The 144,179-nt window shown below is 40.9% G+C and overlaps 1 protein-coding gene, 2 long non-coding RNA genes and 9 pseudogenes across 4 annotated transcripts; 3 read left to right on the top strand and 9 right to left on the bottom strand.

Annotated features, from left to right (window-relative positions):
- The first annotated feature begins 33,894 nt into the window (after window positions 1-33,894).
- LOC117195571 (uncharacterized) lies at window positions 33,895-45,996 on the top strand. The gene is made up of 7 exons (XR_007471018.1): window positions 33,895-34,062; window positions 35,472-35,547; window positions 36,530-36,660; window positions 39,995-40,119; window positions 42,927-42,973; window positions 43,660-43,733; window positions 45,075-45,996. It is a non-coding gene; the product is annotated as an uncharacterized LOC117195571 (long non-coding RNA).
- A 1,791-nt stretch (window positions 45,997-47,787) lies between these two features.
- Window positions 47,788-76,112, bottom strand: LOC101285020 (uncharacterized protein C2orf78-like; annotated as a pseudogene).
- Window positions 76,113-83,324: 7,212 nt separating this feature from the next.
- LOC117199212 (uncharacterized) lies at window positions 83,325-96,553 on the top strand. Of its 2 annotated transcripts, none has more exons than XR_007471017.1 (7): window positions 83,325-83,669; window positions 85,073-85,148; window positions 86,135-86,265; window positions 89,559-89,683; window positions 93,146-93,192; window positions 93,872-93,945; window positions 95,295-96,553. It is a non-coding gene; the product is annotated as an uncharacterized LOC117199212 (long non-coding RNA). The 2 variants fall into 2 exon arrangements; XR_007471016.1 differs by having other exon boundaries at window positions 83,328-83,669; window positions 95,286-96,553.
- A 910-nt stretch (window positions 96,554-97,463) lies between these two features.
- On the bottom strand, window positions 97,464-102,274 carry LOC125960293 (uncharacterized protein C2orf78-like; annotated as a pseudogene).
- A 167-nt stretch (window positions 102,275-102,441) lies between these two features.
- On the bottom strand, window positions 102,442-106,469 carry LOC125960882 (uncharacterized protein C2orf78-like; annotated as a pseudogene).
- Window positions 106,470-106,636: 167 nt separating this feature from the next.
- On the bottom strand, window positions 106,637-110,665 carry LOC125960881 (uncharacterized protein C2orf78-like; annotated as a pseudogene).
- A 167-nt stretch (window positions 110,666-110,832) lies between these two features.
- LOC125960880 (uncharacterized protein C2orf78-like) lies at window positions 110,833-114,857 on the bottom strand (annotated as a pseudogene).
- Window positions 114,858-115,024: 167 nt separating this feature from the next.
- Window positions 115,025-119,054, bottom strand: LOC125960879 (uncharacterized protein C2orf78-like; annotated as a pseudogene).
- Window positions 119,055-119,221: 167 nt separating this feature from the next.
- Window positions 119,222-123,251, bottom strand: LOC125960878 (uncharacterized protein C2orf78-like; annotated as a pseudogene).
- A 167-nt stretch (window positions 123,252-123,418) lies between these two features.
- LOC101283899 (uncharacterized protein C2orf78-like) lies at window positions 123,419-127,448 on the bottom strand (annotated as a pseudogene).
- A 167-nt stretch (window positions 127,449-127,615) lies between these two features.
- LOC125960877 (uncharacterized protein C2orf78-like) lies at window positions 127,616-129,139 on the bottom strand (annotated as a pseudogene).
- Window positions 129,140-129,719: 580 nt separating this feature from the next.
- On the top strand, window positions 129,720-133,006 carry LOC117197913 (signal transducer CD24-like). Its single transcript, XM_049696242.1, has 2 exons — window positions 129,720-129,747; window positions 131,005-133,006. Exons 1-2 carry the CDS (start codon window positions 129,720-129,722, stop codon window positions 131,265-131,267), a joined length of 291 nt encoding a protein of 96 aa, XP_049552199.1. The 3' UTR covers window positions 131,268-133,006.
- The last annotated feature ends 11,173 nt before the right edge of the window (window positions 133,007-144,179 follow it).

Below are 144,179 nucleotides of genomic sequence, written 5' to 3'. Positions count from 1 at the left end.
GGTGAACTGCAAGTCTGAAATTGATTCATGCCTTATGTTAAGGTGATAATTTGTATTAACTAAAATCATAGTAGGCCTAATATGCAAATGACTTGCAATAAATTTCTTATGTTTTAAATACAAATGGTGTATAAAATTTTTATTAGTGGTAAATTTATCTCATCTTCATTTTTAAAAATTGAATAAATATCTGCATGTAAGAAGTTCTTTGGTATGCTTCCTCAAAGTTTAATTGGTCGTGGTTTCACATGATTACTCAGACACTCATGCCTGTTCATTACCAAGCACTGAAAATGGTGAGCCAGTGAAGACTAGAACGTGGTGATAAAATGACACTGTAAGATAGTTACGATGGACTGGAAATGCTAAAGAACAATTGAAACTGGGAAGAATCACCAAATGTGGTGAGCTGATTCCAATGAGAACCAGATATAAGTAGTTAACTGGCTGTAATCAACAAGAAGAGCCAACAGAAAAGTGCTGGAAGAACAAAAACTGAGGTGAACTTGGAGAATGTTTTCCTATCACATGAACACATCAAAATATGATACAAAAATGTTTGCTTTATTCAAAAGAACATCTTATCTGCTTAGCTTTTTCAATGATCATCAAGTCACAAAGGTAGACTTTTGAAGGAATTTGCTGAAACCTATAATTAGCTCTCTACTCTGTGGGGTTTTCAAGAGCTGTCATTGGCTTTCTTGGGAGTTGTAACTGAGAAAAGAAAGGAGGTTGAGTGTACAGTGAAATTGTATATATAAACTTAAGCGTAATTTGTTGATATGTTATCAAGAGCTATGAAGTTTAGCCAGAATGGATTATGTTACATCAGGGTGAGCTAAAGCAGACACATTCATTTGAAGGTGTGCCAAATTATTAGCTCACCTCAGGGACTCCATGAATTTTCTCACTGTGGTCTGGAGTTTCCTCTCAACTCTTCATTCCTTTTATTCATCTCCTTCCATCCCAGTTCTACTGTCTACTGGGTTCCAAAAGCTTAGACCCCATTCTCTGTGTGCCTTCTCACTTCTGTGTCAGGGTTTTGCCTGAGTTCCTCGCATCTCTAGCAAACACTTAAATACCCACTAACCTAATAGCCTACTTCCTGCTTCCTGAAGCATATTCTGTTGCAGGTGGATAGGAGGGAGGAGCAAGAGGAGAAAGAAAGAGCCTTGAACCCAAATCTCTTTTATGTCTCTGAGGAGCTCTAGGATTCAAGAGATTTGGGTCCTTGTGAGATTAGGATTTTAGGTGTTTTTTACTGATTTCTTATTTAAACTGATGTTTTCCTTATTTAATTAAGCTCTTTTTTTTCTTACTAACTTGTGTTAGTTACCTGCAAGGATAGAATGGGAATGAAAAATATATATCAGAAAGTTTTATCAGAGATAGCTTCCCATGTCTCTGTATTTAAGCAGGAGTTAAGTACAAACCCTGCAAATGATAGGGCCCCCATGTATCCCTGACCAAAGGTCACAGATATTTTGTCTGTCATCTGCAGTGAAGAAAGCCAGAAGCCTCTTAGATAAAGGTACTTCATGCTTACCTACAGCACTAGAGTATGCCAAATGTAACTTGTCCACTAGCAGATAGAGACATCAGGTCAACACAGAACTGTTGGACATAAAAAGAAATCCTTTAAACAATAGCAATCCTTTAGAAATTAAGGTATTTAATTGTTATAATGCTTTAACTCATAGCTGTCTCATGATTTTTTGTTATACAGCAAGCATGTTTCTAAGCATCTTTTGAATATCTGAGACCCAGTTTTAAAAAAATAAAACTAAAGGCTGGTCCTTTATATAGACTTCTTTGTTTATTATGATTACTCTTTCATATAGAAAACAACATTCAAAATGAAACTTTTCTTTCATTTTCCTGTAACTTCTAGATGCTTGGTATTTATGTTATTTTCTATGCAAGTTTGCAACATTTTCAGTAGACTAAGCTAATTTTTCAACCTTAACTAGAGCCATTAATAGTAATAAAACTCTATACTTAACTAGATTTTTAAAAACATCTTTATTGGAGTATAATTGCTTTACAATGGTGTGTTGGTTTCTGCTTTATAAAAAAGTGAATCAGTTATACATAAACATATATCCCCATATCTCTTCCCTCTTGCATCTCCCTCCCTCCCACCCTCCCTATCGAACCCCTCTAGGTGGACACAAAACACCGAGCTGATCTCCCTGTGCTATGCGGCTGCTTCCCACTAGCTATCTATTTTACATTTGGTAGTGTATATATGTCCATGCCACTCTCTCACTTTGTCCCAGCTTATCCTTCAGGAATTGGAAAATGGATTCTAAACTTGTGCTTTGGTTCTTTGCTCTTGGTTGTATAGATGGAACCAATTATTCCCTCTAGCCATGGGGAGGATCAAATTTGTCTTTACTCCTCAAACACTTCTCATTCAAGTTAGGTTTTAAATTGCAGATTCTACTGGCTGCTGTAACTTACAGGTCACTTTTCCATGGGGAAATAAAAGGAATAGGAATAATACAAAAAGCAACCTACCTCCATGTGTCCATTTATCAGGCTTGTATTTTAGGTCTTGCCCAATTGCTGTGTTTTACTCTCATCTCTTTCTTAGAAACTAACTACTAGGTTATATTCTTATGCTACTTCTTTGTGCTGAGGATCCTGCCCAGACCTGCTTCCTCAACAAGATCTCCCATGTGTCAAGCCTAGTTCCCCTTCCGCCGTTGGGAATATTCCAAAAAGGAAGTCTCTGATAAAGTGTTTATTTATAAGGTGTTGATGTCTGAAGTCTCCCAAACAAGATTTCAATTTTAATAAAGATATCCCTACTCCAAAGGAATTTAAGGCCTGTTGAGGAAATATTCTTTTCAGGGAGGCAGAGAGACCCGTTATGATATCATCATTGAAAGTGTATTCCACCTACATTAATACTTTAGTCAGTGCCCTTTCACCTAGAGTGGATACAAAGACTCCCTTGTGCATCCCTATGCACTTTTGCGGACTTCCTTCTCTGACCCTCTCTACCAATAGCCATTGGTACCATTCCTCCAATACAGAGGTGGTCCTATTCCATGTTCATTAACTCACACACTCAGTCCCATTTTCTTTTTTTTTTTTTTTTTGGCAGTACGTGGGCCTCTCACTCTTGTGGCCAGAGCACAGGCTCCGGACGCGCAGGCTCAGCTGCCATGGCTCACGGGCCCAGCCGCTCCACGGCATGTGGGATCTTCCCTGACTGGGGCACGAACCTGTGTCCCCTGAATCAACAGGCAGACTCTCAACCACTGGGCCACCAGGGAAGCCCCTCAGTCCCATTTTCTGAGCACACACTTCATGTCAGGACCGCGTAAGACACTAAGAAATGGAATATGAATAAAAATAGTTCGTTCTAAAGGAACTGTGAATAAAACAAGAGTGCAAACAAATAATCATGGCAATGTAATAAGCATCATAATAAGGCTTGGACAAAGGTTTGACTGAGGCTGGAGAGGTCAGAGAATTCTTCCCTGAGGAGCTTTCATTGCCTGCTTCACCATTATTGATTTTGCTTTTGACAGTGTTTCTTTCCAAGTAGATTATGAGGAGTTGTTTTGTCCCTCATAGTTCCTGGCACAACACTTCACGTGTGCTAAGCACTCAATAAATGTTGGTCAACTTATTGAATAACCATAACTACACGTATCTTTCCCCAGCTGTTTATTAACCACCTCATGAGAATCAAAGTGCAGCAATGAAGTGCATAGCCCAAAGGGGCAGACTCTAATTAAAACTTCCAACCCAGACTTTGCTTGTTTAGTGCTTCAGTTTGACAACTCCCTAAGCTGTGCCACATTGCTCCCACACTGTCCACCACACACAACCACAGACGATGCACCTATATTTTTCTGACATGTTTGGAATGTTGAAAAACCTGAAAATGAGAAATTGCATCTCAAATAAAACAATCTCTCATCAGCTCATCTTTCCCCCCTGCAATTCCCCCAGGAGGTGGCTCTCTAGCATTTGTCATAAACAGAATGGAGATCATTAAAGCCGGGAAAAACCTAAAAACATATCTAATTATAGATTTGAAATTGCAGAACCAAGCAGTGATGACTGGGCATGCTGTGTTTAGTTCTTCTCAACATGCTTTATTGCTTTGCTTTGCGATTCCCCATAAAAAGAAGTGATTTGTTGCATTGTCTCCAAAGGGGCAGTAAGTAGGATAATATCGTGAGGCAGAAACAGTTTTTAAAGTTTTCTAAGTAGACTCTTTAACATAGCTGAATGGAAAGTGCAAACTTTATCAAATGAAGCAGGCAAAACGAAGCTTAAGGACATATGGAAAGAGTGACAATTTACATTTATCTCATAACTCTGTCCCCTTCTTCAAGGTCTTACAAGCCTTGAGAGAGTTGCCAATATTTCTTTAAATTTCTGGATGAAACTGAGTACTTTGGTCAGAGAGAAAAAAAAAAGAATAAAATCATGGTTATGGTTTCTGTCTGTACTTTGATTCTTGAAAAAAATTATGTAAACATATATGTAAAAATATATGTTTTATTCTAAGCCTTTCAAAGTATTCAGAACATGAAAATCTTATAACAATGCCTATGTTGCTGTTATCAAATATAAGATGTGAAAAATGTAAAGGTCTTTAAAAAATTAATAAAACAATAACATGTTGCTTAAATCAATTATACTGATATAAATATAAAAATGTAAAATTTGCTATTGGATTAAATGACCTTTCCTATAGTGTATATAGATTACTGGTAGATTAAAAAATTTTTTAATCCATAAAAATAATTCTTTTTAAAAGAATTATTGTTTTATAAGACAAATCATTTTACTAGTTTTCTTTTCAAAATGTTACTAGACACTCTTGCCCTTTTTTTCCCTTCAGAAATATCTAAGTATGTACATTAAATTTCTAAAATCTCCCTTTAGAATTTCAACTGAAAAATATGGGTATAAATAAATTTGGGGGAAAATGTTAACTTTACAAAACTAAATCTTTTTGCTGTATTTTTAATTCCAAGTCTTCTTTTCTATTTTTATTTTATTTATATTCTTCCAGTTTTACTGAGATACAAATGACTTAAAGCACTGTATAAGTTTAAGATGTATCACATAATAATTTTACTTACATGCATCATGAAATGATTACCATGATAAGTTTAGTGAACTATCATCTATGTAAGCACAAAATAAAAGAAAAATAAAAAAATATATTGTTTCCATGTGATAAGAACACTTATAATTTACTTTCTTAACTTTCATATATAACATACAACTGTGTTAATTATATTAATCTTGTTGTATATTACATCCCTACTACTTATTAACCTTCTAACTGGAAGCTTATACCTTTTGACCACCTTCATCCAGTTCTCCTTCCCCCACACCACACCTCTGGTCTGATCTCCATTTCTATGAGTTTGTTTGTTTGTTTGCTGAAGTATAATTGACCTATAACATTATGTAAGTTCCTGGTACACAACATAGTGATTCAATATTCCTATATGTTAATAAATGATCACCAGGTTAAGTCTATGTCACCATACAAAAATACTATATTATTACTAACTATATTCCAAATGCTGTGCATTTCATCTCCATGACTCATTTGTGTTGTAACTGGAAGTTTGTACCTCTTAATCTAGCTCACCTAACTCATTCATCCCTCTAACCCTTCTCTCTAACAATACCTGTTTTTTCTCTGTATCTTAGACTCTGTTTCTGTTTCTGTTTTTTATGTTTGTTCATTTGACTTATTTTCTATATTCCACATCTAAGTGAAATCATATGGTATTTGTCTTTCTCTGTCTGACTTATTACATGTAGCATAATACCCTCTAGGTCCATCCATGTTGTTCCAAATGACAAGATTTCATTCTTTTTTATGGATGAGTAGTATTCTTGTTTATATCTATGTATCTATGTATATCTCACATATTCTTTTATTGCTTGTCTTCCCAATGCAGGACGCATAGGACGGGGAGCCTGATGTGGGGCTTGGATCACTCACTCCTTGGTGAGATCATCTGTTATTATGATTATCCTTCCCCTTTTGGTTTGCCTACCAAGGGGTTGTGGTTCTTGACCGTACTGTGTCTCCACCCCTTCTACCCATCTCATTGTGGACCTTTCTTTATGTCTTTAGTTGAGGAAAATCTGTTCTGCTGGTCTTCATGTCATTCTCATTGATAGATGGAAAACATTTTCTGTTAGTCTTCAGGTTGTACTGATTGGTAGGCGCTCTGTAAGGGGTTGTAATTTTTGTGTACCAATGGGAGGAGGTGAGCTCAGTGTCTTCCTACTTTGCCATCTTGGTCACATCCCCTCTAATTCCAAATCTTTTTGTGTTTTTTTCTTTAGCCTTATTCATATAAGTTTTAACTATGTTTATTTCTAAGTATTATGATTTTTCATATTTGAATTATTTTTTAACTTAATAACTCAATAATCAGTCTACTAGTATTATACTGCCAGCATTGCATAGGAGAAACACTAATCATGGTTTATAAATTATTGTTGATCTTCACTTGGGACCACACCATAGATGACCATGTGAGAAGCAGTTTGACCAAAAATTAAGGTTTGCAGTTTGGAAAGTTTCTGATTTGAAATACTTATTGGAAACCAGAGTTTGACTTTTTTACCTGTGAGTGTTGGGGGTGGCCTATTATTCTCTATCCCTAGTATCCATTTTTTCCTACCTTGGCATTCATATGTGTCTTCCAAACCTTCGTTTTGTCTTTTGTTATACTAGTGCTCATCTCTTTGAGATGCTTCTTGGGATACCCAAACAAATGTTTATGGCCTGCAGCCTCTTTAAAATCAGACAACCCAAACATGGTCTCTTAATTAGTGGAAATCCAGCCATCCATTTTCATTAGATATAATCATAAACACATTATACTCATACCATTTATTTAAGATATAACCATATGTGTGTTTTTTTGTGATTTTCTTTTTTGCCACTTATATAAATATTCTTAGATAAAACCTGCTCTTTATATAGACTGCATACATTGCTGTCATTTTCTGAACACTGAAACAATTCCTGTAGTGTGGCTGATACTAAACGCTTGGAAGTTTGAAATTACACTTATTAGAAGTTGCCTAAATCTGTATTTTGACACATATTTCAAATCTTTTCTGCTTATTCATTCAATTTGTTGAGTGTCTGCTCTCTGCCAGAAGCCATACTTGGTATATTTGGTTTTCTCTGATTTTTTATTCAATTTGGAGTAATTATCTTGTCCTGGAGCTTCATCAATTTCATCGAGCTATTGAGATATAGATATTTAGCAATGGAATAAATCTAACCTAAATTTCATTTTTCAAAATTCTATCCTCTTACATTGATTTATCTTGTCTAATTGTGTAATATGTTAGTGAGGGTTAAGGACATGCTACCCCAAAATATGGCATTTTGGCATATTGAATATTTTAAGCTGAAGGAGTTTGAGAAAACAACAGAAGCAGGAAGATTACTCTGACCTTCCCTACACACACATCCCTAAAGTAGGTCATAAAACTATCATGTGAGAGGTGTCCTCCCTATACTGGGAAGAAAGGAGCATCCTTATCTCTAAAGACATCTGAAAAAATAGACACTGCTAAGTTTTTTTTAGTTTACTACACTTACTTATACTTTGACCTATCATAGACTGTTCACTCCTCACCAAACCTGGTATTAATATTCAGGTTTAACTGTTTCTTCAGGTCTTCATTTCCTTATGAAGCTTCCTGTGTCATGTAAAACTTATATTAAATCAAATTGTATTCTTTTTTTTTTCTGTTACTTTGTCTCTGACAGTTTAATTTTCAGACCCAGCCAGGGGCCCTAAGAGGGCTGAGAAAAATGTTTTCTTCCCCAATACTATGAAAGCAAAAAATTAAGCTTTATTTATCGTTTTTATTCTCCAAGACTTGCATAGTTACAGGCACATAAGTTTACATAAAAGTTTAATTAAACACAAAAAAACAACCAATAGACAAGTCAACTTCAGAAACCTGTGTAACCTTTGGAAAACTTTTTCTCTAGTAGTTGCTGTTACAAGTAATCAAAACTCAAATTAGTTTGAGAAAATAGAATGAGGTTATGGGTAGGGTCTGCGGGTTGAACAGGTCATCTGCAACCATGCCAGGATCACAAAAAAAATGCTATCAGGATCCTTTCATTTTCATTCCATCTTTTAAGTCTTCTTTCTTGTGCATTGGCTTTGTTCTTCTTAAGGATCTCTCCCCATGCTGGGAAATACAGCTATGGCAGCTATAATCATAGGTGACGTACCAGACAGCAATCCCAGTAAATTAAGGCTTATCTCTCCAAGTAAAGCCACCAGAAGGGCTCAAATCAACCCATTTGTGACTCAGTTCCTGAGGATGGGAAGATGAGATGTTCTGAGATTCCACTCCAAAGGTGTGTTCACACCCCATTAACGAGGTGAATATGGAGCAGCTGCCTTTCACCATCACCAAGGTTTATGCTCAACAGGTTGTAGAGTCTGTCTTAGAAGAAAAGGGAATAAATATTGGGTCAGGCAAAAGGTAAGATAGATTTGCTAAATCTTTTCTTTTATAGTTTGAATGTTCTATAATTTGTTGTGACATGGTTGCCTGATGTTAGTCCACAGCTCTGAGCTCCCTGGACAGCTCTTTACTCTTTAGCCAAACTTCAGCTCAAGTCCTATAGCTTCTCAGAATGGGGCAGGAGGGGGATACATTCCGCTCCAGACAGTTTAGGGAAAATTAGAAGCTAAAGACAGATCTGAAATGCTGTCTGACAGTCTATTTTTAATAGAGGAGAGCAATTTTCCCCTCTCAGAGGATGGCTCTTCACATGAAGAGCCAAAAAAAAAAAATACCAGAGGATGGTATTTATTTTTGAGGTGATTGCTGATTAATTACTCACATTTACATAAAATTGATTTCTTTTCTAACAATTTAGCCAGCTTCCAGCTGTTTCCGTTCTCCCTCCCCAACAGTCTGGCACAACACTCTTTATCTAAAAATGAACAGAACTACTTTACTAATGCATGGATTCTGAAAATATTTACTTAAACAAAACAAAATCAAGGTCTTATGCAAATCTATAAATCATTATTTTTTGTGATAATTTTATAATTGAGAAGTTCAAGACCAAAAATCAAATGAAACTATAAATGTGACCAATAGTTGACAAAACAACCCAAAACCCCAGAACAACGAAACACTTCTGTAACCATTACAAATGGTTAAATGAGCTCCCATACCCATTCAACTGCTCATGCAGTCTATAAAAAGAGCCCCAGTGTACCACAGTGTGTACTGAGTTTCCAGACTGCATAAGAAAATAAGTTGTTATACTTGGAATTAATTTAACCTAAATTAATGTATGAGTTAGAAAAACTTGAAATACATAATTGACCATAATTTTGTTTTGCTTCTTAGAATTTAAAAGGGCAACTTGTGTATGATTTGATGGCATAGGTCTCTTAAGAAAGCCTTCTAGTTAACTTGGATTGATACTGCCTTTGTCTTTTGTTCAGGAGTGGAATTGCTGGATTGTATGGGACTTCTATTTTTAATTTTTTGAGGAAGATCCATACTATTTTATATAGTGACTGTACCAACTTAAAGCCCCACCAATGGTGCATGAGGGTTCCGTTTTCTCCACACCCTCACCAACACTCATGATTTCTTGCCTTTTTGATAATAGCCATTCTAACAGGTGTGAGGTGATAGCTCCTTGTGTTTCTGGTTTGGATTTCCCTGATGACTAGTGATGTCAAGCATCTTATCATGTGCCTGTTGGTCATCAACATGTCTTCTTTGGAAAAATGCCTATCCAAGTCCTCTGCCCATTTTTAATCCATTAGTTTGTTCTTTTGATATTGAGTTGTAGGAGTTTGTTATATATTTTGGATATTAACCTCTGATTGAGCATATTGTTTGCACATATCTTCAACTACTCAGTAGGTTGCCTTTTCATTCTGTTGATGGTCTCCTACTCTTTGCAAAAGCTTTTAGGTTTGATTAAGTGCCAGTTGTATATTTTTGCATTTGCTTCCATTGCTTGAAGAGACAGATACAAAAAATTTTGCCTAGACCAGTGTCAAAGAGCATATGCAAATGCTTTCTTCTAGAAGTTTTATGGTTTCAGGTCTTAATTTAGGTTCTTAATTCATTTTGAGTTTATTTTTTGTATACAGTATGGGAAAATGTTCTAGTTTTATTCTTTTACATGTAGCTGTTCAGTTTTCCCAACACTATTTACTTTAGAGACTCTCTTTTTTGCATTATGTATTCTGGCCTCCTTTATTGTAAATTAATAGACCATATATGCATGTGTTTATTTCTGGCCTCTCTATTCTATTCCATTGATCTATGTGTCTGCCTTTGTGCCATTACTGTACTGTTTTGATTACTGTAGATTTGTGGTATAATTTGAAATCAGATAATGTGGCTACAGCTTAGTTCTCTTTTGTAAAGATTGCTGTGGCTTTTCAGTGTCTTTTTTGGTTCCATACACATTTTAAGATTATTTCTAGTTCTGTGAAAAATGTTATAGTTATTTTGATAGAGATTGCACTGAATCTGTAAATGCTTTGGGTAGTGTGGATATTTAAACAATATTAATTTTCCAATCCATGAACATGGATTATCTTCAGTTTCCTTCATCAATGTCTTACAATTTTCTTATAATTTTCACCTAGTTGCTTAAATTAACTCCTAGGTATTTTATTCTTTTTTATTTGATTATAAATTGGATTAGGGGTTCTCTTTATGGTACTTTGTTCTTAGTGTATAGAAATACAACAGGTTTCTGTATATTAATCTTGTATCCTGCAACTTTACTAAATTCATTTATTAGTTCAAATAGTACTTTTTAAAAAACATCTTTATTGGAGTATAATTGCTTTACAATGGTGTGATAGTTTCTACTTTATAACAAAGTGAATCAGCTATACATATACACCCATATCTTCAAATAGTACTTTGGTTGACTCTTTAGGACTTTCTATATACAGTATCATGTCATCTGCAAACAATAACAATTTTACTTCTTACCTTCAAATTTGGATGCCTTTTATTTCTCATTCTTGTCTGATTGCTGTGGATAGGACTTCCAATACTATGTTAAATAGAAAAGAAGTGGTAAGAGTGGGCATTTTTATCTTACATCTGATCTTAGAGGAAAAGCTTTCAGCTTTTCACCATTGAGTATGATGTTCACTATGGGCTTTTCATAAGGGCTTTATTATGTTAAGGTATATTCCCCCATACAAACCCTGTTGAGAGTTTTTATCATGAATGAATGTTGAATTTTGTCAAATTCTTTCCCAGCATTTATTGAGATGATCATGTTTTTTTCATCCTTCTTTTTGTTAACATGATGTATCACATTAATTTTTGTGTGGCAATTGAACCATCCTTGCATCCCTGGAATAAATCCCATTTGATCATGATGTATGATACTTTTTGTACTGTTGAATTTTGCTTGATAATATTTTGTTGAGGATTTTTGCATCTATATTTATGAGAGATTTCTGGTGTGTAGTTTTCTTTTTTTATAGTGTTCTTGTCTGGTTTTAGTATCATGGTAATGCTGGCCTCATAGAATGAGTTTGGAAGTGATCCCTTCTCTTCAATATTTTTTGGAATAGTTGGAGAACAATAGATGTTAACTCCTCTTTAAATGTTTAGTAACATTCTTCTGTGAATCCTCCTCATCATGTACTTTTGTTTGTTGAGAGATTTTAAATTACTGATTCAATTTCAATACTAGTAATTAGTCTGTTCAGATATTCTATTTCTTCCTGATTCAGTCTTGGTATATTGTATGTTTCTTGGAATTTATGCATTTCCCCTAGTATGTCCAATTTGTTGGCATGTAACCATCTGTAGTATTCTCTTATGATAATTTGTATTTCTGGAATATTGGTTGTAACCTTCTCTTTCCTTTTTTTTTTTTTTTGTGATACACGGGCCTCTCACTGTTGTGGCCTCTCCCATTGCGGAGCACAGGCTCTGGACGCGCAGGCTCAGTGGCCATGGCTCACGGGCCTAGCCGCTCCGTGGCATGTGGGATCTTCCCAGACCGGGGCACGAACCCGTGTCCCCTGCATCGGCAGGTGGACTCTCAACCACTGCGTCACCAGGGAAGCCCCTTCTCTTTCCTTTTGGATTTTGTTTATTTGAGTCCTCTCTCTTTTTTGCTTAGTGAGCCTGCCTAAATATTTATCAATTTTGCTTATCGTTTTATAAAACCAGCTCTTTGTTTCATTGATCTTTTTTCCTTTGGTCTCTATTCTGTTGCTAGCACTGGGGAGGGGCTTCAAATAAAGATTATCATTAGCAGAGAGGTTTGACTGCACAGAGACCATAATAAATCAATTGATTGCAGACTCATATCAAAACCGTTTCAGTGAGTGGCAAGTGACAATTAAGCTGCATCTAGTGAAAGGCTTTAAGTCAGAATTCAACTTATTTTAGTCCATGTGTGGCCTTCCCATTATTTTATTTACCACTTCCGTCTGTGCCTCTTTCCCACACTGTGCACTTGTTTTGGTAAGTCAGAGTTTTGGTAAGCCCACAAGCTAACCCTAGCCAAAATGAGTAAAATACAAACATAGCTGGAGAGCTTCTTTGAAACGGGGGAAAGACCCAATAATGAGACAGCAGAAGACTCTAAGACTGCCAGCAAAAAGAAAGCTGCATTTAAAAGAAAATACCAAGAGTCCTACTTCAATTACGGGTTCATTGCAACAGGTGATCCACATCTCCAAGCCTGCTTTGTATAATATGTGGCAACTGGCTATCCAACGAAGCCATGAAAACTTCAAAACTGCTCCACCACATGGAGACCAAGCACCCTGCATTAAAAGAAGCCTTTGGAGTTTTTCAAAAGAAAAATAATGTGAACACGAAGTATAGAAGCAATTATTGAAGACCACCACTTCATCAAATGTGTCACCGAAGAGCATCATTCTTAGTGGCTAACTGCATTGCTAAAGCTAAGAAGCGCTTTACTATTGGTGAGAGTTGATCCTGCCTTCTGCTAAGGATATTTGTCATGAACTTTTAGGAGACGCTGCAGTTCAAATGGTGGCACGTTCTTCTTTCGGCTTAGCACCATAACTCGACGAATTGATAAAATAGCAGAGGACATTGAGGCACAATTTTTAGAAATGATTTATGAATCACCATGGTACGCAGTACAGGTTGACGAGTCTATTGATGTTGACATCAAGGCAACAATGCTTGTTTTTATGTGATATATTTTTCAGGAGGATGTGCATGAGGATATGTTATGTGAACTTTTTTTGTCAACCAACACCACAGCTGCGGAACTATTCAAGTTTTTGAATGATTACATATCAGGAAAACTGAACTAGTCATTTTATGTCAGTATATGCATGGACAGAGCAGCTGCCATGACTGACGGCTTTCTGGTTTCACTACACAGGTCAAAGAGGTCATTTCTGAATGTGAGTCTATGCAGTGTTTCATCGATAGAAAAATGCTGGCTAGCCAAAAAATGTCACCTGAATTTAACAACGTTTTGTAGGATGTGATTAAAATGATCACATTAAAGTACATGCCCTTAACTCATGTCTGTTCACTCAGCTCTTTGAGGAGATGGACACAGAGCACACATGTCTTCTCTTATACACAGAAGTGAGATGGCTTTCTAAAGGTAGATCACTGACCTGAGTTTCTGAGTTATGAGAGCTGCTCCAGAGATTTCTTTTCAAAAAACAGTAACCACTGGCAGCACATTTCAGTGAAACAGAATGGATCTCAAAACTTGCTTACTTGTGTGACATATTCAACCTGCTCAATGAGCTCAATCTGTCACTTCAGGGGAGAATGATAACTGTGTTCAAGTCAGCAGATAAAGTGGCTGCATTCAAAGCCAAACTGGAATTATGGGGGCAACAAGTGAACATTGGGATTTTTGACATATTTCAAACATTAGCAAGAGATTTTGAAAGAGACTGAGCCAAGGCCTTCTTTTTCCCAGCTGGTGCATGATCACCTATCTCAGCTTTCAAAAGAGCTTGAGCATTACTTCCCAACTACAAAAGACCTCCAAACTGGGAAGGCATGGATCCACGACCCATTTGTGAATAAGCCAGCTGAATCAACTTTGTCTGTGCTAAAGAGGATCAACTGCTTGAGATTGCAAATAATGGTAGCCTTAAAAGTATGTTTGAGACAACTTCAAATCTCCATGTCTGGATTAAAGTCAAGGCAGAATACCCTGAGATTGCATTGCACAAAAGCACTGAAAAACCTGCTTTCATTTTGAACATCCTATCTTTGTGAAGCAGGGTTTTCTGCAGTGACAGCAACCAAAATGAGATTATGGAGTAGACTGGACATAAGCAACATGCTTTGGGTGTCACTGTCTCCCATCACCCCCTGATAGGATCATCTAGTTGCAGGAAAACAAGCTCAGGGCTCCCATTGATTCTGCATTATGGTGAGCTGTACAATTATTTCATTATATATTACAATGTAATAATAATAGAAATAAAGTGCACAATAAATGTAATGCACTTCAGTCATCCCCAAACCATATCCCCCCCACCCCACCCCCGGTCCATGGAAAAATTGTCTTCCACGAAACTGGTCCCTGGTGCCAAAAAGCTTGGGAACAACTGATTTAAGGTCACTGTTTCCTCATTGATTTTCTGTCTGAATGATCTATCCATTGATGTACATAAGGTAATAAAGTCCCCTTCTATAATTCTACTACTGTCAACTTCTCCATTTTGTCTATTAATATTTGCTTTATATATTTATGTGCTCCTAAATTAGGTGCATACATGTTTATGAATGTTATATCATCTTCTTGGATTGACTCCTTTATCATTAATATAATGCTCTTCATTATCTTTTATTATAGACTTTATTTTACAGTCAATTTTGTCTGATATGAGTATTGTTATCCCCGCTTTCTTTTATTTATCTTTGCATGAAAGATATCTTTATCTTTTTTTCCATCACTTCACTTTCATTCTGTGAGTGTCTTTAGCTCTGAAGTGAGTCTCTTGCAGGCAGCATGTAGATGAGTCTTTTTCATTATTCAATCAGCCACCCTGTGTGTCTAAAATAAAAATTGGAGCAGTTAGTCCATTTACATTTTCTTTTAATTAAAGAATGCTTGATTTACAACATTGTGTCAGTTTCAGGTAAATAACAAAATGATTCAGTTATACATATATTACATATATACATGTATATATTCTTTTACAGATTCTTTTCCATTATAGGTTATGACAAGATATTGACTATAGTTCCCTATGTTATACAGCAATTCCTTGTTGTTTAATTATATTATATATAGTAGTGTGTATCTGTTATTCCCCAAATTCTAATTTATTCCCTCCCTTCACCTTTAGTACCATAACATTGTTTCTATGCCTGTAAGTCTCCTTCTTTTCTGTAAGTAATTTCATTTGAATCCTTTTAAAGATTCCACAGATAAGTGATATGATATTTGTCTTCTCTGTCTGTCTGACTTACTTTACTTTGTATGATAATCTCTAGGTCCATCCATGTTGCTTCAAATAGCATTATTTCATTCTCTTTTATGGCTGAGTAATATTCCATTGTATATAAATACCAAATCTTTATGCATTCATAATTTGATAGACATTTAGGTTTTTTCCATGTCTTGGCTGTTGTAGATACTGCTGCTATGAACATTGGAGTGCATGTACCTTTTTGAATTAGAGATTTTGTGTAATGTCTCCAGCATTTATTATTTGCAGACATTTTGATGATGGCAATTCTGACACGTGTGAGGTGATACCTTGCTGTAGTTTTGATTTGCATTTCTCCAATATTTAGTGATGTGGAGCATCTTTTTGTGTGCCTGTTGGCCATCTGTATGTTTTCTTTGGAGAAATGTCTATTTAGGTATTCTGCCCATTTATTGATTGGGTTGTTTGTTTTTTTATCTTTAGTTGTATGAGTTGTTTGCATATTTTGGAAATTAAGCCCTTTTCAGCCTCGTCATTTGCAAATATTTTCTCCCAGTCTGTAAGTTATCTCTTCATTTTGTTTATGGTTTCATTTGCTGTGCAAAAGCTTATAAGTTTGATCAGGTCCCATTTGTTTATTTTTGCTTTAATTTATTTTGCCTTGAGAAACTGAACTATCACTATGATTTATAGCAGAAGATGTTTTGTCTATGCCTTTTGCCTATGTTTTGCCTTCTAGGAGTTTTATGGTGTCTTGTCATATTTAGGTCTTTAAGCCATTTTAAGTTTATTTTTGTGCATGGTGTGAGGGAGTGCTATAACTTCATTGATTTACATGCAGCTGTCCAGATTCATCAGCACCATTTGGTGAAGAGACTGCTTTTCTCTGCTATATATTCTTGACTCCTGTGTCATGGATGAATAGACCATAGGTGTGTGGTTTATTTCTTGGCTCTCTATTCTGTTCCATTGATCCATATGCCTATTTTTGTGCCAATACCACACTGTTTTAATTACTGTAGCTTTGTAGTATTGTCTGAAGTCTGGAGAGCTGTGCCTTCAGTTTTGTTCTTTTTCATCAGGATTGCTGGGCAATTCTGGGCCTTTTGGGGTTCCATATAAATTTTAGGATTATTTCTCTAGTTCAGTGAAAATTGTCATTGGTAATTGGATAGTGATTGCATTAAATCTGTAGATTGCTTTGGGGAGTATGGCCATTTTTAAGTCTCCCAATCCAAGAGTATGGAATATCTTTCCATTTTTTGAATCATCTCAAAATACCTTTATCAATGCTTTATAGTTTGCAGCAAATAAGTAATTCACCTCCTTGGTCAGATTTATTTCTAGGTTATTTTATTTTTGATTCAATTTTAAATGGGATTGTTTTCTTATTTTCTCTTTCTGATATTTCATTGTTAGTTAATGAAATACAAGAGATTTCCCTATGTTAATCTTGTATCCTTCTACCTTGCTGAATTTTCCTCAGTTCTAATAGTTTTTGTGTGGTGTCTTTAGTGTTTTCTATATAAAGTATCATTTCATTTGCATTTAATGACAATTTTACCTCTTCCCTTCCAAATTGGATATATTTTATTTCGTTTTCTTGTCTGATTGCTGTGGTTAGGACTTCCAGCACTAAGTTAAATAAAAGTGGAGAGAGTGGGCATCCTTGTCTTATTCCAGAGTTTAGTAGGAAAGCTTTCAGCTTTTCACTGTTGAGTATTATTTTGTCTGAAGCTTTGTCATAGATGGCTTTTATTATGTGGAGATATGATCTCTCTATACCCTCTTTAGTGAGAGTTTTTATCATGAATCAATGTTGAATTTTATCAAATGTTTTTTCTGCTTCTATTGAGATGATCATGCAGTTTTTGTGTTTTCATTTGTTGATGTGGTGTATCACACTGATTCAACATTTGCGTATGTTGAACCATCCTTGTGCCATGGCATGAATCCAACCTGATCATGGTGTGATCCTTTTTATGTGTTGTTGGATTTTGTGCATTAGTATTTTGCTGAAGATTTTTTCATCTAAATTCATCATAGTTATTGATTTGTAATTTTCTGTTTTCGTAGTGTCTTTGGTTTTGGTAACAGGGTGATGGTTGCTTCCTAGGATGCCTTTGGGGGTATTCCAAAGACTTTAATTTTTGGAAGTGTTTGAGAAGAGTCAGTAAAGGTTCTTCTTTGTATGTTTGGTAAAATTTCTCAGTGAAGCTATCCAATTGTGGATTTTCGTTTGCAGGGAGTGTTTTTCTTTTCTTTTTAAAATATCTTTATTGGAGTATAATTGCGTGGTTGTTAGTTTCTGCTTTATAACAAAGTGAATCAGCTATACATATACATATATCCTCATATTGCCTCCCTCTTGCATCTCCCTCTCACCATCCCTATCCCACCATTCTAGGTGGTCACAAAGCACCGAGCTGATCTCCCTGTGCTATGCGGCTGCTTCCCACTAGCTATTTTTTTTACATTTGGTAGTATATATAACTCCAAGTCACTCTCTCACTTCGTCCCAGCTTACCCTTTCCCCTCCCTGTGTCCTCAAGTCCATTCTCTACATCTGCATCTTTATTCCTGTCCTGCCCCTACATTCTTCAGAACAACTTCCTTTTTTTTTTAGATTCCATATATGCCTGTTAGAATACAATATTAGTTTTTGCTCTTTCTGACGTACTTCACTCTGTATGACAGACTCTAGGTCCATCCAACTCACTACAGATGACTCCATTTTGTTTCTTTTTATGGCTGAGTAATATGACATTTTATATATGTGCCACATCTTCTTTATCCATTCATCTGTCGATGGACACTTAGGTTGCTTTCATATCCTGGCTATTGTAAATAGAGCTGCAATGAACATTGTGGTATATGACTCTTTTTGAAATATGGTTTTCTCAGAGTATATGCCCAGTAGTGGGATTGCTGGGTTGTATGGTAGTTCTATTTTCAGAGACTTAAGGAACCTCCATACTGTTCTCCATAGTGGCTGTATCAATTTACATTCCCACCAAGAGTGCAAGAGAGTTCCCTTTTCTCCACACCCTCAACAGGATTTATTGTTTGTAGGTTTTTGATGATGACCATTCTGACTGCTGTGAGGTGATACCTCATTGTAGTTTTGATTTGCATTTCTCTAATGATATCTGATGTTGAGCATTCTTTCATGTGTTGGTTGGCAACCTGTATATATTCTTTGGAGAAATGTCTATATAGATCTGCCCATTTTGGATTGGGTTGTTTGTGTTTTTGATATTGAGATGCATGAGCTGCGTGTATATTTTGGAGATTATTCCTTTGTCAGTTGCTTCATTTGAAAATATTTTCTCCCATTCTGAGGGCTGTTTTTCATCTTGTTTACTGTTTCCTTTGCTGTGCCAAAGATTTTAAGTTTCATTAGGTCCCATTTTTAAATTTTTGTTTGAATTTCCATTTCTCTAGCAGGTGGGTCAAAAAGGATATCACTATGATTTATGTCATAAAGGGTTCTGCCTATGTTTTACTTTAAGAGTTTTATAGTGTCTGGCCTTACATTTAGGTCTTTAATCCATTTTTGGTTTATTTTTGTGTATGGTGTTAGGGAGTGTTGTAGCTTCATTCTTTCACATGTAGCTTCCAGTTTTCCCAGCACCACTTACTGAAGAGGCTGTCTTTCCTCCATTGTATATTATTGACTCCTTTACCAAAAATAAGGTGACCATATTTGCGTGGGTTTATCTCTGGTCTTTCTATCCTGTTCCATTGATCTATATTTCTGTATTTGTGCCAGTACCATACTGTCTTCATTACTGTAGATTTGTAGTATAGTCTGAAGACAGGAAGCCTGATTCCTCCAGCTCCATTTCTCTTTCTCAATATTGCTTTAGCTATTCAGGATCTTTTGTGTTTCCATATAAATTTTGAAATTTTTTGTTCTATTTCTGTGAAAAATTCCATTGATAGTTTGATAGGGATTGCATTGAATCTGTAAATTGCTTTGGGTAGTAGAGTCATTTTCACAATGTTGATTCTTCCAATCCAAGAACATGGTATATCTCTCCATCTGTTTTTATCATCTTTAATTTTTTTAATCAATGTCTTATAGTTTTCTGCATACAGGTGTTTTGTCTCCTTAGGTAGGTTTATTACTAGGTATTTTACTCTTTTTGTTGCAATGGTAAATGGAAGTATTTCCTTAATTTCACTTTCAGATTTTTCATCATTAGTGTAAAGGAATGTAAGAAGTTTCTATGCATTAAATTTGTATCCTGCTACTTTACCAAATTCGTTGATTAGTTCTAGTATTATCTTGTAGCATCTTAGGATTCTATATGTATAGTATCATGTCATCTGCACCTTTGTCAGGCTGCTTCGAAAGATATTTGGGATGCAGTGTTCTTCCATGGGAGGTGCGGAGGAGGCAGGAGTGCAGGAGTCCTGAAAAGCTCACTAACGTGAAGGCAGTACATGGACTCCGTTTTCATGGCAAATGCTGTGCGCCTAATATTGTGGATGCAATACATAGACCTTAGTATGAGCCTGGCTGGCAGTGTCGTTTTCCCTTTAGGTATTGGAGCCTTTGTGAGGCCTCATACAAGGAAGTGGAAGCACCTTATTGTTCTCAGGTAAATGGGCTTTTCCTAGGAGGAGAATTCCAGCACGTACGACTGGCAGTAGCACTATATTTCTGGCAGCTTTGAGGCTGCACCGGTCCTTGTTATAGCTGGGAAGTGCTACCATGCACATACATTGCCAATCCAAAAGTTCCAAACTGCCCAAGTACGTTTAGTTTCCAGCGAGTGAAAAGAGACAGAAGGAGCACTCTGGCCACTTCCTGGATTATTTTTGAACCAGGGAGTTGTGCAATGTGTGAATGGTCTATGGGACTTAAGGCTTTAGGTAGGTTACGACGTGTCCTTGCACCTTCTCTAAGCGTAGTAGTGTTCAGGGGAATCTATACATTTTCAAGACTGCATGGAATGTCTGGTGTCAGCGTGGCATAGAGAGAGGTCAGGTAAGTAAGTGCACACAGAACAGACACTAAGAAAAAAGTGTTTTCGTTGCAGCTCATGCTCTGCACTGAGAGCCACTGACATTACACCTAAGACTAGTTAGAGCTGTGTTCCGGGGGTCTGTTGAATGTTTTGACCATCTAGATATCTGGAGAAGAAAGCAGAGGGTTGCCTTTCACTCTGCTTTCAAAGAGGTGATCCGGAGGCCTTAGGTAGCGTAGTGCTGCACAGTCAGCCAAGAAGAGTGATCCTGTACACAGTGTTGTTCCCTGGGACATAGTGAGGATGCAGGTGCCATAGGAAAAGCATACTAGAGATCCAGCACTACTTCTCCAAAACTCAATGGAAAACCTCTGAACGCCTCAATTCGTGAATGGAACATCTGAGCGATACTTTGAACCTTGTGGAGAGGTCTCGCTTTCCCTTTGGCAATGAGGGTTCTTGGATGCCTCCTGGAAGGACAGGACACACTCTGTTTTTCCAGGAACTCTCTCTTTTCTCCACAAAGGCATTCTAGCTGTGAAGGGAAGACAGGCAACAACACTGTTTGTCAGTAAACTTTGACGCCGCAAGTATCTTGCTCTCCAGTGGGGAAAATAGTGCTTTTCTCACTAGGTTACCAATATCAAAGTTGCATACTGCATATTATGTGCAGTTATTGATAAAGGCAAAGAGTCTCAAGCAGCACCCTGTCCTTCCCTGTTCAAATTTCATCCCAAGGCAGTTCTGCTTGGGGCGAGTGGCATGACGTACTTACTGCCTTGGGTTAGGCCTCAACATCCGTACACCTTATAAAAGGCTAGTTGGTGTTTCAGGGGAAAACTGTGCCTTTGTCAGGCTGCTTCGAAAGTCAACTGTCTGCTTGGCATAGGGAGACGGAAAGTAAGTGTTCCCAATGTAAAGCGTAAAGAGAGTGTTTCTACATTGCAGCCCTGGTTCAGTGCTGGGAGCCACTGGCCGTACACCTAAAAGACCTGCTGGACCTGTGTTCGGGTGGACTTTAGAAAGCTGGGACATCGAGCTATTCAACGAAGAAAGCAGTGTGTCACCTTTCACGCCGCATTTCAAGAGATGATTCGGAGGCCCCAGAGCCCTGAAGGTTGTGAAGTCTCCCAGAAAGAGATTTTCGGGACGCAGTGTCCTTCCAAGGGAGGTGCAGAGGACGCAGGAGTCCAGGAGTCCTGAAAAGCTCAATAACATGAAGGCACTACATGGACTACGTTTTCATGGCAAATGCTGTGCGCCTAATATTGTGGATGCAATACATGGACCTTAGTATGAGCCTGGCTGGCAGTGTCTTTTTCCCTTTAGGTATTGGCGTCTATGGGATGCCTCAAGCAAGGAACTGGAAGCACCCTATTGCTCTCAAGTAAACACCCTTTTCCTAAGAGGAGCATTCCAGCACGTAAGACTGGCAGCAGCACTATATTTCAGGCAGCTTTGGGGCGTAAGCAGTCCTTCTTTATAGCTGGGAAGTGCTACCATGCGCATACATTCCCAATCCGAAAGTTCAAAACTGCACAAGTATGTTTAGTTTCCAGCGACTGAAAAGAGACAAAAGGAGCACTGTGGCAACTTCCCGGATTATTTTTGAACCAGGGAGTTGTGCAACGAGTGAATGATCTACGGGACTTAAGGCTTTAGGTAAGTTACGACGTGTCCTCACTACTTCTCTAAGCGCAGTAGAGAAAATGTAGGGGAGTCTATACATTTTCAAGACGGCATGGAATGTCCAGTTTCTGCCTGGCATAGAGAGGGGTCAGGTAAGTAAGTGTACCAACAACGGACACTAAGAAAAGAATGTTTTCATTGCGGCTCATGCTCTGCACTGAGAGCCAGTGACATTACACCTAAGACTAACTAGATCTGTGTTCAGGGGGTCTGTTGAAGATTTTGGCCATCTAGATATCTGGAGAATAAAGCAGAGGGTTGCCTTTCATTCTGCTTTCAAAGAGGTGATCCGGTGGCATTAGGTAGCGTGTTAGTAATCTTCACAACCATTTCAGCTGGGTAAACTGAGTCAGGAAGATCAAAATAATTGAATGAATGAGTAAAAAGATCACTATCTTTAACATATCTGGGACAGTCATAGTGTAACCAAGTTTCAATCCACAATCATTTATTTACAATTCTGAAAACTTCCACAGAATTACAAATGGGACAATAGTAGTAAATTACTATTTAGATAAAGAAAAAATACAAGTTAGCACAACCTAGTTTACAAACTTACAATTAGGCACATTCAATTTGGTGCTAAGTCATAAAATATTCTTTTGCAATTTATGAAAAATATCCAATAGGCATGTAATGGCCAAAAAGTACTAATGATACAAATATCTATAGACATGACAGTGTACAAATTGTGACATAAATCTATCAGAAACTAGAAAATCTATGTTGGTCCTATAGTTCCAGCTTGCTAAAAGATACAGGCTTTGGGTGGGAACACAAAAAAATCCAGACCTGGCCATAACAGGGTTGGCAGAAAGTATGAGAACTAGCAAAGAGTAGGCCTCTGGATGGGAGTGGGTCCAACATGAGATAAAACAATGCCTTAATGGGTATGTAGTATGCTGAGATGGAAAATAAAGGAGAAAGGGATATTTGGAGAATCAGACAGCTAAGTATTTGACACTAACAAAATCTACCAGTATCCCATAGGGCCTCAGGTAACATGCAAGCGTTTGAAGGATTCCAGTGTTTAATTAAATCACAATGTGACAATGGGAAGAATTAAGGACAGCCTCAGGGGTAGATGAACTGGGGATGTTACACCAAGACATGTCTCAGTTAACCTGATGGGTTCAAAATGCAGGAAGTGGGTATACGGGACAAGAAAATACCCTAACTATAAGAAAAACGTTTAGGTCAGGGTAGGGCCTGATGTTGCTAAGTGTTGAAATAGAGCTCTTTAGTTTCTTCCTCCTCCATGTACGATTCTTTTAGAGGTTAAGATGATGCTGAGCCTGCAAGCTGAAGTTAAATGGCTGGAACTAGAGAGAGAAAATAAGTTACATAGGCTCGGAACCAGGAAAAGCCTAACTAAGGAATTATAAAGGGCATACTGTTGCTTCCTAACCGGTGTCATTTGAGAGATCTACCTCTGTACATTCAAATGATTTATTTTGAGACTTTGCTTATATGTGCAGTAAATGCTTTAATACCCTAAGATCTTCCTTTCCTTCATCTCATACCCCATTAAGCCCGCTTCAGTTTATCTCCTGAATTTCTTCTGAATCTGTCAACTCTTCCTCAACATCCTAATACTGAACTTGCCTGACTGTTGAAATTAGGTCCTAATTAGTGTCCATATTTCTTGTTTCCTTCCAATCCATTTTTCACACAAGAAACCTAAAAAGCAAGTTGGAACATTGCTCATAAACATCGCTCAAAAACATTGTTTTGAGAAGAGAAAACAAACCGTTGGCCTTTAAGACTCTGCGTGGTCTAGAATCCTCTCTGCTTCTCTGGCCCCATCTTGTGCCACTTTTGCCCTCACTTTCTATGCTTCAGATACACTGAATTAACCTTAGTTCTAACTCATCTTACAGAAGTCAGTTCAGATATTATTTTTCACTGTGATTCCTAGCATTAAGGAATTTTATTATCAGGTTTTGTATGAGGAATAAAACTAAACTGTGAAGGGGAAGAATTGAGTTTAAACTATTTCAGTCAACACGCATGTATTAATGATACCTTAGTAGTCAACAGCGGGCTAGGTTTTATCAGGGATACAGAAGTTCTGGCCAGCTCTCGTTTTAGATATCCCTTATTTGTTGAGACCTTTACATTGTTTTGTTGCCTTTTATCTGTTTTCAAGATGGGACAACAGGAACAAGGGAAGTATAGGTTATTACTAGGTGGGGTTGAATAAGTGGAGCAGCAAAATGCAAAGCAGAAAGAAGAGGGACCTACCCTAGAGGGATATGATTTCCATTTTCAAGGTGCTTTCATCCTATGCAGGGAGACAGCCTAACATAAAATTTGCCTAACAAAAAATATATTAACAGGTGGGAAGACTATCTCCCAGTTGAACAGCGGATGCCTGGGACTCGTTTCATTGCTTTCAAAGTTCCTTTAAAAAAGGTAAGCAAAAGTTAATACCGTATTCTTCCAGAAATCTGAATTCACCATATACAGCCCTGGCTTTCAACTCCATCATACTCCATTATCCCTTTTTATAACAAATACTTTTCAATACTTCCTTTACTATCCAGAAATGGAATTCATAGATGAATACAACCTACTTTTTTACTTAATTATAAAACAACAACAACAATGTACTGCCCTAACTATAAATAAAGAGTAAAGTAATTTATAAGAAAGTAATATGTATCTCAGTATGTAAATGTTTGGGGATGACCATACTAGAAATAAGAAATAGTCAGTTACTTGTACCATGAATGCAATAAACTATGGACTTTGAATGATAATGATGTGTCAGCGTTGGTTCATGAATTCTAACAAATGAAGCACACTGGTATGGACTGTTGATAATGGGGAAGGCTGTGAGGGATGTAGGAGAGAGGGTATAAGCGGGAACTCAGTACATTTTGCTCACTTTTGCTGTGAATCTCAAACTGCTCTAAAACTAGTCTACTAATTTAAAAAACAGTGTGTGTTGCTGACACTTGAATAACCAAACAGATCAACGGAACAGAGTACATAAATAAGCCAAATACTTAAAAGAATATTTATCAGTGAAAGCCATCCTTTATATATGTAGATATTCAAGAAGTATTTATTTTTGTGTCTCTTTTCAGGCACTCTGCTTGGAGCTGGCAATACAGTGGTAGGCAAAATTGATGTGGTCCCTGCCTTCTGGGAGTCTACAGTCTGGTTAGGAGACCAAAATGAAATAAAGAAATTTCGAAATAAGTATATAGAAGTGAACTTATTTTCTTCCATCTAATCTCTCTGGAAGAAAGGATTGTAATATCGCTTGTAAATTCCAGCAGAGGAAGCTTTACTTTGAATCTCATATGTTAGCATCACAGGGTTTGAATAAATGGATAAGATAAAAAAGGATTTTAAACACATGTGCTTTCTTATTTTATTCTTTCTGACACAGTTTTGAAAAGAATCTTGCTCCAAAGAATGTTTTGCCCCCTTGGATCTTTTTTAACAAACTCCAAGAACACAATGAAGAACTTGGGCTGATTATTGACTTAACATATACTCACCGCTATTATAAGCCAGAGGTAAATGGAACCCGTAATTGAAAATGACCTTCTTTCTGATACTGTAATAATTGAGAGTAATTCAGTAGTTATCATCTTATGCTAAGGTGAATCCTGGCCTTCTTTCATGCGTTCAAAAAGGGAAGCTAGTGGTTTCCTTAAATACACATTTCTAATTGCTGTTTCAAAATGAGATTAAAGATATGAATTGAACTATATATTTGGCAGTAGGCTCTAGATATGCTGAAGAAATTCTATAAGCTTCATGTTTTATATTTTGAAAATTAAGTAAACTTTCAGTAGGAATAGTAGTAGCCTAAAAGGAAAGAAAACTATGTCCATTATGTCTTTAGCACTTATTTTAAGCAGTTGCCTGAGCATGTTTAAGCATCAGGGTAAAAGACACTTGTTCTCTAAGTTTTATGCTTTCTTTTCCTAATATCTTCTGATATAATACAGAAACACATGTATTCTCTTGGCCCGTGTAGGACATACCAGTGCAAAAGAATTATCCTTCTTCTGAACTGTTCCATGGCCTTGGGAGACAGTAACACCTAATATTTGTTAAGATTTGTATAGCAGTTTGCCATTTAGAAAGTTCTTTCATATCCATTGACTTAGTTAATCTTCACAACAATCCTTTGCTGTTGAAGTGGAAGTGCTACTGATACCTCCTACTGAGTGCTTACTCTGCACTAAGCTCAGAGGATAGACAACTACAATTACTAATTTTACAGACGATGAAACTGACTGTCAGAAAAGGAAGAATTGAAATTTCAACTCAGTTATTCCTCTTTTTTTTATTGTGGTAAAATATACATAAATCATATTTATTTTAACCATTTATAAATATGCAGTTCAGAGGCATTAAATAGAGTCACAGTGTTGTGTAACCATCACCACTGTCAATAACAAAACTTTTTCATCCTCCTCAACAAAAACTCTGTAACCATCAAACAGTAACAACCCCATTATCCCTCCCACCAGCTCTTAGTAACTTCTATTCTACTTTCTGTCTCTATGAATTGGCCTATTCTAGGTACCTCGTGTAAGTGGAATCTGCAGTATTTGTCCTTCTGTGTCTGGCTTATTGCACTAAACATCATGTTTTCAAGGTTTATCCATGTTATAGCACCTAACGAAATGCTGTTTCTTTTTTGGCTTAATAAATCCCACTGTGTGTATATAGACCATAGTTTGTTATTCAACGGTTGATTGACACTTGGTTGTTTTCCACCTTGTAGGTATTGTGAATCATGCTGCTATGATCATTGGTGTACAGATATTTGTTCAAATCCCTGCTTTCAGTTCTGTTAGATGTGCAGTGTAGGTAGTAGCAGAGTTGTTGGATCATATGGTAGCTCTACGCTTAACCTTTGAGAAAGTGCCAAACTGTTTTCTACAGTGTCGTCTTGTTTTTAAGCAATTATCACAAATTTTAAGCATATAGAAAAGCATAAAAATACTGTGAGTGTTCCTTGTATACCCATGAACTCATCCAGCTTTCTTATTTACCAACTGATGGCTGTCATGTTTTATCTATACCCCCACCTGTTTCACCCCATTCCATATTATCTTGAAGCAGCTCCGAGACAACATGTAATTACACCTGTACGTTTTTTTAAATTAATTAATTTATTTATTATTATTTTTTTTGGCTGTGCTGGATCTTCATTTCTGTGAGAGGGCTTTCACTAGTTGCGGCAAGCAGGGGCCACTCTTCATCGCGGTGCGTGGGCCTCTCACTATCGTGGACTCTCTATTGTGGAGCACAGGCTCCGGACGTGCAGGCTCAGTAGTTGTGGCTCATGGGCCTAGTTGCTCCGCGGCATATGGGATCTTCCAATACCAGGGCTCGAACCCGTGTCCCCTGCATTGGCAGGCAGATTCTTAACCACTGTGCCACCAGGGAAGCCCCACCCATACATTTTTGGTATATATATTTAAAATATTGGACTTTTTTTCCTTAATATCATTTTTCAATATTAAATACCCAGAGAGTGCTCAAATTTGCAGTTGTCTCCTAAATGTCATAAAAAATTGTTTTTAAGAATTTTGAATTAGATGCAAATAAAGTCCACACTTTGCCGTGGATTGTTAGGTCTCCGAAGCCTTATTTAATCAATAGGTTCTCCCTCCATGTCTCTCTCACTTTTTCTTTCCTCCTTGAATTTTGTTTTTAAAGAAAGCAGGTAATTTGTCCCATCTAGATATTGATGATTACAGTCCATGTGTTGTTAACATATTTTTCAATCCTTTTATTTCCTGTAAATTGGTAGTTGATCAGAATGAATTTTGCATGTTTTGTTTTGGCAAGACAGTTTCATAGGTGATGATGTGTTCTTCCATGTAGACATATAATTGTCTCCTTCTGTGATGTTAGCAGTCACTGATGATTCATACCTACGTCCATTAATTCAGTTGAGGTTTCAAAAAATGGTGAATTCTGTTGTTCTTTTTTTCACTTAATAGCTGGGTATATTTCTATCAGAAGTTTCCCCTCATCAACTATTTGGTTGCCCAGTTGTACAGGCATGATTCTCTTCTTTTATTTAAGAGTTTTCAAAATAATAAGTTGATTCACAAATATCCTTCAGTGGTGACCAATTTTGTAAAATTTATTTATTCATATCACTGTGGACTCTGTTGCAGTTATTATTCTAACTGAGGCCCTATCTTTGGCCAGTTGCAGCTTTTCAGTGACTCCTGAGTCCTTTGACATGACATCAGTTGTTTCTAGACTTTTTCAGTGGTCAGAGTTAGGAAATATTTGTTTGTTTTTAATATTTTAAAAATATGTCATAGGTTCATACTGTTACTTTCCATTTAAATTCAGAACTAGAGAATTTTCACTTATCCTTTTCTGTCTTCCATTGATAGTCTACTTTCTCCCACCCCAAGAATACCAGTTCTCAACAATGCCTGAAATTTGCTCTATTTCCTAATTCAAATCCAAGTTCTTCCGACTCTATTCTACTACTCTTCTTAAATCACAGCCGCTTTATGGCCCTTGAAATGTAAGATAGAACATAAATGTAGATAGAACTGTTTATATCATTTTGAGTTACATGTGCATTCATTCACAAAGATTTGCTTTTCATTTTGCATGTCTGGTAACTGTCCGTTCTGCAGTTTTAATGAAAATCAAGTGATACTTACTGGTTAAAGCAGCTTTGGAAAAAATGGCTCTTATCAGAATGACTGACATACAAAGTTTAATGTACTCTCCTGGTTTATATTCTGCCTTCTCTAATTAATTTTTTATTCTTTCCCTACAAAGAAATAATACATATTGTCATGGTTTTGCCTTATAGGACTTACCAGAAACTATTCCTTATTTAAAAATTTGTACAATTGGGCATCAGATACCAGACGATGACACTATTTTTAAATTCCAATGTGCTGTTAATGGGTTTCTGAAAGAAAATAAAGATAATGGTGAGTTGTTTTTTTTTTTTTTCCCTTTACCTGAACTTTGGTATGCATTGTGAGTGGGGTTGGGGATTTTTAACATTTTTAATAGTTCTGACATTAATGTCAAGTTGTGTTTTGTAACATTAAGGTGGAAATGTCAGATGGTGCTAATAGAGTACGGTGTTTTTCCTGTTTATGGTCACAAACAATTTAGTTTAGTTTGGAAAGTGATTTTTGTGAGAAATATGAACTGAACTAGCTTACTTATCTCTTTTCTAAAAATTTGAATGGAAAATACATAAAAAAAATTAAAATGTTCTTTTGTCCTATTTATTTGTTGAGAGGTGGAAGAAAAGGTTAAGACTCTCAGGGTCTTAGCGTATATAAAAGAGAAAACAAAAAGCAAAGGTTCGGAGTGAGACAGATCCCTAGAAGCAAAACAGAACAGAGTGGACCACAAGAGTGGCTTCCTCATCATATGTGTTTAAGATATTTTTGCTGCTTCTACACTTTGGGTGCAGGTGAGGAAGAACACTCCCACCTCTTATTCTTATCTTCAGACAGGAAGAACTTAAAAGGCTGGAGTTTTCTTGTTTCCACTTTAAGATCTACTCTGTTGATAGTAGGTTTTAATAGCGTGTGAATTTTAAGGATCCACTTGCCTTTTTCTAGCATCTAACTATCAGAAGGAACATGGTGTTTGCCATGTTTTAAGACTGAGGAATCTTTTGTCTTTGGAACGCCACTGACCCCCATGAGAAAGTATTCATTTTGTCCTCTTTCTAAATTTAGCCTGAGGAGTGTGCACTTTATTAAATAAATCTAACAGACAGTAAATATTCCGTGTATATATAAAATGATGCACATATATACATAAAACAGGGAGTAGGGGAGAAGGAATAGAGATGGAGGTGGGAAGATAGGGGATAGGAGGTGAGAGAGAGAGGGAGAGACTGGAATTTCAAGACGACTTTTCATTCTATAACCTGGTTGCTTAATGCAGGTACTAGCTCTTAAATATCTGCAGCCCTATTCACAAATCTTCCCTGTACTTTAGGTTTAAAACTTGAGAGGCTTGGCCTTGCCTGTGATAACCAGGGTGTCTAGAAAGGAGGCAAATGATCTGATTTGTGTAAACTGTAGTCACAGAAATGTTACCTGTGCTGGCCTACTCACTTCCTCCAGGCTCCTTTGTGTGTGTTCTGTCTGTTCCGCGTGGGCTAGAAGATCCTTACTAGTGCATGAGAACACGTTTGTAAACCTTGATTGTTCACATGTTATACCAAGTGTAGTCCAGTGCATATGCTGACTCCTCTGTGGGTCTTCTGCATGCAGTGGGCTAACTTCACCATGCTCTCTGCCATTGCAGTCTCAGGACCTTAGTTATGATCCATTGGTGACTTCCTCTGCTATAAGCCCCTCCCACAGATGCCAGGCTCACTGATAATGAGAGGAGACTATACTGTCCACTCCCTAGAATTGGTAGAGACTCAGAAAATAAATTGTTTCAGTAAACACCGAGAGGTTTATAGGTTTGTTGTTAGGGCACGGGGATACAGTGGTGAGTAGAAGTCTTTGTTCAGTAGCAACTTACAGTTATCTAGGAAGAGAAACATGTAGTGACTATAAATGGGTTAATTATAATAAAAGAATCAAGTGCAGCCAGAATATAGAGGAGAAATTGAGGAAGGCCTGACTGAGGAGACAGCGTTTGAGCTGGGCTTGGGGAAAGAGTATTTTGCCGGAATGAGGAAAGGACAGCCCAGGTATTGGGGACAGGTACAGAAGGCACAGGGCGTGAACTTGTGCTCTGGAGGGGCAGCCTCTGGTGTGACTAGAGGGTAGTGTGAAAGGGCAGAGAATTCATACATTCATTTTCAGCAAATATTTGTATAACAACTTCTAAGTTGAAGGCACTGTTCTAGGAAGTAGGAAGAGAACAAAATTCTTGCCCTTACCTGCTTTACATTCTAGTGGCGGGGAGAGATAAATAAATAAATAAATATATGAAGTGTCAAGTGGTGGTAAATGCTTTGGAGAATAACAAAACAAGATGAAGAGGTGAGGGAATGTGGTAGGTGATCAGGGAAGTCCCCTCTATTAAGATGTCGATTGAGCAGAGCCTTGAAGTGAGAAACAAGCCATTGGCTATCTGGGAGAGTGGAGATGGGGTGGGAGGGTGTGTTCTGGGAGAGTGGAGATGGGGTGGGAGGGTGTGTTCTGGGAGAGTGGAGATGGAGTGGGAGGGTGTGTTCTGGGAGAATGGAGATGGGGTGGGAGGGTGTGTTCTGAAGCAGAAAGAATAGTAGGTGCAAAGTCCCCGAGGCACGACTGTGCTTGGCATGTTTGAGGAAAGGTAAGCAAGCCAGTGTGGCTGGACAGGGGAATGTGAGTGATGGCAGGGCAGTAGAGAATGACATCAGGGAGGCTGGCAGGGGAAAGGAGGGAGGTGGATGATGTAGGTCCTTGTAAGTCATAGTTTGAACCTATAATTCAGTTGGAGAGACAGACTGATATTTGTTTATAAAGAGTTCTCAATGCTATGCTAAAAACTTGGGTTTTTTCTGTGATAAGTGAAGATCTTTAAACAACAGAGCAATCCATCCAAGTTTATATTTCAGAAAGATAACATCTTCCAAGTGGAGGATCATTTGAAATAGAAGAGATTGTTAGAATTGTAGGGCAGTAGTAATCCAGGCAGGAGATGTCACATGCCAGACACCACCTAGTCACAGACATAACTTTTGCAGAGATCAGCTACATGTTTTTGTTTTTTATTTACTTTCTCATATAATTTTTTTTTAAGTGCTGGACCACGAAACACTGTGGCATAGTTGGACAAATCTGAGACTTGATTCTAGTCTTTTTTTCTGTTTGCCTGCTGTGCAGCTTGGACTTACATCTCAAGCCTTACTTTTTCATTGTGAAATAAGAACAGTGCTAGTTAACCCGAGAACTCAACAAGCACATAGACCCGTGGCCTGTGAGGAGCAGTGAATGAGAGAAGGAATGGAGGTGTTTGGGACCCCAAGAGCCCTTCAGAAAACGTTTGTTCTTTTTAATATTGAGCATTAAAAGTGAAGGCATTCCATTTGTTTCACTCAAAAACAAATTCTATTCTTCTGTTAGCCTGTTTTTTTTTTTTTTTTTGTGCTCCCTTTTTCTATAGTCAGATCAGTTCCTGATGGGCATTCTCCAGTCCACACTATTGCATCTGATTGCAGGCTATGCAAAATTTCCCAGAGACAATGAATTTTGACTTTATAGTAGTTAATTCTTCATAGTACGTTCCTGCAAAATACTCTTTTCTTCAGAGTTTTTCCTTTTCAGGATAGTGGTCGTGTTTTGGTAACTAATAAACGCTACTCTTCAGAAAATTGTATAAATTGTGTTTAGTGTATCTACTTCGCTTACTTAATTCCATATTCCCTGTTTTATAGACAGACTTATTGGTGTCCAAAGTACCCATGGTTGAAATAGGACTGCCTACCTCATCTGCAGGTGAGTTGCCAACCCCAAGAGGCAGACCATGTTTAAATTGTTTTGTTTACAACAGTAACGTAAGCTAATGTAAGCTGAATGCAAAAAATGCAGTCAGAGAAATGTATGAAGTGGAAGGCAATTTTGCCCCCTACTCAGAGGTTACCACCAGTAATAATTTAGCACATATTTTTTCAGACGTAAAAAATGCAGATATAAGCATATACAATGGTCCCTTGGTATCTGCAGGGGATTGGTTTTAGGACTCCCCATGGATACCAAAATCCTCGGATGCTCAAGTCCCATATGTAAAATGGTGTAGTATATTCGGCCTTCCATATCTGCAGGATATGGAACCGTTGGATATGCAGAACTGACTGTACATGTGATTTAATGGTATAGTATTTAGACATTCTGGTTTATAATTTAATATATGGTGGACATCTTCCTATGAAAATATTTGGAGACCTCATTCTTATTTATTTATTAATATGTTTTCCCTCAAATTTGCTTTATGTAGTTGGATATAAATTAATGAACAAAAACTTAAGCAAGATACATTTAACAATTTACTAGAACCTGATACTCGAATTCTTTCAGTTTTTCTCAAACTCACCATGGGACTCGTAAGAAAAGTCCCTGAGGCACGACTATGCTTGGCATGTTTGAGGAATAGTAAGGAGGCCAGTGTGGCTGGACAGGGGAAATTCAGTGAGGGCAGGGCAGTAGAGAATGGAATCAGGGAGGCTGGCAGGGGAAAGGAGGGAGGTGGATGATGTAGGTCCTTGTAAGTCATAGTTTGAACTTATAATTCAGTTGGAGAGACAGACTGATATTTGTTTATAAAGAGTTCTCAATGCTATGCTAACAACCTGGGCTGTATTCTGTGCTAAGTGAAGATGTTCAAGCAACAGAGCAATCCAGCCAAGTTTATATTTTAGAAAGATAACAGCGTCACTATCCAAGACACATTGTAGACTATGTATATAGTATGTGTATAGTGTGCTGCTCTTCTATAAACTACAGGATACCTGTTACGTACAAATACTTACATACAAGATACAAGTGTGAATGTAAGCACTTGGGAAATATCTGAAAGAACCACACAAGAAACTGGGAGAGTGGGACAACTTTCCATGTCCCGTATGATTGGAATTCTGAAGGGTACACACACGAGCTAATGGACCTCTGCTACCAGCCTCCTGCTAAGGAGGGAAATTGCAGGCATCAAATCCTCTTTACTAATGAAGCGTCTCAGTAGGCCGACGTGATGACGTCATCTCGACGGGCGGTGGCGCATGCGCAGTAGTAGGAGGTCCGCGACCTGCGTGGGGTAACGCCTAGCCGCCTGTGGTTCATGGGCTTGTGCTGGCACCGGGGTCGCCGGGTTGGCGACTTTGGCACTCTTGGCGTTGGGTGGGCGGTATCTTGGGGGGGTCACGTGAGACAGTGGCATCATGCCCGAGGGCGCTGGAGTCAGCGTCGCGGCTTTTCCGGACGTTCGTCGGCCAGGAGGAAGGGCAGAAAGCACATCTCGGAAAGGTAATACGCCTTGGCCCCTGGGCGTTGCCGTTGGAGCTCAGAGCCCCTGGGCCTGGGCTTCGTCTCTTGTGCTGTTTCCTGTGACTGTTGCCCCCACGCGCTGCCCCGTCCGCACTGTGCTAGGGGGTATTGGTCGCCTCGCGGCTCAGTTCACAGTAGCTGAAAGGGGCAGTGTGTGGTGTTCTGATTTCCCCCCATCGTTTTAAATGGGAGGCTCTGGCCATTGCTCCTCGGGTAAAATGCAGAGGGACTGTTTTTTAAGATGGGACTGTCTGTCAGTGTTGGGGACACTCCTTAATTACCAAAATGGAATCCCCTTCAGTTCCTCAAGCTGTGTTGTTTTGGCACAGAAAATGTGAGTAAGAGGAACTGGAACTAAGTTTGAGTGAAAAAAACGCACGGGTACTGTCGAATATTCCACTGAAATAGTTGATTTGTGTTGCCCCTCGGAATTATAAAGGGCGTACTGTTGCTTCCTAACCGGTGTCATTTGAGAGATCTACCTCTGTACGTTCAAATGATTAATTTTGAGACTTTGCTCATGTGTGCGGTAAATGCTTTAATTCCCTAAGACCTTCCTTTCCTCCATCTCATACCTCATTAAGCCCGCTTCAGTTTATCTGAATTTCTTCTGAATCTGTCAACTCTTCCTCAACATCCTAATACTGAACTTGCCTGTCTGTTGCAATTAGGTCCTAAGTAGTGTCCATATATCTTGTTTCCTTCCAATCCATTCTTCACACAAGAAACCGTAAAAGCAAGTTGGAACATTGCTCATAAACATCGCTCAGAAACATTGTTTTGAGAAGAGAAAACAAACCGTTGGCCTTTAAGACTGTGCGTGGTCAAGAATCCTCTCTGCTTCTATGGCCCCACCTTGTGCCACTTTTGCCCTCACTTTTTATGCTTCAGATTCACTGAATTAACCTTAGTTCTAACTCATCTTACAGAAGTCAGTTCAGATATTATTTTTCACTGTGATTCCTAGCATTAAGGAATTTTATTATCAGGTTTTGTATGAGGACTGAAAATAAACTGTGAAGTGGAAGAATTGAGTTTAAACTATTACAGTCAACACGCATGTATTAATGATACCTTAGTAGTCAGCACCGGGCTAGGTTTTATCAGGGATGCAGAAGTTCTGGTCATCTCTGGTTTTAGATATCCCTTATTTGTTGAGACCTTTGCATTGTTTTGTTGCCTTTTATCTGCTTTCAAGATGGGACAACAGGAACAAGGGAAGTATAAGTTATTACTAGGTGGGGTTGAATAAGTGGAGCAGCAAAATGCAAAGCAGAAAGAAGAGGGACCTACCCTACAGGGATATGATTTCCATTTTCAAGGCACATCCATCCTATGCAGGGAGACAGCCTAACATAAAATTTGCCTAACAAAAAATATATTAACAGGTGGAAGGACTATCTCCCAGTTGAACAGCGGATGCCTGGGACTCGTTTCCTTGCTTTCAAAGTTCCTTTAAAAAAGGTAAGCAAAAGTTAATACCGTATTCTTCCAGAAATCTGAATTCATGATATAGACCTGGCTCTCAACCCTGTCATACTCCATTTTCCCTTTTTGTAGCAAATACTTTTTAATACCTCCTTTACTATCCAGAAATGGAATTCATAGATGAATACAACCTACTTTTGATCTTAATTAAAAAAAAAGAAACCAATGGAATGCCCTAATTATAAATAAAGAATAAAGTAATTTATAAGAAAGTAATATGTATCTCAGTATGTAGATGTTTGGGGATGACCATACTAGAAATAAGAAATAGTCAGTTACTTGTACCATGAATGCAATAAACTATGGACTTTGAATGATAATGATGTGTCAGCGTTGGTTCATGAATTCTCACAAATGAAGCACACTGGTATGGCATGTAGATAACAGGGAAGGCTGTGTGGGATGAAGGAGAGCAGGTATAAGTGGGAACTGTGTACTCTTTGCTCAGTTTTGCTGTGAAGTTCAAACTGCTCTAAAACTAGTCTACTAATTTAACAAACACTGTGTGTTGCTGACACTTGAATAACCAAAGAGATCAATGGAACAGGGTACATGTATAAGCCAAATACTTAAAAGAATATTTATCAGTGAAAGCCATCCTTTATATATGTAGATATTCAAGAAGTATTTATTTTTGTGTCTCTTTTCAGGCACTCTGCTTGGAGCTGGCAATACAGTGGTAGGCAAAATTGATGTGGTCCCTGCCTTCTGGAGGTTTACAGTCTGGTTAGGAGACCAAAATGAAATAAACAAACCTAGAAATAAATGTATAGAAGTGAACTTATTTTCTTCCGTCTAATCTCTCTGGAAGAAAGGATCATAATATCGCTTGTAAACTCCAGAGGAGGAAACTTTACTTTGAATCTCATATGTTAGCATCACAGGGTTTGAATAAATGGATAAGATAATAAAGGATTTTAAACACATGTGCTTTCTTATTTTATTCTTTCTGACACAGTTTTGAAAAGAATCTTGCTCCAGAAGAATGATTTTCCCCCTTGGATCGTTCTTAACAAACTCCAGGAACAAAATGAAGAACTTGGGCTGATTATTGACTTAACATATACTCGCGGCTATTATAAGCCAGAGGTAAATGGAACCCGTAATTGAAAATGACCTTCTTTCTGATACTGTAATAATTGAGAGTAATTCAGTAGTTATCATCTTATGCTAAGGTGAATCCTGGCCTTCTCTCGTGGGTTCAAAAAGGGAAGCTAGTGGTTTCCATAAATACACATTTGTAATTGCTGTTTCAAAATGAGATTAAAGATATGAATTGAACTATAGTATTTGGCAGTAGGCTCTAGATATGCTTAAGAAATTCTATAAGCTTCCATGTTCTATATTTTGAAATTGAAATAAACTTTTAGGTAGAATAGTAGTAGCCTAAAAGGAAAGAAAGGTATGTCCATTATGTCTTTAGCACTTATTTTAAGCAGTTGCCTGAGCATGTTTAAGCATCAGGGTAAAAGACACTTGTTCTCTAAGTTTTATGCTTTCTTTTCCTAATATCTTCTGATATAATACAGAAACACATGCATTCTCTTGGCCCGTGTAGGACATACCAGTGCAAAATAATTATCCTTCTTCTGACCTGTTCCATGGCCTTGAGAGACAGTAACACCTAATGTTTGTTAAGATTTGTATAGCAGTTTGCCATTTAGAAAGTTCTTTCATATCCATTGACTTTGTTAATCTTCACAACAATCCTTTGCTGTTGAAGTGGAAGTACTACTGATACCTCCTACTGAGTGCTTACTCTGCACTAAGCTCAGAGGATAGACAACTACAATTACTAATTTTATGGACGATGAAACTGACTCTCGGACAAGGAAGAATTGAAATTTCAACTCAGTTATTCCTGTTTTTTTACTGTGGTAAAATATAGATAAATCATATTTATTTTCACCATTTATAAATATGCAGTTCAGTGACATTAAGTACAGTCACAGTGTTGTGTAACCATCACCGCTGTCTATAACCAAAACTTTTTCATCATCCTCAACAAAAACTCTGTAAGCATCAAACAGTAACAACCCCATTATCCCTCCCACCGGCCCTTAGACACCTCTATTCTATTTTCTGTCTCTATGAATTTGCCTATTCTAGGTACCTCGTGTAAGTGGAATCTACAATATTTATCCTTCTATGTCTGGCTTATTTCACTAAACCTAGTGTTTTCAAGGTTCATCCATGTTATAGCATGTAACAAAATGCCATTCCTTTTTTGGCTTAATAAATCCCATTGTGTGTATATAGACCATAGTTTGTTATTCAACGGTTGATTGACACTTGGTTGTTTTCCACCTTGTAGGTATTGTGAATTATGCTGCTATGATCATTGGTGTACAGATATTTGTTCAAATCCCTGCTTTCAGTTCTGTTAGATGTGCAGCGTAGGTAGTAGCAGAGTTGTTGGATCATACAGTAGCTCTACGCTTAACCTTTGAGAAAGTGCCAAACTGTTTTCTACAGTGTCGTCTTGTTTATAAACAATTATCACAATCTTCAGCATATACAAAAGTATACAAAATACTGTGAGTGTTCCTTGTATACCCACGAACTCATCCAGCTTTAATATTTACCAACTGATGGCTGTCATGTTTTATCTATACCCCCACCTGTTTCACCCCATTCCATATTATATTGAAGCAGCTCCGAGACAACATGTAATTACACCTATACATTTTTTAAAATTAATTAATTAATTACTTTTCTTTTGGCTGTGTTGTGTCTTCGTTTCTGTGCGAGGGCTTTCTCTACTGGCGGCAAGCGGGGGACGCTCTTCATCTCAGTGCATGGGCCTCTCACTATCGCGGCCTTTCGTGTTGTGGAGCACAGGCTCTAGAGTGCAGGCTCAGTAGTTGTGGCTCACGGCCCTAGTTGCTCCGCGGCATGTGGGATCTTCCCAGACCAGGGCTCGAACCTGTGTTCCCTGCATTGGCAGGCAGATTCTCAACCACTGTGCCACCAGGGAAGCCCCAGGTATACATTTTTGGTATGTATATTTAAAATATAGGACTTTTATTCCTTAATATCATTTTTTAATAGTAAACACCCAGTGAGTGCTCAAATTTGCAGTTGTCTCCTAAATGTCATAAAAAATTGTTTTTAAGAATTTTGAATTAGATGCAAATAAGGTCCACACTTTGCCGTGGATTGTTAGGTCTCTGAAGTCTTATTTAATCTCTAGGTTCTCCCTCCATGTCTCTCTAACTTTTTTTTTCCTCCTTGAATTTTTTTTTTAAAGAAAACAGGTAATTTGTTCCATCTAGATTTTGATGATTACAGTCCATGTGTTGTTAACATATTCTTCAGTCCTTTTATTTCCTGTAAATTGGTAGTTGATCAGAATGAAGCTTGCATGTTTTGTTTTGGCAAGACAGTTTCATAGGTGATGATGTGTTCTTCCATGGAGACATATATAATTGTGTCTTTCTGTGGTATTAGCAGTCATTGATGATTCATACCTTCATCCATTAATTCAGTTGAGGCTTCAAAGAATGGTGAATTCTGTTGTTCTTTTTTTCACTTATTAGCTGGGTATATTTGTATGAGGAGAAGATTCCCCTCATCAACTATTTGGTTGCCCAGTTATAGAGGCATGATTCTCTTCTTTTATTTAAGAGTTTTCAAACTAATGAGTTGATTCACAAATATCCTTCAGTGGTGACCAATTTCGTAAAATTTATTTATTCATATCACCGTGGACTGCGTTACAGTTATTATTCTAACTGAAGCCCTATCTTTGGCCAGTTGGAGCTTCTCAGTGACTCCTGAGTACTTTTTTTTTTTTTTTTTTTTTTTTTTTTTCCCTGAGTACTTTTAACATGACATCAGTTGTTTCTAGACTTTTTCAGTGGTCAGAGCTAGGAAATATTTATGTTTTTTTTTAATATTTTAAAAATATGTCATAGGTTCATACTGTTACTTTCCATTTAAATTCAGAACTAGAGAATTTTCACTTATCCTTTTCTGTCTTCTATTGATAGTCTACTTTCTCCCACCCCAAGAATACCAGTTCTCAACAATGCCTGAAATTTGCTCTATTTCCTAATTCGAATCCAAGTTCTTCTGACTCTATTCTACTACTCTCCTTAAATCACAGCCTCTTTATGGCCCTTGAAATGTAAGATAGAACATAAATGTAGGTAGAACTGTTTATATCATTTTGAGTTACATGTCCATTCGTTCACATAGATTTGCTTTTCCTTTTGCATGCCTAGTAACTGTCCATTCTGCAGTTTTAATGAAAATCAAGTGATAATTACTGGTTAAAGCAGCTTTGGAAAAAATGGCTCTTATCAGAATGACTGACATACTAAGTATAATGTACTCTCTTTGTTTGTATTCTGCCTTCTCTAATTTTTTAGTCTTTCCCTACAAAGGAAATAATACATATTTTCATGGTTTTGCCTTATAGGACTTACCAGAAACTATTCCTTATTTAAAAATTTGTACAATTGGGCATCAGGTGCCAGATGACGACACTAGTGTTAAATTCCAGTGGGAATTTAAATGGGTTTCTGAAAGAAAATAAAGATAATGGTGAGTTGTTTTTGGTTTTTTTCCTTTACCTGAACTTTGGTATGCATTGTGAGTGGGGTTGGGGATTTTGAACATTTTTAATAGTTCTGACATTAGGCCTGTTGTGTTTGGTAACATTAAGGTGGAAATGTCAGATGGTGCTAATAGAGTACGGTGCTTTTCCTATTTATCGTCACTAACAATTTAGTTTAGTTTGGAAAGTGATTTTTGTGAGAAATATGAACTGCACTAGCTTATCTCTTTTCTAAAAATTTGAAGATAGGGGATAGGAGGTGAGAGAGAGAGGGAGAGACTGGAATTTCAAGATGACTTTTCATTCTATAACCTGGTTGCTTAATGCAGGTACTAGCTCTTAAATATCTGCAGCCCTATTCACAAATCTTCCCTGTACTTTAGGTTTAAAACTTGAGAGGCTTGGCCTTGCCTGTGATAACCAGGGTGTCTAGAAAGGAGGCAAATGATCTGATTTGTGTAAACTGTAGTCACAGAAATGTTACCTGTGCTGGCCTACTCACTTCCTCCAGGCTCCTTTGTGTGTGTTCTGTCTGTTCCGTGTGGGCTAGAAGATCCTTACTAGTGCATGAGAACACGTTTGTAAACCTTGATTGTTCACATGTTATACCAAGTGTAGTCCAGTGCATATGCTGACTCCTCTGTGGGTCTTCTGCATGTAGTGGACTAACTTCACCATGCTCTCTACCATTGCAGTCTCAGGACCTTAGTTATGATCCATTGGTGACTTCCTCTGCTATAAGCCCCTCCCACAGATGTCAGGCTCACTGATAATGAGGAGGAGACTATACTATCCACTCCCTAGAATTGGTAGAGACTCAGAAAATAAATTGTTTCAGTAAACACCGAGAGCCTTATAGGTTTGTTGTTAGGGCACGGGGATACAGAGGTGAGTAGAAGTCTTTGTTCAGCAGCAACTTACAGTTATCTAGGAAGATAAACATGTAGTGACTATAAGTGGGTTAATTATGGTAAAAGAATCAAGTGCAGCAGGATGTTGAGTGATGATTAGTGATGTTGAGCAGCTTTTCATGTGCCTCTTGGCCATCTTATGTGTTCTTTGGAGAAATGTCTGTTTAGGTCTTCTGCCCATTTTTTGATTGGGTTGTTTGTTTTTTTAGTAATGAGCTGCATGACCTATTTATATATTTTGGAGATTAATCCATTGTCTGTTGATTTGTTTGCAAATATTTTCTCCCATCCTGAGGGTTGTCTTTTTGTCCTGTTTATACTTTCCTTTGCTGTGCAAAAGCTTTTAAGTTTCATTAGGTCCCATTTGTTTATTTTTTTTAAGGCTGCATTGTTCCTTTGCTCACTGATGAACATATAAAAGTCCGAAGTTTTTAATACTATAAAATGTCGAAGTAATGAACATTGCTGTGTGAACACCTTTGAATATATATGCTTTGTCTCAGTTAACTTCACTCAGAATGGGACTTCTGCATCAAAGAGTTGGTGCCCTTATGCTTTCTGTGGTTGTTGCTACACTGTACCAATTTATGGTTGTTCATGCAGGAAATATTTATTGAGCATGTGTTATGTTTAAGCACTGTGCTGGGGGCTAACAAAAAGACTTGTGAAATTTTGTGAGTGAAAAGACTTGACCTGCCCTTTGTGAATTCTAACAGTCCAGAGAGGGAATAGATATTCAAGAATCATACACTGCATGTAGAATTACATCTCTGACAAGTGCCAAGGAGAGGAACATGGTACCATGAGAGCATATTTTAGGGAGGATTTGATCTCATCATGGAGACTAGAGAAGGTTTATTTAGGGATGTTTCAGCTGATATCTGAAGGATGAGTAGGTATTAAGCAGATAGGGACACTGTAGAGAGATTTCTGAGCATAAGGAATATCAAAAGACCCTATAAGAGGAAAGCATATGGTGTGTTGGAGGAACTGGCCAGGAAGGTGGGGCTGTTGGGGGAGCATGTGATTATAATGGAGCTACAAGTATGGGTAGGAGCTCGATCGTGCAGGCTTATGTTTAAGGTTTCAGACTTTAATAGAAAACCATTGAACTTTGTTGTTGAAGGTGAGTGCATGGATATTACCCAATTGCATTTTCAACCTATCATTTTGCTACCAAGTGGAGAATAGACTGCAGGGAGAAAGAGTGGAAGCGAGGAAACAAGTTAGGAGACTTTTGTAGAAATTGGACATAATGATGGCTTGGACCAGGGTATGGTGGTCATTTTGGTGGAAAGATGTGGACAGATTCTAGAGGTATGTAGGCAGTATCATTGTTAGCACTGGTGGTGGGCTGAGGATGAGGGTGAGGGAGAAATAGCTGTCAGTGATGGTGATTCCTAAGTCTCTGGCTCCTATGGTTGGTTAGATAGGGTTTTTTAGATATGATGATAATATTTGTTCTGATTTGTCTTTAGTTATTTGTTGGTTCTTGATGAATACTCTGTCATATTAAGTCTCCTGTTTTTAGCGTACAGAGCATTTTCACCCAAACTGACTGTTGCACGTTATCAGATAACTTTTTAACATCTGCCAGTTTGGTCCTGTATTTTATTCTCTTTCATTTATTAATTAAGTTGTTGTATCAATGTAAATAATTATATTAATAAATTTTCTAAAGTTGCGTTATCCTTGCATCCTTGGAATAACGCCTTTTTGTGGTCCTGGTGTATATCATTCTTTAATAATTATTGATTAGATGTGCTGATATTTTCTTAGGATTTTTATATCTATATTTGTAAAGGGAAATTGGACCTTTTTTGCGAAACCTTGATTTTCTTTTCTTTTTATTTACAAATGACTCGAATTTTGTTGTTTTGTAGATATTTGATTGATGTAGAAGGCATGTGGCCAGATGATGCAATTGGATGTAAGTAGAAGGGTTGTCACTACTTTTCCCTTTTTATAAAATTTGAAGGTAGAAATGTAGGGGAATTTCTCAAATTTTGGACAAAGAGAAAAGTTTGTAATTCATTTGTTCTGACATAAGATAACGTTTTACCAAAAGTTTTGAAAGGGATGTATCTGGAAATAGCGAGATATAACAGCCTGAATAATTAGTCAGTGGATTTCAGCATTTTTTTTCTTTTTTAAAGTTATTTAATTAATTACTTTATTTTTGATATTATATCTACTGCACCACCAAGGAAGTCCCTTTTTCTTCCTTCCTTCCTTCCTTTCTTTAAAGCTCCAAGTCATTTAAAATATATGACTTCTTACTAAAAATCTCCGGTTCATATAGCCAAGGGGTTTATAACTTCTCCTCTAAAAGTTATATTCCTGGGACTTCCCTCGTGGTCCAGTGGTTAAGACTCTGCGCTTCCAGTGCAGCAGGTGTGGGTTCAATCCCTAGTTGGGGAGCTAAGATCCCACATGCTGCGCAGCCAAAGAAAAATGTTTTAAAAGTTATATTCCTGTATTATTGAATTTAGTGGTTTAGATTTTTTTTAATGTTTAGAAGATTTCAATTTATTTACCAGGAACAAACAAAACATAATGTAAAAATAGTTTTCCGGAAACTATTTCCATCATTCTCTTCTTCCCTTTCTCCTGCAGACTGGTGTTTTATCCTTGCAAGTTCTCCGTCATTCCATAAGAGAGCTGCTCTTCTTCTGGTTTCATAAGAGATGGTGAACAGTGTTAAAATATCCAGTATACCTAAATTTCTAGAGTACACTTCAGGGAGTGAATGATGGGGTGGGATGTTGGGGCAGAGTGAGAGATACAGATTCTGGCGAGACTGAGAGTCATTCACAAAAATTACTGGGCTGTGGTGAAGGGAGAACAAAAATAAATCAGGTTCCTGCTGGTGAACAGGAAGCCAAAATGAAGAAGAATGGTGCGTAGCCGGGCAATGTAATTAGAATCATAAGTGCTGTGTCTTCTGATAGTAATTATGAACAGAAACCAACTAATAATTACGAATAACATGTAGGTGACCAATCCTTGAGAGCTGAGGCAGAGAGAAGGAAAGATGGCATTATACCTTGTCTCTGGTTCATTGAGTTTCCCAGGCTGGTTGTGACCAATCTTGGGTGAAATCATAACTAAATCATTTTTGCTAAGGTGATCAGCTTTCGTGGGGTCCTTTCTCTGCACTCTGTCCAATGATAAAGCCCACTGGTTGATGCCTCCTGGAAAAGAGTTATTTCAAAACAGTATAAATGAAGCATTGATGAAACAGCCATGAGGAACACGTTTCCACATGGCCTCGCACCTCCTTTTCAAAGTGCTTTAAAACTTTTTTCATCCAAAAATCAATAAAAGAAAAGGATTGGGATCATATCCCATACAGAGGTAGTGTAAGAAAAAAGAGAATAAGGAGCAGAATAGCATCTCTTCAGACAATAAAATCAAGTTGGAAAAGACAGGTCCACAAAACAGATCAAAACTGTAACCTATTATTTCAAAGTGGGCTAAAAGATGCTAGGAAAAACAGTGGAAAAGATGAAAGAACATGGATCAAGGAGGGAATGGGAAGTTATTGTTTAATGGCTCTAGAGTCTCTGTTTGGGATGGTGAAAAAGTTCTGGAAAAGGTAAATGCTGATAAATGCCACCTATGGGTGTTTGGTTTTAGTTGATCTTCTTCCATGAAAGGGTTTGGAGAGATTCAGAAACTATGCTGCTGCCTCCATCTTTCTGAGGTCCTGCTCAATCTTTAGACATAATTATTTTGAATTTGAATAGTGGTGATGGTCGCACAGCATTGTGAGTGTATTTAATGTCACTTAATTGTATACTTGAAAATGGTTGAAGTACTAAATTTTGTTTTATGTATATTTTACCATAATTAAAAAAAAAAAGGTGAACGAACAGCATAAACCAGAATATTAGGTAAGATGATAGAACTCAGGACAGAATTCAAAATAAAAGGAAAAAAAATTCAGAAATGAGGACTAAATTTAAAATAATACAAGAGTGGGGACTTCCTTGGTTGTCCAGTGGTTAAGAATCTGCCTTCCAATGCAGGGGATGCAGGTTCGATCCCTGGCTGAGGAACTGAGATCCCCCATGCCGCAGGCCAACTAAGCCCGCACGCCGCAACTACTGAGCCCACGTGCTGTGGAGCCCACGCGCCACAACTAGAGAGCCCACGAGCCGCGAGGAAGAGCCCCAGCGCTGCAACGAAGAGCCCACGTGCTGCAACTAATACCCGATACCACCAAAAGTAAATCATTTAAATAAAATCATATGAGTGAATGAACATAATGCCTTAAGAGAAACAAACAGGAAAAGGAAAAATTTTTTTGAAGATAAAAAGGATTTTAGAGAAATGGAAAACATAAAAGATAGGCAAAAACGAGCCAGGACAGCTCTGAGAAAAGTAATATAAATATGTATAAGAATCTATTATACCATAAAAGTGACATTTCAAATCATTGGGACAGATTAGTCAATAAATTGTGATACATACATGTTGAGGTATAAATAGTTCTCTGGAAGGATCTACAGCATGGCAAAAGCAGATGTCTCTGAGGAGGGAAATGTGTGGCTGGGGCACGTGGGGAAAAGGGTGACTTTTCGTTGAATGCCCTTGTGGACCTTTTCTAATGTTCTGTCATGTGAATTTATTACCTCTGAAGTTCGCCTGAGTTCAAACCCCAGTTCCCCCAGTTGCTAGCTCTTAATCTTGGGCAAACTCTTCACACTCTCCAAGCCTCTTTATCTGTGAAATAAGATCAGTAACTTAGCCTGGTGCTGCCTGGCACAGAATAAACTGTCAATAAATGGAGATTATTAGTGTAAAAAACCCAAATGCCCATGAATGGATGAATGGATTTTTAAAATGTGGTGTATTTGTGAATTATTATACAGTCATAAAAAGGAATGAAGTACTGACACATGTTACGACATGGACGAACTTGAAAACATTACGCTAAGTGAAAGAAGCCACACACAGTGGTCCCATTTGTATTATGTCATGAAATGTCCAGAAAAGGCAAAACCATAGCGACAGAAAGGAAATTAATGGTTGCAGGGACTGGAGGAGGAGGGGATGAAGAGGGCCTGCTGATGGTTATGGGGGCTTCTTTGTGGGGTGATGAAAACGTGATGGGTTAGATGACGGTGATGGTTGCATAGGCTTGTGAATGTACGAAATGACGCTGAATTTGCAGTTTCAGACGGTGAGTGTTATGGCATGTGAATGACATCTCAAAAAATTAATGTTGAAAATGAACATTGCCAGTTTTCCCATGGTCACTATCCACTATCCACTGTCTCCATCTCTCCCTTCTCCCCACTGCATTCCTTTTGACGCCCACCCCTGCCGCTCTCTCCCATCCTCACTCCCTCGTCCTGCCCCACGAGGCCTCCCAGGGAGCCCGTGAACCACTGGGCGCCTGGGTCCTGCGGCTGTTGGAGTGGCTGCCCAGTGTGTGTGCCCCCACCGCTCTCACCCGTGAGAGTGGACGCTTCCGTCGGATTTTTCTCGTGCGTTTCAGTTGATGGTGATGTTTACAGAAGGTGGCATGCACCCTGGTCAATGGAGGAAGCCCCTCAAGATAATATTTAGGCCTGTCCAGAAGTTTGATCTCATCCACCAGTAACCTCAGGATGCTGTGCTCTGAAAGCCAGGTTGGCCGCCTGCGGGCACTTGCAGATACTGAGGACTTTGGAGGCATTTGGGCCTGCAATTGAGGCCTTGTACCTCCACATGCGACGTGACCTCAGCCCTTTGCTGCACCTCTCTAAGTGAAGTGGCACAGGAATACTGGCCTTGCCTGTCATTGCCAGGATTAACTGAGTAGTGCATTAGCTGCCCTGGTGCTTAGGTGTGGAGTACATGGTGATTTACATACCAGGCCCTGCTCGTGGGCCTCCTGATGCAGCAGTTCCTTGGCTGTGCCCCTGTCGTCAGCTGCCCCTAGGATAACTGAGCCCTAGCCACCTCTCTGGTAGATTTCCCTATCCCCCACTATAATCACACCTGGATAAGGCAACTGAAACCTTTCAGAGATGTGTCCTGAACCTCCTGTTTTCTTAAATACCTATCTGGTGATTGTGAGACTTAAGGCCAACCTCCCCAAGAGACTTTTTCTGTTTCTCCTAGTAAACCTAGATTCACCTTCTGTCATCTTCAATTCTACTCAAATTTTGTTTTTTCACCCCTGACCACTCACCATGCTTTTTACTTCTGCCATTTCATCCCCACTCCTGCTTCCTTTCATAAATCCATAAATGTCTTTTGGCCTTCCTAGCCCTGGGCCAAGTTCCTTTCTCTTTCCTCTGTTTTTATCCCTTTCCTTCATTCTCCCATCCAACTTTCAGTCCTTCCTTTCTCATGCAGACTTTGATTCCAACCCCATCAAAAAACAAAAACAAAAAACACACCACAGTTAGCAGCATCTCAAAATTCAAAAGTTTTATTACTCACCTATGAATTCTATTACATTTATTTATTCAGTTTTATTGTTTTAAAATATATCAAAATAAATAGAGAAATTTATACCTGTCTTATCTGTATATGGAAGAGCAGCTGGTCCCCAAGGTGGCACCAACACTCCTAGCAGCTCTGACTTTACATATCTGTAATAGTCAGCAATTTCCATTTCTTTTTCCCTCTCAATGAAAAATTGCACTTTCCCCAAAGAGGTGTATTTGGCAGCAATACGTTCTTGTTGAGCCCATCTCTTCATGGCCTCCCGCTCTGGCCTCTGCTCGTGTTCGGTGGGCTTTGACATTACTGGCTCAGGAACATTGGGTTCCCTCCGTGGAACTGGCTGCTCGCTGAAGTCTTGGAGTAGAAAGGGGTTTGGAGCTTGGGTGGGGACTGGCGCTTATTCACAGCAGGGGGAATAGGCTCCCGCTGGAGAGAAGTGCAAGATGAAGTTCCGTAAGGTGCAGGCCTAGGAGCAGCAGACTGAGGGACACTAGGCTGCATATGGTCGGCCCAACCCGGTTGGGTTGGTTAGTCATAGTTGGCTGAGATGGTTTGGCAGGACCTGGCAAAGAGGCAGGAGCTGGGTGGGATGAACTCACTGCAGGAGGTTGAGCTGAGTTAGTAGAAACAGGACGAGCACACTCAGCCAGAGCAGGCCGATGTGAGGCCAGAGACTGTGGCCTCCGAGTAGCAGGTCGAGATTGAGGCTTGTCCAGGCAGAAAACGGCAGAGGTATCAACTTGACCTTCCCAGGAGGCGGCAGCTCCTACTGGGATGGAGATGGACACTCTTTCTCAGCTCTGCTGTCTGGTTTCTGGGCTTTGACTTGAGTTTTCTCAGGACTCTTACCCTCAGGTGGGGTATGCCTCCATGGCTGGATAGCTGGGGGTGTTTAGGGTTGCTTGAATTTCCCAAGACCCGACAGGAAGAGAGCCCAGTTTTCTTATCATTCTTCTCCCCCAGTGCATGAAAAACCTTCACAGACTCCAGCCTGCACATGCCTAGGGAGGTTCGAGGCTTTTTAAAGCTCTCTTGGATAAGCTCAGTTTGCTGCTTCCTTCGCTTCGTCTGGGGAATTGTTGGCTTCTCTTCTGCCTTGACTTTGTTCCCTGACTGCTTTTTCTCATCAGCCGTCTTCCTTCGTCTGGTCCTTGAGGTCCTTTCCTGCCCGTGGCTCTTCGTTTTGCTGATCTTTCTGGATGCAGCTTTCTGAGGTTTGCCTTTGGAATGCTTGGCCGTGGTCACAGGAGCGCTGTCCCTGACTGCAGCATGGCATAGAAGCACTTCTCCCCCTAACAGGCACTCTGGATTCTTTGGCTGGATTTTGGCCTTGGGAGCACCATGATAGGCTCAGAGGCTTTATGTTTGTTCTTCCTGGGTTGAGCAGAGGGAACCTTTATGACACTTGACTTTTCATGCACCTGATTCACCTTAATGGCTCTGGTGTCTTTGGCTTTGGTCACGTTGGGACCTTTGGATTGATCAAGATCTTTCAAAGAATTAAAGAGCTGGGGAAGGTGAATATCCTCCGCCAGTGTAGTAACGTCTGCAAAACCACTGCTAGATTCCATCCCATTTTCAGGTGTCCCTAGGTGTCCCTTTCCCTTCAGCCTGCACTAGTATGGACTTCTATGCTGTTTCGTAGACTGGGAGCATTTTAGAACTAGGAGGTCTTAGAGAACCTCTGTTTTCACAATCTCATTTCATGAGGAAGGCAATTGAGGCGCAGAGAGGTCGGGTTGACTTGTTCAAGTTCTCTCATTATGTTAGTATCCTTACCAGGTTTCAGAACCTAAGTATCCTGACTTGCTCTCCAGGACACTACTCTGAGCATGATGCCGCCAGAAAGCGAGAGAAATAGAACTTATAAAACAGGCATTTTTTTCGTCCGTTAGAAAACAGTACGGCTATTACCATTGTATTCTTCAGTGTCTCACTTTGCTTTTGCAGTTCCCACGCTATTACCTAGAGTTCACATATAGCTCAGTCCAACTGGTAAATTTAAAGAGTCATTTTTACCCTCCTCAAACCTGGTTTCTTATCCCACCTCAAAATGATTACCTGAAAGTGAATTTCTTAAGTGCTTTTGGAAAGAAAAAAGTTATCTGATTACTTCAGATTACTCATCTGTAAAGTGCTTATAACACCACCACCAATAATAATAGCAGTAATAATTAATACATGAATAAACTGATATATTGCATATGATTTATATGGAGGAAGATACAATAAGTTCTAGAAAGACAAAGAAATATCATGAAAAACATATTACATAATGTAAAATACATAGTTATGAAAACTGGGGTATGTGGCAAGTGTCAAAGCATAATGAGTTTACTAACAAATGACATTCTGTACCATACATGCAATAATATGAAAGTGAATTTTGCCCACTGTATTTTAGTGAATACTATTAACCAAAAAACACGATAGAAGGTGATTTTGAATGAATTCCAAGCCAATACATACAGACAGAGAAGATATATCAGTAAAAATGCATAACAAGCAACAAAATTCAATCAATGTAAATGTATAGGGGGCCACAATATATGCAGACAAGTATTTCAATGAAAACTGGTACAAAGCAGACAGCAAAATAATAAGTGTAAAAGAATTTCATTGTGCTCATTCATATTTTTACCCAGCAATAACAGGTATTAAGCCTGGTAGAAATATATATTTCAAAGAATAGAAACATACAATAAGCAGAAAGGAAGCTTAAAAAGTATCAAGAAGGTTTTTGTATTTATCCTAGAACTTAGATTATCTTATTATTATCTTCAACATCCACGAAGATGACATCCCAAAACCTAAAAAAACCATCATCACTAGAATCCAATTAAAAAAGATTTTCAAATGTAAGAACATCAAAAGGACTCCACAATATTGTTCTAGATAAATGTGGATTTTTTTTTTGTTTTTTTTTTTTGCCGTGCCACGTGGCCCTGGCAGTGAAAGCACCGAGTCCTAACCACTGGACTGCCAGCGAATTCCCTCAATTTGGAATTAGAGATGTGGGGCTTGAATTTTTCTTTTTCTTCTTAGGTAGCTAAGATCTAAAAACGAACGATGGCTGTTGATCAATGTGCTCTCTGTGTTAGGAAGGAAAGAACTGTAAAGATGAAAAGCAACCTTGCCTTAGAAGCTACATATCACACAAAGGAAATAGTCCTTCTGATTCAATTTCGAAGATATCATTTAAAAATTTTAATTGGTAAAACGTCTACATAGTTGAAAAATTAGAAAGAATCAAACATTGAAAAGCAGAACCCTAGATAACCACTTTGGTTTCTTGTATATAGGAAGCATCATTTCTGGGACGTATTTCTAAAATGTTTATATTCAAAACTGTCAAGTGCCAACTGTATTCAGAGAGGCAATAAAAGAAAAAAAACTGAGTATGACTTTTCTGGTAAGCTGCCTTTCCTGGTGATACCCTGTTCTGTCCTTACTTTCCTCTTAGTCTGTTAAAATAAGGATTTGCTACAATCAACTTTGTTTTGCCCTGCTCTGAGCAGAATTCACTCTATGCTGTTTCTGCTTTAATTTAAAATCTTTTTTTCCCATCAACATTCCATTGCAAACTACATTTTTCTTGAGAGCTCCTCTATGCTTTCCCTCTTCATTCTTATATTTTTATCCTATCTCTTGGTTCCTCTTGGCCTGTGCTGATGAAAACTATCCTAAACTTCCTTACGTTTGACTCTGTGCCTCCCTATAGCCCAGTACTCTCCATCCTCTCTCCCTATTTTCTCTTTTCAACTAGTCGACATATTAGTGGAGGGAGACCTTTAGAGATGAAACATCTTGCTGTATATTGCTAGTTTTCTATGTCACCTGGTTTTTCTGTGTTTCTGTTGAAACACTCTTGAGAAGTCTCTGATTTCATTTTCTACATGGGTACCCTTTAAGGCTCAATATTAGAAAAGAAAGGGATCAGAGTGATCAACCAATGTAGTATCCTAACGTAACAGATAAGGAAAATATCAGGCTTTGTGAGACAGTCAATGATTTGTCCAAAGTGACACAGATAGTAAATGCCAAAGTCAAAACTGAAATTAGGTCTCCAGACTTCTAGTTCAGTACTTTCCCTCATTATTCCATGCTATTGTGAATCTATTAGTAAATTTAGGGGCAAAATAAACCTAACGAAAAACTTTAAAAAGTTTCTTTTCTTACCTGACGTGGTCAGAGAAGAAGAGAAAACATCAACTGCAGATACAAGGGATGAGGAGGCAACACCAGAGGATGTCTGAGTGGCTGCAGCTGAACGGCGCATGTGTGCAGTACAAAGGTCACAGGTTACTGCTCACTGGTCACTTGTGATGATGTAGGAGAATGATGTCACGAGGCAGGCAGTTTCAAGGTATGAGATAGCCAATAGGGAGGTCCGATCCCCAACAGGAAGGCGGGGTTGGGTGGAGAGAGTGTAGGAGAGCTAAAACAACACCTAAATTTCTGAGCTCTGGGGAGGAAATCCTAGAAGACAGATTTACCTCCCCCAGGCTCTTACATGAGGGAAATCATTGCAACATTTCTTACAGACGTTCATTAATATAATTTACTAACAGTTACCTATATCCTGGAGAGTATTATATTTCATGTATCATATACTTAGAGCTATATATATATATATCTTATTTAATTAATATCCTTAGGAAGGCAAGAGCCATCTAGTTTGAACTATTACAGTTGTTCTGAAATCATACCTGTCTAATTAGTGAACTTATAGCAGCTTTTAAGGAGCAAAAGTAGGGATTAAGAAGCTCTTTTTGTAACTTGGTTGAAGCGTAGGGTGAACTTTGTTGAGTGTACCTTGTGGAGAGTGTTGTGGTCCAAGGCTCTTCTCTTTCAGTTTCGTCTCCTTGACTCCTACCTTCCTTGGGCTGGGCCAGGCTGGGCCAGGTTGGACTTGCGACTTACATTTCTCTTCTGCTTTCCTTTTTTTTTTTTTTTTTTTTCCATTATGGGCATTGTTTCTAGGACAAGCCTTGATCTTGCATTCTCACCCTCATGGATGTTACTTCCTGTCAACTTCCTGCAGCAGGAATCGTCTTTTCAGTGCTTGATGCTTCACAAAATAGACTCTGCTCGTTGGACGCAAATACCAGAGAGCTAGGAGACAGAGCTGGTTGCAAACCTTTCCTCTTCCAGCCTTTGATTGCAATTTTTTCCCCATAATTTGCTAACTAGAAGTTCCTTGGGCCACACAGGTATCCTGCCATCCAGCTCCTTTATATGTGAGAGACATTCTGAATACTGTCCCTTTTTCTTTGCACAGAAGTATATACAGTGTGGCAGTTACTGTAATCTCCTCCCCCTTGCAAACAGCCACTCTAGAATCTTGGACCTCTAGGATTCTCTGTCTTGCATGCTTGGGTGCAAGGCCAAGCAAAATGAAGAGGAGAATAATTAGAGAAGGAAGAGGACATTTCATGGAGAACTGGGAGCAGATAAGGTGAAAGGGCACAGGAGAAAAGAGATTGATGTAGACTTTTTGGTTTCTGTGGGAAACAAGTTGACACACTTTGGCCTCATTTTGTATTACCAGAACAGACAGTCATAGATGTAAGTAGCTCGATAGTGCAGCAACTGCCATGAATTCTGTACACCAAAGGGAACAGTCTTACATATATTTCTCATTTTGTTTTCTCTCATAGTACCTTATTAATAGCATTCAGTGGTACGTTTGTAGAATACAGATTTTTTTAAATGCTCTGGTTTTGTCTGCATGGTTATTTCCTTGTCATATTTTTAAGGACTCCAACATTGTAAGACATACTGCATGTTTTTCTCTTGACGATCGTTTATCTTGAAGCATCATGAACGAACTTGACCTGCTGGATTTTGTGGAGAAACTTTAAAAAGGGTCTGTGAAAAAGGCATTGCGGTGAGTCGCGTTATGCACCCAAGCGTAAGGAGCAGACATCTGCCATCAGCCCAGCTTGGCCTGGGTTGCCTCTGTTTTAGTTCCCGTGGTTGGTGCTTTGCTCCCTAACCACTCTTGTGACTGTGGTGATGTGAGTAAGGGCTGAGTTGCTAATGATCTATATGTGAGGTAGGCTGGTTTGAGGGAGGAAATCTATGGATCTAGTCATTTTCCTTGGTGGTAAGCTTTCAGGGAGGGGTGAAAAGATTGATCTTTCTGGGGACTTTTCTAGTACCAGGAAGATATCCCATAGATGGGACCTCCAAAGACACACATTTAATTTTTAGGCCTGTTTTTCCTATTATGAGATATTAGTTTTTTCACTGATGGGGATGATGCTTATCTGAGAAGAAATTGTGAAAGGTGTTGTAGTATAGAGATGTGGCTTAAGCTTTTAAGTGTTTTTCAAGGTTTTTCCCCTAAGCTTCCTACTTCAGATGGCCTACTCACATGATGCTAGTATGTGATGTGAGGCTAACAACTACTGAATACCTGCAAGCCAGATCAGTGTCTCTTTTCTCTGTATTTCCATGGAAATCAAGGGACCCATAGCTACTGCAGGTTAGGATGGGTGGTGTGAGATTGGGGGAAGTGTGGTAAGACACATTTTGGTATCAGTAAAATGTTTACATATTAAAATATTCAGTTCCAACATTCTATTCTATTTAGTTAGGCAAACCCTTAGTTAGGCTTTTCCTGGTTCCGAGCCTATGTAACTTATTTTCTCTCTCTAGTTCCAGCCATTTAACTTTAGCTTTCAGGCTCAGCATCATCTTAACCTGTAAAAGAATCGTACATGGAGGAGGAAGAAACTAAAGAGCTCTATTTCAACACTTAGCAACATCAGGCCCTACCCTGACCTAAACCTTTATTCTTACAGTTAGGATATTGTCTTGTCCCATATACCCACTTCCTGCATTTTGAACCCATCAGGTTAACTGAGACATGTCTTGGTGTAACATCCCCAGTTCATCTACCCCTGAGGCTGTCCTTAATTCTTCCCATTGTCACATTTTGGTTTAATTAAATACTGGAATCCCTCAAACCCTTGCATGGTACCTGAGGCCCTATGGGATACTGGTAGATTTTGTTAGTGTCAAATACTTAGCTGTCTGATTCTCCAAATATCCCTTGCTCCTATATTTTCCATCCCAGCCTACTACATACCCATTAATGCATTGTTTTATCTCATGTTGGACCCACTCCCATCCAGAGGCCTACTCTTTGCTAGTTCTCATACTTTCTGCCAACCCTGTTATGGCCAGGTCTGGATTTTTTTGTGTTCCCACCCAAAGCCTGTATCTTTTAACAAGCTGGAACTATAGGACCAACATAGATTTTCTAGTTTCTGATAGATTTATGTCACAATTTGTACATTTTCATGTCTATAGATGTTTGTATCATTAGTACTTTTTGGCCATTACATGCCTATTGGATATTTTTCATAAATTGCAAAAGAATATTTTATGACTTAGCACCAAATTGAATGTGCCTAATTGTAAGTTTGTAAACTAGGTTGTGCTAACTTGTATCTTTTCTTTATCCAAATAGTAATTTACTACTCTTGTCCCATTTGTAATTCTGTGGAAGTTTTCAGAATTGTAAATAAATGCTTGTGGATTGAAACTTGGTTAGACTATGACTGTCCCAGGTATGTTAAAGCTAGTGATGTTTTACTCATTCACTCATTCATTCATTCAATAATTCTGACCTTCCTGACTCAGTTAACCCAGCTCAAATGGTTGTGAAGATTACTCACAGTGTATGTAAGATATTTTCAGAAATTAGAAACTGAAAAGTAAAACTAACAAAAAACATTTGTTATTATAAATAACAATGGAATTTAGTATGCTATTATACCTTCAGACCTACTATAGGACATGCTGTTCTTTGCTGTTCCACTTGTGGCAGGATTCACAGTTTTTCTAACAGGTGCAGATCCCTATGCCTGATACTGTGAGGAAATGTTATACTTAAGCTCCACTCTTATCTCTCTCAGGCATTTTTTGGTGTTGTCTAAAATGTAAATACATACTGTCAACCTCCAGCTTGATACCAGGCTCATAATAGAAACCCAATAAATGTTTCACTGTGAGTGGAGTATAAGTTGATAGAATATTTTTGGAGGTTGATCAGGCAGATTAGATTGTTTGAAAAGCTTTCAATATTTTAAGTTTGCATCTCTTTCATTCCAGAAATTCTATGTCTAGAAATTTATATATAGCTATACACATGTATAAAGAGGTTCACATTGCAGCCTATCTGTAACAGAGGATACAAACAAAAACAAACAAAATGCCCCCAAACTGAAAACAACCAAAAGTCCATCAATATTGGACTGGCCATGTAAATTATGTAATGTGACGCAGCTATTAAAGAGAATGGAATGGATGTACGCAAAAATTGACTGGGAGAATCACTATCCAAGACAGATGGTAGACTATGTATAGTACGCTGCTCTTGTATAAAATACAGGATCTCCATTAGGTAGAAATACTTACGTACAAGATACAACAAGTGTGAATGTAAGCACTTGGGAAATATCTGAAAGAACCACACAAGATACTGGGAGAGTGGGACAACTTTCCATGTCCCATATGACTGGAATTCTGAAGGGTACACACACGAACTAATGGACCTCTGCTACCATCTTCTGGCTAAGGAGGGAATTGCAGGCGTCAGACTCCTCTACCAATGAAGCGTCTCAGTCGGCCGGTGTGAGGACGTCATCTGGACTGGCGGTGGCGCATGCGCAGTAGAAGAAGGTCAGCGAGCTGCGTGGGCTAGTGCCAAGGCGCTTGTGTTTCGGGGCCTTGTGCTGGCACCGGGGGCGCCAGGTTGGCGACTTTGGCACTCCTGGCGTTGGGTGGGCGGCATCTTGGGGGTCACATGAGCCAGTGGCATCGTGCCCGTGGGCGCTGGGGTCAGCGTCGCGGCTTTTCCGGACGTTCGTCGGCCAGGAGGAAGGGCAGAAAGCACATCTCGGAAAGGTAATACGCCTTGGCCCCTGGGCGTTGCCGTTGGAGCTCAGAGCCCCTGGGTCTGGCCTTCGTCTCCTGTGCTGTCTCCTGTGACTGTTGCTCCCGCGCGCTGCCCCGTCCGCGCTGTGCTAGGGGGTACTGGTCGTCTCGCGGATCAGTTCCCAGTAGGTGAAAGGGACAATGTGTGATGTTCTGATTTCCCCCCATCGTTTTAAATGGGAGGCTCTGGCCATTGCTCCTCGGGTAAAATGCAGAGGGACTGTTTTTTAAGATGGGACTTTCAGTGTTGGGGACCCTCCTTAGTTACCAGGATGGAATCCCCTTCAACTCCTCAAGCTGTGTTGTTTTGGCACAGAAAATGTGAGTAAGAGGAACTGGAACTAAGTTTGAGTGAAAAAAATGCACCGGTACCGCCGAATTTTCCATCGAACAGTTGATTTGTGTGCCCCTCGGAATTATAAAGGGCGTACTGTTGCTTCCTAACCGGTGTCATTTGAGAGATCTACCTCTGTACGTTCAAATGATTAATTTTGAGACTTTGCTCATGTGTGCGGTAAATGCTTTAATTTCCTCAGATCTTCCTTTCCTCCATCTCATACCCCATTAAGCCCGCTTCAGTTTATCTCCTGAATTTCTTCTGAATCTGTCAACTCTTCCTCAACATCCTAATACTGAACTTGCCTGCCTGTTGCAATTAGGTCCTAAGTAGTGTCCATATATCTTGTTTCCTTCCAATCCATTCTTCACAAAAGAAACCGTAAAAGCAAGTTGGAACATTGCTCATAAACATCGCTCAAAAACATTGTTTTGAGAATAGAAAACAAACCGTTGGCCTTTAAGACTGTGCGTGGTCAAGAATCCTCTCTGCTTCTATGGCCCCACCTTGTGCCACTTTTGCCCTCATTTTTTATGCTTCAGATTCACTGAATTAACCTTAGTTTAACTCATCTTACAGAAGTCAGTTCAGATATTATTTTTCACTGTGATTCCTAGCATTAAGGAATTTTATTATCAGGTTTTGTATGAGGACTGAAAATAAACTGTGAAGTGGAAGAATTGAGTTTAAACTATTTCAGTCAACACGCAGGTATTAATGATACCTTAGTAGTCAGCACCGGGCTAGGTTTTATCAGAGATACAGAAGTTCTGGCCAGCTCTGGTTTTAGATATCCCTTATTTGTTGAGACCTTTGCATTGTTTTGTTGCCTTTTATCTGCTTTCAAGATGGGACAACAGGAACAAGGGAAGTATAGGTTATTACTAGGTGGGGTTGAATAAGTGGAGCAGCAAAATGCAAAGCAGAAAGAAGAGGGACCTACCCTACAGGGGTATGATTTCCATTTTCAAGGCGCATCCATCCTATGCAGGGAGACAGCCTAACATAAAATTTTCCTAACAAAAAATATATTAACAGGTGGAAGGACTATCTCCCAGTTGAACAGCCGATGCCTGGGACTCGTTTCCTTGCTTTCAAAGTTCCTTTAAAAAAGGTGAGCAAAAGTTAATACCGTATGCTTCCAGAAATCTGAATTCGCCATATAGAGCCCTGGCTGTCAACCCCGTCGTACTCCATTTTCCCTTTTGTAGCAAATACTTTTTAATACCTCCTTTACTATCCAGAAATGGAATTCATAGATGAATACAACCTACTTTTGTACTTAATTAAAAAACAACAACAACAATGTACTGCCCTAACTATAAATAAAGAATAAAGTAATTTATAAGAAAGTAATATGTATCTCAGTAAGTAAATGTTTGGCGATGACCATACTAGAAATATAGAAATAGTCAGTTACTTGTACCATGAATGCAATAAACTATGGACTTTGAATGATAATGATGTGTCAGTGTTGGTTCATGAATTCTAACAAATGAAGCACACTGGTATGGCATGTTGATCATGGGGAAGGCTGTGAGGGATGAAGGAGAGAGGGTATATGTGGGAACTGTGAACTTTTTGCTCACTTTTGCTGTGAATCTCAAACTGCTCTAAAACTAGTCTACTAATTTAAAAAAAAGTGTGTGTTGCTGACACTTGAATAACCAAACAGATCAATGGAACAGAGTACATAAATAAGCCAAATACATAAAAGAGTATTTAGCAGTGAAAACCATCCTTCCTATATGTAGATATTCAAGACGTATTTATTTTTGTGTCTATTTACAGGCACTCTGCTTGGAGCTGGCAGTACAGTGGTAGGCAAAATTGATGTGGTCCCTGCCTTCTGGGAGTTTACAGTGTGGTTAGGAGACCAACATGAAATAAACAAACATAGAAATAAATATATAGAAGTGAGCTAATTTTCTTCCTTCTAATCTCTCTTGAAGAAAGGATTGTAATATCGCTTGTAAATTCCAGAGGAGGAAACTTTACTTTGAATCTCATATGTTAGCATCACAGGGTTTGTATAAATGGATAATACAATAAAGGATTTTAAACACATGTGCTTTCTTATTTTATTCTTTCTGACACAGTTTTGAAAAGAATCTTGCTCCAGAAGAATGATTTTCCCTCTTGGACCTTTTTTAACAAACTCCAAGAACAGAATGAAGAACTTGGGCTGATTATTGACTTAACATATACTCGCCGCTATTATAAGCCAGAGGTAAATGGAACCCGTAATTGAAAATGACCTTCTTTCTGATACTGTAATAATTGATAGTAATTCAGTAGTTATCATCTTATGCTAAGGTGAATCCTGGCCTTCTTTCATGGGTTCAAAAAGGGAAGCTAGTGGTTTCCATAAATACACATTTCTAATTGCTGTTTCAAAATGAGATTAAAGATATGAATTGAACTATAGTATTTGGCAGTAGGCTCTAGATATGCTTAAGAAATTCTATAAGCTTCCATGTTCTATATTTTGAAATTGAAGTAAACTTTTAGTAAGAATAGTAGTAGCCTAAAAGGAAAGAAAGGTATGTCCATTATCTCTTTTTTTTTTTTTTTTTAAACATCTTTATTGGAGCATAATTGCTTTACAATGGTATGTTAGTTTCAGCTTCACAACAGAATGAATCAGTTATATATATACATATGTTCCCATATCTCTTCCTGCTTGCGTCACCCTCCCTCCCACCCTCCCTATCCCACCCCTCCAGGCGGTCACAAAGCACCGAGCTGATCTCCCTGTGCTATGCGGCTGCTTCCCACTAGCTATCTACCTTACGTTTGGTAGTGTATACATGTCCATGCCTCTTTATTGTTTTGTCACCGTTTACCCTTCCCCCTCCCCATAGCCTCAAGTCCATTCTCTAGTAAGTCTGTGTCTTTATTCCTGTTTCACCCCTAGGTTTTTCATGACATTTTTTTTTTCTTAAATTCCATATATATGTGTTAGCATACGGTATTTGTCTCTCTCTTTCTGACTTACTTCACTCTGTATGACAGACTCTAGGTCTATCCACCTCATTACAAATAGCTCAATTTCGTCTCTTTTTATGGCTGAGTAATATTCCATTGTATATATGTGCCACATCTTCTTTATCCATTCATCCGATGATGGACACTTAGGTTGTTTCCATCTCTGGGCTATTGTAAATAGAGCTGCAATGAACATTTTGGTACATGACTCTTTTTGAATTATGGTTTTCTCAGGGTATATGCCCAGTAGTGGGATTGCTGGGTCATATGGTAGTTCTATTTGTAGCTTTTTAAGGAACCTCCATACTGTTCTCCACAGTGGCTGTATCAATTTACATTCCCACCAACAGTGTAAGAGGGTTCCCTTTTCTCCACACCCTCTCCAGCATTTATTGTTTCTAGATTTTTTGATGATGGCCATTCTGACTGGTGTGAGATGATATCTCATTGTAGTTTTGATTTGCATTTCTCTAATGATTAGTGATGTTGAGCATTCTTTCATGTGTTTGTTGGCACTCTGTATATCTTCTTTGGAGAAATGTCTATTTAGGTCTTCTGCCCATTTTTGGATTGGGTTGTTTGTCTTTAGCACTTATTTTAAGCAGTTGCCTGAGCATGTTTAAGCATCAGAGTAAAAGACACTTGTTCTCTAAGTTTTATGCTTTCTTTTCCTAATACCTTCTGATATAGTACAGGAACCCATATATTCTCTTGGCCCATGTAGGACATACCAGTGCAAAAGAATTATCCTTCTTCTGACCTGTTCCATGGCCTTGGGAGACAGTAACACCTAATGTTTGTTAAGATTTGTATAGCAGTTTGCCATTTAGAAAGTTCTTTCATATCCATTGACTTTGTTAATCTTCACAACAATCCTTTGCTGTTGAAGTGGAAGTAGTACTGATACCTCCTACTGAGGGCTTACTCTGCACTAAGCTCAGAGGATAGACAACTACAATTACTAATTTTACAGACGATGAAACTGACTCTCGGACAAGGAAGAATTGAAATTTCAACTCAGTTATTCCCATTTTTTTTATTGTGGTAAAATATAGATAAATCATATTTATTTTCACCATTTATAAATATGCAGTTCAGTGACATTAAGTACAGTCACAGTGTTGTGTAACCATCACCGCTGTCTATAACCAAAACTTTTTCATCATCCTCAACAAAAACTCTGTAAGCATCAAACAGTAACAACCCCATTATCCCTCCCACCGGCCCTTAGACACCTCTATTCTATTTTCTGTCTCTATGAATTTGCCTATTCTAGGTACCTCGTGTAAGTGGAATCTACAACATTTGTCCTTCTATGTCTGGCTTATTTCACTAAACCTAGTGTTTTCAAGGTTCATCCATGTTATAGCATGTAACAAAATGCCATTCCTTTTTTGGCTTAATAAATCCCACTGTGTGTATATAGACCATAGTTTGTTATTCAACGGTTGATTGACACTTGGTTGTTTTCCACCTTGTAGGTATTGTGAATTATGCTGCTATGGTCATTGGTGTACAGATATTTGTTCAAATCCCTGCTTTCAGTTCTGTTAGATGTGCAGCGTAGGTAGTAGCAGAGTTGTTGGATCATACGGTAGCTCTACGCTTAACCTTTGAGAAAGTGCCAGACTGTTTTCTACAGTGTCGTCTTGTTTTTAAACAATTATCACAAATTTTAAGCATATACAAAAGTACAAAAATACTGTGAGTGTTCCTTGTATACCCATGAACTCATCCAGCTTTCTTATTTCCCAACTGATGGCTGTCATGTTTTATCTATACCCCCACCTGTTTCACCCCATTCCATATTATCTTGAAGCAGCTCCGAGACAACATGTAATTACACCTATACATTTTTTAAAATTAATTAATTAATTACTTTTCTTTTGGCTGTGTTGGGTCTTCGTTTCTGTGCGAGGGCTTTCTCTAGTGGCGGCAAGTGGGGGCCACTCTTCATCGCGGTGCACGGGCCTCTCACTGTCGCGGCCTCTCTTGTTGTGGAGCACAGGCTCCAGATGCGCAGGCTCAGTAGTTGTGACTCACGGCCCTAGTTGCTCCGCGGCATGTGGGATCTTCCCAGACCAGGGTTTCAACCTGTGTTCCCTGTATTGGCAGGCAGATTCTCAACCACTGCGCCACCAGGGAAGCCCCACCCATACATTTTTGGTATGTATATTTAAAATATAGGACTTTTATTCCTTAATATCATTTTTTAATAGTAAACACCCAGTGAGTGCTCAAATTTGCAGTTGTCTCCTAAATGTCATAAAAAATTGTTTTTAAGAATTTTGAATTAGATCCAAATAAGGTCCACACTTTGCCGTGGATTGTTAGGTCTCTGAAGTCTTATTTAATCTCTAGGTTCTCCCTCCATGTCTCTCTAACTTTTTTTTTCCTCCTTGAATTTTTTTTTTAAAGAAAACAGGTAATTTGTTCCATCTAGATTTTGATGATTACAGTCCATGTGTTGTTAACATATTCTTCAGTCCTTTTATTTCCTGTAAATTGGTAGTTGATCAGAATGAAGCTTGCATGTTTTGTTTTGGCAAGACAGTTTCATAGGTGATGATGTGTTCTTCCATGGAGACATATAATTGTCTCTTTCTGTGATATTAGCAGTCACTGATGATTCATACCTACATCCATTAATTCAGTTGAGGCTTCAAAGAATGGTGAATTCTGTTGTTCTTTTTTCACTTATTAGCTGGGTATATTTGTATGAGGAGAAGATTCCCCTCATCAACTATTTGGTTGCCCAGTTATAGAGGCATGATTCTCTTCTTTTATTTAAGAGTTTTCAAACTAATGAGTTGATTCACAAATATCCTCCAGTGGTGACCAGTTTTGTAAAATTTTATTTATTCCTATCACCGTGGACTGCGTTACAGTTATTATTCTGAGGCCCTATCTTTGGCCAGTTGGAGCTTCTCAGTGACTCCTGAGTACTTTTAACATGACATCAGTTGTTTCTAGACTTTTTCAGTGGTCAGAGCTAGGAAATATGTTTGTTTTTAATATTTTTAAAATATGTCATAGGTTCCTGCTGCTACTTTCCATTTAAATTCAGAACTAGAGAATTTTCACTTATCCTTTTCTGTCTTCTGTTGATAGTCTACTTTCTCCCACCCCAAGAATACCAGTTCTCAACAATGCCTGAAATTTGCTCTATTTCCTAATTCGAATCCAAGTTCTTCTGACTCTATTCTACTACTCTCCTTAAATCACAGCCTCTTTATGGCCCTTGAAATGTAAGATAGAACATAAATGTAGGTAGAACTGTTTATATCATTTTGAGTTACATGTCCATTCGTTCACATAGATTTGCTTTTCCTTTTGCATGCCTAGTAACTGTCCATTCTGCAGTTTTAATGAAAATCAAGTGATAATTACTGGTTAAAGCAGCTTTGGAAAAAATGGCTCTTATCAGAATGACTGACATACTAAGTTTAATGTACTCTCTTGGTTTATATTCTGCCTTCTCTTAATTTTTTATTCTTTCCCTGCAAAGGAAATAATACATATTGTCATGGTTTTGCCTTATAGGACTTACCAGAAACTATTCCTTATTTAAAAATTTGTACAATTGGGCATCAGGTGCCAGATGACGACACTAGTGTTAAATTCCAGTGGGAATTTATATGGGTTTCTGAAAGAAAATAAAGACAATGGTGAGTTGTTTTTGTTTTTGTTTTTGTTTTCCTTTACCTGAACTTTGGTATGCATTGTGAGTGGGGTTGGGGATTTTGAACATTTTTAATAGTTCTGACATTAGGCCTGTTGTGTTTGGTAACATTAAGGTGGAAATGTCAGATGGTGCTAGTAGAGTACGGTGCTTTTCCTATTTATCGTCACTAACAATTTAGTTTAGTTTGGAAAGTGATTTTTGTGAGAAATATAAACTGAACTAGCTTACTTATCTCTTTTTTAAAAATTTGAATGGAAAATAAATCAAATAATGAAAATGTTCTTTTGTCCTATTTATTGGTTGCGAGCTGGAAGAAAAAGTTAAGACTCTCAGGTTCTTAGCATATATAAAAGAGAAAACCAAAAGCAAGGGTTCGGAGTGAGACAGATCCCTAGAAGCAAAACAGAACAAGTGGACCACAAGAGTGGCTTCCTCATCATATGTGTTTAAGATATTTTTGCTGCTTTTACACTTTGGGTGCAGGTGAGGAAGAACACTACCACCTCTTATTCTTATCTTCAGACAGGAAGAACTTAAAGGCTGGTGTTTTCTTGTTTCCGCTTTAAGATCTACTCTGTTGATAGTAGGTCTTAATAGCGTGTGAATTTTAAGGATCCACTTGCGTTTTTCTAACATCTAACTATCAGAAGGAACGTGGTGTTTGCCATGTTTTAAGACTGAGGAATCTTTTGTCTTTGGAACGCCACTGACGCCCATGTTAAAGTGTTCATTTTGTCCTCTTTCTAAATTTAGCCCGAGGAGTGTGCACTTTATTAAATAAACGTAACAGACAGTAAATATTCCGTGTATATATAAAATGATGCACATATATACATAAAACAGGGAGTAGGGGAGAAGGAATAGAGATGGAGGTGGGAAGATAGGGGATAGGAAGTGAGAGAGAGAGGGAGAGACTGGAATTTCAGGATGACTTTTCATTCTATAACCTGGTTGCTTAATGCATGTACTAGCTCTTAAATATCTTCAGCCCTATTCACAGATCTTCCCTGTACTCTAGCTTTAAAACTTGAGAGGCTTGGCCTTGCCTGTGATAACCAGGGTGTCTTGAAAGGGGGCATATGATCCAATTTGTATAAAGTGTAGTCACAGAAATGTTACCTCTTAAGATGTTAGGGTGCAGCTGCCGGCCTACTCGCTTCCTCCAGGCTCCTTTGTGTGTGTTCTGTCTGTTCCGTGTGGGCTAGAAGATCCTTACTAGTGCATGAGAACACGTTTGTAAACCTTGATTGTTCACATGTTATATCAAGTGTAGTCCAGTGCATATGCTGACTCCTCTGTGGGTCTTCTGCATGTAGTGGGCTAATTTCACCATGCTCTCTGCCATTGCAGTCTCAGGACCTTAGTTATGATCCATTGGTGACTTCCTCTGCTATAAACCCCTCCCCCAGATGCCAGGCTCACTGATAATGAGGAGGAGACTATACTATCCACTCCCTAGAATTGGTAGAGACTCAGAAAATAAATTGTTTCCGTAAACACCGAGAGGCTTATAGGTTTGTTGTTAGGGCACGGGGATACAGAGGTGAGTAGAAGTCTTTGTTCAGTAGCAACTTACAGTTATCTAGGAAGAGAAACATGTAGTGACTATAAGTGGGTTAATTATGATAAAAGAATCAAGTGCAGCAGGATGTTGAGTGATGATTAGTTATGTTGAGCAGCTTTTCATGTGCCTCTTGGCCATCTGTATGAGTTCTTTGGAGAAATGTCTGTTTAGGTCTTCTGCCCATTTTTTGATTGGGTTGTTTGTTTTTTTAGTAATGAGCTGCATGACCTATTTATATATTTTGGAGATTAATCCATTGTCTGTTGATTTGTTTGCAAATATTTTCTCCCATCCTGAGGGTTGTCTTTTCGTCCTGTTTCTACTTTCCTTTGCTGTGCAAAAGCTTTTAAGTTTCATTAGGTCCCATTTGTTTATTTTCTTTAAGGCTGCATTGTTCCTTTGCTCACTGATGAACATATAAAAGTCTGAAGTTTTGATATTATAAAACATCAAAGTAATGAACATTGCTGTGTGAACACCTTTGAATATATATGCTTTGTCTCAGTTAACTTCACTCAGAATGGAACTTCTGCATCAAAGAGTTGATGCCCTTATGCTTTTTGTGGATGTTGCTACACTGTACCAACTTATGGTTGTTCATGCAGGAAATACTTATTGAGCATGTGTTATGTTTAAGCACTGTGCTGGGTGCTAGCAAAAAGACTTGTGAAATTTTGTGAGTGAAAAGACTTGACCTGCCCTTTGTGAATTCTAAAAGTCCAGAGAGGGAATAGATATTCAAGAATCATACACTGCATGTAGAATTACATCTCTGACAAGTGCCAAGGAGAGGAACATGGTACCGTGAGAGCATATTTTAGAGAGGATTTGATCTCATCATGGAGATTAGAGAAGGTTTATTTAGGGATGTTTCAGCTGATATCTGAAGGATGAGTAGGTATTAAGCAGATAGGGACACTGTAGAGAGATTTCTGAGCATAAGGAATATCAAAAGACCCTATAAGAGGAAAGCATATGCTGTGTTGGAGGAACAAGCCAGGAAGGTGGGGCTGTTGGGGGAGCATGTGATTATAATGGAGCTACAAGTGTGGGTAGGAGCTCGATCGTGCAGGCTTATGTTTAAGGTTTCAGACTTTAATAGAAAACCATTGAACTTTGTTTGTTGAAGGTGAGTGCATGGAACATACCCAATTGCATTTTCAACCTATCATTTTGCTACCAAGTGGAGAATAGACTGCAGGGAGAAAGAGTGGAAGCGAGGAAACAAGTTAGGAGACTTTTGTAGAAATTGGGCATAATGGTGGCTTGGACCAGGGTATGGTGGTCATTTTGGTGGAAAGATGTGGACAGATTCTAGAGGTATGTAGGCAGTATCCTTGTTAGCACTGGTGGTGGGTTGAGGATGAGGGTGAGGGAGAAATAGCTGTCAGTGATGGTGATTCCTAAGTCTCTGGCTCCTATGGTTGGTTAGATAGGGTTTTTTAGATATGATGATAATATTTGTTCTGATTTGTCTTTAGTTATTTGTTGGTTCTTGATGAATACTCTGTCATATTAAGTCTCCTGTTTTTAGCGTACAGAGCATTTTCACCCAAACTGACTGTTGCACGTTATCAGATAACTTTTTAACATCTGCCAGTTTGGTCCTGTATTTTATTCTCTTTCATTTATTAATTAAGTTGTTGTATCAATGTAAATAATTATATTAATAAATTTTCTAAAGTTGCGTTATCCTTGCATCCTTGGAATAACGCCTTTTTGTGGTCCTGGTGTATATCATTCTTTAATAATTATTGATTAGATGTGCTGATATTTTCTTAGGATTTTTATATCTATATTTGTAAAGGGAAATTGGACCTTTTTTGCGAAACCTTGATTTTCTTTTCTTTTTATTTACAAATGACTCGAATTTTGTTGTTTTGTAGATATTTGATTGATGTAGAAGGCATGTGGCCAGATGATGCAATTGGATGTAAGTAGAAGGGTTGTCACTACTTTTTCCTTTTTATAAAATTTGAAGGTAGAAGTGTAGGAGAATTTCTCAAATTTTGGACAAAGAGAAAAGTTTGTAATTCATTTGTTCTGACATAAGATAACGTTTTACCAAAAGTTTTGAAAGGGATGTATCTGGAAATAGCGAGATATAACAGCCTGAATAATTAGTCAGTGGATTTCAGCATTTTTTTTCTTTTTTAAAGTTATTTAATTAATTACTTTATTTTTGATATTATATCTACTGCACCACCAAGGAAGTCCCTTTTTCTTCCTTCCTTCCTTCCTTTCTTTAAAGCTCCAAGTCATTTAAAATATATGACTTCGTACTAAAAATCTCCAGTTCATATAGCCAAGGGGTTTATAACTTCTCCTCTAAAAGTTATATTCCTGGGACTTCCCTGGTGGTCCAGTGGTTAAGACTCTGCGCTTCCAGTGCAGCAGGCGTGGGTTCAATCCCTAGTAGGGGAGCTAAGATCCCACATGCTGCGCAGCCAAAGAAATTTTTTTTAAAAGTTATATTCCTGTATTATTGAATTTAGTGGTTTAGATTTTCTTTTAATGTTTAGAAGATTTCAATTTATTTACCAGGAACAAACAAAACAAAATGTAAAAATAGTTTTCCAGAAACTATTTCCATCATTCTCTTCTTCCCTTTCTCCTGCAGACTGGTGTTTTATCCTTGCAAGTTCTCCGTCATTCCATAAGAGAGCTGCTCTTCTTCTGGTTTCATAAGAGATGGTGAACAGTGTCAAAATATCCAGTTTACCTAAATTTCTAGAGTACACTTCAGGGAGCGAATGTTGGGGTGGGATGTTGCGGCAGAGTGAGAGATACAGATTCTGGCGAGACTGAGAGTCATTCACAAAAATTACTGGGCTGTGGTGAAGGGAGAACAAAAATAAATCAGGTTCCTGCTGGTGGACAGGAAGCCAAAATGAAGAAGAATGGTGTGTAGCCGGGCAATGTAATTAGGCCCATAAGTGCTGTATCTTCTGATAGTAATTATGAACAGAAACCAACTAATAATTACAAATAACATGTAGGTGACCAATCCTTGAGAGCTGAGGCAGAGAGAAGGAAAGATGGCATTATACCTTGTCTCTGGTTCATTGAGTTTCCCAGGCTGGTTGGTGACCAATCTTGGGTGAAATCATAACTAAATCATTTTTGCTAAGGTGATCAGCTTTCGTGGGGTCGTTTCCCTGAACTCTGTACAATGATAAAGCCCACTGGTTTATGCCTCCTGGAAAAGAGTTATTTCAAAACAGTATAAGTGAAGCATTGATGAAACAGCCATGAGGAACACGTTTCCACATGGCCTCGCACCTCCTTTTCAAAGTGCTTTAAAACTTTTTTCATCCAAAAATCAATAAAAGAAAAGGATTGGGATCAAATCCCATACAGAGGTAGTGTAAGCAAAAAGAGAATAAGGAGCAGAATAGCATCTCTTCAGACAATAAAATCAAGTTGGAAAAGACAGGTCCACAAAACAGATCAAAACTGTAACCTATTATTTCAAAGTGGGCTAAAAGATGTTAGGAAAAACAGTGGAAAAGATGAAAGAACATGGATCAAGGAGGGAATGGGAAGTTACTGTTTAATGGCTCTAGAGTCTCTGTTTGGGATGGTGAAAAAGTTCTGGAAAAGGTAAATGCTGATAAATGCCACCTATGGGTGTTTGGTTTTAGTTGATCTTCTTCCATGAAAGGGTTTGGAGAGATTCAGAAACTATGCTGCTGCCTCCATCTTTCTGAGGTCCTGCTCAATCTTTAGACATAATTATTTTGAATTTGAATAGTGGTGATGGTCGCACAGCATTGTGAGTGTATTTATTTATTTAATTTTTTTAACATCTTTATTGGGGTATAATTGCTTTACAATGGTGTGTTAGTTTCTGCTTTATAACAAAGTGAATCAGTCATACATAAACATATGTTCCCATATGTCTTCCCTGTTGCGTCTCCCTCCCTCCCACCCTCCCCATCCCACCCCTCCAGGTTGTCACAAAGCACCGAGCCAATATCCCTGTGCCATGCGGCTGCTTCCCACTAGCTATCTACCTTACTGCGTTTGTTAGTGTGTATATGCCCATGACTCTCTCTCGCCCTGTCACAGCTCACCCTTCCCCCTCCCCATAACCTCAAGTCCGTTCTCTAAGAGGTCTGCGTCTTTATTCCTGCTTTACCCCTAGGTTCTTCATGACATTTTTTTCTTAAATTCCATATATATGTGTTAGCATACGGTATTTGTCTTTTTCTTTCTGACTTACTTCACTCTGTATGACAGACTCTAGGTCTATCCACCTCATTACAAATAGCTCAATTTCGTTTCTTTTTATGGCTGAGTAATATTCCATTGTATATATGTGCCACATCTTCTTTATCCATTCATCCGATGACTGTGAGTGTATTTAATGTCACTGAATTATATACTTGAAAATGGTTGAAGTACTAAATTTTGTTTTATGTATATTTTACCATAATTAAAAAAAAAAAGATGAAGGAACTGCGTAAACCAGAATATTAGGTAAGATGATAGAACTCAGGACAGAATTCAAAATAAAAGAAAAAAAATTCAGAAATGAGGACTAAATTTAAAATAATACAAGAGTGGGGACTTCCTTGGTTGTCCAGTGGTTAAGAATCTGCCTTCCAATGCAGGGGATGCAGGTTCGATCCCTGGCTGAGGAACTGAGATCCCCCATGCCGCAGGCCAACTAAGCCCGCACGCCGCAACTACTGAGCCCACGTGCTGTGGAGCCCACGCGCCACAACTAGAGAGCCCACGAGCCGTGAGGGAGAGCCCCCACGCTGCAACGAAGAGCCCACATGCTGCAACTAATACTTGACATCGCCAAAAGTAAATCATTTAAATAAAATCATACGAGTGAATGAACATAATGCCTTAAGAGAAACAAACAGGAAAAGGAAAAATTTTTTTGAAGATAAAAAGGATTTTAGAGAAATGGAAAACATAAAAGATAGGCAAAAACAAGTCAGGACAACTCTGAGAAAAGTAATATAAATATGTATAAGAATCTATTATACCATAAAAGTGACATTTCAAATCATTGGGACAGATTAGTCAATAAATTGTGATACATACATGTTGAGGTATAAATAGTTCTCTGGAAGGATCCACAGCATCGCAAAAGCAGATGTCTCTGAGGAGGGAAATGTGTGGCTGGGGCACGTGGGGAAAAGGGTGACTTTTCGTTGAATACCCTTGTGGACCTTTTCTAATGTTCTGTCATGTGAATTTATTACCTCTGAAGTTCGCCTGAGTTCAAACCCCAGTTCCCCCAGTTGCTAGCTCTTAATCTTGGGCAAACTCTTCACACTCTCCAAGCCTCTTTATCTGTGAAATAAGGTCAGTAACTTAGCCTGGTGTTGCCTGGCACAGAATAAACTGTCAATAAATGGAGATTATTAGTGTAAAAAAACCAAATGCCCATGAATGGATAAATGGATTTTTAAAATGTGGTTATATGTGAAATATTATACAGTCATAAAAAGGAATGAAGTACTGACACATTCTACGACATGGACGAACTTGAAAACATTATGCTAAGTGAAAGAAGCCACACACAGTGGTCCCATTTGTATTATGTCATGAAATGTCCAGAAAAGGCAAAACCATAGCAACAGAAAGGAAATTAATGGTTGCAGGGACTGAAGGAGGAGGGGATGAAGAGGGCCTGCTGATGGTTACGGGGGCTTCTTTGTGGGGTGATGAAAACGTGATGGGTTAGATGACGGTGATGGTTGCATAGGCTTGTGAAGGTACGAAATGACGCTGAATTTGCAGTTTCAGAAGGTGAATGTTATGGCATGTGAATGACATCTCAAAAAATTAATGTTGAAAATGAACATTGCCAGTTTTCCCATGGTCACTATCCACTATCCACTGTCTCCATCTCTCCCTTCTCCCCACTGCATTCCTTTTGACGCCCACCCCTGCCGCTCTCTCCCATCCTCACTCCCTCGTCCTGCCCCACGAGGCCTCCCAGGGAGCCCGTGAACCACTGGGCGCCTGGGTCCTGCGGCTGTTGGAGTGGCTGCCCAGTGTGTGTGCCCCCACCGCTCTCACCCGTGAGAGTGGACGCTTCCGTCGGATTTTTCTCGTGCGTTTCAGTTGATGGTGATGTTTACAGAAGGCGGCATGCACCCTGGTCAATGGAGGAAGCCCCTCAAGATAATATTTAGGCCTGTCCAGAAGTTTGATCTCATCCACCAGTAACCTCAGGATGCTGTGCTCTGAAAGCCAGGTTGGCCGCCTGCGGGCACTTGCAGATACTGAGGACTTTGGAGGCATTTGGGCCTGCAATTGAGGCCTTGTACCTCCACATGCGACGTGACCTCAGCCCTTTGCTGCACCTCTCTAAGTGAAGTGGCACAGGAATACTGGCCTTGCCTGTCGTTGCCAGGATTAACTGAGTAGTGCATTAGCTGCCCTGGTGCTTAGGTGTGGAGTACATGGTGATTTACATATCAGGCCCTGCTCGTGGGCCTCCTGATGCAGCAGTTCCTTGGCTGTGCCCCTGTCGTCAGCTGCCCCTAGGATAACTCTGAGCCCTAGCCACCTCTCTGGTAGATTTCCCTATCCCCCACTATAATCACACCTGAATAAGGCAACTCTAGCTTTTCAGAGATGTGTGCTGAACCTCCTGTTTTCTTAAATACCTATCTGGTGGTTGTGAGACTTAAGGCCAACCTCCCCAAGAGACTTTTTCTTTCTCCTAGTAAACCTAGACTCACCTTCTGTCATCTTCAACTCTATTCAAATTTTGTTCTTTTACCCCTGACCTCTGACCCTGCTTTTTACTTCTGCCATTTCATCCTCACTCCTGCTTCCTTTCATAAATCCATAAATGTCTTTTGGCCTTCCTAGCCCTGGGCCAAGTTCCTTTCTCTTTCCTCTGTTTTTACCCCTTTACTTCATTCATCCATCCAACTTTCAGTCCTTCCTTTCTCATGCAGACTTTGATTCCAACCCCATCAAAAAACAAACAAAAAATACACCACAGTTAGCAGCATCTCAAAATTCAAAAGTTTTATTACCTATGAATTCTATTACATTTATTTATTCAGTTTTATTGTTTTAAAATATATCAAAATAAATAGAGAAATTTATACCTGTCTTATCTGTATATGGAAGAGCAGCTGGTCCCCAAGGTGGCACCAACACTCCTAGCAGCTCTGACTTTACATATCTGTAATAGTCAGCAATTTCCATTTCTTTTTCCCTCTCAATGAAAAATTGCACTTTCCCCAAAGAGGTGTATTTGGCAGCAATACGTTCTTGTTGAGCCCGTCTCTTCATGGCCTCCCGCTCTGGCCTCTGCTCGTGTTCGATGGGCTTTGACATTACTGGCTCAGGAACATTGGGTTCCCTCCATGGAACTGGTTGCTCACTGAAGTCTTGGAGTAGAAAGGGGTTTGGAGCTTGGGTGGGGACTGGCGCTTATTCACAGCAGGGGGAACAGGCTCCCACTGGAGAGAAGTGCAAGATGAAGTTCCGTAGGGTGCAGGCCTAGGAGCAGCAGAGTGAGGGACACTAGGCTGCGTATGGTCGGTCCAACCCGGTTGGGTTGGTTAGTCATAGTTGGCTGAGATGGTTTGGCAGGACCTGGCAAAGAGGCAGGAGCTGGGTGGGATGAACTCACTGCAGGAGGTTGAGCTGAGTTAGTAGAAACAGGACGGGCACACTCAGCCAGAGCAGGCCGATGTGAGGCCAGAGACTGTGGCCTCCGCGGAGCAAGTCGAGATTGAGGCTTGTCCCAGGCAGAAAATGGCAGAGGTATCAACTTGACCTTCCCAGGAGGCGGCAGCTCCTACTGGGATGGAGATGGACACTCTTTCTCAGCTCTGCTGTCTGGTTTCTGGGCTTTGACTTGAGTTTTCTCAGGACTCTTACCCTCAGGTGGGGTATGCCTCCATGGCTGGATAGCTGGGGGTGTTTAGGGTTGCTTGAATTTCCCAAGACCCGACAGGAAGAGAGCCCAGTTTTCTTATCATTCTTCTCCCCCAGTACATGAAAAACCTTCACAGACCCCAGCCTGCACATGCCTAGGGAGGTTCGAGGCTTTTTAAAGCTCTCTTGGATAAGCTCAGTTTGCTGCTTCCTTCGCTTCGTCTGGGGAATTGTTGGCTTCTCTTCTGCCTTGACTTTGTTCCCTGACTGCTTTTTCTCTTCAGCCTTCTTCCTTCGTTTGGTCCTTGAGGTCCTTTCCTGCCCGTGGCTCTTCGTTTTGCTGATCTTTCTGGATGCAGCTTTCTGAGGTTTGCCTTTGGAATGCTTGGCCGTGGTCACAGGAGCGCTGTCCCTGACTGCAGCATGGCATAGAAGCACTTCTCCCCCTAACAGGCACTCTGGATTCTTTGGCTGGATTTTGGCCTTGAGAGCACCATGATAGTCTCAGAGGCTTTATGTTTGTTCTTCCTGGGTTGAGCAGAGGGAACCTTTATGACACTTGGCTTTTCCTGCACCTGATTCACCTTAATGGCTCTGGTGTCTTTGGCTTTGATCACGTTGGGACCTTTGGTTTGATCAAGATCTTTCAAAGAATTAAAGAGCTGGGGAAGGTGAATATCCTCCGCCAGTGTAGTAATGTCTGCAAAACCACTGCTAGATTCCATCCCATTTTTAGGTGTCCCTGGGTCCTCAAGACTCAGGCTGTTCTTTCCCAGATCAGGATTTTCAGAAGCAGCTGCTCCTCTTGGCTGAGGGGATGCATCAGTGCAGGCCAGGAGCTGCTGAATATCAGGGATTTCTAAAGGGAGTAGTGGAGGCTCTTGGTTTTCTTTTGGGATCTGTAGGCATCCAGAGGCTTTGAAAGCTTGGTTTTCATATCCTCCAAGTGCTCACTCTCTATTTGTCCCTGGCTTGGAGCTGGAGGCAGGGCCAGGAGACTACTGGCACTCTGGACTGGAGCTGTCCCTGAAATGTCCCCAAGTTCAGGTGGTGGGTTACTCTCAAGTATCTGGATATTTCTGCTCCTGCAGGACCTGGGGAGTTCTTGAGTTTGTGTCACACAAGATGTCTGGCTTGGAGGTGGCAATATCAGGGAATTTTTCATCACCAGGGAAGTCTCCATCCCTACAAAGGAATCAAGGTAGAAGTCAGTCCCTGGTAAGTGAGATGCTCCCCCTAAACACCAACACAGCACTCATGTACCTTTCAAGGTACATGATTGATGTGTTGGTGTTTAGGGGCAAGATGGGCAAGGCATTTCTAGTAACTCTTCTTAAGGATCACGGACAGTGCCCTATGCTACGAGATAAGGGGTGACTGTTGTAATTCTTACTGGTGATCATTTCATGTCACCGATTCTTGGCTTTCTTTGTATTTCATAGGATTGTTCAAAGTCAAATAAAAAATGAGTCTTATTTTTTAAAGAAATGAAATGTTTTACAAAGCCTAGCATTCTCATATAGAGTCCTTTCAATTCTCCCCACTTTCCTGAGAGGCTAAGAACACTTCACACCATGAACTAGGAGAGGGAGTAGAGCCCTTCCTGATGAAATAAATAAACAAGGACAGAGTCTTAGCCTGCTTGCTCTGGACAGGATCCCGGACCACAAGGTCTTAAATCCTGGTATAAATTAGGGAAGTGAGGACGGTAAAACTGGCACTATGATAACAAGAGTTCTGAAACACCTTCCAAAGAGACTGTGGCAGTACATCAGGGAAGGGAGTGATACAGTGTGGTAGTACAGGGGGAATGATCGGCTACAGCAGTGAAAAATGTGGTACCTGTTGGTATGCTCTCGGGGTTCTTGTACATGCAGCATAGATGACATTTAGAGCGTCCCTCCCACCTTCCAACCTGAATTAGGTGTTCTTTTTTAAAAATTTATTTTTATTTATTTATTTTTGAACTTACTTATTTTATGTATGTATTTGTTTGGCTGCACTGGGTCTTCATTGCTGTGCACAGGCTTTCTCTAGTTGCGGCTAGCGGGGGCTACTCTTGGTTGCGGTGTGCGGGCTTCTCATTGCGGTGGCTTCTCTTGCTACGGAGCACGGGCTCTAGGCGCGTGGGCTTCAGTAGATGTGGCTCACGGGCTCTAGAATGCAGGCTCAGTAGTTGTGGCACATGGGCTTAGTTGCTCCACGGCCTGTGGGATCGTCCCTGACCAGGGCTCGAACCCGTGTCCCCTGCATTGGCAGGCGGATTCTTAACCACTGCGCCACCAGGGAAGCCCTAGGTGTTCTTATATAGAGTCTAAAACCAGAGAGCCCTGAGCGAAGGTAGTGGTTATTAAAGGCTCAGGATCTAAATTCTACCTGTCTGTACACCACTTCCCAGCTGTAGATTTGACCCCACTTTTGAATGCTGACCTCATTGTTCAACTTTCTTGCTGTTTGTACTCACCTTGAAAACTTGTTTCTGTGACGGGTTGAGCAGACACAGGGTAGTAGATTCCAGAGGTGGAAGCTGGTGGTTGGATATTTGTGGGCTGAATCTCCTTTAGTACCATTACCACTTTTGGTTGCACAGAGGCCCTACTTCCTGTGTATGAAAAAGAGCCATAGGGTTGCAGGCAGGAGCCAAGTTCTCCATTCAGTAAAGACCCCAATGTGCCTTGGTTATAGTAATATACCTGGCTTCCTTCCTGGTACGGAAGTAACAGGCTGTGTCCCTGATTTGGAATCTGAGATGGTGTTCCCTGAGCAAGCCTGGCAAAAAGTGATGGATATAGAGGGACCATGTTATTGGTGTCTGCAGTTTTATCATACTGGGCTGCCATAAACATGAAGGAAGCAGCTGTGTGCTGGTCAGTGACTGCCAGAGTAAAGTCTCCGAGTGAAGGAGAATTCTTTTCGGTGCTTCCTGTGATGTCCCAGTCAAGAACACCCGGATAGGAAGCAGCTGAAGTGGACGTCTGGCTCTGGTCAGTAACTCCAGATAACATAGTTGTGCTAGACTGTTGGTGAAGGTAGGCGCTACCCATGAGTGTCTGGAAAGAGGTAGCAGTAGCTGATGCCGAACTGACGGCAGGAGCAGAGACTCTGGAGAAGTTGCAGACACTTCCTGTTAGGGAAGTTGCATTGCTCACCCCAGGATGAGAGTGCTGCAGAGAATTCAGAGTTCCAAGTCGAGATGGATTTTGGAAATTTTCTGTAAGAACAAGAGGGTAATGAAAACATCAGGGAGATTGATAAATTCTCACTATGTTTGAGGAACAGCATTATCTTAAGTTTCTTGCTATCCAGACACCTGTAATGTCGATACTTACTGAGAAACCAAATATCAGACCGTTATGATGGTTGCAAGGACTGAGCAGTTTTACAGTCCTCTGTATTAGCTGCCTGTGCTCCCATGTTGGGCACAGATGGGCAGTAGACCCAAGTGGTGTGGTTCAGACATTGTTCTCTAGGCTGGAAGCAACCTTCTCCCTGACCTATCTTTCCTTTCAGCCTGCACTAGTATGGACTTCTATGCTGTTTCCTAGACTGGGAGCATTTTAGAACTAGGAGGTCTTAGAGAACTTCTGTTTTCACAGTCTCATTTCATGAGGAAGGAAATTGAGGCTCAGAGAGGTCGGGTTGACTTGTTCAAGTTCTCTCATTATGTTAGTATCCTTACCAGATTTCAGAACCTAAGTATCCTGACTTGCTTGCCAGGACACTACTCTGAGCATGATAGTGCCAGAAAGCAGGAGAAATAGACTTATAATACAGGCATTTTTTTCGTCCGTTAGAAAACAGTACGGCTATTACCATTGTAATCTTCAGTGTCTCACTTTGCTTGTGCAGTTCCCACGCTATTACCTAGAGTTCACATATAGCTCAGTCCAACTGGTAAATTTAAAGAGTCATTTTTACCCTCTTCAAACCTGGTTTCTTATCTCACCTCAAAATGATTACCTGAAAGTGAATTTCTTAAGTGCTTTTGGAAAGAAAAAAGTTATCTGATTACTTCAGATTACTCATCTGTAAAGTGCTTATAACACCACCACCAATAATAATAGCAGTAATAATTAATACATGAATAAACTGATATATTGCGTATGATTTATATGGAGGAAGATACAATAAGTTCTAGAAAGGCAAAGAAATATCATGAAAAACATATTACATAATGTAAAATACATAGTTATGAAAACTGGGGTATGTGGCAAGTGTCAAAGCATAATGAGTTTACTAACAAATGACATTCTGTACCATACATGCAATAATATGAAAGTGAATTTTGCCCACTGTATTTTAGTGAATACTATTAACCAAAAAACACGATAGAAGGTGATTTTGAATGAATTCCAAGCCAATACATACAGACAGAGAAGATATATCAGTAAAAATGCATAACAAGCAACAAAATTCAATCAATGTAAATGTATAGGGGGCCACAATATATGCAGACAAGTATTTCAATGAAAACTGGTACAAAGCAGACAGCAAAATAATAAGTGTAAAAGAATTTCATTGTGCTCATTCATATTTTTACCCAGCAATAACAGGTATTAAGCCTGGTAGAAATATATATTTCAAAGAATAGAAACATACAATAAGCAGAAAGGAAGCTTAAAAAGTATCAAGAAGGTTTTTGTATTTATCCTAGAACTTAGATTATCTTATTATTATCTTCAACATCCACGAAGATGACATCCCAAAACCTAAAAAAACCATCATCACTAGAATCCAATTAAAAAAGATTTTCAAATGTAAGAACATCAAAAGGACTCCACAATATTGTTCTAGATAAATGTGGATTTTTTTTTTGTTTTTTTTTTTTGCCGTGCCACGTGGCCCTGGCAGTGAAAGCACCGAGTCCTAACCACTGGACTGCCAGCGAATTCCCTCAATTTGGAATTAGAGATGTGGGGCTTGAATTTTTCTTTTTCTTCTTAGGTAGCTAAGATCTAAAAACGAACGATGGCTGTTGATCAATGTGCTCTCTGTGTTAGGAAGGAAAGAACTGTAAAGATGAAAAGCAACCTTGCCTTAGAAGCTACATATCACACAAAGGAAATAGTCCTTCTGATTCAATTTCGAAGATATCATTTAAAAATTTTAATTGGTAAAACGTCTACATAGTTGAAAAATTAGAAAGAATCAAACATTGAAAAGCAGAACCCTAGATAACCACTTTGGTTTCTTGTATATAGGAAGCATCATTTCTGGGACGTATTTCTAAAATGTTTATATTCAAAACTGTCAAGTGCCAACTGTATTCAGAGAGGCAATAAAAGAAAAAAAACTGAGTATGACTTTTCTGGTAAGCTGCCTTTCCTGGTGATACCCTGTTCTGTCCTTACTTTCCTCTTAGTCTGTTAAAATAAGGATTTGCTACAATCAACTTTGTTTTGCCCTGCTCTGAGCAGAATTCACTCTATGCTGTTTCTGCTTTAATTTAAAATCTTTTTTTCCCATCAACATTCCATTGCAAACTACATTTTTCTTGAGAGCTCCTCTATGCTTTCCCTCTTCATTCTTATATTTTTATCCTATCTCTTGGTTCCTCTTGGCCTGTGCTGATGAAAACAATCCTAAACTTCCTTACGTTTGACTCTGTGCCTCCCTATAGCCCAGTACTCTCCATCCTCTCTCCCTATTTTCTCTTTTCAACTAGTCGACATATTAGTGGAGGGAGACCTTTAGAGATGAAACATCTTGCTGTATATTGCTAGTTTTCTATGTCACCTGGTTTTTCTGTGTTTCTGTTGAAACACTCTTGAGAAGTCTCTGATTTCATTTTCTACATGGGTACCCTTTAAGGCTCAATATTAGAAAAGAAAGGGATCAGAGTGATCAACCAATGTAGTATCCTAACGTAACAGATAAGGAAAATATCAGGCTTTGTGAGACAGTCAATGATTTGTCCAAAGTGACACAGATAGTAAATGCCAAAGTCAAAACTGAAATTAGGTCTCCAGACTTCTAGTTCAGTACTTTCCCTCATTATTCCATGCTATTGTGAATCTACTAGTAAATTTAGGGGCAAAATAAACCTAACGAAAAACTTTAAAAAGTTTCTTTTCTTACCTGACGTGGTCAGAGAAGAAGAGAAAACATCAACTGCAGATACAAGGGATGAGGAGGCAACACCAGAGGATGTCTGAGTGGCTGCAGCTGAACGGCGCATGTGTGCAGTACAAAGGTCACAGGTTACTGCTCACTGGTCACTTGTGATGATGTAGGAGAATGATGTCACGAGGCAGGCAGTTTCAAGGTATGAGATAGCCAATAGGGAGGTCCGATCCCCAACAGGAAGGCGGGGTTGGGTGGAGAGAGTGTAGGAGAGCTAAAACAACACCTAAATTTCTGAGCTCTGGGGAGGAAATCCTAGAAGACAGATTTACCTCCCCCAGGCTCTTACATGAGGGAAATCATTGCAACATTTCTTACAGACGTTCATTAATATAATTTACTAACAGTTACCTATATCCTGGAGAGTATTATATTTCATGTATCATATACTTAGAGCTATATATATATATATATCTTATTTAATTAATATCCTTAGGAAGGCAAGAGCCATCTAGTTTGAACTATTACAGTTGTTCTGAAATCATACCTGTCTAATTAGTGAACTTATAGCAGCTTTTAAGGAGCAAAAGTAGGGATTAAGAAGCTCTTTTTGTAACTTGGTTGAAGCGTAGGGTGAACTTTGTTGAGTGTACCTTGTGGAGAGTGTTGTGGTCCAAGGCTCTTCTCTTTCAGTTTCGTCTCCTTGACTCCTACCTTCCTTGGGCTGGGCCAGGCTGGGCCAGGTTGGACTTGCGACTTACATTTCTCTTCTGCTTTCCTTTTTTTTTTTTTTTTTTTCCATTATGGGCATTGTTTCTAGGACAAGCCTTGATCTTGCATTCTCACCCTCATGGATGTTACTTCCTGTCAACTTCCTGCAGCAGGAATCGTCTTTTCAGTGCTTGATGCTTCACAAAATAGACTCTGCTCGTTGGACGCAAATACCAGAGAGCTAGGAGACAGAGCTGGTTGCAAACCTTTCCTCTTCCAGCCTTTGATTGCAATTTTTTCCCCATAATTTGCTAACTAGAAGTTCCTTGGGCCACACAGGTATCCTGCCATCCAGCTCCTTTATATGTGAGAGACATTCTGAATACTGTCCCTTTTTCTTTGCACAGAAGTATATACAGTGTGGCAGTTACTGTAATCTCCTCCCCCTTGCAAACAGCCACTCTAGAATCTTGGACCTCTAGGATTCTCTGTCTTGCATGCTTGGGTGCAAGGCCAAGCAAAATGAAGAGGAGAATAATTAGAGAAGGAAGAGGACATTTCATGGAGAACTGGGAGCAGATAAGGTGAAAGGGCACAGGAGAAAAGAGATTGATGTAGACTTTTTGGTTTCTGTGGGAAACAAGTTGACACACTTTGGCCTCATTTTGTATTACCAGAACAGACAGTCATAGATGTAAGTAGCTCGATAGTGCAGCAACTGCCATGAATTCTGTACACCAAAGGGAACAGTCTTACATATATTTCTCATTTTGTTTTCTCTCATAGTACCTTATTAATAGCATTCAGTGGTACGTTTGTAGAATACAGATTTTTTTAAATGCTCTGGTTTTGTCTGCATGGTTATTTCCTTGTCATATTTTTAAGGACTCCAACATTGTAAGACATACTGCATGTTTTTCTCTTGACGATCGTTTATCTTGAAGCATCATGAACGAACTTGACCTGCTGGATTTTGTGGAGAAACTTTAAAAAGGGTCTGTGAAAAAGGCATTGCGGTGAGTCGCGTTATGCACCCAAGCGTAAGGAGCAGACATCTGCCATCAGCCCAGCTTGGCCTGGGTTGCCTCTGTTTTAGTTCCCGTGGTTGGTGCTTTGCTCCCTAACCACTCTTGTGACTGTGGTGATGTGAGTAAGGGCTGAGTTGCTAATGATCTATATGTGAGGTAGGCTGGTTTGAGGGAGGAAATCTATGGATCTAGTCATTTTCCTTGGTGGTAAGCTTTCAGGGAGGGGTGAAAAGATTGATCTTTCTGGGGACTTTTCTAGTACCAGGAAGATATCCCATAGATGGGACCTCCAAAGACACACATTTAATTTTTAGGCCTGTTTTTCCTATTATGAGATATTAGTTTTTTCACTGATGGGGATGATGCTTATCTGAGAAGAAATTGTGAAAGGTGTTGTAGTACAGAGATGTGGCTTAAGCTTTTAAGTGTTTTTCAAGGTTTTTCCCCTGAGCTTCCTACTTCAGATAGCCTACTTACATGATACTAATATGTGATGTGAGGCTAACAACTTACTAAATACCTGCAAGCCAGATCAGTGTCTCTTTTCTCTGTATTTCCATGGAAATCAAGGGACCCATAGCTACTGCAGGTTAGGGTGGGTGGTGTGAGATTGGGGGAAGTGTGGTAAGACACATTTTGGTATCAGTAAAATGTTTACATATTAAAATATTCAGTTCCAACATTCTATTCTATTTAGTTAGGCAAACCCTTAGTTAGGCTTTTCCTGGTTCCGAGCCTATGTAACTTATTTTCTCTCCCTAGTTCCAGCCGTTTAACTTTAGCTTGCAGGTTGAGCATCATCTTAACCTCTAAAGAATCTTACATGTAGGAGGAAGAAACTAAAGAGCTCTATTTCAACACTTAGCAACATCAGGCCCTACCCTGACCTAAACCTTTATTCTTACAGTTAGGGTATTGTCTTGTCCCGTATACCCACTTCCTGCATTTTGAACCCATCAGGTTAACTGAGACATGTCTTGGTGTAACATCCGCAGTTCATCTACCCCGAGGCTGTCCTTAATTCCTCCCATTGTCACATTTTGGTTTAATTAAATACTGGAATCCCTCAAACCCTTGCATGGTACCTGAGGCCCTATGGGATACTGGTAGATTTTGTTAGTGTCAAATACTTAGCTGTCTGATTCTCCAAATATCCCTTGCTCCTATATTTTCCATCCCAGCCTACTACATACCCATTAATGCATTGTTTTATCTCATGTTGGACCCACTCCCATCCAGAGGCCTACTCTTTGCTAGTTCCCATACTTTCTGCCAACCCTTTTATGGCCAGGTCTGGATTTTTTTGTGTTCCCACCCAAAGCCTGTATCTTTTAGCAAGCTGGAACTATAGGACCAACATAGATTTTCTAGTTTCTGATAGATTTATGTCACAATTTGTACACTGTCATGTCTATAGATATTTGTATCATTAGTACTTTTTGGCCATTACATGCCTATTGGATATTTTTCATAAATTGCAAAAGAATATTTTATGACTTAGCACCAAATTGAATGTGCCTAATTGTAAGTTTGTAAACTAGGTTGTGCTAACTTGTATTTTTTCTTTATCTAAATAGTAATTTACTACTCTTGTCCCATTTGTAATTCTGTGGAAGTTTTCAGAATTGTAAATAAATGCTTGTGGATTGAAACTTGGTTAGACTATGACTGTCCCAGGTACGTTAAAGCTAGTGATGTTTTACTCATTCACTCATTCATTCATTCAATAATTCTGACCTTCCTGACTCAGTTAACCCAGCTCAAATGGTTGTGAAGATTACTCACAGTGTATGTAAGATACTTTCAGAAATTAGAAACTGAAAAGTAAAACTAACAAAAAACATTTGTTATTATAAATAACAATGGAATTTAGTATGCTATTATACCTTCAGACCTACTATAGGACATGCTGTTCTTTGCTGTTCCACTTGTGGCAGGATTCACAGTTTTTCTAACAGGTGCAGATCCCTATGCCTGATACTGTGAGGAAATGTTATACTTAAGCTCCACTCTTAATCTCTCTCAGGCATTTTTTGGTGTTGTCTAAAATGTAAATACATACTGTCAACCTCCAGCTTGATACCAGGCTCATAATAGAAACCCAATAAATGTTTCACTGTGAGTGGAGTATAAGTTGATAGAATATTTTTGGAGGTTGATCAGGCAGATTAGATTGTTTGAAAAGCTTTCAATATTTTAAGTTTGCATCTCTTTCATTCCAGAAATTCTATGTCTAGAAATTTATATATAGCTATACACATGTATAAAGAGGTTCACATTGCAGCCTATCTGTAACAGAGGATACAAACAAAAACAAACAAAATGCCCCCAAACTGAAAACAACCAAAAGTCCATCAATATTGGACTGGCCATGTAAATTATGTAATGTGACGCAGCTATTAAAGAGAATGGAATGGATGTACGCAAAAATTGACTGGGAGAATCACTATCCAAGACAGATGGTAGACTATGTATAGTACGCTGCTCTTGTATAAAATACAGGATCTCCATTAGGTAGAAATACTTACATACAAGATACAAGTGTGAATGTAAGCACTTGGGAAATATCTGAAAGAACCACACAAGATACTGGGAGAGTGGGACAACTTTCCATGTCCCATATGATTGGAATTCTGAAGGGTACACACACGAACTAATGGACCTCTGCTACCATCTTCTGGCTAAGGAGGGAATTGCAGGCGTCAGACTCCTCTTTACCAATGAAGCGTCTCAGTCGGCCGGTGTGAGGACGTCATCTGGACTGGCGGTGGCGCATGCGCAGTAGAAGAAGGTCAGCGAGCTGCGTGGGCTAGTGCCAAGGCACTTGTGTTTAGGGCCTTGTGCTGGCACCGGGGGCGCCGGGTTGGCGACTTTGGCACTCCTGGCGTTGGGTGGGCGGCATCGTGCCCGTGGGCGCTGGGGTCAGCGTCGCGGCTTTTCCGGACGTTCGTCGGCCAGGAGGAAGGGCAGAAAGCACATCTCGGAAAGGTAATACGCCTTGGCCCCTGGGCGTTGCCGTTGGAGCTCAGAACCCCTGGGTCTGGGCTTCGTCTCCTGTGCTGTCTCCTGTGACTGTTGCTCCCGCGCGCTGCCCCGTCCGCGCTGTGCTAGGGGGTACTGGTCGTCTCACGGATCAGTTCCCAGTAGGTGAAAGGGACAGTGTGTGATGTTCTGATTTCCCCCCATCGTTTTAAATGGGAGGCTCTGGCCATTGCTCCTCGGGTAAAATGCAGAGGGACTGCTTTTTAAGATGGGACTGTCAGTGTTGGGGACCCTCCTTGGTTACCAGGATGGAATCCCCTTCAACTCCTCAAGCTGTGTTGTTTTGGCACAGAAAATGTGAGTAAGAGGAACTGGAACTAAGTTTGAGTGAAAAAAACGCACCGGTACCGCCGAATTTTCCATCGAACAGTTGATTTGTGTTGCCCCTCGGAATTATAAAGGCGTACTGTTGCTTCCTAACCGGTGTCATTTGAGAGATCTACCTCTGTACGTTCAAATGATTAATTTTGAGACTTTGCTCATGTGTGCGGTAAACGCTTTAATTTCCTCAGATCTTCCTTTCCTCCATCTCATACCCCATTAAGCCCGCTTCAGTTTATCTCCTGAATTTCTTCTGAATCTGTCAACTCTTCCTCAACATCCTAATACTGAACTTGCCTGCCTGTTGCAATTAGGTCCTAACTAGTGTCCATATATCTTGTTTCCTTCTAATCCATTCTTCACAAAAGAAACCGTAAAAACAAGTTGGTACATTGCTCATAAACATCGCTCAAAAACATTGTTTTGAGAATAGAAAACAAACCGTTGGCCTTTAAGACTGTGCGTGGTCTAGAATCCTCTCTGCTTCTATGACCCCACCTTGTGCCACTTTTGCCCTCATTTTTTATGCTTCAGATTCACTGAATTAACCTTAGTTTAACTCATCTTACAGAAGTCAGTTCAGATATTATTTTTCACTGTGATTCCTAGCATTAAGGAATTTTATTATCAGGTTTTGTATGAGGACTGAAAATAAACTGAAGTGGAAGAATTGAGTTTAAACTATTTCAGTCAACACGCAGGTATTAATGATACCTTAGTATGCAGCACCGGGCTAGGTTTTATCAGGGATACAGAAGTTCTGGCCAGCTCTGGTTTTAGATATCCCTTATTTGTTGAGACCTTTGCATTGTTTTGTTGCCTTTTATCTGCTTTCAAGATGGGACAACAGGAACAAGGGAAGTATAGGTTATTACTAGGTGGGGTTGAATAAGTGGAGCAGCAAAATGCAAAGCAGAAAGAAGAGGGACCTACCCTACAGGGATATGATTTCCATTTTCACGGCACATCCATCCTATGCAGGGAGACAGCCTAACATAAAATTTGCCTAACAAAAAATATATTAACAGGTGGGAAGACTATCTCCCAGTTGAACAGCGGATGCCTGGGACTCGTTTCCTTGCTTTCAAAGTTCCTTTAAAAAAGGTAAGCAAAAGTTAATACCGTATTCTTCCAGAAATCTGAATTCACCATATAGCGACCTGGCTCTCAACCCTGTCATACTCCATTTTCCCTTTTTGTAGCAAATACTTTTTAATACCTCCTTTACTATCCAGAAATGGAATTCATAGATGAATACAACCTACTTTTGTACTTAATTAAAAAACAACAACAACAATGTACTGCCCTAACTATAAATAAAGAATAAAGTAATTTATAAGAAAGTAATATGTATCTCAGTGTGTAAATGTTTGGGGATGACTATACTAGAAATAAAGAAATAGTCAGTTACTTGTACCATGAATGCAATAAACTATGGATTTTGAATGATAATGATGTGTCAGTGTTGGTTCATGAATTCTAACAAATGAAGCACACTGGTATGGCATGTTGATCATGGGGAAGGCTGTGAGGGATGAAGGAGAGAGGGTATATGTGGGAACTGTGAACTTTTTGCTCACTTTTGCTGTGAATCTCAAACTGCTCTAAAACTAGTCTATTAATTTAAAAAAAACTGTGTGTTGCTGACACTTGAATAACCAAACAGATCCATCGAACAGAGTACATAAATAAGCCAAATACATAAAAGAATATTTAGCAGTGAAAACCATCCTTCATATATGTAGATATTCAAGACGTATTTATTTTTGTGTCTATTTTCAGGCACTCTGCTTGGAGCTGACAGTACAGTGGTAGGCAAAATTGATGTGGTCCCTGCCTTCTGGGAGTTTACAGTGTGGTTAGGAGACCAACATGAAATAAACAAACATAGAAATAAATATATAGAAGTGAGCTTATTTTCTTCCGTCTAATCTCTCTGGAAGAAAGGATTGTAATATCGCTTGTAAATTCCAGAGGAAGAAACTTTACTTTGAATCTCATATGTTAGCATCACAGGGTTTGTATAAATGGATAATACAATAAAGGATTTTAAACACATGTGCTTTCTTATTTTATTCTTTCTGACACAGTTTTGAAAAGAATCTTGCTCCAGAAGAATGATTTTCCCTCTTGGACCTTTTTTAACAAACTCCAAGAACAGAATGAAGAACTTGGGCTGATTATTGACTTAACATATACTCGCCGCTATTATAAGCCAGAGGTAAATGGAACCCGTAATTGAAAATGACCTTCTTTCTGATACTGTAATAATTGATAGTAATTCAGTAGTTATCATCTTATGCTAAGGTGAATCCTGGCCTTCTTTCATGGGTTCAAAAAGGGAAGCTAGTGGTTTCCATAAATACACATTTGTAATTGCTGTTTCAAAATGAGATTAAAGATATGAATTGAACTATAGTATTTGGCAGTAGGCTCTAGATATGCTTAAGAAATTCTATAAGCTTCCATGTTCTATATTTTGAAATTGAAGTAAACTTTTAGTAAGAATAGTAGTAGCCTAAAAGGAAAGAAAGGTATGTCCATTATGTCTTTAGCACTTATTTTAAGCAGTTGCCTGAGCATGTTTAAGCATCAGAGTAAAAGACACTTGTTCTCTAAGTTTTATGCTTTCTTTTCCTAATACCTTCTGATATAGTACAGGAACCCATATATTCTCTTGGCCCATGTAGGACATACCAGTGCAAAAGAATTATCCTTCTTCTGACCTGTTCCATGGCCTTGGGAGACAGTAACACCTAATGTTTGTTAAGATTTGTATAGCAGTTTGCCATTTAGAAAGTTCTTTCATATCCATTGACTTTGTTAATCTTCACAACAATCCTTTGCTGTTGAAGTGGAAGTAGTACTGATACCTCCTACTGAGGGCTTACTCTGCACTAAGCTCAGAGGATAGACAACTACAATTACTAATTTTACAGACGATGAAACTGACTCTCGGACAAGGAAGAATTGAAATTTCAACTCAGTTATTCCCATTTTTTTTATTGTGGTAAAATATAGATAAATCATATTTATTTTCACCATTTATAAATATGCAGTTCAGTGACATTAAGTACAGTCACAGTGTTGTGTAACCATCACCGCTGTCTATAACCAAAACTTTTTCATCATCCTCAACAAAAACTCTGTAAGCATCAAACAGTAACAACCCCATTATCCCTCCCACCGGCCCTTAGACACCTCTATTCTATTTTCTGTCTCTATGAATTTGCCTATTCTAGGTACCTCGTGTAAGTGGAATCTACAACATTTATCCTTCTATGTCTGGCTTATTTCACTAAACCTAGTGTTTTCAAGGTTCATCCATGTTATAGCATGTAACAAAATGCCACTCCTTTTTTGGCTTAATAAATCCCACTGTGTGTATATAGACCATAGTTTGTTATTCAACGGTTGATTGACACTTGGTTGTTTTCCACCTTGTAGGTATTGTGAATTATGCTGCTATGGTCATTGGTGTACAGATATTTGTTCAAATCCCTGCTTTCAGTTCTGTTAGATGTGCAGCGTAGGTAGTAGCAGAGTTGTTGGATCATACGGTAGCTCTACGCTTAACCTTTGAGAAAGTGCCAGACTGTTTTCTACAGTGTCGTCTTGTTTTTAAACAATTATCACAAATTTTAAGCATATACAAAAGTACAAAAATACTGTGAGTGTTCCTTGTATACCCATGAACTCATCCAGCTTTCTTATTTCCCAACTGATGGCTGTCATGTTTTATCTATACCCCCACCTGTTTCACCCCATTCCATATTATCTTGAAGCAGCTCCGAGACAACATGTAATAACACCTATACATTTTTTAGAATTAATTAATTAATTACTTTTTTTTTGGCTGTGTTGGGTCTTTGTTTCTGTGCGAGGGCTTTCTCTAGTGGCGGCAAGTGGGGGCCACTCTTCATCGCGGTGCACGGGCCTCTCACTGTCGCGGCCTCTCTTGTTGTGGAGCACAGGCTCCAGATGCGCAGGCTCAGTAGTTGTGACTCACAGCCCTAGTTGCTCCGCGGCATGTGGGATCTTCCCAGACTAGGGTTCGAACCTGTGTTCCCTGCATTGGCAGGCAGATTCTCAACCACTGCGCCACCAGGGAAGCCCCACCCATACAATTTTGGTGTGTATATTTAAAATATAGGACTTTTATTCCTTAATATCATTTTTTAATAGTAAACACCCAGTGAGTGCTCAAATTTGCAGTTGTCTCCTAAATGTCATAAAAAATTGTTTATAAGAATTTTGAATTAGATCCAAATAAGGTCCGTACTTTGCCATTGATTGTTAGGTCTCTGAAGTCTTGTTTAATCTATAGGTTCTCCCTCCATGTCTCTCTCACTTTTTTTTTCCTCCTTGAATTTTGTTTTTAAAGAAAACAGGTAATTTGTCCCATCTAGATTTTGATGATTACAGTCCATGTGTTGTTAACATATTCTTCAGTCCTTTTATTTCCTGTAAATTGGTAGTTGATCAGAATGAAGCTTGCATGTTTTGTTTTGGCAAGACAGTTTCATAGGTGATGATGTGTTCTTCCATGGAGACATATAATTGTCTCTTTCTGTGATATTAGCAGTCACTGATGATTCATACCTACATCCATTAATTCAGTTGAGGCTTCAAAGAATGGTGAATTCTGTTGTTCTTTTTTTCACTTATTAGCTGGGTATATTTGTATGAGGAGAAGATTCCCCTCATCAACTATTTGGTTGCCCAGTTATAGAGGCATGATTCTCTTCTTTTATTTAAGAGTTTTCAAACTAATGAGTTGATTCACAAATATCCTCCAGTGGTGACCAGTTTTGTAAAATTTTATTTATTCCTATCACCGTGGACTCCATTACAGTTATTATTCTAACTGAGGCCCTATCTTTGGCCAGTTGGAGCTTCTCAGTGACTCCTGAGTACTTTTAACATGACATCAGTTGTTTCTAGACTTTTTCAGTGGTCAGAGCTAGGAAATATGTTTGTTTTTAATATTTTTAAAATTTGTCATAGGTTCATACTGCTACTTTCCATTTAAATTCAGAACTAGAGAACTTTCACTTATCCTCTTCTGTCTTCTATTGATAGTCTACTTTCTCCCACCCCAAGAATACCAGTTCTCAACAATGCCTGAAATTTGCTCTATTTCCTAATTCGAATCCAAGTTCTTCTGACTCTATTCTACTACTCTCCTTAAATCACAGCCTCTTTATGGCCCTTGAAATGTAAGATAGAACATAAATGTAGGTAGAACTGTTTATATCATTTTGAGTTACATGTCCATTCGTTCACATAGATTTGCTTTTCCTTTTGCATGCCTAGTAACTGTCCATTCTGCAGTTTTAATGAAAATCAAGTGATAATTACTGGTTAAAGCAGCTTTGGAAAAAATGGCTCTTATCAGAATGACTGACATACTAAGTTTAATGTACTCTCTTGGTTTATATTCTGCCTTCTCTTAATTTTTTATTCTTTCCCTGCAAAGGAAATAATACATATTGTCATGGTTTTGCCTTATAGGACTTACCAGAAACTATTCCTTATTTAAAAATTTGTACAATTGGGCATCAGGTGCCAGATGACGACACTAGTGTTAAATTCCAGTGGGAATTTATATGGGTTTCTGAAAGAAAATAAAGATAATGGTGAGTTGTTTTTGTTTTTGTTTTCCTTTACCTGAACTTTGGTATGCATTGTGAGTGGGGTTGGGGATTTTGAACATTTTTAATAGTTCTGACATTAGGCCTGTTGTGTTTGGTAACATTAAGGTGGAAATGTCAGATGGTGCTAATAGAGTACGGTGCTTTTCCTGTTTATTGTCACTAACAATTTAGTTTAGTTTGGAAAGTGATTTTTGTGAGAAATATGAACTGAACTAGCTTACTTATCTCTTTTTTAAAAATTTGAATGGAAAATAAATAAAAAATGAAAATGTTCTTTTGTCCTATTTATTGGTTGCGAGCTGGAAGAAAACGTTAAGACTCTCAGGTTCTTAGCGTATATAAAAGAGAAAACTAAAAGCAAGGGTTCGGAGTGAGACAGATCCCTAGAAGCAAAACAGAACAAGTGGACCAGAAGAGCGGCTTCCTCATCATATGTGTTTAAGATATTTTTGCTGCTTTTACACTTTGGGTGCAGGTGAGGAAGAACACTACCACCTCTTATTCTTATCTTCAGACAGGAAGAACTTAAAAGGCTGGTGTTTTCTTGTTTCTGCTTTAAGATCTACTCTGTTGATAGTAGGTCTTAATAGCGTGTGAATTTTAAGGATCCACTTGCCTTTTTCTAGCATCTAACTATCAGAAGGAACATGGTGTTTGCCATGTTTTAAGACTGAGGAATCTTTTGTCTTTGGAACGCCACTGACCCCCATGAGAAAGTGTTCATTTTGTCCTCTTTCTAAATTTAGCCTGAGGAGTGTGCACTTTATTAAATAAATCTAACAGACAGTAAATATTCCGTGTATATATAAAATGATGCACATTTATACATAAAACAGGGAGTAGGGGAGAAGGAATAGAGATGGAGGCGGGAAGATAGGGGATAGGAGGTGAGAGAGCGAGGGAGAGACTGGAATTTCAAGATGACTTTTCATTCTATAACCTGGTTGCTTAATGCAGGTACTAGCTCTTAAATATCTTCAGCCCTATTCACAGATCTTCCCTGTACTCTAGCTTTAAAACTTGAGAGGCTTGGCCTTGCCTGTGATAACCAGGGTGTCTAGAAAGGGGGCAAATGATCCAATTTGTGTAAACTGTAGTCACAGAAATGTTACCTGTTAAGATGTTAGGGTGCAGCTGCCGGCCTACTCGCTTCCTCCAGGCTCCTTTGTGTGTGTTCTGTCTGTTCCGCGTGGGCTAGAAGATCCTTACAAGTGCATGAGAACACGTTTGTAAACCTTGATTGTTCACATGTTATACCAAGTGTAGTCCAGTGCATATGCTGACTCCTCTGTGGGTCTTCTGCATGTAGTGGGCTAACTTCACCATGCTCTCTGCCATTGCAGTCTCAGGACCTTAGTTATAATCCATTGGTGACTTCCTCTGCTATAAGCCCCTCCCACAGATGTCAGGCTCACTGATAATGAGGAGGAGACTATACTATCCACTCCCTAGAATTGGTAGAGACTCAGAAAATAAATTGTTTCAGTAAACACCGAGAGCCTTATAGGTTTGTTGTTAGGGCACGGGGATACAGAGGTGAGTAGAAGTCTTTGTTCAGTAGCAACTTACAGTTATCTAAGAAGATAAACATGTAGTGACTATAAGTGGGTTAATTATGATAAAAGAATCAAGTGCAGCAGGATGTTGAGTGATGATTAGTGATGTTGAGCAGCTTTTCATATGCCTCTTGGCCATCTGTATGTGTTCTTTGGAGAAATGTCTGTTTAGGTCTTCTGCCCATTTTTTGATTGGGTTGTTTGTTTTTTCAATAATGAGCTGCATGACCTATTTATATATTTTGGAGATTAATCCATTGTCTGTTGATTTGTTTGCAAATATTTTCTCCCATCCTGAGGGTTGTCTTTTCGTCCTGTTTCTACTTTCCTTTGCTGTGCAAAAGCTTTTAAGTTTCATTAGGTCCCATTTGTTTATTTTCTTTAAGGCTGCATTGTTCCTTTGCTCACTGATGAACATATAAAAGTCCGAAGTTTTTGATATTATAAAACGTCAAAGTAATGAACATTGCTGTGTGAACACCTTTGAATATATATGCTTTGTCTCAGTTAACTTCACTCAGAATGGGACTTCTGCATCAAAGAGTTGGTGCCCTTATGCTTTTTGTGGTTGTTGCTACACTGTACCAATTTATGGTTGTTCATGCAGGAAATACTTATTGAGCATGTGTTATGTTTAAGCACTGTGCTGGGTGCTAGCAAAAAGACTTGTGAAATTTTGTGAGTGAAAAGACTTGACCTGCCCTTTGTGAATTCTAACAGTCCAGAGAGGGAATAGATATTCAAGAATCATACACTGCATGTAGAATTACATCTCTGACAAGTGCCAAGGAGAGGAACATGGTACCATGAGAGCATATTTTAGGGAGGATTTGATCTCATCATGGAGACTAGAGAAGGTTTATTTAGGGATGTTTCAGCTGATATCTGAAGGATGAGTAGGTATTAAGCAGATAGGGACACTGTAGAGAGATTTCTGAGCATAAGGAATATCAAACGACCCTATAAGAGGAAAGCATATGGTGTGTTGGAGGAACTGGCCAGGAAGGTGGGGCTGTTGGGGGAGCATGTGATTATAATGGAGCTACAAGTATGGGTAGGAGCTCGATCGTGCAGGCTTATGTTTAAGGTTTCAGACTTTAATAGAAAACCATTGAACTTTGTTTGTTGAAGGTGAGTGCATGGAACATACCCAATTGCATTTTCAACCTATCATTTTGCTACCGAGTAGAGAATAGACTGCAGGGAGAAAGAGTGGAAGCGAGGAAACAAGTTAGGAGACTTTTGTAGAAATTGGGCATAATGGTGGCTTGGACCAGGGTATGGTGGTCATTTTGGTGGAAAGATGTGGACAGATTCTAGAGGTATGTAGGCAGTATCCTTGTTAGCACTGGTGGTGGGTTGAGGATGAGGGTGAGGGAGAAATAGCTGTCAGTGATGGTGATTCCTAAGTCTCTGGCTCCTATGGTTGGTTAGATAGGGTTTTTTAGATATGATGATAATATTTGTCCTGATTTGTCTTTAGTTATTTGTTGGTTCTTGATGAATACTCTGTCATATTAAGCCTCCTGTTTTTAGCGTACAGAGCATTTTCACCCAAACTGACTGTTGCACGTTATCAGATAACTTTTTAACATCTGCCAGTTTGGTCCTGTATTTTATTCTCTTTCATTTATTAATTAAGTTGTTGTATCAATGTAAATAATTATATTAATAAATTTTCTAAAGTTGCGTTATCCTTGCATCCTTGGAATAACGCCTTTTTGTGGTCCTGGTGTATATCATTCTTTAATAATTATTGATTAGATGTGCTGATATTTTCTTAGGATTTTTATATCTATATTTGTAAAGGGAAATTGGACCTTTTTTGCGAAACCTTGATTTTCTTTTCTTTTTATTTACAAATGACTCGAATTTTGTTGTTTTGTAGATATTTGATTGATGTAGAAGGCATGTGGCCAGATGATGCAATTGGATGTAAGTAGAAGGGTTGTCACTACTTTTCCCTTTTTATAAAATTTGAAGGTAGAAATGTAGGGGAATTTCTCAAAATTTGGACAAAGAGAAAAGTTTGTAATTCATTTGTTCTGACATAAGGTAATGTTTTACCGAAAGTTTTGAAAGGGATGTATCTGGAAATAGCGAGATATAACAGCCTGAATAGTCAGTGGATTTCAGCATTTTTTTTCTTTTTTAAAGTTATTTAATTAATTACTTTATTTTTGATATTATATCTACTGCACCACCAAGGAAGTCCCTTTTTCTTCCTTCCATCCTTTCTTTAAAGCTCCAAGTCATTTAAAATATATGACTTCGTACTAAAAATCTCCAGTTCATATAGCCAAGGGGTTTATAACTTCTCCTCTAAAAGTTATATTCCTGGGACTTCCCTGGTGGTCCAGTGGTTAAGACTCTGCGCTTCCAGTGCAGCAGGCGTGGGTTCAATTCCTAGTTGGGGAGCTAAGATCCCAAGTGCTGCGCAGCCAAAGAAATTTTTTTTAAAAGTTATATTCCTGTATTATTGAATTTAGTGGTTTAGATTTTCTTTTAATGTTTAGAAGATTTCAATTTATTTACCAGGAACAAACAAAACAAAATGTAAAAATAGTTTTCCAGAAACTATTTCCATCATTCTCTTCTTCCCTTTCTCCTGCAGACTGGTGTTTTATCCTTGCAAGTTCTCCGTCATTCCATAAGAGAGCTGCTCTTCTTCTGGTTTCATAAGAGATGGTGAACAGTGTTAAAATATCCAGTTTACCTAAATTTCTAGAGTACACTTCAGGGAGCGAATGATGGGGTGGGATGTTGGGGCAGAGTGAGAGATACAGACTCTGGCGAGACTGAGAGTCATTCACAAAAATTACTGGGCTGTAGTGAGGGGAGAACAAAAATAAATCAGGTTCCTGCTGGTGGACAGGAAGCCAAAATGAAGAAGAATGGTGCGTAGCGGGGCAATGTAATTAGGCCCATAAGTGCTGTGTCTTCTGATAGTAATTATGAACAGAAACCAACTAATAATTACAAATAACATGTAGGTGACCAATCCTTGAGAGCTGAGGCAGAGAGAAGGAAAGATGGCATTATACCTTGTCTCTGATTCATTGAGTTTCCCAGGCTGGTTGGTGACCAATCTTGGGTGAAATCATAACTAAATCATTTTTGCTAAGGTGATCAGCTTTCGTGGGGTCGTTTCCCTGAACTCTGTACAATGATAAAGCCCACTGGTTTATGCCTCCTGGAAAAGAGTTATTTCAAAACAGTGTAAGTGAAGCATTGATGAAACAGCCATGAGGAACACGTTTCCACATGGCCTCGCACCTCCTTTTCAAAGTGCTTTAAAACTTTTTTCATCCAAAAATCAATAAAAGAAAAGGATTGGGATCAAATCCCATACAGAGGTAGTGTAAGCAAAAAGAGAATAAGGAGCAGAATAGCATCTCTTCAGACAATAAAATCAAGTTGGAAAAGACAGGTCCACATAACAGATCAAAACTGTAACCTATTATTTCAAAGTGGGCTAAAAGATGTTAGGAAAAACAGTGGAAAAGGTGAAAGAACATGGATCAAGGAGGGAATGGGAAGTTACTGTTTAATGGCTCTAGAGTCTCTGTTTGGGATGGTGAAAAAGTTCTGGAAAAGGTAAATGCTGATAAATGCCACCTATTGGTGTTTGGTTTTAGTTGATCTTCTTCCATGAAAGGGTTTGGAGAGATTCAGAAACTATGCTGCTGCCTCCATCTTTCTGAGGTCCTGCTCAATCTTTAGACATAATTATTTTGAATTTGAATAGTGGTGATGGTCGCACAGCATTGTGAGTGTATTTAATGTCACTTAATTGTATACTTGAAAATGGTTGAAGTACTAAATTTTGTTTTATGTATATTTTACCATAATTAAAAAAAAAAGATGAAGGAACTGCGTAAACCAGAATATTAGGTAAGATGATAGAACTCAGGACAGAATTCAAAATAAAAGAAAAAAAATTCAGAAATGAGGACTAAATTTAAAATAATACAAGAGTGGGGACTTCCTTGGTTGTCCAGTGGTTAAGAATCTGCCTTCCAATGCAGGGGATGCAGGTTCGATCCCTGGCTGAGGAACTGAGATCCCCCATGCCGCAGGCCAACTAAGCCCGCACGCCGCAACTACTGAGCCCACGTGCTGTGGAGCCCACGCCCCACAACTAGAGAGCCCATGAGCTGCGAGGGAGAGCCCCCACGCTGCAACGAAGAGCCCACATGCTGCAACTAATACCCGACACCGCCAAAAGTAAATCATTTAAATAAAATCATACGAGTGAATGAACATAATGCCTTAAGAGAAACAAACAGGAAAAGGAAAAATTTTTTTGAAGATAAAAAGGATTTTAGAGAAATGGAAAACATAAAAGATAGGTAAAAACAAGTCAGGACAACTCTGAGAAAAGTAATATAAATATGTATAAGAATCTATTATACCATAAAAGTGACATTTCAAATCATTGGGACAGATTAGTCAATAAATTGTGATACATACACGTTGAGGTATAAATAGTTCTCTGGAAGGATCCACAGCATGGCAAAAGCAGATGTCTCTGAGGAGGGAAATGTGTGGCTGGGGCACGTGGGGAAAAGGGTGACTTTTCGTTGAATGCCCTTGTGGACCTTTTCTAATGTTCTGTCATGTGAATTTATTACCTCTGAAGTTCGCCTGAGTTCAAACCCCAGTTCCCCCAGTTGCTAGCTCTTAATCTTGGGCAAACTCTTCACACTCTCCAAGCCTCTTTATCTGTGAAATAAGGTCAGTAACTTAGCCTGGTGCTGCCTGGCACAGAATAAACTGTCAATAAATGGAGATTATTAGTGTAAAAAACCCAAATGCCCATCAATGGATAAATGGATTTTTAAAATGTGGTGTATTTGTGAATTATTATACAGTCATAAAAAGGAATGAAGTACTGACACATTCTACGACATGGACGAACTTGAAAACATTATGCTAAGTGAAAGAAGCCACACACAGTGGTCCCATTTGTATTATGTCATGAAATGTCCAGAAAAGGCAAAACCATAGCAACAGAAAGGAAATTAATGGTTGCAGGGACTGAAGGAGGAGGGGATGAAGAGGGCCTGCTGATGGTTACGGGGGCTTCTTTGTGGGGTGATGAAAACGTGATGGGTTAGATGACGGTGATGGTTGCATAGGCTTGTGAAGGTACGAAATGACGCTGAATTTGCAGTTTCAGAAGGTGAATGTTATGGCATGTGAATGACATCTCAAAAAATTAATGTTGAAAATGAACATTGCCAGTTTTCCCATGGTCACTATCCACTATCCACTGTTTCCATCTCTCCCTTCTCCCCACTGCATTCCTTTTGACGCCCACCCTTGCCGCTCTCTCCCATCCTCACTCCCTCGACCTGCCCCACGAGGCCTCACAGGGAGCCCGTGAACCGCTGGGCTCCTGGGTCCTGCGGCTGTTGGAGTGGCTGCCCAGTGTGCGTGCCCCCACCGCTCTCACCCGTGAGAGTGGACGCTTCCGTCGGATTTTTCTCGTTTGTTTTAGTTGATGGTGATGTTTACAGAAGGCGGCATGCGCCCTGGTCAATGGAGGAAGCCCCTCAAGATAATATTTAGGCCTGTCCAGAAGTTTGATCTCATCCACCAGTAACCTCAGGATGCTGTGCTCTGAAAGCCAGGTTGGCCGCCTGCGGGCACTTGCAGATACTGAGGACTTTGGAGGCATTTGGGCCTGCAATTGAGGCCTTGTACCTCCACATGCGACGTGACCTCAGCCCTTTGCTGCACCTCTCTAAGTGAAGTGGCACAGGAATACTGGCCTTGCCTGTCGTTGCCAGGATTAACTGAGTAGTGCATTAGCTGCCCTGGTGCTTAGGTGTGGAGTACATGGTGATTTACATATCAGGCCCTGCTCGTGGGCCTCCTGATGCAGCAGTTCCTTGGCTGTGCCCCTGTCGTCAGCTGCCCCTAGGATAACTCTGAGCCCTAGCCACCTCTCTGGTAGATTTCCTATCCCCCCACTATAATCACACCTGGATAAGGCAACTCAAACCTTTCAGAGATGTGTCCTGAACCTCCTGTTTTCTTAAATACCTATCTGGTGGTTGTGAGACTTAAGGCCAGCCTCCCCAAGAGACTTTTTCTGTTTCTCCTAGTGAACCTAGACTCACCTTCTGTCATCTTCAATTCTACTCAAATTTTGTTTTTTCACCCCTGACCACTCACCATGCTTTTTACTTCTTCCATTTCATCCCCACTCCTGCTTCCTTTCATAAATCCATAAATGCCTTTTGGGCTTCCTAGCCCTGGGCCAAGTTCCTTTCTCTTTCCTCTGTTTTTACCCCTTTCCTTCATTCTCCCATCCAACTTTCAGTCCTTCCTTTCTCATGCAGACTTTGATTCCAACCCCATCAAAAAACAAACAAAAAAAAAACACACCACAGTTAGCAGCATCTCAAAATTCAAAAGTTTTATTACTCACCTATGAATTCTATTACATTTATTTATTCAGTTTATTGTTTTAAAATATATCAAAATAAATACAGAAATTTATACCTGTCTTATCTGTATATGGAAGAGCAGCTGGTCCCCAAGGTGGCACCAACACTCCTAGCAGCTCTGACTTTACGTATCCGTAGTAGTCAGCAATTTCCATTTCTTTTTCCCTCTCAATGAAAAATTGCACTTTCCACAAAGAGGTGTATTTGGCAGCAATATGTTCTTGTTGAGCCCATCTCTTTATGGCCTCCCGCTCTGGCCTCTGCTCGTGTTCGGTGGGCTTTGACATTACTGGCTCAGGAACATAGGGTTCCCTCCATGGAACTGCTTGCTTGCTGAAATCTTGCAGTAGAAAGGGGTTTGGAGCTTGGGTGGGGACTGGCGCTTAGTCACAGCAGGGGGAACAGGCTCCCACTGGAGAGAAGTGCAAGATGAAGTTCCGTAGGGTGCAGGCCTAGGAGCAGCAGACTGAGGAACACTAGGCTGCGTATGGTCGGTCCAACCCGGTTGGGTTGGTTAGTCATAGTTGGCTGAGATGGTTTGGCAGGACCTGGCAAAGAGGCAGGAGCTGGGTGGGATGAACTCACTGCAGGAGGTTGAGCTGAGTTAGAAGCAGGCTGGGCACACTCAGCCACAGCAGGCCAATGAGAGGACAGATACTGTGGCCTCCCAGGAGCAGGTCGAGATTGAGGCTTGTCCCAGGCAGAAAACGGCAGAGGTATCAACTTGACCTTCCCAGGAGGCGGCAGCTCCTACTGGGATGGAGATGGACACTCTTTCTCAGCTCTGCTGTCTGGTTTCTGGCCTTCGACTTGAGTTTTCTCAGGACTCTTACCCTCACGTGGAGTATACCTCCATGGCTGGATAGCTGGGGGTGTTTAGGGTTGCTTGAATTTCCCAAGACCCGACAGGAAGAGAGCCCAGTTTTCTTATCATTCTTCTCCCCCAGTGCATGAAAAACCTTCACAGACGCCAGCCTGCACATGCCTAGGGAGGTTCGAGGCTTTTTAAAGCTCTCTTGGATAAGCTCAGTTTGCTGCTTCCTTCGCTTCGTCTGGGGAATTGTTGGCTTCTCTTCTGCCTTGACTTTGTTCCCTGACTGCTTTTTCTCATCAGCGTTCTTCCTTCGTTTGGTCCTTGAGGTGCTTTCCTGCCTGTGGCTCTGAGTATTGCTGATCTTTCTGGATGCAGCTTTCTGAGGTTTGCCTTTGGAATGCTTGGCCGTGGTCACAGGAGCGCTGTCCCTGACTGCAGCATGGCATAGAAGCACTTCTCCCCCTAGCAGGCACTCTGGATTCTTTGGCTGGATTTGGCCTTGGGAGCACCACTGATAGGCTCAGAGGCTTTATGTTTGTTCTTCCTGGGTTGAGCAGAGGGAACCTTTATGACACTTGGCTTTTCCTGCACCTGATTCACCTTAAAGGCTCTGGTGTCTTTGGCTTTGATCCTGTTGGGACCTTTGGATCAAGATCTTTCAAAGAATTAAAGAGCTGGGGAAGGTGAATATCCTCCGCCAGTGTAGTAATGTCTGCAAAACCACGCTAGATTCCATCCCATTTTCAGGTGTCCCTAGGTCCTCAAGACTCAGGCTGTTCTTTCCCAGATCAGCATTTTCAGAAGCAGGCTGCTCCTCTTGGCTAAGGGGATGCATCAGTGCAGGCCAGGAGCTGCTGAATATCAGGGATTTCTAAAGGGAGTAGTGGAGGCTCTTGGTTTTCTCTTGGGATCTGTAGGCATCCAGAGGCTTTGAAAGCTTGGTTTTCATATCCTCCAAGTGCCTCACTCTCTATTTGTCCCTGGCTTGGAGCTGGAGGCAGGGCCAGGAGACTACTGGCGCTCTGGACTGGAGCTGTCCCTGAAATGTCCCCAAGTTCAGGTGGTGGGTTACTCTCAAGTATCTGGATATTTCTGCTCCTGCAGGACCTGGGGAGTTCTTGAGTTTGTGTCACACAAGATGTCTGGCTTGGAGGTTGCAATCCCAGGGAATTTTTCGTCACCAGGGAAGTCTCCATCCCTACAAAGGAATCAAGGTAGAAGTCAGTCCCTGGTAAGTGAGATGCTCCCCCTAAACACCAACACAGCACTCATGTACCTTTCAAGGTACATGATTGATGTGTTGGTGTTTAGGGGCAAGATGGGCAAGGCATTTCTAGTAACTCTTCTTAAGGATCACGGACAGTGCCCTATGCTACGAGATAAGCGGTGACTGTTGTAATTCTTACTGGTGATCATTTCATGTCACCGATTCTTGGCTTTCTTTGTATTTCCTAGGATTGTTCAAAGTCAAATAAAAAATGAGTCTTATTTTTTAAAGAAATGAAATATTTTACAAAGCCTAGCATTCTCTTATAGAGTCCTTTCAATTCTCCCCACTTTCCTGAGAGGCTAAGAACACTTCACACCATGAACTAGGAGAGGGAGTAGAGCCCTTCCTGATGAAATAAATAAACAAGGACAGAGTCTTAGCCTGCTTGCTCTGGACAGGATCCCGGACCACAAGGTCTTAAATCCTGGTATAAATTAGGGAAGTGAGGACAGTTAAACTGGCACTATGATAACAAGAGTTCTGAAACACCTTCCAAAGAGACTGTGGCAGTACATCAGGGAAGGGAGTGATACAGTGTGGTAGTACAGGGGGAATGATCGGCTACAGCAGTGAAAAATGTGGTACCTCTTGGTATGCTCTCGGGGTTCTTGTACATGCAGCATAGATGACATTTAGAGTGTCCCTCCCACCTTCCAACCTGAATTAGGTGTTCTTTTTTAAAAATTTTATTTTTATTTATTTATTTTTGAACTTACTTATTTTATGTATGTATTTGGCTGCACTGGGTCTTCATTGCTGTGCACGGGCTTTCTCTAGTTGCGGCCAGCGGGGGCTACTCTTGGTTGCGGTGTGCGGGCTTCTCATTGCGGTGGCTTCTCTTGCTACGGAGCACGGGCTCTAGGCGCGTGGGCTTCGGTAGATGTGGCTCACGGGCTCTAGAATGCAGGCTCAGTAGTTGTGGCACATGGGCTTAGTTGCTCCATGGCCTGTGGGATCTTCCCTGACCAGGGCTCGAACCCGTGTCCCCTGCATTGGCAGGCGGATTCTTAACCACTGCGCCACCAGGGAAGCCCTAGCTGTTCTTATATAGAGTCTAAAACCAGAGAGCCCTGAGCGAAGGTAGTGGTTATTAAAGGCTCAGGATCTAAATTCTACCTGTCTGTACACCACTTCCCAGCTGTAGATTTGACCCCACTTTTGAATGCTGACCTCATTGTTCAACTTTCTTGCTGTTTGTACTCACCTTGAAAACTTGTTTCTGTGACGGGTTGAGCAGACACAGGGTAGTAGATTCCAGAGGTGGAAGCTGGTGGTTGGATATTTGTGGGCTGAATCTCCTTTAGTACCATAACCACTTTTGGTTGCACAGAGACCTTACTTCCTGTGTATGACACAGAGCCATAGGGTTGCAGGCAGGAGCCAAGTTCTCCATTCAGTAAAGACCCCAATGTGCCTTGGTTATAGTAATATACCTGGCTTCCTTCCTGGTACGGAAGTGACAGGCTGTGTCCCTGATTTGGAATCTGAGATGGTGTTCCCTGAGCAAGCCTGGCAGAAGGTGATGGATATAGAGGGACCATGTTATTGGTGTCTGCAGTTTTATCATACTGGGCTGCCGTAAACATGGAGGAAGCAGCTGTGTGCTGGTCAGTGACTGCCAGAGTAAAGTCTCCGAGTGAAGGAGAATTCTTTTCGGTGCTTCCTGTGATGTCCCAGTCAAGAACACCCGGATAGGAAGCAGCTGAAGTGGACGTCTGGCTCTGGTCAGTAACTCCAGATAACATAGTTGTGCTAGACTGTTGGTGAAGGTAGGCGCTACCCATGAGTGTCTGGAAAGAGGTAGCAGTAGCTGATGCCGAACTGACGGCAGGAGCAGAGACTCTGGAGAAGTTGCAGACACTTCCTGTTAGGGAAGTTGCATTGCTCACCCCAGGAAGAGAGTGCTGCAGAGAATTCAGAGTTCCAAGTCGAGATGGATTTTGGAAATTTTCTGTAAGAACAAGAGGGTAATGAAAAAGTCAGGGACATTGATAAATTCTCACTATGTTTGAGGAACAGCATTATCTTAAGTTTCTTGCTATCCGGATACCTCTAGTGTCAATACTTACTGAGAAACCAAAAATCAGACTGTTATGATGGTTGCAAGGACTGAGCAGTTTTACACTCTTCTGTATTAGCTGCCTGTGCTCCCATGTTGGGCATAGATGGGCAGAAGACCCACGTGGTGTGGTTCAGACATTGTTCTCTAGGCTGGAAGCAACCTTCTCCCTGACCTATCTTTCCTTTCAGCCTGCACTAGTATGGACTTCTATGCTGTTTCCTAGACTGGGAGCATTTTAGAACTAGGAGGTCCTTAGAGAACTTCTGTTTTCACAGTCTCATTTCATGAGGAAGGAAATTGAGGCTCAGAGAGGTCGGGTTGACTTGTTCAAGTTCTCTCATTATGTTAGTATCCTTACCAGATTTCAGAACCTAAGTATCCTGACTTGCTTGCCAGGACACTATTCTGAGCATGATACTGCCAGAAAGCAGGAGAAATAGAACTTATAATATAGGCATTTTTTTCGTCCGTTAGAAAACAGTACGGCTATTACCATTGGAATCTTCAGTGTCTCACTTTGCTTGTGCAGTTCCCACGCTATTACCTAGAGTTCACATATAGCTCAGTCCAACTGGTAAATTTAAAGAGTCATTTCTACCCTCTTCAATCCTGGAGGTTGAGCTGAGTTAGTAGAAACAGGCTGGGCACACTCAGCCACAGCAGGCCGATGTGAGGCCAGAGACTGTGGCCTCCGCGGAGCAGGTCGAGATTGAGGCTTGTCCCAGGCAGAAAACGGCAGAGGTATCAACTTGACCTTCCCAGGAGGCGGCAGCTCCTACTGGGATGGAGATGGACACTGTTTTCCAGCACTGCTGTCTGGTTTCTGGGCTTCGACTTGAGTTTTCTCAGGACTCTTACCCTCAGGTGGGGTATACCTCCATGGCTGGATAGCTGGGGGTGTTTAGGGTTGCTTGAATTTCCCAAGACCCGACAGGAAGAGAGCCCAGTTTTCTTATCATTCTTCTCCCCCAGTGCATGAAAAACCTTCACAGACGCCAGCCTGCACATGCCTAGGGAGGTTCGAGGCTTTTTAAAGCTCTCTTGGATAAGCTCAGTTTGCTGCTTCCTTCGCTTCGTCTGGGGAATTGTTGGCTTCTCTTCTGCCTTGACTTTGTTCCCTGACTGCTTTTTCTCATCAGCCTTCTTCCTTCGTTTGGTCCTTGAGGTGCTTTCCTGCCCGTGGCTCTGAGTATTGCTGATCTTTCTGGATGCGGCTTTCTGAGGTTTGCCTTTGGAATGCTTGGCCGTGGTCACAGGAGCGCTGTCCCTGACTGCAGCATGGCATAGAAGCACTTCTCCCCCTAGCAGGCACTCTGGATTCTTTGGCTGGATTTTGGCCTTGGGAGCACCACTGATAGGCTCAGAGGCTTTATGTTTGTTCTTCCTGGGTTGAGCAGAGGGAACCTTTATGACACTTGGCTTTTCCTGCACCTGATTCACCTTAAAGGCTCTGATTCACCTTAAAGGCTCTGAGTGTCTTTGGCTTTGATCCTGTTGGGACCTTTGGATCAAGATCTTTCAAAGAATTAAAGAGCTGGGGAAGGTGAATATCCTCCGCCAGTGTAGTAATGTCTGCAAAACCACTGCTAGATTCCATCCCATTTTCAGGTGTCCCTAGGTCCTCAAGACTCAGGCTGTTCTTTCCCAGATCAGCATTTTCAGAAGCAGGCTGCTCCTCTTGGCTAAGGGGATGCATCAGTGCAGGCCAGGAGCTGCTGAATATCAGGGATTTCTAAAGGGAGTAGTGGAGGCTCTTGGTTTTCTCTTGGGATCTGTAGGCATCCAGAGGCTTTGAAAGCTTGGTTTTCATATCCTCCAAGTGCTCACTCTCTATTTGTCCCTGGCTTGGAGCTGGAGGCAGGGCCAGGAGACTACTGGCCCTCTGGACTGGAGCTGTCCCTGAAATGTCCCCAAGTTCAGGTGGTGGGTTACTCTCAAGTATCTGGATATTTCTGCTCCTGCAGGACCTGGGGAGTTCTTGAGTTTGTGTCACACAAGATGTCTGGCTTGGAGGTTGCAATCCCAGGGAATTTTTCGTCACCAGGGAAGTCTCCATCCCTACAAAGGAATCAAGGTAGAAGTCAGTCCCTGGTAAGTGAGATGCTCCCCCTAAACACCAACACAGCACTCATGTACCTTTCAAGGTACATGATTGATGTGTTGGTGTTTAGGGGCAAGATGGGCAAGGCATTTCTAGTAACTCTTCTTAAGGATCACGGACAGTGCCCTATGCTACGAGATAAGCGGTGACTGTTGTAATTCTTACTGGTGATCATTTCATGTCACCGATTCTTGGCTTTCTTTGTATTTCCTAGGATTGTTCAAAGTCAAATAAAAAATGAGTCTTATTTTTTAAAGAAACGAAATATTTTACAAAGCCTAGCATTCTCTTATAGAGTCCTTTCAATTCTCCCCACTTTCCTGAGAGGCTAAGAACACTTCACACCATGAACTAGGAGAGGGAGTAGAGCCCTTCCTGATGAAATAAATAAACAAGGACAGAGTCTTAGCCTGCTTGCTCTGGACAGGATCCCGGACCACAAGGTCTTAAATCCTGGTATAAATTAGGGAAGTGAGGACAGTTAAACTGGCACTATGATAACAAGAGTTCTGAAACACCTTCCAAAGAGACTGTGGCAGTACATCAGGGAAGGGAGTGATACAGTGTGGTAGTACAGGGGGAATGATCGGCTACAGCAGTGAAAAATGTGGTACCTCTTGGTATGCTCTCGGGGTTCTTGTACATGCAGCATAGATGACATTTAGAGTGTCCCTCCCACCTTCCAACCTGAATTAGGTGTTCTTTTTTAAAAATTTTATTTTTATTTATTTATTTTTGAACTTACTTATTTTATGTATGTATTTGTTTGGCTGCACTGGGTCTTCATTGCTGTGCACGGGCTTTCTCTAGTTGCGGCTAGCGGGGGCTACTCTTGGTTGCGGTGTGCGGGCTTCTCATTGCGGTGGCTTCTCTTGCTACGGAGCACGGGCTCTAGGCGCGTGGGCTTCGGTAGATGTGGCTCACGGGCTCTAGAATGCAGGCTCAGTAGTTGTGGCACATGGGCTTAGTTGCTCCACGGCCTGTGGGATCTTCCCTGACCAGGGCTCGAACCCGTGTCCCCTGCATTGGCAGGCGGATTCTTAACCACTGCGCCACCAGGGAAGCCCTAGCTGTTCTTATATAGAGTCTAAAACCAGAGAGCCCTGAGCGAAGGTAGTGGTTATTAAAGGCTCAGGATCTAAATTCTACCTGTCTGTACACCACTTCCCAGCTGTAGATTTGACCCCACTTTTGAATGCTGACCTCATTGTTCAACTTTCTTGCTGTTTGTACTCACCTTGAAAACTTGTTTCTGTGACGGGTTGAGCAGACACAGGGTAGTAGATTCCAGAGGTGGAAGCTGGTGGTTGGATATTTGTGGGCTGAATCTCCTTTAGTACCATAACCACTTTTGGTTGCACAGAGACCTTACTTCCTGTTATGACACAGAGCCATAGGGTTGCAGGCAGGAGCCAAGTTCTCCATTCAGTAAAGACCCCAATGTGCCTTGGTTATAGTAATATACCTGGCTTCCTTCCTGGTACGGAAGTGACAGGCTGTGTCCCTGATTTGGAATCTGAGATGGTGTTCCCTGAGCAAGCCTGGCAGAAGGTGATGGATATAGAGGGACCATGTTATTGGTGTCTGCAGTTTTATCATACTGGGCTGCCGTAAACATGGAGGAAGCAGCTGTGTGCTGGTCAGTGACTGCCAGAGTAAAGTCTCCGAGTGAAGGAGAATTCTTTTCGGTGCTTCCTGTGATGTCCCAGTCAAGAACACCCGGATAGGAAGCAGCTGAAGTGGACGTCTGGCTCTGGTCAGTAACTCCAGATAACATAGTTGTGCTAGACTGTTGGTGAAGGTAGGCGCTACCCATGAGTGTCTGGAAAGAGGTAGCAGTAGCTGATGCCGAACTGACGGCAGGAGCAGAGACTCTGGAGAAGTTGCAGACACTTCCTGTTAGGGAAGTTGCATTGCTCACCCCAGGAAGAGAGTGCTGCAGAGAATTCAGAGTTCCAAGTCGAGATGGATTTTGGAAATTTTCTGTAAGAACAAGAGGGTAATGAAAAAGTCAGGGACATTGATAAATTCTCACTATGTTTGAGGAACAGCATTATCTTAAGTTTCTTGCTATCCGGATACCTCTAGTGTCAATACTTACTGAGAAACCAAAAATCAGACTGTTATGATGGTTGCAAGGACTGAGCAGTTTTACACTCTTCTGTATTAGCTGCCTGTGCTCCCATGTTGGGCATAGATGGGCAGAAGACCCAAGTGGTGTGGTTCAGACATTGTTCTCTAGGCTGGAAGCAACCTTCTCCCTGACCTATCTTTCCTTTCAGCCTGCACTAGTATGGACTTCTATGCTGTTTCCTAGACTGGGAGCATTTTAGAACTAGGAGGTCCTTAGAGAACTTCTGTTTTCACAGTCTCATTTCATGAGGAAGGAAATTGAGGCTCAGAGAGGTCGGGTTGACTTGTTCAAGTTCTCTCATTATGTTAGTATCCTTACCAGATTTCAGAACCTAAGTATCCTGACTTGCTTGCCAGGACACTATTCTGAGCATGATACTGCCAGAAAGCAGGAGAAATAGAACTTATAATATAGGCATTTTTTTCGTCCGTTAGAAAACAGTACGGCTATTACCATTGGAATCTTCAGTGTCTCACTTTGCTTGTGCAGTTCCCACGCTATTACCTAGAGTTCACATATAGCTCAGTCCAACTGGTAAATTTAAAGAGTCATTTCTACCCTCTTCAATCCTGGAGGTTGAGCTGAGTTAGTAGAAACAGGCTGGGCACACTCAGCCACAGCAGGCCGATGTGAGGCCAGAGACTGTGGCCTCCGCGGAGCAGGTCGAGATTGAGGCTTGTCCCAGGCAGAAAACGGCAGAGGTATCAACTTGACCTTCCCAGGAGGCGGCAGCTCCTACTGGGATGGAGATGGACACTGTTTTCCAGCACTGCTGTCTGGTTTCTGGGCTTCGACTTGAGTTTTCTCAGGACTCTTACCCTCAGGTGGGGTATACCTCCATGGCTGGATAGCTGGGGGTGTTTAGGGTTGCTTGAATTTCCCAAGACCCGACAGGAAGAGAGCCCAGTTTTCTTATCATTCTTCTCCCCCAGTGCATGAAAAACCTTCACAGACGCCAGCCTGCACATGCCTAGGGAGGTTCGAGGCTTTTTAAAGCTCTCTTGGATAAGCTCAGTTTGCTGCTTCCTTCGCTTCGTCTGGGGAATTGTTGGCTTCTCTTCTGCCTTGACTTTGTTCCCTGACTGCTTTTTCTCATCAGCCTTCTTCCTTCGTTTGGTCCTTGAGGTGCTTTCCTGCCCGTGGCTCTGAGTATTGCTGATCTTTCTGGATGCGGCTTTCTGAGGTTTGCCTTTGGAATGCTTGGCCGTGGTCACAGGAGCGCTGTCCCTGACTGCAGCATGGCATAGAAGCACTTCTCCCCCTAGCAGGCACTCTGGATTCTTTGGCTGGATTTTGGCCTTGGGAGCACCACTGATAGGCTCAGAGGCTTTATGTTTGTTCTTCCTGGGTTGAGCAGAGGGAACCTTTATGACACTTGGCTTTTCCTGCACCTGATTCACCTTAAAGGCTCTGATTCACCTTAAAGGCTCTGAGTGTCTTTGGCTTTGATCCTGTTGGGACCTTTGGATCAAGATCTTTCAAAGAATTAAAGAGCTGGGGAAGGTGAATATCCTCCGCCAGTGTAGTAATGTCTGCAAAACCACTGCTAGATTCCATCCCATTTTCAGGTGTCCCTAGGTCCTCAAGACTCAGGCTGTTCTTTCCCAGATCAGCATTTTCAGAAGCAGGCTGCTCCTCTTGGCTAAGGGGATGCATCAGTGCAGGCCAGGAGCTGCTGAATATCAGGGATTTCTAAAGGGAGTAGTGGAGGCTCTTGGTTTTCTCTTGGGATCTGTAGGCATCCAGAGGCTTTGAAAGCTTGGTTTTCATATCCTCCAAGTGCTCACTCTCTATTTGTCCCTGGCTTGGAGCTGGAGGCAGGGCCAGGAGACTACTGGCGCTCTGGACTGGAGCTGTCCCTGAAATGTCCCCAAGTTCAGGTGGTGGGTTACTCTCAAGTATCTGGATATTTCTGCTCCTGCAGGACCTGGGGAGTTCTTGAGTTTGTGTCACACAAGATGTCTGGCTTGGAGGTTGCAATCCCAGGGAATTTTTCGTCACCAGGGAAGTCTCCATCCCTACAAAGGAATCAAGGTAGAAGTCAGTCCCTGGTAAGTGAGATGCTCCCCCTAAACACCAACACAGCACTCATGTACCTTTCAAGGTACATGATTGATGTGTTGGTGTTTAGGGGCAAGATGGGCAAGGCATTTCTAGTAACTCTTCTTAAGGATCACGGACAGTGCCCTATGCTACGAGATAAGCGGTGACTGTTGTAATTCTTACTGGTGATCATTTCATGTCACCGATTCTTGGCTTTCTTTGTATTTCCTAGGATTGTTCAAAGTCAAATAAAAAATGAGTCTTATTTTTTAAAGAAACGAAATATTTTACAAAGCCTAGCATTCTCTTATAGAGTCCTTTCAATTCTCCCCACTTTCCTGAGAGGCTAAGAACACTTCACACCATGAACTAGGAGAGGGAGTAGAGCCCTTCCTGATGAAATAAATAAACAAGGACAGAGTCTTAGCCTGCTTGCTCTGGACAGGATCCCGGACCACAAGGTCTTAAATCCTGGTATAAATTAGGGAAGTGAGGACAGTTAAACTGGCACTATGATAACAAGAGTTCTGAAACACCTTCCAAAGAGACTGTGGCAGTACATCAGGGAAGGGAGTGATACAGTGTGGTAGTACAGGGGGAATGATCGGCTACAGCAGTGAAAAATGTGGTACCTCTTGGTATGCTCTCGGGGTTCTTGTACATGCAGCATAGATGACATTTAGAGTGTCCCTCCCACCTTCCAACCTGAATTAGGTGTTCTTTTTTAAAAATTTTATTTTTATTTATTTATTTTTGAACTTACTTATTTTATGTATGTATTTGTTTGGCTGCACTGGGTCTTCATTGCTGTGCACGGGCTTTCTCTAGTTGCGGCTAGCGGGGGCTACTCTTGGTTGCGGTGTGCGGGCTTCTCATTGCGGTGGCTTCTCTTGCTACGGAGCACGGGCTCTAGGCGCGTGGGCTTCGGTAGATGTGGCTCACGGGCTCTAGAATGCAGGCTCAGTAGTTGTGGCACATGGGCTTAGTTGCTCCACGGCCTGTGGGATCTTCCCTGACCAGGGCTCGAACCCGTGTCCCCTGCATTGGCAGGCGGATTCTTAACCACTGCGCCACCAGGGAAGCCCTAGCTGTTCTTATATAGAGTCTAAAACCAGAGAGCCCTGAGCGAAGGTAGTGGTTATTAAAGGCTCAGGATCTAAATTCTACCTGTCTGTACACCACTTCCCAGCTGTAGATTTGACCCCACTTTTGAATGCTGACCTCATTGTTCAACTTTCTTGCTGTTTGTACTCACCTTGAAAACTTGTTTCTGTGACGGGTTGAGCAGACACAGGGTAGTAGATTCCAGAGGTGGAAGCTGGTGGTTGGATATTTGTGGGCTGAATCTCCTTTATTACCATTACCACTTTCGGTTGCACAGAGGCCCTACTTCCTGTGTATGACACAGAGCCATAGGATTGCAGGCAGGAGCCAAGTTCTCCATTCAGTAAAGACCCCAATGTGCCTTGGTTATAGTAATACACCTGGCTTCCTTCCTGGTAGGGAAGTGACAGGCTGTGTCCCTGATTTGGAATCTGAGATGGTGTTCCCTGAGCAAGCCTGGCAGAAGGTGATGGATATAGAGGGACCATGTTATTGGTGTCTGCAGTTTTATCATACTGGGCTGCCGTAAACATGGAGGAAGCAGCTGTGTGCTGGTCAGTGACTGCCAGAGTAAAGTCTCCGAGTGAAGGAGAATTCTTTTCGGTGCTTCCTGTGATGTCCCAGTCAAGAACACCCAGATAGGAAGCAGCTGAAGTGGACGTCTGGCTCTGGTCAGTAACTCCAGATAACATAGTTGTGCTAGACTGTTGGTGAAGGTAGGCGCTACCCATGAGTGTCTGGAAAGAGGTAGCAGTAGCTGATGCCGAACTGACGGCAGGAGCAGAGACTCTGGAGAAGTTGCAGACACTTCCTGTTAGGGAAGTTGCATTGCTCACCCCAGGAAGAGAGTGCTGCAGAGAATTCAGAGTTCCAAGTCGAGATGGATTTTGGAAATTTTCTGTAAGAACAAGAGGGTAATGAAAAAGTCAGGGACATTGATAAATTCTCACTATGTTTGAGGAACAGCATTATCTTAAGTTTCTTGCTATCCGGATACCTCTAGTGTCAATACTTACTGAGAAACCAAAAATCAGACTGTTATGATGGTTGCAAGGACTGAGCAGTTTTACACTCTTCTGTATTAGCTGCCTGTGCTCCCATGTTGGGCATAGATGGGCAGAAGACCCAAGTGGTGTGGTTCAGACATTGTTCTCTAGGCTGGAAGCAACCTTCTCCCTGACCTATCTTTCCTTTCAGCCTGCACTAGTATGGACTTCTATGCTGTTTCCTAGACTGGGAGCATTTTAGAACTAGGAGGTCCTTAGAGAACTTCTGTTTTCACAGTCTCATTTCATGAGGAAGGAAATTGAGGCTCAGAGAGGTCGGGTTGACTTGTTCAAGTTCTCTCATTATGTTAGTATCCTTACCAGATTTCAGAACCTAAGTATCCTGACTTGCTTGCCAGGACACTACTCTGAGCATGATACTGCCAGAAAGCAGGAGAAATAGAACTTATAATATAGGCATTTTTTTCGTCCGTTAGAAAACAGTACGGCTATTACCATTGGAATCTTCAGTGTCTCACTTTGCTTGTGCAGTTCCCACGCTATTACCTAGAGTTCACATATAGCTCAGTCCAACTGGTAAATTTAAAGAGTCATTTCTACCCTCTTCAATCCTGGAGGTTGAGCTGAGTTAGTAGAAACAGGCTGGGCACACTCAGCCACAGCAGGCCGATGTGAGGCCAGAGACTGTGGCCTCCGCGGAGCAGGTCGAGATTGAGGCTTGTCCCAGGCAGCAAACGGCAGAGGTATCAACTTGACCTTCCCAGGAGGCGGCAGCTCCTACTGGGATGGAGATGGACACTGTTTTCCAGCACTGCTGTCTGGTTTCTGGGCTTCGACTTGAGTTTTCTCAGGACTCTTACCCTCAGGTGGGGTATACCTCCATGGCTGGATAGCTGGGGGTGTTTAGGGTTGCTTGAATTTCCCAAGACCCGACAGGAAGAGAGCCCAGTTTTCTTATCATTCTTCTCCCCCAGTGCATGAAAAACCTTCACAGACGCCAGCCTGCACATGCCTAGGGAGGTTCGAGGCTTTTTAAAGCTCTCTTGGATAAGCTCAGTTTGCTGCTTCCTTCGCTTCGTCTGGGGAATTGTTGGCTTCTCTTCTGCCTTGACTTTGTTCCCTGACTGCTTTTTCTCATCAGCCTTCTTCCTTCGTTTGGTCCTTGAGGTGCTTTCCTGCCCGTGGCTCTGAGTATTGCTGATCTTTCTGGATGCGGCTTTCTGAGGTTTGCCTTTGGAATGCTTGGCCGTGGTCACAGGAGCGCTGTCCCTGACTGCAGCATGGCATAGAAGCACTTCTCCCCCTAGCAGGCACTCTGGATTCTTTGGCTGGATTTTGGCCTTGGGAGCACCACTGATAGGCTCAGAGGCTTTATGTTTGTTCTTCCTGGGTTGAGCAGAGGGAACCTTTATGACACTTGGCTTTTCCTGCACCTGATTCACCTTAAAGGCTCTGATTCACCTTAAAGGCTCTGAGTGTCTTTGGCTTTGATCCTGTTGGGACCTTTGGATCAAGATCTTTCAAAGAATTAAAGAGCTGGGGAAGGTGAATATCCTCCGCCAGTGTAGTAATGTCTGCAAAACCACTGCTAGATTCCATCCCATTTTCAGGTGTCCCTAGGTCCTCAAGACTCAGGCTGTTCTTTCCCAGATCAGCATTTTCAGAAGCAGGCTGCTCCTCTTGGCTAAGGGGATGCATCAGTGCAGGCCAGGAGCTGCTGAATATCAGGGATTTCTAAAGGGAGTAGTGGAGGCTCTTGGTTTTCTCTTGGGATCTGTAGGCATCCAGAGGCTTTGAAAGCTTGGTTTTCATATCCTCCAAGTGCCTCACTCTCTATTTGTCCCTGGCTTGGAGCTGGAGGCAGGGCCAGGAGACTACTGGCGCTCTGGACTGGAGCTGTCCCTGAAATGTCCCCAAGTTCAGGTGGTGGGTTACTCTCAAGTATCTGGATATTTCTGCTCCTGCAGGACCTGGGGAGTTCTTGAGTTTGTGTCACACAAGATGTCTGGCTTGGAGGTTGCAATCCCAGGGAATTTTTCGTCACCAGGGAAGTCTCCATCCCTACAAAGGAATCAAGGTAGAAGTCAGTCCCTGGTAAGTGAGATGCTCCCCCTAAACACCAACACAGCACTCATGTACCTTTCAAGGTACATGATTGATGTGTTGGTGTTTAGGGGCAAGATGGGCAAGGCATTTCTAGTAACTCTTCTTAAGGATCACGGACAGTGCCCTATGCTACGAGATAAGCGGTGACTGTTGTAATTCTTACTGGTGATCATTTCATGTCACCGATTCTTGGCTTTCTTTGTATTTCCTAGGATTGTTCAAAGTCAAATAAAAAATGAGTCTTATTTTTTAAAGAAACGAAATATTTTACAAAGCCTAGCATTCTCTTATAGAGTCCTTTCAATTCTCCCCACTTTCCTGAGAGGCTAAGAACACTTCACACCATGAACTAGGAGAGGGAGTAGAGCCCTTCCTGATGAAATAAATAAACAAGGACAGAGTCTTAGCCTGCTTGCTCTGGACAGGATCCCGGACCACAAGGTCTTAAATCCTGGTATAAATTAGGGAAGTGAGGACAGTTAAACTGGCACTATGATAACAAGAGTTCTGAAACACCTTCCAAAGAGACTGTGGCAGTACATCAGGGAAGGGAGTGATACAGTGTGGTAGTACAGGGGGAATGATCGGCTACAGCAGTGAAAAATGTGGTACCTCTTGGTATGCTCTCGGGGTTCTTGTACATGCAGCATAGATGACATTTAGAGTGTCCCTCCCACCTTCCAACCTGAATTAGGTGTTCTTTTTTAAAAATTTTATTTTTATTTATTTATTTTTGAACTTACTTATTTTATGTATGTATTTGTTTGGCTGCACTGGGTCTTCATTGCTGTGCACGGGCTTTCTCTAGTTGCGGCTAGCGGGGGCTACTCTTGGTTGCGGTGTGCGGGCTTCTCATTGCGGTGGCTTCTCTTGCTACGGAGCACGGGCTCTAGGCGCGTGGGCTTCGGTAGATGTGGCTCACGGGCTCTAGAATGCAGGCTCAGTAGTTGTGGCACATGGGCTTAGTTGCTCCACGGCCTGTGGGATCTTCCCTGACCAGGGCTCGAACCCGTGTCCCCTGCATTGGCAGGCGGATTCTTAACCACTGCGCCACCAGGGAAGCCCTAGCTGTTCTTATATAGAGTCTAAAACCAGAGAGCCCTGAGCGAAGGTAGTGGTTATTAAAGGCTCAGGATCTAAATTCTACCTGTCTGTACACCACTTCCCAGCTGTAGATTTGACCCCACTTTTGAATGCTGACCTCATTGTTCAACTTTCTTGCTGTTTGTACTCACCTTGAAAACTTGTTTCTGTGACGGGTTGAGCAGACACAGGGTAGTAGATTCCAGAGGTGGAAGCTGGTGGTTGGATATTTGTGGGCTGAATCTCCTTTAGTACCATAACCACTTTTGGTTGCACAGAGACCTTACTTCCTGTTATGACACAGAGCCATAGGGTTGCAGGCAGGAGCCAAGTTCTCCATTCAGTAAAGACCCCAATGTGCCTTGGTTATAGTAATATACCTGGCTTCCTTCCTGGTACGGAAGTGACAGGCTGTGTCCCTGATTTGGAATCTGAGATGGTGTTCCCTGAGCAAGCCTGGCAGAAGGTGATGGATATAGAGGGACCATGTTATTGGTGTCTGCAGTTTTATCATACTGGGCTGCCGTAAACATGGAGGAAGCAGCTGTGTGCTGGTCAGTGACTGCCAGAGTAAAGTCTCCGAGTGAAGGAGAATTCTTTTCGGTGCTTCCTGTGATGTCCCAGTCAAGAACACCCGGATAGGAAGCAGCTGAAGTGGACGTCTGGCTCTGGTCAGTAACTCCAGATAACATAGTTGTACTAGACTGTTGGTGAAGGTAGGCGCTACCCATGAGTGTCTGGAAAGAGGTAGCAGTAGCTGATGCCGAACTGACGGCAGGAGCAGAGACTCTGGAGAAGTTGCAGACACTTCCTGTTAGGGAAGTTGCATTGCTCACCCCAGGATGAGAGTGCTGCAGAGAATTCAGAGTTCCAAGTCGAGATGGATTTTGGAAATTTTCTGTAAGAACAAGAGGGTAATGAAAAAGTCAGGGACATTGATAAATTCTCACTATGAGGAACAGCATTATCTTAAGTTTCTTGCTATCCGGATACCTCTAGTGTCAATACTTACTGAGAAACCAAAAATCAGACTGTTATGATGGTTGCAAGGACTGAGCAGTTTTACACTCTTCTGTATTAGCTGCCTGTGCTCCCATGTTGGGCATAGATGGGCAGAAGACCCAAGTGGTGTGGTTCAGACATTGTTCTCTAGGCTGGAAGCAACCTTCTCCCTGACCTATCTTTCCTTTCAGCCTGCACTAGTATGGACTTCTATGCTGTTTCCTAGACTGGGAGCATTTTAGAACTAGGAGGTCCTTAGAGAACTTCTGTTTTCACAGTCTCATTTCATGAGGAAGGAAATTGAGGCTCAGAGAGGTCGGGTTGACTTGTTCAAGTTCTCTCATTATGTTAGTATCCTTACCAGATTTCAGAACCTAAGTATCCTGACTTGCTTGCCAGGACACTACTCTGAGCATGATACTGCCAGAAAGCAGGAGAAATAGAACTTATAATATAGGCATTTTTTTCGTCCGTTAGAAAACAGTACGGCTATTACCATTGGAATCTTCAGTGTCTCACTTTGCTTGTGCAGTTCCCACGCTATTACCTAGAGTTCACATATAGCTCAGTCCAACTGGTAAATTTAAAGAGTCATTTCTACCCTCTTCAATCCTGGAGGTTGAGCTGAGTTAGTAGAAACAGGCTGGGCACACTCAGCCACAGCAGGCCGATGTGAGGCCAGAGACTGTGGCCTCCGCGGAGCAGGTCGAGATTGAGGCTTGTCCCAGGCAGCAAACGGCAGAGGTATCAACTTGACCTTCCCAGGAGGCGGCAGCTCCTACTGGGATGGAGATGGACACTGTTTTCCAGCACTGCTGTCTGGTTTCTGGGCTTCGACTTGAGTTTTCTCAGGACTCTTACCCTCAGGTGGGGTATACCTCCATGGCTGGATAGCTGGGGGTGTTTAGGGTTGCTTGAATTTCCCAAGACCCGACAGGAAGAGAGCCCAGTTTTCTTATCATTCTTCTCCCCCAGTGCATGAAAAACCTTCACAGACGCCAGCCTGCACATGCCTAGGGAGGTTCGAGGCTTTTTAAAGCTCTCTTGGATAAGCTCAGTTTGCTGCTTCCTTCGCTTCGTCTGGGGAATTGTTGGCTTCTCTTCTGCCTTGACTTTGTTCCCTGACTGCTTTTTCTCATCAGCCTTCTTCCTTCGTTTGGTCCTTGAGGTGCTTTCCTGCCCGTGGCTCTGAGTATTGCTGATCTTTCTGGATGCGGCTTTCTGAGGTTTGCCTTTGGAATGCTTGGCCGTGGTCACAGGAGCGCTGTCCCTGACTGCAGCATGGCATAGAAGCACTTCTCCCCCTAGCAGGCACTCTGGATTCTTTGGCTGGATTTTGGCCTTGGGAGCACCACTGATAGGCTCAGAGGCTTTATGTTTGTTCTTCCTGGGTTGAGCAGAGGGAACCTTTATGACACTTGGCTTTTCCTGCACCTGATTCACCTTAAAGGCTCTGATTCACCTTAAAGGCTCTGAGTGTCTTTGGCTTTGATCCTGTTGGGACCTTTGGATCAAGATCTTTCAAAGAATTAAAGAGCTGGGGAAGGTGAATATCCTCCGCCAGTGTAGTAATGTCTGCAAAACCACTGCTAGATTCCATCCCATTTTCAGGTGTCCCTAGGTCCTCAAGACTCAGGCTGTTCTTTCCCAGATCAGCATTTTCAGAAGCAGGCTGCTCCTCTTGGCTAAGGGGATGCATCAGTGCAGGCCAGGAGCTGCTGAATATCAGGGATTTCTAAAGGGAGTAGTGGAGGCTCTTGGTTTTCTCTTGGGATCTGTAGGCATCCAGAGGCTTTGAAAGCTTGGTTTTCATATCCTCCAAGTGCCTCACTCTCTATTTGTCCCTGGCTTGGAGCTGGAGGCAGGGCCAGGAGACTACTGGCGCTCTGGACTGGAGCTGTCCCTGAAATGTCCCCAAGTTCAGGTGGTGGGTTACTCTCAAGTATCTGGATATTTCTGCTCCTGCAGGACCTGGGGAGTTCTTGAGTTTGTGTCACACAAGATGTCTGGCTTGGAGGTTGCAATCCCAGGGAATTTTTCGTCACCAGGGAAGTCTCCATCCCTACAAAGGAATCAAGGTAGAAGTCAGTCCCTGGTAAGTGAGATGCTCCCCCTAAACACCAACACAGCACTCATGTACCTTTCAAGGTACATGATTGATGTGTTGGTGTTTAGGGGCAAGATGGGCAAGGCATTTCTAGTAACTCTTCTTAAGGATCACGGACAGTGCCCTATGCTACGAGATAAGCGGTGACTGTTGTAATTCTTACTGGTGATCATTTCATGTCACCGATTCTTGGCTTTCTTTGTATTTCCTAGGATTGTTCAAAGTCAAATAAAAAATGAGTCTTATTTTTTAAAGAAACGAAATATTTTACAAAGCCTAGCATTCTCTTATAGAGTCCTTTCAATTCTCCCCACTTTCCTGAGAGGCTAAGAACACTTCACACCATGAACTAGGAGAGGGAGTAGAGCCCTTCCTGATGAAATAAATAAACAAGGACAGAGTCTTAGCCTGCTTGCTCTGGACAGGATCCCGGACCACAAGGTCTTAAATCCTGGTATAAATTAGGGAAGTGAGGACAGTTAAACTGACACTATGATAACAAGAGTTCTGAAACACCTTCCAAAGAGACTGTGGCAGTACATCAGGGAAGGGAGTGATACAGTGTGGTAGTACAGGGGGAATGATCGGCTACAGCAATGAAAAATGTGGTACCTCTTGGTATGCTCTCGGGGTTCTTGTACATGCAGCATAGATGACATTTAGAGTGTCCCTCCCACCTTCCAACCTGAATTAGGTGTTCTTTTTTAAAAATTTTATTTTTATTTATTTATTTTTGAACTTACTTATTTTATGTATGTATTTGTTTGGCTGCACTGGGTCTTCATTGCTGTGCACGGGCTTTCTCTAGTTGCGGCTAGCGGGGGCTACTCTTGGTTGCGGTGTGCGGGCTTCTCATTGCGGTGGCTTCTCTTGCTACGGAGCACGGGCTCTAGGCGCGTGGGCTTCGGTAGATGTGGCTCACGGGCTCTAGAATGCAGGCTCAGTAGTTGTGGCACATGGGCTTAGTTGCTCCACGGCCTGTGGGATCTTCCCTGACCAGGGCTCGAACCCGTGTCCCCTGCATTGGCAGGCGGATTCTTAACCACTGCGCCACCAGGGAAGCCCTAGGTGTTCTTATATAGAGTCTAAAACCAGAGAGCCCTGAGCGAAGGTAGTGGTTATTAAAGGCTCAGGATCTAAATTCTACCTGTCTGTACACCACTTCCCAGCTGTAGATTTGACCCCACTTTTGAATGCTGACCTCACTGTTCAACTTTCTTGCTGTTTGTACTCACCTTGAAAACTTGTTTCTGTGACGGGTTGAGCAGACACAGGGTAGTAGATTCCAGAGGTGGAAGCTGGTGGTTGGATATTTGTGGGCTGAATCTCCTTTAGTACCATTACCACTTTCGGTTGCACAGAGGCCCTACTTCCTGTGTATGACACAGAGCCATAGGATTGCAGACAGGAGCCAAGTTCTCCATTCAGTAAAGACCCCAATGTGCCTTGGTTATAGTAATACACCTGGCTTCCTTCCTGGTAGGGAAGTGACAGGCTGTGTCCCTGATTTGGAATCTGAGATGGTGTTCCCTGAGCAAGCCTGGCAGAAGGTGATGGATATAGAGGGACCATGTTATTGGTGTCTGCAGTTTTATCATACTGGGCTGCCGTAAACATGGAGGAAGCAGCTGTGTGCTGGTCAGTGACTGCCAGAGTAAAGTCTCCGAGTGAAGGAGAATTCTTTTCGGTGCTTCCTGTGATGTCCCAGTCAAGAACACCCGGATAGGAAGCAGCTGAAGTGGACGTCTGGCTCTGGTCAGTAACTCCAGATAACATAGTTGTGCTAGACTGTTGGTGAAGGTAGGCGCTACCCATGAGTGTCTGGAAAGAGGTAGCAGTAGCTGATGCCGAACTGACGGCAGGAGCAGAGACTCTGGAGAAGTTGCAGACACTTCCTGTTAGGGAAGTTGCATTGCTCACCCCAGGAAGAGAGTGCTGCAGAGAATTCAGAGTTCCAAGTCGAGATGGATTTTGGAAATTTTCTGTAAGAACAAGAGGGTAATGAAAAAGTCAGGGACATTGATAAATTCTCACTATGTTTGAGGAACAGCATTATCTTAAGTTTCTTGCTATCCGGATACCTCTAGTGTCAATACTTACTGAGAAACCAAAAATCAGACTGTTATGATGGTTGCAAGGACTGAGCAGTTTTACACTCTTCTGTATTAGCTGCCTGTGCTCCCATGTTGGGCATAGATGGGCAGAAGACCCAAGTGGTGTGGTTCAGACATTGTTCTCTAGGCTGGAAGCAACCTTCTCCCTGACCTATCTTTCCTTTCAGCCTGCACTAGTATGGACTTCTATGCTGTTTCCTAGACTGGGAGCATTTTAGAACTAGGAGGTCCTTAGAGAACTTCTGTTTTCACAGTCTCATTTCATGAGGAAGGAAATTGAGGCTCAGAGAGGTCGGGTTGACTTGTTCAAGTTCTCTCATTATGTTAGTATCCTTACCAGATTTCAGAACCTAAGTATCCTGACTTGCTTGCCAGGACACTACTCTGAGCATGATACTGCCAGAAAGCAGGAGAAATAGAACTTATAATATAGGCATTTTTTTCGTCCGTTAGAAAACAGTACGGCTATTACCATTGGAATCTTCAGTGTCTCACTTTGCTTGTGCAGTTCCCACGCTATTACCTAGAGTTCACATATAGCTCAGTCCAACTGGTAAATTTAAAGAGTCATTTCTACCCTCTTCAATCCTGGAGGTTGAGCTGAGTTAGTAGAAACAGGCTGGGCACACTCAGCCACAGCAGGCCGATGTGAGGCCAGAGACTGTGGCCTCCGCGGAGCAGGTCGAGATTGAGGCTTGTCCCAGGCAGCAAACGGCAGAGGTATCAACTTGACCTTCCCAGGAGGCGGCAGCTCCTACTGGGATGGAGATGGACACTGTTTTCCAGCACTGCTGTCTGGTTTCTGGGCTTCGACTTGAGTTTTCTCAGGACTCTTACCCTCAGGTGGGGTATACCTCCATGGCTGGATAGCTGGGGGTGTTTAGGGTTGCTTGAATTTCCCAAGACCCGACAGGAAGAGAGCCCAGTTTTCTTATCATTCTTCTCCCCCAGTGCATGAAAAACCTTCACAGACGCCAGCCTGCACATGCCTAGGGAGGTTCGAGGCTTTTTAAAGCTCTCTTGGATAAGCTCAGTTTGCTGCTTCCTTCGCTTCGTCTGGGGAATTGTTGGCTTCTCTTCTGCCTTGACTTTGTTCCCTGACTGCTTTTTCTCATCAGCCTTCTTCCTTCGTTTGGTCCTTGAGGTGCTTTCCTGCCCGTGGCTCTGAGTATTGCTGATCTTTCTGGATGCGGCTTTCTGAGGTTTGCCTTTGGAATGCTTGGCCGTGGTCACAGGAGCGCTGTCCCTGACTGCAGCATGGCATAGAAGCACTTCTCCCCCTAGCAGGCACTCTGGATTCTTTGGCTGGATTTTGGCCTTGGGAGCACCACTGATAGGCTCAGAGGCTTTATGTTTGTTCTTCCTGGGTTGAGCAGAGGGAACCTTTATGACACTTGGCTTTTCCTGCACCTGATTCACCTTAAAGGCTCTGATTCACCTTAAAGGCTCTGAGTGTCTTTGGCTTTGATCCTGTTGGGACCTTTGGATCAAGATCTTTCAAAGAATTAAAGAGCTGGGGAAGGTGAATATCCTCCGCCAGTGTAGTAATGTCTGCAAAACCACTGCTAGATTCCATCCCATTTTCAGGTGTCCCTAGGTCCTCAAGACTCAGGCTGTTCTTTCCCAGATCAGCATTTTCAGAAGCAGGCTGCTCCTCTTGGCTAAGGGGATGCATCAGTGCAGGCCAGGAGCTGCTGAATATCAGGGATTTCTAAAGGGAGTAGTGGAGGCTCTTGGTTTTCTCTTGGGATCTGTAGGCATCCAGAGGCTTTGAAAGCTTGGTTTTCATATCCTCCAAGTGCCTCACTCTCTATTTGTCCCTGGCTTGGAGCTGGAGGCAGGGCCAGGAGACTACTGGCGCTCTGGACTGGAGCTGTCCCTGAAATGTCCCCAAGTTCAGGTGGTGGGTTACTCTCAAGTATCTGGATATTTCTGCTCCTGCAGGACCTGGGGAGTTCTTGAGTTTGTGTCACACAAGATGTCTGGCTTGGAGGTTGCAATCCCAGGGAATTTTTCGTCACCAGGGAAGTCTCCATCCCTACAAAGGAATCAAGGTAGAAGTCAGTCCCTGGTAAGTGAGATGCTCCCCCTAAACACCAACACAGCACTCATGTACCTTTCAAGGTACATGATTGATGTGTTGGTGTTTAGGGGCAAGATGGGCAAGGCATTTCTAGTAACTCTTCTTAAGGATCACGGACAGTGCCCTATGCTACGAGATAAGCGGTGACTGTTGTAATTCTTACTGGTGATCATTTCATGTCACCGATTCTTGGCTTTCTTTGTATTTCCTAGGATTGTTCAAAGTCAAATAAAAAATGAGTCTTATTTTTTAAAGAAACGAAATATTTTACAAAGCCTAGCATTCTCTTATAGAGTCCTTTCAATTCTCCCCACTTTCCTGAGAGGCTAAGAACACTTCACACCATGAACTAGGAGAGGGAGTAGAGCCCTTCCTGATGAAATAAATAAACAAGGACAGAGTCTTAGCCTGCTTGCTCTGGACAGGATCCCGGACCACAAGGTCTTAAATCCTGGTATAAATTAGGGAAGTGAGGACAGTTAAACTGGCACTATGATAACAAGAGTTCTGAAACACCTTCCAAAGAGACTGTGGCAGTACATCAGGGAAGGGAGTGATACAGTGTGGTAGTACAGGGGGAATGATCGGCTACAGCAGTGAAAAATGTGGTACCTCTTGGTATGCTCTCGGGGTTCTTGTACATGCAGCATAGATGACATTTAGAGTGTCCCTCCCACCTTCCAACCTGAATTAGGTGTTCTTTTTTAAAAATTTTATTTTTATTTATTTATTTTTGAACTTACTTATTTTATGTATGTATTTGTTTGGCTGCACTGGGTCTTCATTGCTGTGCACGGGCTTTCTCTAGTTGCGGCTAGCGGGGGCTACTCTTGGTTGCGGTGTGCGGGCTTCTCATTGCGGTGGCTTCTCTTGCTACGGAGCACGGGCTCTAGGCGCGTGGGCTTCGGTAGATGTGGCTCACGGGCTCTAGAATGCAGGCTCAGTAGTTGTGGCACATGGGCTTAGTTGCTCCACGGCCTGTGGGATCTTCCCTGACCAGGGCTCGAACCCGTGTCCCCTGCATTGGCAGGCGGATTCTTAACCACTGCGCCACCAGGGAAGCCCTAGGTGTTCTTATATAGAGTCTAAAACCAGAGAGCCCTGAGCGAAGGTAGTGGTTATTAAAGGCTCAGGATCTAAATTCTACCTGTCTGTACACCACTTCCCAGCTGTAGATTTGACCCCACTTTTGAATGCTGACCTCACTGTTCAACTTTCTTGCTGTTTGTACTCACCTTGAAAACTTGTTTCTGTGACGGGTTGAGCAGACACAGGGTAGTAGATTCCAGAGGTGGAAGCTGGTGGTTGGATATTTGTGGGCTGAATCTCCTTTAGTACCATTACCACTTTCGGTTGCACAGAGGCCCTACTTCCTGTGTATGACACAGAGCCATAGGATTGCAGACAGGAGCCAAGTTCTCCATTCAGTAAAGACCCCAATGTGCCTTGGTTATAGTAATACACCTGGCTTCCTTCCTGGTAGGGAAGTGACAGGCTGTGTCCCTGATTTGGAATCTGAGATGGTGTTCCCTGAGCAAGCCTGGCAGAAGGTGATGGATATAGAGGGACCATGTTATTGGTGTCTGCAGTTTTATCATACTGGGCTGCCGTAAACATGGAGGAAGCAGCTGTGTGCTGGTCAGTGACTGCCAGAGTAAAGTCTCCGAGTGAAGGAGAATTCTTTTCGGTGCTTCCTGTGATGTCCCAGTCAAGAACACCCGGATAGGAAGCAGCTGAAGTGGACGTCTGGCTCTGGTCAGTAACTCCAGATAACATAGTTGTGCTAGACTGTTGGTGAAGGTAGGCGCTACCCATGAGTGTCTGGAAAGAGGTAGCAGTAGCTGATGCCGAACTGACGGCAGGAGCAGAGACTCTGGAGAAGTTGCAGACACTTCCTGTTAGGGAAGTTGCATTGCTCACCCCAGGAAGAGAGTGCTGCAGAGAATTCAGAGTTCCAAGTCGAGATGGATTTTGGAAATTTTCTGTAAGAACAAGAGGGTAATGAAAAAGTCAGGGACATTGATAAATTCTCACTATGTTTGAGGAACAGCATTATCTTAAGTTTCTTGCTATCCGGATACCTCTAGTGTCAATACTTACTGAGAAACCAAAAATCAGACTGTTATGATGGTTGCAAGGACTGAGCAGTTTTACACTCTTCTGTATTAGCTGCCTGTGCTCCCATGTTGGGCATAGATGGGCAGAAGACCCAAGTGGTGTGGTTCAGACATTGTTCTCTAGGCTGGAAGCAACCTTCTCCCTGACCTATCTTTCCTTTCAGCCTGCACTAGTATGGACTTCTATGCTGTTTCCTAGACTGGGAGCATTTTAGAACTAGGAGGTCCTTAGAGAACTTCTGTTTTCACAGTCTCATTTCATGAGGAAGGAAATTGAGGCTCAGAGAGGTCGGGTTGACTTGTTCAAGTTCTCTCATTATGTTAGTATCCTTACCAGATTTCAGAACCTAAGTATCCTGACTTGCTTGCCAGGACACTACTCTGAGCATGATACTGCCAGAAAGCAGGAGAAATAGAACTTATAATATAGGCATTTTTTTCGTCCGTTAGAAAACAGTACGGCTATTACCATTGGAATCTTCAGTGTCTCACTTTGCTTGTGCAGTTCCCACGCTATTACCTAGAGTTCACATATAGCTCAGTCCAACTGGTAAATTTAAAGAGTCATTTCTACCCTCTTCAATCCTGGAGGTTGAGCTGAGTTAGTAGAAACAGGCTGGGCACACTCAGCCACAGCAGGCCGATGTGAGGCCAGAGACTGTGGCCTCCGCGGAGCAGGTCGAGATTGAGGCTTGTCCCAGGCAGCAAACGGCAGAGGTATCAACTTGACCTTCCCAGGAGGCGGCAGCTCCTACTGGGATGGAGATGGACACTGTTTTCCAGCACTGCTGTCTGGTTTCTGGGCTTCGACTTGAGTTTTCTCAGGACTCTTACCCTCAGGTGGGGTATACCTCCATGGCTGGATAGCTGGGGGTGTTTAGGGTTGCTTGAATTTCCCAAGACCCGACAGGAAGAGAGCCCAGTTTTCTTATCATTCTTCTCCCCCAGTGCATGAAAAACCTTCACAGACGCCAGCCTGCACATGCCTAGGGAGGTTCGAGGCTTTTTAAAGCTCTCTTGGATAAGCTCAGTTTGCTGCTTCCTTCGCTTCGTCTGGGGAATTGTTGGCTTCTCTTCTGCCTTGACTTTGTTCCCTGACTGCTTTTTCTCATCAGCCTTCTTCCTTCGTTTGGTCCTTGAGGTGCTTTCCTGCCCGTGGCTCTGAGTATTGCTGATCTTTCTGGATGCGGCTTTCTGAGGTTTGCCTTTGGAATGCTTGGCCGTGGTCACAGGAGCGCTGTCCCTGACTGCAGCATGGCATAGAAGCACTTCTCCCCCTAGCAGGCACTCTGGATTCTTTGGCTGGATTTTGGCCTTGGGAGCACCACTGATAGGCTCAGAGGCTTTATGTTTGTTCTTCCTGGGTTGAGCAGAGGGAACCTTTATGACACTTGGCTTTTCCTGCACCTGATTCACCTTAAAGGCTCTGATTCACCTTAAAGGCTCTGAGTGTCTTTGGCTTTGATCCTGTTGGGACCTTTGGATCAAGATCTTTCAAAGAATTAAAGAGCTGGGGAAGGTGAATATCCTCCGCCAGTGTAGTAATGTCTGCAAAACCACTGCTAGATTCCATCCCATTTTCAGGTGTCCCTAGGTCCTCAAGACTCAGGCTGTTCTTTCCCAGATCAGCATTTTCAGAAGCAGGCTGCTCCTCTTGGCTAAGGGGATGCATCAGTGCAGGCCAGGAGCTGCTGAATATCAGGGATTTCTAAAGGGAGTAGTGGAGGCTCTTGGTTTTCTCTTGGGATCTGTAGGCATCCAGAGGCTTTGAAAGCTTGGTTTTCATATCCTCCAAGTGCCTCACTCTCTATTTGTCCCTGGCTTGGAGCTGGAGGCAGGGCCAGGAGACTACTGGCGCTCTGGACTGGAGCTGTCCCTGAAATGTCCCCAAGTTCAGGTGGTGGGTTACTCTCAAGTATCTGGATATTTCTGCTCCTGCAGGACCTGGGGAGTTCTTGAGTTTGTGTCACACAAGATGTCTGGCTTGGAGGTTGCAATCCCAGGGAATTTTTCGTCACCAGGGAAGTCTCCATCCCTACAAAGGAATCAAGGTAGAAGTCAGTCCCTGGTAAGTGAGATGCTCCCCCTAAACACCAACACAGCACTCATGTACCTTTCAAGGTACATGATTGATGTGTTGGTGTTTAGGGGCAAGATGGGCAAGGCATTTCTAGTAACTCTTCTTAAGGATCACGGACAGTGCCCTATGCTACGAGATAAGCGGTGACTGTTGTAATTCTTACTGGTGATCATTTCATGTCACCGATTCTTGGCTTTCTTTGTATTTCCTAGGATTGTTCAAAGTCAAATAAAAAATGAGTCTTATTTTTTAAAGAAACGAAATATTTTACAAAGCCTAGCATTCTCTTATAGAGTCCTTTCAATTCTCCCCACTTTCCTGAGAGGCTAAGAACACTTCACACCATGAACTAGGAGAGGGAGTAGAGCCCTTCCTGATGAAATAAATAAACAAGGACAGAGTCTTAGCCTGCTTGCTCTGGACAGGATCCCGGACCACAAGGTCTTAAATCCTGGTATAAATTAGGGAAGTGAGGACAGTTAAACTGGCACTATGATAACAAGAGTTCTGAAACACCTTCCAAAGAGACTGTGGCAGTACATCAGGGAAGGGAGTGATACAGTGTGGTAGTACAGGGGGAATGATCGGCTACAGCAGTGAAAAATGTGGTACCTCTTGGTATGCTCTCGGGGTTCTTGTACATGCAGCATAGATGACATTTAGAGTGTCCCTCCCACCTTCCAACCTGAATTAGGTGTTCTTTTTTAAAAATTTTATTTTTATTTATTTATTTTTGAACTTACTTATTTTATGTATGTATTTGTTTGGCTGCACTGGGTCTTCATTGCTGTGCACGGGCTTTCTCTAGTTGCGGCTAGCGGGGGCTACTCTTGGTTGCGGTGTGCGGGCTTCTCATTGCGGTGGCTTCTCTTGCTACGGAGCACGGGCTCTAGGCGCGTGGGCTTCGGTAGATGTGGCTCACGGGCTCTAGAATGCAGGCTCAGTAGTTGTGGCACATGGGCTTAGTTGCTCCACGGCCTGTGGGATCTTCCCTGACCAGGGCTCGAACCCGTGTCCCCTGCATTGGCAGGCGGATTCTTAACCACTGCGCCACCAGGGAAGCCCTAGCTGTTCTTATATAGAGTCTAAAACCAGAGAGCCCTGAGCGAAGGTAGTGGTTATTAAAGGCTCAGGATCTAAATTCTACCTGTCTGTACACCACTTCCCAGCTGTAGATTTGACCCCACTTTTGAATGCTGACCTCACTGTTCAACTTTCTTGCTGTTTGTACTCACCTTGAAAACTTGTTTCTGTGACGGGTTGAGCAGACACAGGGTAGTAGATTCCAGAGGTGGAAGCTGGTGGTTGGATATTTGTGGGCTGAATCTCCTTTAGTACCATTACCACTTTCGGTTGCACAGAGGCCCTACTTCCTGTGTATGACACAGAGCCATAGGATTGCAGACAGGAGCCAAGTTCTCCATTCAGTAAAGACCCCAATGTGCCTTGGTTATAGTAATACACCTGGCTTCCTTCCTGGTAGGGAAGTGACAGGCTGTGTCCCTGATTTGGAATCTGAGATGGTGTTCCCTGAGCAAGCCTGGCAGAAGGTGATGGATATAGAGGGACCATGTTATTGGTGTCTGCAGTTTTATCATACTGGGCTGCCGTAAACATGGAGGAAGCAGCTGTGTGCTGGTCAGTGACTGCCAGAGTAAAGTCTCCGAGTGAAGGAGAATTCTTTTCGGTGCTTCCTGTGATGTCCCAGTCAAGAACACCCGGATAGGAAGCAGCTGAAGTGGACGTCTGGCTCTGGTCAGTAACTCCAGATAACATAGTTGTGCTAGACTGTTGGTGAAGGTAGGCGCTACCCATGAGTGTCTGGAAAGAGGTAGCAGTAGCTGATGCCGAACTGACGGCAGGAGCAGAGACTCTGGAGAAGTTGCAGACACTTCCTGTTAGGGAAGTTGCATTGCTCACCCCAGGAAGAGAGTGCTGCAGAGAATTCAGAGTTCCAAGTCGAGATGGATTTTGGAAATTTTCTGTAAGAACAAGAGGGTAATGAAAAAGTCAGGGACATTGATAAATTCTCACTATGTTTGAGGAACAGCATTATCTTAAGTTTCTTGCTATCCGGATACCTCTAGTGTCAATACTTACTGAGAAACCAAAAATCAGACTGTTATGATGGTTGCAAGGACTGAGCAGTTTTACACTCTTCTGTATTAGCTGCCTGTGCTCCCATGTTGGGCATAGATGGGCAGAAGACCCAAGTGGTGTGGTTCAGACATTGTTCTCTAGGCTGGAAGCAACCTTCTCCCTGACCTATCTTTCCTTTCAGCCTGCACTAGTATGGACTTCTATGCTGTTTCCTAGACTGGGAGCATTTTAGAACTAGGAGGTCCTTAGAGAACTTCTGTTTTCACAGTCTCATTTCATGAGGAAGGAAATTGAGGCTCAGAGAGGTCGGGTTGACTTGTTCAAGTTCTCTCATTATGTTAGTATCCTTACCAGATTTCAGAACCTAAGTATCCTGACTTGCTTGCCAGGACACTACTCTGAGCATGATACTGCCAGAAAGCAGGAGAAATAGAACTTATAATATAGGCATTTTTTTCGTCCGTTAGAAAACAGTACGGCTATTACCATTGGAATCTTCAGTGTCTCACTTTGCTTGTGCAGTTCCCACGCTATTACCTAGAGTTCACATATAGCTCAGTCCAACTGGTAAATTTAAAGAGTCATTTCTACCCTCTTCAATCCTGGAGGTTGAGCTGAGTTAGTAGAAACAGGCTGGGCACACTCAGCCACAGCAGGCCGATGTGAGGCCAGAGACTGTGGCCTCCGCGGAGCAGGTCGAGATTGAGGCTTGTCCCAGGCAGCAAACGGCAGAGGTATCAACTTGACCTTCCCAGGAGGCGGCAGCTCCTACTGGGATGGAGATGGACACTGTTTTCCAGCACTGCTGTCTGGTTTCTGGGCTTCGACTTGAGTTTTCTCAGGACTCTTACCCTCAGGTGGGGTATACCTCCATGGCTGGATAGCTGGGGGTGTTTAGGGTTGCTTGAATTTCCCAAGACCCGACAGGAAGAGAGCCCAGTTTTCTTATCATTCTTCTCCCCCAGTGCATGAAAAACCTTCACAGACGCCAGCCTGCACATGCCTAGGGAGGTTCGAGGCTTTTTAAAGCTCTCTTGGATAAGCTCAGTTTGCTGCTTCCTTCGCTTCGTCTGGGGAATTGTTGGCTTCTCTTCTGCCTTGACTTTGTTCCCTGACTGCTTTTTCTCATCAGCCTTCTTCCTTCGTTTGGTCCTTGAGGTGCTTTCCTGCCCGTGGCTCTGAGTATTGCTGATCTTTCTGGATGCGGCTTTCTGAGGTTTGCCTTTGGAATGCTTGGCCGTGGTCACAGGAGCGCTGTCCCTGACTGCAGCATGGCATAGAAGCACTTCTCCCCCTAGCAGGCACTCTGGATTCTTTGGCTGGATTTTGGCCTTGGGAGCACCACTGATAGGCTCAGAGGCTTTATGTTTGTTCTTCCTGGGTTGAGCAGAGGGAACCTTTATGACACTTGGCTTTTCCTGCACCTGATTCACCTTAAAGGCTCTGATTCACCTTAAAGGCTCTGAGTGTCTTTGGCTTTGATCCTGTTGGGACCTTTGGATCAAGATCTTTCAAAGAATTAAAGAGCTGGGGAAGGTGAATATCCTCCGCCAGTGTAGTAATGTCTGCAAAACCACTGCTAGATTCCATCCCATTTTCAGGTGTCCCTAGGTCCTCAAGACTCAGGCTGTTCTTTCCCAGATCAGCATTTTCAGAAGCAGGCTGCTCCTCTTGGCTAAGGGGATGCATCAGTGCAGGCCAGGAGCTGCTGAATATCAGGGATTTCTAAAGGGAGTAGTGGAGGCTCTTGGTTTTCTCTTGGGATCTGTAGGCATCCAGAGGCTTTGAAAGCTTGGTTTTCATATCCTCCAAGTGCCTCACTCTCTATTTGTCCCTGGCTTGGAGCTGGAGGCAGGGCCAGGAGACTACTGGCGCTCTGGACTGGAGCTGTCCCTGAAATGTCCCCAAGTTCAGGTGGTGGGTTACTCTCAAGTATCTGGATATTTCTGCTCCTGCAGGACCTGGGGAGTTCTTGAGTTTGTGTCACACAAGATGTCTGGCTTGGAGGTTGCAATCCCAGGGAATTTTTCGTCACCAGGGAAGTCTCCATCCCTACAAAGGAATCAAGGTAGAAGTCAGTCCCTGGTAAGTGAGATGCTCCCCCTAAACACCAACACAGCACTCATGTACCTTTCAAGGTACATGATTGATGTGTTGGTGTTTAGGGGCAAGATGGGCAAGGCATTTCTAGTAACTCTTCTTAAGGATCACGGACAGTGCCCTATGCTACGAGATAAGCGGTGACTGTTGTAATTCTTACTGGTGATCATTTCATGTCACCGATTCTTGGCTTTCTTTGTATTTCCTAGGATTGTTCAAAGTCAAATAAAAAATGAGTCTTATTTTTTAAAGAAACGAAATATTTTACAAAGCCTAGCATTCTCTTATAGAGTCCTTTCAATTCTCCCCACTTTCCTGAGAGGCTAAGAACACTTCACACCATGAACTAGGAGAGGGAGTAGAGCCCTTCCTGATGAAATAAATAAACAAGGACAGAGTCTTAGCCTGCTTGCTCTGGACAGGATCCCGGACCACAAGGTCTTAAATCCTGGTATAAATTAGGGAAGTGAGGACAGTTAAACTGGCACTATGATAACAAGAGTTCTGAAACACCTTCCAAAGAGACTGTGGCAGTACATCAGGGAAGGGAGTGATACAGTGTGGTAGTACAGGGGGAATGATCGGCTACAGCAGTGAAAAATGTGGTACCTCTTGGTATGCTCTCGGGGTTCTTGTACATGCAGCATAGATGACATTTAGAGTGTCCCTCCCACCTTCCAACCTGAATTAGGTGTTCTTTTTTAAAAATTTTATTTTTATTTATTTATTTTTGAACTTACTTATTTTATGTATGTATTTGTTTGGCTGCACTGGGTCTTCATTGCTGTGCACGGGCTTTCTCTAGTTGCGGCCAGCGGGGGCTACTCTTGGTTGCGGTGTGCGGGCTTCTCATTGCGGTGGCTTCTCTTGCTACGGAGCACGGGCTCTAGGCGCGTGGGCTTCGGTAGATGTGGCTCACGGGCTCTAGAATGCAGGCTCAGTAGTTGTGGCACATGGGCTTAGTTGCTCCACGGCCTGTGGGATCTTCCCTGACCAGGGCTCGAACCCGTGTCCCCTGCATTGGCAGGCGGATTCTTAACCACTGCGCCACCAGGGAAGCCCTAGGTGTTCTTATATAGAGTCTAAAACCAGAGAGCCCTGAGCGAAGATAGTGGTTATTAAAGGCTCAAACTGAAAGGATCCAAGGGAAGCCAGGGAGAGCAGATCTTGCAATAGATCCAGCTGGGAGGTGCTGGCCGCTGAGATCAGATTTGTACCAGTGGAGGTTTTGAGAAGTAGTTCAGTGATGGATATTATCCTGCAGGATTCAGGTGAAATCAGGTGTTCAGTTTTGAGCATGTGAAGTTGATCAGAAATCCAAGTGAAGATGTCCTGTAGGCATGTTGACAGGCATGAACATGATAGGAGCCCAGGGCCTGTCTGTGTTGTAGATGTATTAGGATACATCAGTGAAGAGACAATATTTAAACCCATGAAAATAGGTGGAATCATCTGGAAAGTGGGTGTTGTAAACAAGGAAGTGTCTGAGGTCAGAGACCTGTAGCACTGCAACATTTGCCAGTTAGAGGATGTCAAGGCACCAGCAAAGAAGGCTGGGAAGGTGTGGCCCATGGGGAGGTGAGTGGAGAGAGATGCGGTCCAGGAAGCTGGGAAATAAAGAGGAAGGTGAGATTCCCTCTGTTATGTGGTGCCACTAGGTCAAACGTTTGTATATATATACTTATGTACAAAATGTATATATATATGTATGTACAGTATTAGCCTTCTTAACTTGACGTTACTTCATGAGGGCATTTTCCCATGTAAATGATGGTTTAACACTGTTAACAAGAAATGTATATTTGACTTTGCCTGTGCCCGCCCTGAGCCAGCGATCCTCCATGCTCCCTGCATCCAGTGAGATGCGCTACACACTGATGGAGCGGACGTGAGCAGAACGATGGTGGCCAGGCTCCGACTGGGGCTGCTGCTTCTGGTGCTGCTCTTACCTATGCAGATTTATTCAAATCAAACAATTGTTGTAACACCTTCAAGTAACCCCTCCCAGAATATCTCAGCTGCCCCCAATCCAGCCAATGCCACCATCATGTCAAGTGATGATGCTCCACAGTCAACAGCCAGTCTCTTCATGATCTCGGTCTCCCTTCTACATCTCTGCTGTTAAGAGACTCAGGGCAAGAAGCATCTATACATCCCCATCTTCTAAACCCAGTTCAAAAGGCCTCTAGACATCTAATGTGACAAGGAAAACAACAACAACCAGGGCTTCATTGAATTAATCTGCTGATTTCACACCTTATTTTATTGACAGAAATTGTTGAGGATCCCACATTTGATTGGTTTGAAGAGCATGTGAAGGGTTTGACTAGATGATGAATGCCAATATTAAAGCTGCTGGAGTTTCCTGTACAAGATGAAGAGAGACAATATCCAAAATTAGTTGAGATGATTTTCTTAAATGTGGCTTAAGAAGTATGGGCACATAAAACTCTACCTTGAAAATGAGAATAGATTTTATCTTACTTAGAGATAAAGATTAAGATGTAGAACAAAGATTCAGTTTTCATTTGGTGCATTAAATTTATAAGGCCATAAAACAATTGGATAAAACAGAAAGCTTCCATGATTCTCTTTATACATACATTAGAAGGAACTTCCAGGTGTTACTGCAAATCCTCCATGTGTTGTTTCAGCATTACTAACTTAATGCCGATGTACTCTAAATAAAATTTTATGTTAAGCTATCACTGTTCTCTTGGGAACTGAACTCTTTCTTCTGGGGCTTTGTGTTTGACATTGAATTTGGATTATTATTTCTTTTTGCGGTACGCGGGCCTCTCACTGTTGTGGCCTCTCCCATTGCGGAGCACAGGCTCTGGACGTGCAGACTCAGCGGCCATGGCTCACGGGCCTAGCCGCTCTGTGGCATGTGGGATCTTCCCGGACCGGGGCACAAACCCGTGTCCCCTGAGTCGGCAGGTGGACTCTCAACCACTGCGCCACCAGGGAAGCCCCAAATTTGGATTTTTATATAGCCATTGACATGTGCCAGCTCAACGATGGATTGGAATCTACCCCAAATCCAAGCATAATGAGTACATTTTGCTTATATACTTATCAACTATTCTTATTCAAAAAGAGTGCTAGATTCATTTAGCTAGACAGATAACAAAGAGTAGAAGTATATTAATCTCAACTAATTTCAAAATGCTTTTTATTTCTGCATAGGTTGAATAATTTTTACAATTTAAAAAATGGTCTGTTTTGAAGGTAAAATTGACAAATCTTGAAATTAAAAAGGTAAATATGTGAAGGAACCAAACTGTAAATCAAATATTCGAGAACTGAAGACTGGAAGCTTGCTTACATTAAATTCAGAAAAAAAATTATACTCTTTTCTGTAAATACTTCCTTTTAAACTGAATCAGAATGGCCATATTTGGAACACTTTCTGTTGTCATTCAATATTTTTAGACAGTTGGAACCCGGTCTTAAGCCTAAAGTGGGCTTGATTTTGGAAAGTAAAACTTTTCACAACTGCTTTGATGCACAGAAACCTTTTTAAAAGTAGCCATTCCCTAAAGTCTTTTGTTCACATGGTCACACAATGATGCTTAGATGTTCCAAAATCTAATATGGTCACAGTTAACCAAAGTCATATTTTTCCATCTTTAAAAACCTACATTGGAATAACCATATCCAACAGATCTCAAGCTACTGTGTGTGTGAATGAACATTCTCTTTTGTTTCATACCTGAATGCTGTATCTCTATTTTGGATTGTATATTGTTTTTTATTGTATTTATGCTTTGATTTATAGTAACTTCTCATGTTATGGAATTGATATTGTATTAAACATAAACTGTAAATAAAAAGAAGTGGCTGAAAGAGCAAAAAAATCAAGATATGTATATTTTCCTTGCTGTGTTATATTTAATATATAGAGGGAATATAGGACAGTTATAATGATATTAATTTCTGTTAGGATAATGGTAACATTAGAGCATGAGAATGATATTACTGCAAACAGTTCTCCATTTAGTTTGATTTTGGGGGTTAAAGTTAGGTTGGTGAGAGTTGCTAGGAGTCATAATGCTGCTATAGGTGGAAGGAGTGTTCATAAACTGTGAGCTAGAACTATAGTTCAACTGTGAATTTGTTCATAATTCAGGTTTGGTAGGTAGAATAATATTGATGATGTAAGGCATTGGACAATTATTAGGGCTGTAGCTCCTATACAGCTTCCTGGTGTTTAAATAAGAATGGCTACAATGACTAGTACTATGTGGCTGAAAGAGTGATTTTAAGTCTGGCATAAACAGATTGAGCTGGTTATGATTGGTCCTCAGAAGAATAATATGAGGAGGAATTATGCCATGTAATTTGTTAAGATGCTTAGTATTGTTCTAATTCATCAAGTTTTAGCAGTAATGCTGCAAGTAGATTCAACAAGTAGTGGCTTTTGCTTTGTGCTTTTGGTAGTCAAATGGTTGTTGCTATGGCTTGAGTGTTGACTGTGTGCAAAGCACAGCGTTTTACAAGCATATTATTTCATTTTACCATCATGACAACCTTATGAAGTATTATTTTCATTATATAGATGTAATTTTTGAGGCACAGAGAGGTTAAGTAACATTCCCCAAATCGCAAAGTTAGGAAGTAGAGAATCAAAGTCTATGTCCAGTTCCATCTGTCTCTCAAACCACTGTTCTGTTTTAAGGTGATGTCTTTGAAGAGAATAAAACAAAAAGTATGACATGACTCTCTCCTATGGTATATATCTGGAGAAAGCTTTAATCATACCAGATAAAAATAGAAAAAAAGTCCATTTTGAAAAAGGCAGATCACATATTCTGCAGAAGTAGAAAGAACATCAAAGTGGGGTTGTAATTTGTACAGGTAGGAATAGGTTAGAGAGGGCATCTTTTTGCTGATCCATCTTGTTATCTAAGCAGGACTGGAAAGACTATAAAATATAGGACCTGAAACTCAACCCATCTCCAGAGGTGAGTGGGCTCCAGGGGACAGACCCAGCTGGGTATTAGCAGGCAGTATGTGCCACTTAGATGAATGGATCTAGAGTGTCTGCTCCAAAGAAATGCAACCCAGGGAAGCAGAGTATACTGGTGGGTGAGCAGAAGTTACACAAGAAGGGGATTTATTTGCCATATGGAGAAGGATAATGAAGTGGGTCAGAGGGAAGGCTGGCTTATTCACACATTTATCAATCACAACCTTCGTGATCTTGGACATGTTATATACTCCCTGATTCTGTTTCTTTATCTAGAAATTGGAGATAATAATGTAATCTACATAATAAAGTTGTAAGGAAGATTAAAATGATTCATGGAAAGCAATTAGCACAGTGTCTAAAATAGGTTAGGTACTATATAAAGGCTTCCTATTATTTTAATCATACACAGGACATAGTAAAAATAAAAGGGGGAAGTTATCAGAACTGGAGAGGTCAGCAAGGGAGAGAGTAAAGCATATGACAGCATGGAAGAAGTTGTTGGCAATGAGATGTACCTTGGATGGTGGATCATGGGCATGTGGTTGGTGGAGTTAAGAGGTACTATAATAACTGATCCTTTTATATGTGCCAGACATGACTTAACTCATTACATATCTATGATGTAGTCTACTATATTGCTCCATTTTACAGATGTAGAAACTGAGGCTCAGGGATAGGGATTCAAATAATCTATTTATTGTTCTCAGGTTTTTATTACATCATTGGTTCAGAATTATTTTGGTGCCTATACCAGATGTTGGGGAGGATTTTAGTCCTGTCTAGCCTCTAAACTGATTCTCTTTAACCTCTAACAATCCCAGCTACCTAATAAAATGACATTTTGTGTCTTAGGATACATTTGATCTAATCTCACTAGATTATTATCATTTTCCCCACACTTTATCCATCCCCCAAATTATTCATTCAGTCTCTCATTCAACCAATACTTGTTGTTAAGCTCTTTCCAACATTCTAGATACAATTTAGGATGTAGTGACTCAGAGATGATAAAATACAGAGGCAGAGATACAGGTAAATAGATATTCACAGATCGCTCTATAAATATTATGGTAGAAGCTTAATAGACATGTGTATATTGGGAGGGAGTGTCACAGGGAACAGTCAAGAGGCCAATTACCTCACCTAAGCAGCCCAACTCTTGAAATCTAGAATTAGATTAGTTCCTGGACACTCTCATTCATTCCTCTGTCTCATTTCATCTCTGCCTGCTCTGTGCCCAATCCTTGCTTCATCCTTCAAGTCTCACATTGACTTCAGAATCATCTCTGTCTCAGTCCCTGGAATTTCTATTTAAGTTCCTATGACCATATAAGGTTTAAATTGACTAATCAATATTGAAGCTGAGACTTGCCTTTTTCCCAAAAGTCAAAAGTCATCTTTAGATGACAAAGAGATGGAAAATAATGACTAAATTCTGAGGGAAGAAGCAGGGAGAGAACTATGGCAGAAAAATTCTATATATCTCATTTTCAGTTAAAGGAGATTTTATGTGTTTTTTGTTTGATTGCTAGATCTTGAACTAGTAGCTAATATTGAATGTAGCTATGAATGACACATTAATCAGGGCAAAAGTCTCATAACCACAAAAAGCCTATTTCAATGACACCACAGGGGTTATTCTATCCTTCCCTCTTTTTTAATGAACAGTTGTTTGTCACCTACATTGGGCAAAGCAATGAGATAGATACAAAATGGAGGGTGACATATACCCTACTTTTTTTAAAGGAACTTCTTTGTTTTTTATTGTCACTGTAAATGACTACTGAGATAATTTTTAAAACTTTAACACAGATCTTTCTAGGCTAACAGAATCACAGCCTCTAATTTTATAAATCTCTCTTCTTCTGGTATCAAGAGTTAAAATTTGTGGAACAAAACGATTTTCCTAAAAACACAAAATCAGCTGTTAATCATGCATATACCCTACTTTTAAGGAACATTATATTATTTACTATAGTGTATATGAAACAGAATCAGTATTACCCCAGAGAAGCAATTAAATAACCAGACTATATATAAAGATTTGACAGGGTCACAAGGATTTTTCAACATACACAAATCAATCAGTGTGATACACCACATCAACAAGACAAAAATTACATGATCATCTCAATATATTCAGAAAAAGTATTTGATAAAATGCAACATCCATTCATGATTTAAAAAATAAAACCTACAAAAGTGGATATAGAAGGAACATATCTTAACATAATAAAACCTATTTATGATAAAACCACAGCCAATATAATATTCAACAGTGAAAAGCTTAAAAGCCTTCATGCTAAAATCTGGAACAAGACAAGGATGCCCACTCTCACCACTTTTCTTCAACATAGTATTGGAAGTCCTAGCCACAGCAATCAGAAAAGAAAAAGAAATAAAAGGTATTCAAATTGGTAAGGAAGAGGTAAAATTGTCATTATATGCAGATGACATGATGCTATATATAGAAAACACTAAAGACTCCACACAAAAACTACTAGAACTGATAAATGAATTCAGCAAGGTAGCAGGATACAAGATTAACATACAAAAATCATTACATTTCCTTACAGTAACAATGAAATATCAGAAAGGAATGTAAACAAACAATCTTTTTAAAATTGCATCAAAAATAACATACTTAGGGGGACTTCCCTGGCAGTAAAGTCGTTAAGACTTTGCTTTCCAATGTAGGTTGTGCAGGTTCGATCCCTGGTTGGGGAGCTAAGATTCCACATACCTCGTGACCAAAAACATTTAAAAAAAGCCATATTGTAACAAAATCAATAAAGACTTTAAAAATGGTTCACATCAAAAGAAAATCTTTAAAAAAAACACCTAGGAATAAACCTAACCAAGGAATGTGAAAGACTTATATGCTGAGAACTACAAAACATTAATAAAGGAAATTGAAGATCATTCAAAGAAATGGAAAGATAGCCAATGCTCTTGGGAAGAGTTAATATTGTTAAAATGGTCATACAACCCAAAGCAATTTACAGATTTAATGCAATCCCTATCAAATTACCCATGACATCTTCTCACAGAACTAGAACAAATAATCCTAAAATTTATATGGAACCATAAAAGACCCATAATTGTCAAAGCAATCTTGAGGAAAAAGAGCAAAGCAGGAGGCATAGCCCTCCCAGACTTCAGACAATACTACAAAGCTACAGTAATCAAAACAGTGTGGTATTGGCACTAAAACAGACATATGGATCAAGGGAACAGAATAGAGAGCCCAGAAATAAACCCACATACTGATGGACAATTAATTCTTTACAAGAGGCAAGAATATACAGTGGGAAAAAGACAGTCTCTTCAACAAGTTGTGTTGGAAAAGTTGGACAGCTACATGTAAATCAATGAAGTTAGAACACACCCTCATACCATGCACAAAAATAAACTCAAAATGGCTTAAAGACTTACATATAAGACGTGACACCATAAAACTCTTAGAAGAGAATATAGGCACAACATTCTCTGATGTAAATTGTACCAATGTTTTCTTAGATCAATCTCCCAGGGCAATAGAAATAAAAGCAAAAATATACAAATGGGACCTAATCAGACTTATAACCTTTTGCACAGCAAATGAAACCATAAACAAAATGAAAACTCAACCTACAGACTGAAGAAAGTATTTGCAAAAGATGCGACTGACAAGGACTTGATTTGCAGAATATACAAACAGCTTATAGAATTCAATAACAAAAGAACAAACAACCCAATTGATAAATGGGTAGAAGACCTAAATAGACATTTCTCCAAAGAAGACATGCAGATGGCCAAAAGGCACATGAAAAGATGCTTATCATTGCTAATTATTAGAGAAATACAAATCAAAACTACAATGAGGTACCACCTCACACCAGTCAGAATAGCCATCATTAAAATGTCTACAAATAATAAAAGCTGGAGAGGATGTGGAGAAAAGGAAACCCTCTTACACTGTTGGTGGGAATATGTACTGGTGCAGCCACTATGGAAAATAGTATGGAGGTTCCTCAAAAAACTAAAATTAGAGTTCCATATTATCCAGCAATCCTACTCCTGGGCATATACCCAGACAAAACTATAATTCAAAAAGATACATGGACCACTATGTTCATAGCAACACTATTCACAATATCCAAGACATGGAAACAACCTAAATGTCCATTCACAGATGAAGATGTGGTATATGTGTACAGTGGAATACTCCTCAGCAATGTAATGCCATTTGCAGCAACGTGGATGGACCTAGAGGTTATCATACTAAAGTGAAGTCAGAAAGAGAAAGATAAATACCATATGATACCACTTATATATGGAATCTAAAATACAACACAAGTGAACATATCTACAAAACAGAAACAGACTCACAGACATAGAGAACAGACATGTGGTTGCCAAGGGGGAGGGGAGTGGGGTAAGGAAGGACTGGGAATTTTGGATTAGCAGATGCAAACTATTATATATAGGATGGATAAAAAACAAGGTTCTAGTGTGTAGTTCAGGGAACTACATTCAACATCCTGTGATAAACCATAACTGAAAAGAATAAGAAAATAATATATAATATATATATAATAATATATATATATATAACTGAGTCACTTTGCAGTACAGCAGAAATTAACACAACATTGTAAATCAACTGCGCTTCAATAAAAGTTTTAAAAAATAAAGATTTGACAGTTACTTATGGTCTTAATAGCTAATATTCTCAAAATGCTTTTAAGCTATTCTGATAAGGTCAGTCTATAGCACCAGTGACATTTCCCAAACCCCCCCAGAGGCCAAGAGTCTTTGTCTTTTCATGCTGTTGCTGGAGCTGATGGTCTGGTCTAGTGTGCATATTCCTTAGAGGACACATGGGTGTCAGTCTATCACAGAGACACTATAGAAAAATCCATCATCACACTAGAATATAAGCTTGACACGGTTTTTTGAGGGCAAAGAAAAATCAAAGGTGGAGGAGCAGGTATGACTAAAAATCATCAGTGTCACTTGGGGTACCTATAAACAGTCCCTCTGATGTCTGCTTTACTACTTTTTTTTGAAGTATAGTTGACTTACAACTATATTTACATTAGTTTCATGTGTAACATAGTGATTCAATATTTTATACATTCCAAAATGAACACCACAATAAGTCTAGTTGCCATATTGACTATATACCCTACACAGTACATCACATCACTCTGGCTTATTTATTTTATAACTGGAGGCTTTTAATATCCTCATCTATTTCACTTATCCAAACACAACCCTTCCCTCTGGCAAACACATTTGTTCTCTGTATCTATGAATCTATTTCTGTTTTTTTATGTTTGTTCATTTCCTTTTTTAGATTTCACATATAAGTGAAATCATATAGTATTTGTCTTTCTCTGTCTGACTTACTTCAGTTAGCTCAATATTCTCTAGGTACATCCATGTTGTCACAAATGGCAAGATTTCACTTTCATGGTTGAATAATATTCCATTGTATAGACAATGGACTATTATATATAATATATACCACATCTTCTTTATCCATTCATCTACCAACCTAACAATTAAGTTCTTCCCATATCTTGGGTATTGTAAATAATGCCACAAAAATCCCGTGTTCATATATCTTTTCAAATTAGCATTTTCTTGCAGAATTTCTGCTGAAAGATCAGCTGTTAACCTTATGGAGAGTCACTTGTGTGTTATTTGTTGCTTTTCCGTTGCTGCTTTTAATATTTTTTTCCTTGTATTTAATTTTTGTTAGTTGGGTTAATATGCATCTTGGCCTGTTTCTCCTTGGATTTATCCTGTATGGGACTCTCTGCACTTCCTGGACTTGATTGACTATTTCCTTTCCCATATTAGGGAAGTTTTCAATTATAATCTCTTCAAATATTTTCTCAGTCCCTTTCTTTTTCTCTTCTTCTTCTGGGACCCCTATAATTCGAATGTTGGTGCATTTAACGTTGTCCCAGAGGTCTCTGAGACTGTCCTCAATTCTTTTCATTCTTTTTTCATTATTCTGCTCTGTGGCAGTTATTTCCACCATTTTATCTTCCAGGTCACTTATCCGTTCTTCTGCCTCAGTTATTCTGCTATTGATCTCATCTAGAGTATTTTTCATTTCATTTATTGTGTTGTTCATCATTGTTTGTTTGCTCTTTAGTTCTTCTAGGTCCTTGTTAAATGTTTCTTGCATTTTCTCTATTCTATTTCCAAGATTTTCGATCATCTTTACTATCATTATTCTGAATTCTTTTTCAGGTAGACTGCCTATTTCCTCTTCATTTGTTGGGTCTGGTGGGTTTTTACCTTCCTCCTTCATCTGCTGCATGTTTCTCTGTCTTCTCATTTTGTTTATCTTACTGTGTTTGGGGTCTGCTTTTTGCAGGCTGCAGGTTTGTAGTTCCCATTGTTTTTGGTGTCTGCCCCCAGTGGGTGAGGTTGGTTCAGTGGCTTGTGTAGGTTTCCTGGTGGAGAGGACTGGTGCTTGTTTTCCGACGGGTGGGGCTGGATCTTGTCCTTCTGGTGGGCAGGGTTCCATCCAGTGGTGTGTTTTGTGGTGTCAGTGAACTTAGTATGACTTTAGGCAGCCTCTCTGTTAATGAGTGGGGTTGTACTCCTGTCTTGCTAGTTGTTTGGCATGGGGCATCCAGCACTGGAGCTTGCTGGCAGTTGGGTGGAGCTGTGTCTTTGTGTTGAGATGGAGATCTCTAGGAAAGCTCTTGTCAATTGACATTACGTGAGGCTGGGAGTTCTCTGGTGCTCCAATGTTCTGCACTTGGCTCTTCCACCTCAGAGGCTCAGGCCTGACACCCAGCTGGAGCACAAAGACCCAGCCAGCCACACGGCTCAGAAGAAAAGGAAGAAAAAAAAGAAAACCAACAGAAAGGACCCCAAGCCAAATGGTAAAAGCAAAACTAAACAGACAAAATCACACACAGAAACATACACACTCATAAAAAGAAAGCAAAGAAACAAACAAAAATAACAACCAAAAAAGAACAGTCAGAACCCTAGGAAAAATGTTAAAAGCAAACCTAAACAGACAAAATCACACAAGAAAACATACACATACACACTCACAAAAAGAGAAAAAAGAAAAAAAATTTATAAATTTAAAAAATAATAAAATAAATTTAAAATTTTAAAAAGGAATTGAGCAACCAAACCAATAAACAAATGGAGCCAACAAATCAATCCACCTATGATAACAAGCACTAAAAACTAAACTAAGATAAACATAAAAACCAGAAACAAATCAGATGCAGAAAACAAACCCCATGTCTACAGTTGCTTCCAAAGTCTGCCACCTCAATTTTGGGAACTTTTATTGTCTATTCAGGTATTCCACATGTGCAGGGTTCAACAAGTTGATTGTGGGTATTTAATCTGCTGCTCCTGAAGCTGCAGGGAGAAATTTCCCTTTCTCTTCTTTGTTCACACAACTCCTGGGCTTCAGCTTTGGTTTTGGCCCCTCCTCTGCCTGTAGGCCACCCTCAGGCATGTTATTAGGGCTCTCTTGCTCACTCAGGCCAGGGAGAGGGAGGGGTACGGTAGTCGTAATTGGAATACCGTGCAAGCCTGCAGTGGCAGAGGCCGGTTTGACATTGCAATGGCCTGAGGCATGCCATGTGTTATCCCGGGGAAGTTGTCCCTTGGTCTCGGGACCCTGGCAGTGGCATGCTGCACAGGTTCCCAGCGGGATGTGGTTAGTGACCTGCACTTGCACACAGGATTCTTGTTGGTGGCGGTTGTAAGGTTAACAGTTCATGCCCATCTCTGTGGTCTGAGCTGATAGCTGTGGCTCATGTCTATCTCTGGAGCTTGCTTAGGCAGAGCTCTGCCTTCTGTGGGCACATGGAGTACAAATTCCCTCTCCTCATGCACCCCAAAACAATGATCTCTTGCCTCTTCAGCAGCTCCAGACTTTTCCCCTGACTCCCTCCTGGCTAGCTGTGGCACACTAACCCCCTTCAGGCTGTCTTAATGCAGCCAACCCCAGTCCTCTACCTGGGGTCTGACCTCTGAAGCCAGAGCCTCAGTTCCCAGCCCCCACCCGACCCAAGCAGACAAGCGTCTCAGGTTGGTGAGTGCTGGTCAGCACTGATCTCCTGTTGCTGTGCTCTCCTCTGTGGCTCTGAAGCTTCTGCCCTGCCCACACCCTGTCCCCACCAGTGAAGGGGCTCCCTAGTGTGTGGGAATTTTTCCTCCTTCACAGCTCCCTCCCAGAGGTGCAGGTCCTGTCCCTATTCTTTTGTCTCTGTTTTTCCTTTTTCTTTTGCCCTACCCAGGTACGTTGGGATTTTCTGGCCTTTTGGGAAGTCTGGGGTCTTCTGCCAGCGTTCAGTAGGTGTTCTGTAAGAGTTGTTCCACATGTAGATGTATTTTTGATGTATTTGTGGGGAGGAAGGTGATCTCCACATCTTATTCCTCTGCCATCTTGAAGATCTCCCCTTTGATATTTTGGATATTAACCCCTTGTCAGATATATTGTTTGCAAATATCTTCTCCTATTCAGTAGGCTGCCTTTTCATTTTATTGATAGTTTCCTTTGCTATGCAAAAGGTTTATAGCTTGATAGAGTCCCATTTGTTTATTTTTGCTTTTGTTTACCTTGACATATCCAAAAAAAATACTGCTAAGACCAATGTCAAGGAGTATACTGCCTGTGTTTTCTTTTAGACATTTATGACCTTACATTTAACTCTTTAATCCATTTTGAGTTTATTTTTGTATACGGTGATAGAAAGTAGTCCAGTTTGATTGTTTTGCATGTAGCTCTCCAGTTTTCCCAACACAATTTATTGAAGATTGTCTTTTCTCTATTATATATTCTTGCCTCTTTTGTCATAGATTAATTGCCCATATAAGTGTGGGTTCATTTCTGTCTGTCTATCCTGTTCCATTTATCTATGTGCTTGTTTTTGTGCCAATGCCATACAGTTCCAATAAGAGTAGCTTTGTAGTATAGATTAAATTAGGGTGTGTGGTACCTTCAATTTTGTTCATCTTTCTCAAGATCATTTAGTCTATTTGGGGTTTTTTGTGCTTCCATAGAAATTTTAGAATTATTTTTTTGAAATCCATGGGGAAAAAAATGTCCTTGGTATTTTGATAGGAGGAATTGCCTTGAATCTCTATATTGCCTTGGGTAGTATGGTCATTTTAACAATAGTAATTATTCCAATTTATGAACATTATATCTTTTTATTTTGGGTGTCTTCTTCAGTTTCTTTCATCAATGTGTGATAGTTTTCTGAGTACACGCCTTTTACCTACTTGGTTAAGTTGATTCCTAGATATTTTATTCTTTTTGATGCAGTTGTAGATCAGATTGTTTTCTTGATTTCTCTTTCTGATTGTTAATATATAGCAATGAAACAGATTTCTGTACATTAATTTTGTAACCCTGAAACCTTACTGAATTCATTTATTAGTTCTAATAGTTCTTTGGTAGAGTCTATAGAATTTTCTATATATAATATCATGTCATCTGCAAATAATGACAGTTTCAATCCTCTCTTCCAATTTGGATCCTTTTATTTTTTCTTGCTTATTGCTGTGGCGGGGACTTTCAATACTATGTTGAACAAAAGTTGAGTGAGTGGGCATCCTTATCTTTTTCCTGATCTTAGAGGAAATGCATTCAGCTTTTCACCATTGAGTAACGTGTTGTCACATATGGCTTTTATGTTAAGTATGAGTAACATATTAAGATATGTTTCTATACCCACTTTTTTGAGAGTTTTAAAAATCATAAATGTATGTTGAATTTTGTCATAAGGTTTCTCTGCATCTATTGAGGTAACCATAAGATTTTTATTCTTCAATTTGTTATGGTAGTGTATCACATCAATTGATTTGCAGATATGGAACCATCCTTGCATCCTGGGATAGATGCCACTTGATCGTGGTGTATGACCCTTTTAATGTATTGTTGAATTCAGTTTGCTAATATTTTGTTGAGGCTTTTTGCTTCTATGCTCATTAGTGATATTGGCCTATACTTTTCTTTTTCTGTAGTACCTTTGTCTAGTTTTGGTACCAGGGTGATGCTGGCTCTGTAGAATGAGT

Source organism: Orcinus orca, chromosome 13 (genome assembly GCF_937001465.1).
Source record: "Orcinus orca chromosome 13, mOrcOrc1.1, whole genome shotgun sequence".
Classification (NCBI taxonomy): Eukaryota; Metazoa; Chordata; class Mammalia; order Artiodactyla; family Delphinidae; genus Orcinus; species Orcinus orca.
Note: the sequence above shows the minus strand (reverse complement) of the source record. Positions and strands in the feature narration are given on the sequence as shown.

Excerpts from the sequence above, each read along its gene's own strand:
- LOC117197913 (XM_049696242.1), top strand. The coding sequence starts at position 129,720 with ATGATCGGCTACAGCAGTGAAAAATGTG. Across the intron at positions 129,748-131,004 it reads CTACAGCAGTGAAAAATGTG|ATGCGCTACACACTGATGGA; the intron begins GTACCTCTTGGT and ends GCATCCAGTGAG.